Source organism: Schistocerca piceifrons, chromosome 2 (genome assembly GCF_021461385.2).
Source record: "Schistocerca piceifrons isolate TAMUIC-IGC-003096 chromosome 2, iqSchPice1.1, whole genome shotgun sequence".
Taxonomy (NCBI): Eukaryota; Metazoa; Arthropoda; class Insecta; order Orthoptera; family Acrididae; genus Schistocerca; species Schistocerca piceifrons.
In genome coordinates this window covers 77,103,790-77,247,968 of record NC_060139.1, presented here as the reverse complement: position 1 = coordinate 77,247,968, position 144,179 = coordinate 77,103,790, and the positions used below count along the sequence as shown (strand labels likewise).

The window sequence follows — 144,179 nt, the reverse complement described above, 5'->3', positions numbered from 1 at the left end:
TGGCAGGTCGATAGACACACAAACAATTGTGTGTCTATCGACCTGCCAGCGCTTTCGTTCGGTAAGTCACCTCATCTCTGTTTTTATATATGACAATATATATGAGCGTATTTCCAAGAAGAATAGATCACGTGTCTCCATTATTCCTTCGCTCATCTCATACTAGTAATGTACAACACTCAGACATGTGAGACATTCAGAAATAAATGTCTATTCAAACACATTACCACAAAAATCATATTTAACAATAGACAGAATAAAGAAATGGCTGGCACTCATCTATGATGGACAGATTCATGGAGTGGAGATACACATGACAGAATCAGTGTTGTGTGCTCCAAACATCTTTCCGTCATAGATGTGCAGTAGCAACTTCTGACACTGAATGTAACAGCAACATCAAATGTAGCAGGAGAGGTAGAGGACACTGTATTAAGACTCATCTGAGCTTTCCAAGTGTTTTGTTGTTTCCAACTACAGTGCCACGTTCCCCTCGGTCTGTGTCACCAGGTCCCTCAATGCTGAGGACGCCACCTCAGCGACCCGTCAAGTGCTCTGCTAATGCGTCGGCCTTGTACAGCCGCGGTGATAATATGACATCAGGGCTGCGCTGGCAGCCAACTCAGCAGCCTTCGTCCTGCGCTGCCTCTGTGCCGTCTGCTGACAACTACAGGGTGGCCTGCGCCATGCATCCCCACTGGCGCGGCTTGGGTCAAAGCGACAGCAAGCACCCGTGATCAGGCAGCTGAATCTGCGGCCCTCGCCTTGGATGTCTCCAGCGCATGTTGGGAGCCAACAACTTGGTATGGCCCCTTGATACCTCGTGAGGAACTTCTTCGTTTTCCCTTTTTGCATATAGGGGCTGGATGGCATTACCCATTGCCCCACTCTATACTGTGGTAAACTTCCTTTCCGCTTCACTGCATTTTCCTGCCTTTCCAAAGCCTTCGTATTCACCTTTTGTACCCATTTCCAAACATCCCGGATTATTCTCACGAATTGACGTACAGATTCACCAGTCCTTCCTTTCTGTAGCTTCACCAAATCAAACAGTGACGGCATTTTTCGCCAGTACACTTCCTCATATGGAGACAAACCAGTATTTGTATCGATTTTTGCATTGTATGCACATACAATATGCTTCAAATAGTCGTCGCCCTGATGGTGATGAGAATCCACATAAAAACTCAGCATCTTCCCGATTTTTCTGTGTACCCGTTCTGTCCTTCCGTTGGCCTGTGCATGCAATGTGCTCATCCTCCACTTCTTTAAGTACAACAATTTACACAGCTCCTTTATTAAATCTGACATGAAGTTGGTCCCTTGGTCAGTAATTATCGTCTCTGGTACACCAAACTTCAAAATTCAGTTGTTTATTAATGCTTGTGTGACCATTGCTGACTGTTGATTAGGCACAGCCACTATCTCCACATACCTCGAAAAATGGACTATTATTGTCACAATGAATCTGTTCCCCTATGGTACAATTAGAAATGAGCGTTTGGCGTCATTGGCCAGGAGGCCCCTTACGGGGCAGGTCCGGCTGCCTCGGCGCAGGTCTTATTACATTCGACGCCACATTGGGCGACCTGCGCGCCAGATGGGGATGAAATGATGATGAAGACAACGCCCCCAGTGGAGAAAATCTCTGATGCAGTTGGGAATCGAACCCGGGCCCAGAGGATGGCAATCTGTCATGCTGACCACTCAGCTATCTGGGCAGACTTCCCCTATGGTATTCGACTGAAAGGAGCTAAGACAGCAATTCACAACATAGAAAATGGACATGTCCCTTCTGGCAACCGTTGTAGCAGTATCTGTTTCCAACTCAAAACTGCTCTCTGCTCACATTGTATACAGTTCTTGACTTACTGATCCACATCCACTTTCCTACCCCTCCACCAATACCTCTCTGCCAATCTCCTATTCACAGCTCTACACCCTCCATGACCAGAAACACGTGATCATGTGCTCCCTTTAAAACCTCATCCCTCAGCTTTACTGGCACTACTACCCTTGGTCCTAACTTCGTTTCCCTGCACAGAAGTCCATCGTACATATTAAATTGTGGGTGTGTCCAATACAATTTACAATCGTTGTCTGCGACCTGTAATTTTTGCTGTACTGCTAGGTCATAATCTATGACTTCTACTTTTGCCACCTTTCTACTTAGTGCATCCACATTACCGTGCTTCTTGCCAGGCTTGTGCACCACCTCATAGTCGAATTCACTAAGCCTCATAGACCACCTAGCGAGTCTAGTGGACGGATCCTTCAACCCCAACAACCAGTTCAACGGAGCATGATCTGTCACTACCGGAAATCTTCTCCCATATAAATAACATTTAAAATATGTGATTCCATAGATTACGATAAGCATCTCCCTCTCTGTTGTTGAGTAGTTCCTATCTGCTGCATTCAACTGCCTAGATGCATAGGCTACAGGATGTTATTTGTCATCAATTTCCTGCCTATGAACACACCCCAGTGCTTGATTCGATGCATCACCTGCTAGTATAAACTCCTTTTCAAAATCTAGAAACACAAGAACTGGACTTGATGTTGACACTTCTTTCAGTTTGTCACGCGCTTTCTGACACTCTTCTGTCCACTCAAATTTCACACCCTTCCGTAACAATCGTGTCAACAGCTGTGCTAAATCTGCAAAACCCATCACAAACTTTTGATAGAAATTGCAAATTCCGATGAATGACTGCATTTTCTTAACTGTTTTCGGTTCCCGAAAATCCCTTACAGCTTGTACCAACCTCGGATCTGTTTGCACTCCGTCCTTACTGATACAGTAATATGACCCAAATATGTTACTTTGTCAAACGCAAAATGACACTTCTCCAGGCTCAGCATCAAATGAGCTGCTCTTAACCTCATAAAGACTTCCCTTAACCGCTGTCTATGTTGCTCCACACTACTTGAAAACACTATAATGTCATCCAAATAGACAGGACACTCCCGTGGTTTCAAACCACTCAAGACACTGTCTAGCAATCTCTGAAATGTTGCCATAGCGTTTTTCAAACTGAATGGCATTCTGATGTACTGGTAATGACCTCCAGCAGTTGAGAACGTAGTTTTTGGACAATCCTCTGGTGCCACCTCTAACTGATGATAACCACTTGTCAAATCAATCGTAGAAAAGTACTGGCACTGTCTTAAGTGATCCAAAGTCTGTGATAAGTTTGGAATGGGGTATGCGTCCATATACTGTCTTATTATGGAAGTATCGGTAGTCACAACAGCAACTGTATTTCTTAGTTCCATTTACAGATTTTTTTAGGCACAACGACAATGCCGGCTCCTCAGCAACTACTGCTATGCTGTATAATACCGTCCACAAGCTCATCCACAAGCTCCTGCTCAGTGAAATCCTCCACAATCTATATAGTTTATGGTAAACAAGTGCTTCATTCCCTGTTGGTATCCTATGTTGAACTAATGGAGTAGCTGGCAACGGCCCATGCGGAAAAAACAAATCCTTAAATTCCCACAATAATACTTCCATATGCTCTCTTTCTCCTCCTTTTAAATACTTAATTTTGTCACGCATTGCAGTTCTATCGGCAGTGAGTGGTTGATCGCTTCACATACCTCTTGAACACCAGTCTTCGTCATCTGGTACATCCAGATTTGCTACTAAAGCTGCTTTTTTCAAATTCGCATCTACAGCGCTAAAATTATCCACGTTCACGGGGGACTACTCGCCCGTTGTTCAATACTATGTTTCACAAAACAACCCAATGGACCCAAAACTTCATTATCCTCCAATGGTTCAATAACAGATACTGTACCCACAGGTAGATTCGACTCTACATTTATCCAAAGCAACTTCCTGGTGCCACCACACACACACTCATGTGAATTAAGCCTAAATGCTAATGTACGTGGTTCAATTGATTAGTTCATTACGTTAAACCCCCCCTTGTGACAGCTTTGCATCGATAACAGTTTCCCCTAGCTGAAATAACATTCCACCAAGTTCCACAGTTCGTTGTCCAAGGTCAATTTTGGCATGATGTTGATGCAAGAAATCTACTCCTTGGATCACGTCGTAGTCCTCACTTATCCATGGTACTGCCTCCATGCATGCATAAAATCGGACTTCCCCTATGCGAAAGTCAACTGTCACTGACCCCAAAGGTGTCACCTCCTTATCCTGCACTCTACGCAAGCTATAACGTGGTGGTTATAACTTCCATCGTCTGATTAAACTCCTAGTAGCCACTGATACTTGCACCCCTGTGTCTAACAAAATCTTAAACGTTTTAGTTTCTATGGATCCTACCACTGAACATTCCACCTCTGTATACATATTCGTAGCACTGAAATTAAACGGGAGCTCCCTTAGGTGGGTCTTGGTCCCCCCTCTGCCGTTTAATGATTGTCCATCTCTACTAACTCCACTTCTCCATCCTCCACGCTGCTGATTTCCACCCCTTCCTCTATTCCTCAGTGACTGGGTACATTGTCTCTGTCCGTGTCCCATACAACAAGACTTATAACATTTTATACCCCCTGTAAACACCACTTGTGTATTACATACCCCTGTTGCCACGTCTATTTCATCACATTGGATTGTGAGCTGAATGGCCGAATACAAATCTTTTGGAGCCCTTCACATACTTTCCGCGATATATGCGCCAGTAACCCCCTCAAAAATACATCGCGTGTCCTTTGCTCAGCCTCCTGCAACAGAACACCATTCGCTTCATCGCTCTGACCCAACTCGTAAGTGTACTCGTTAATTTCTCTTATTCTGTCCTCAAATTTCTCTAACATCTCCCCCTGCCTCTTCGTCATTGTACTCAACCTCTCCCTAAAGTACTGAGTGCTATTCTGTTTCTTGTACCTTTGTGAAAGCCGCTCCTTCAGCTGCTTAAACTGTCTCGCCTTCCTTACAGCCTCAGAACTCCTTACATGTGTTTTCACTTCACCCATTAATCTAATCTTGGCTACATGTAACAACTGTTCATCCGACCAACCATTCATCACATCTGAAGTTTTCAAGTCCTCCACAAACAAACAAACATCCTCAGATGCCTTGCCAGGAAACGGAATAATCAAAATCGTGGCAGCTGGATCAGTCTCCTTCTGCGGCATCCTAGGCAACAACGACTGATCCACTGTCGTTTACCGCTCACTTCTAGATGTTAATTCACTCCTCAAATGCGTATTGTCTGCTGTCAACTGTGCTACCTTTCCCAACAAAAACCGTAACCAACTGGTTCCAACACACCTCGCATTCCTGACGCTGCCATTGTGTTGCTTTTGTTCCCCGTTAATCCCAAAACAATACAATTAAGTACAAAAATAACCCATCTACCTATATCTAAGTATCATCATAGTCAGCAACAACATACTCAAACCAACACAAAAGTAATTAAATGCCACAAAAAAAAAAAAAATCTTACTGCCCCAAATACACTAACACTTACTCTGACAACAAAAAATACTATGCCCACACCAAACATCTACAATGGTCTGCCATGAGCCATACTCAAAAACGCAAAAAAGAAAGAAAACATCCAACACTCAAAAGAAAACTGGTCAAAATTCATCACATCTTGTGACTGTAATGCAGGCAGTGGGCTCGAACGTCGTACTGTACAGAAGATGTCTGCTATTCTGACACTAAATGTAGTAGCAACTTCTGACACCAAATGTAACAGCAACACCAAATAAAGAAGGAGAGGTAGAGGGCACCATACATATTAAGACTCATCTGAGCTTTCCAAGTGATTTATTGTTTCCAACTACAGTGCCGCATTCCCCTTGTTCTGTGTCACCGGATCCTGTAATATTGAGGACGCCATCTCAGCGACCCATCAAGCGCTCTGCTAATGCGTCAGCCTTGTATGGCCATGGTGATATGATGATGTCAGGGCTGCGCCGGCATCCAACTCAGCAACCTTCATCCTGCGCTGCCTCAGCGCTGCCCACTGACAACTGCAAGGTGGCTCATGCCGTGCATCCACGCTGGCATGACTTGCCAGCACCTGTCATCCAGCAGCTGAATCTGCGGCTCTTGCCCTGCATGTCTCTGGTGTGTGTTGGGAACCAAGACGACTGCCTGTGGTAGTGAGTCGTGGAGTGGCCCGCCGCGTCAGCCTCAGAGGGTCGAACCAGTGACCTACCATGGACTGGAACACTTGCGCCCCATATGCTGCTGTGTGTAGCTGGTGGTGTGACATGCCCCGCCATCCAGGAGAGCTGTCACACTTGAATGCTTTGTTAGTGAACCAGTGCCTATTTATATGCAGCTGTGCACCTCTGTTTTTGCTAAATGCGCCACTCTGTGTCACTTACTCATAACACTTAGGTTGGCCAGTGGGCCCCTTCTGCCTGTGACTTGCGTCATGCAAACCACGGCATGTACTTTTTCTGATGGTTCCAATCCCCTGTTGCCTCTAATTTGCTTCACAACTACTGGTGAGCATAACTCACAGTAAACAGTCCACACCTGGTTGTAACTTGTGCGCTCAGAAATATTGCACCAAAACTGACTTTTCCTATCCCTAATGGTAGTGCCACTACAGACGAGTTATAGCCATTCCCTAATTTTATGTTCATCTCCATCCCTGAAGTTTCATTATAGCTTATCATCAGTATCGTCTTGTGACTGGTACCATCAAAGAACTTTGCAGACTGGGTATATATTTTAGGTGGTAAGATATATCTGCAATTTCTTAAAGTGCTTACAGTCAACATACAAATACCTAACGCAGTACAGCATTGTTTTTGTAATAATATGATGGTTTCAAAAAAATATGTCAATCAGAGGAATAGTTTCTATTTACTCTTAATGGTCCTCTTGGGATAGTTTCAGTTTGAGCATTTGGAGTTTCCACATTGTGCTAGATCTTAGTAAATTTGGAGTTATACAGGCTCAAAATCTTTAATGTGCCATCTGTGAATATCAGTAGAGTCTGAGTTGAGTGTGTCAGTGTGACATTGGTTCCACCACTGGTATATTATCAGTAATGGTGCCCTACCTTGGATAACTTTTCATGTTTCTTTTGATTAATGACTTCGGAGTTTATCCAGTGGTCATTTGTGGAATTAAAAATATGTGGTATGTGGTGTATGGCAAATACCATAAAAATCACACTATGTTACTACGAGTGTTTTACTAGCAAGAAAAAATCAAATAACTTCCGTATCCTTTCACTCAGATAATACTTATAACGTAAAACATACAACATTTTGACATATTCATAAAATAAATGTGGATTCTAATTCATATCAACACAAAAACTGTAATTCGTGATTAGCTCTACATAAAGAAAAGGCTGTGACTAACCTACAGTATTTGGATCCATTGGAGGACAGAAACATGTAAGAGAAACAGTGTTTGTGCACTCCACACATTCTTGTGGTACAGGTGAATTAGTTGAGCGTTCAGATATTTTATGTATCACTCCATTTCTAGTATTTTTTCATGGATAACATGTTATGACTGGTACTATAAAATTACTTTAGAGGACTGCTAATTGTTTCTGGTGGTAGGATTATGTGTCATTTCCTTAAAGTGGTAACAGTCAACATATAAAAAACAATACAGAATTCTTTCTGTAACAATATCCAAGTTTTAAAGAATGATATACCGCAGAGAAATTTTTCTACTTACTCTTAATGGTCCTTTCCAAATAGATTCAGTTGCATCAGGTACAGTGCCCACAGTAGGCTTGAGATCAATGATAAAAGTCTGAGTGTATGGAGACTGAAAATCTCCAATGTGATGTCTGTCACTATGATTAGACTCTGAATGAACAGTGTTCTTGTGAGACACTGGGTTCCACCAATGTTATATCATCAGAAATAGTGAGCTGACTGGGATTACCTTCATGTTTCTTTTGATTAATGACTACGGAAGTCATTCATTTGATAACTTGTGGAATGTGAAATATGTGGTATACAGGATATGGGAAATAGCTGTGAAATTAACACTGCTGATTAAGAGCAAATTACTAAGAAGAAAAATCATTTGTCTTCAATATTCCTTCTGTCATATCATACTAATAATGTACAATACTCAAAACTTTGACATATTCGTAAAATAAATATGGCTACTGAGTCACATTGCCACAAAAATTGTCATTCGTGATACATAAAACAAAGTGAACACTGTCACTCATCTAATGTGGACAGATGCATGGAGCACAGACCATATAACAGTGTTTATGTGCTTCAAACACCATTCCACTATAGGTGAGTGGTTGCCTTTTGACTTATTTTCTGTATTGCTCTATTCTGTAATTGCCATTAATGTCCCTGATGAATATGAAAAAAATGGTACTATCAAATAATGTCATAGGGTTGCTAAATATTTCTGGTAGTAAGATTATATGTGTTAATTTCTTACAGTGTTTACAGTCAACAAACAAATTCTAACACAGTGTAAGACTGTTTTTGTAATAATATTCTTGTAATTATATTGTGGTGTCCTGCAGAGGAATTTTTTTCTGCTTACTTTTAATAGTCCATTGGGCAAAGTTTCAATATCAACACATGCAGTAACATTGTGGATTTATCTTATTGACTATAGTTTGGGAGCATGGACTTTCAACATCTGTAGTGAGTTGTCTCTTAATACGATTAAATTCTGACTGCAGAGTTCCACTGTGAGTCTCTGGTGGTGCTATTATTATATCATTAGTTATGGTATGCTGACTTCTTTTAGCATCAGGATTCCTGTGTCTCAAGTATTTGTTAGTCTTCCATCTGATCATCTGTGAAACATGAAGTATGTGGTCTGCAGGTTACGACAAGTGTTTGAGATATTTTTAATCTTTATAAAAGCATTTTAGAAAATAAGTAATCATGTGGCTTAAATATTTCTTCCCTCATATTCTGGTGTAGCAGTCTGACAATTTGGACAGCCCGCCATAAGGCGTGGATGTAGATGACAGCCACTAGGCGGCTCCCCTATACCCTGCAACTGCTGCTGTCGCCACCACAGCGCTGTGCATGGGCCATGCCTGCCATGCCAGCCTGTCGGCACTCATGGGGGCCCTATAAAGCTGGCGACACAGGGGCTCAGAAGTCAGTTGTGTTCCGACTGTGCTCTTGTATTGTATATCGTACACATTGTTGTCAGTTCCTGATCTTGCTACATCTATGCTCTTAATCTGGTTTACTCTTTGGACTTGTATACTGCCATATCAAATCGTGGCTGTTGTTATTGTCTTCATTGTTGTCCGGAGCTGTCTTTCTGTGGGTTTTCACAACTCACGATTGATGCCCTTGGCTGGTCAGCCTGCGGCTTCCGATTGTGTCATATTCCTGTTACTAGGCATATCATAGTAATAATGTGCAACACTTAAAACTAGTACATATTCATAAATTAACTTAAAGTGATTGATTCACATTATTGTAAAATTTGTCTTTCACAAATGTCTCAATATGGCTGTTACCATCAAATAACTTAAGAGGTTTACAAAATTTATCTACTGGGGGAATTATGTATGTTGATTTCTGAAGGTGTCAACAATTGGCACACAAATAAGTAACACAATACAATAATGTATTTAGAATAATATCCTAGTTTTAGAATAATATCCTAGTTTTAGAATAATATCCTAGTTTTAGAATAATATCCTAGTTTTAAATAATATTGTCAAATGAGACAATACTTTATAGTTACTCTTAATGGGCTGTTTCTCAAAGTTTCATTTTTAGCACTTGCAGCATCTACAGTATGCTGTATGTCATTTACTACAGATTGTGAGCATGAAGACTCAACATTTATAATGAGTGATCTCTTTATGTCACTGAACTCTGTTTGCAGAGTCCAACTGTGAGACACTGTATAAGCTCCAATTCTCCTTGGAGATTATATGGGTTAATTAATGATTATTATGTTACAATCCTCTTGTTGTAGTTGACCGTGTACATCAAGACTTCGTTCATTGTTAAGTGCTATGGTGTGGTACTAACTGATGGAGACGCATTAAGAACTAGGAGAATTTAATTTATTTCCTTTATCAAACTGCACAAACATAAACACACTATTATTCAAACTGTGTGCCACTACTATTAAACATAGAGATAAAATCCTTTGCTACGGAACTGCCTTTGGCTCACGCAGCCTACACCTTCCACAGCCTCTCAACAACTGCCTCTGCTCGCTACTCTCTGCGCCACTGGGCATTGTTGCCCTCCAAAGAACAACCACTTATAGATACTACACACCAGTATCCTCACATCCCCACCAAAACAAAACTAGAGCTAGGTAACCTTTTGAGGGGACTCGGAAGTCCTAAAGAAAGTTATACAATAAAAAATCAAAATTTGAAAATTACACCAATTAGTATTTCATGTCAAAGTAGTTGCAATAAGTATCTGACCCTGAGAACAAATGATTTTCAAAATATAACTAATGTTAATTAACCTTATCGCCACGCCCATAAAACATGATCAATGAATATAGCAACTTGAAAATTATTTAATGACAGCAAGAACTTTACACATAATTTACTAACTGTCTGTTAATCAGCAAGAAAAATGTAAAAAAGATAAGATAATGTGACTGACACAGTTTCCCTTTTGTTGGAGATATCAAGCATATTAGTAAAGGTTACTCTTAATTACACACATGAATCACAGTAAAGAACATAATTGATACTAAGGGATAGAATCTGAATAAATGAGACTAATTTTAAATAACCTAATATAAATGTAAAACCTATATACACAAAAGCATTGACACTATGCATCTGTCAAAACTACAGTTACAGGCATAAAACATTTTATCAATTAACTATTGGAATTTGTAGATAGGCACACAGCACTCAGACTACTTATACAAAAATAAGTACATATCTTTAAAGAAATATTTTACATTTACAACCAAGTTACATTGAGTGAATCATTTATAAACAAGAGACATTTTGTTGGCTTGAGCACTTTTCACACCATAAGGAAATATTGGGTACTCTGCTTTGGGGCCGTTCCTATAAGCTGAGCAGAACTTCACACGATTTCACTGAGGGGAGTGGCATTGTCGCTGCTGAGGACTCACAAACACTATACGTAACACAGCACTTGTTACTCTGCTTTTATCACTGTCCTATGTGTTGAGCTGGTTGTCACACACAGTTACGACGTTTGATGCAAGGGAAGAGTGACATAGACGCTGCCGGAGACAGGAAGATCTAGGAGCTGTTGTTACGCCCACGAAGAATTGCTGCATTCCGCTGTACGGTTCATTGGCGGCATGTTCCCATTATGTTGACAAGTGCCAGATGCCAGTCAGCTGTTCGTGACGTCAGCCACCTCCTCCTCCCCCAAACCTTAGTGCGCCGGGCGTCGAAGATCATTGGCAGACAGGCACGAAAACAATAAAATAACATTACAGCAGCATGAAGTAACAAAAGACTAATGTACTTAGCTGTGCACTGTTGCCTGCTTCCTGAAAACCAAAACACATGCTACAAGCGTTGCTCCATTGTCCACTGCTGTGCTTGTCACGGTACATAAGAGGAAGTCACACGATATCAAACACAGAGAATAAAATGCTCTCACTGCAGCTACTGACTACAGTCTTCAACATCTCACAATATCTACTGACTATTGTCCAAAGGTTGTCCATCAGTTACGTAGCATATTTATAACTAAACATGATTCACTAATTGACACTTCCTTGATCTGATTAGCCAACATCCTTTTGATTTTCTTGTTCACTGCTTCTCTCTTCACTAAAGGTATTGCATACAATTTGCTGCGGAATGGTTCATGTTCCTTGACTTTAATTTTGCAAACACATCCTTTAATTAATACAGGTAATTTTGAAAACAGGTCAACTTCGCGTCTCAGCACTTCCATTAATTCCTCTATTTTTGCTTCCGTCACGTTCACTGACGCCTGACTCTTGATTCGAATACCAGTCAGAGCATCTTCATCATTATTCTTCTCTCACAGAGCAGGATCTTCCTCAGAATCCTCATAAGTCGCCAGTTCCTCTTCTCCTCGGAAACTCATTAGCCTCATCTTCGTGCACGCAGCGCCCTTATTTTCTTCATTAATAAATCCTTTAAATATTATCTTCTTCTCAACACTATTTATTCTTGTCCACTGACAACCCTTTTCAAATTCAATACTGCTCCTCATTTCAGTCAACCAATCAAATCCAAGAACTAATGTGACATTAAGAGATCCAACAATTAATACGCTCTGCTCGTACTCGTCTTCATTGATTCTAAACTTCAATAGAGCTTGACCTTTAATGGGTTTGCTTCTATTACCTACAGCACTGACAATACATACACCATTCACAGGGAATGTTGGAAATGCCACCAGATTATTTAATTGTGAAAACAGATTTTCTGAAATTGCACTCACTCTGCTCGCTGAGTCCAGTAGTGCGTACACAATAATTCCGTATACCTCCACCTCTACAAAAGGCATTAAGATTTCTTGATCATTATTTTCATCCTCTCGATACAAATTGTCTTTAATATCATGTACTCGTTCACACTTGATTGCATTAATCTCTACGTCCGACCCATTTCTTGTAACTTGAGTTTCGGAGTGGGTCGTCTTCGAAACTTGACTTGGTTTACCGGTTCATGTTCCTGTGGACTATGCTCTGGGCTTCTTTCTTGTTCCAGTGGTCATTGTTGTCTTCTGTTTTCTTCATACTGGGATTGATCTGAGTACTGATTCTAATTAAATATGCTCATTGCATCATACTCATTTCTTCTTTGTTTTCTGTCCCCTCTTCTATCAAATCTGCTTGGTCTTCCATTAGTCGTAAATTCTTGTCGTGGTGGGCCATTACCATGCGAATGACGATTGTCATTATTTCTCTTGTGCTGTTCACGTTCATGGTTAAGTACATCAATTCTATCAATCATTAGGCAGGTCTGCTCCATGTTCAATTTTGGAGTGAGTACCGCGAAAGGTAGCTTCTGTATCAAAATTAACATAAATTCCTCTTCCTTGACCGGATCATCAAGATAGGCATTGTCGTTCAAAAATTTCTGCATACATTCACGCGTTGTTCCATAATGTCTTGTGAAGTTCGGCAGTGTAAGAATCTTTGATTTTACATCCCATTGTTTTTCTCGCAACAAAAATTTACTAAAGAATGCAGATTCAAATTCTTTGTATTGTGAATAATTTTCTGAAACACTGATGCCCCAGATATGTGCTTCGCCTTTCATGTGGCTAATGCACATATCAGTTTTCACACGTTCCGTATAATGTCTTAAAATTGCGTGTTTAAATTGCTTAATAAAGGCAACTGCATGGACACCTTGTTTTGGACCGTAATCTTGAAAGTTGCGTATGCTCAATCCATTATCTACAATAACTTGAGGTATGTTAACCATACTGTTATCAACTTCGCGTAATGCTACATTGCTTTCCTGATGTATAAGGTTCTTTATTGACATTGTTCAAACCATTTTCGGATGACATTACCTTTTGGCGAATTTCGCCTACTTCAGTACTCAGTTCAGTACATTGCGTCTGTATGCTTTGAACTAACTTAACAATTGTTTCTTTGTTGCTTTTACATGTACTCTTAATTTTAAAAATTTCATAGTTTTGAGCCTTAACTGTTTCTTGAACTTTGTTAACTAATGTGCTCGATTGTTTACCTTGTTCATTAACTTTTGTGTTAAGATCTTGCATTTAATTTTCAAGTTCTTCATGTTTGGTATCACATTCCTTTTGGAGCTCCTTATGTTTCTGATTAAGTGAATTAGTGAGGTCAGTTCGCAAGTTAGCCATTGCATTTGATAAATTCTTTATTTCTTCATTGGCGTTCCTACTTTCCTGTTTGATTTCTCTCAACATCTGCACTATCAAATCGTTAGTGCTAACACTCGTTCCCATTTGTTGACTACTCACTGGTGTTGAACTAAGCGTCGTTGAATTGAAACTAACTGCACCACTATCTTCCATTACATTAAGTGTGGTATTCTTAAGTCCAAACTCGCATTCTACATTGACTAAAGCATTAACTTGTCCCTCCTCATTAATAACTTCACTGTTGCTTTGCGTTGTGTCTGCCATGTTAACAATGTTCACAAAAATCACTGTCTGTTAATAATTAGTTCCAACACTTAATTTAAGAGATCATATTACAAATATCACAGTCTCTAACATAGTTCAGAGGTCATTTCCTAATTTATCCTGTATAATGTGGAAAACAATTAGAAACGAAGCACCGCGGTCACAATTAGCTGCTTCACCCACCGTTTGTTGTGCCGTGTTCTCCGACGATTGCGAAGGAATTGACGCCTGACACACGCATCGCCAAATATAAGCTCCAATTCTCCTTAGAGATTATACGGGTTAATTAATGATTATTATGTTACAATCCTCTTGTTGTAGTTGACCGTGTATATCGAGACTTCATTCATTGTTAAATGCAGTGGTGTGGTACTGATGGAGACGCATTAAGAACTGGTAAAATTTTAATTTATTTCCTTTATCAAACTGCACAAACATAAACACACTATTATTCAAACTGTGTGCCACTACTATTAAACATAGAGATAAATCCTTCGCTACGCAACTGCCTTTGGCTCATGCAGCCTACACCTTCCACAGCCTCTCAACAAGTGCCTATGCTTGCGACTCTCTGTGCCACTGGGCATTGTCGCCCTCCAAAGAACAACCACTTACAGATACTACACACCAGTAACCTCACAACTGGTTTTACTGTTGTTATATTATGATTTATGGTATGCTGACTTTTGATGGCTTCAGGCTGAGGTGTTTATCTTGTTGTGGGTTGATCTTATGTGATGAGACCTGAGACACCTGTGGTGCCACTGGAATCCCCTGGTGGCCCGGACATCACTGCAGCTTCTGATACGCAACATCTGTCCAGTCCATCCTCACTCCAGTGTGGGTGACAGACAGTGTAGGGTTCACATGTCACTGGGTAGAAGGCGAAAGAGGGACCAGGCTGGGCGGCTGGCTCCCTATGTCTTAGCAACAGGTATGAGGTGCTTCCCAGTGTTGATGATAACTCTGAGGCAGCATGGGATGCCTGTCCTGCTGGGCCAACAGTCAATTTTCCTGCCCAGTCCAAACAAGTACAGAGGGTGGATATGTTAGTCACTGGGAGCTCCAATGTTAGGCGGGTGACGGAGCCCCTCAGGGAGATAGCAGACAAGGTGGGAAATAATCCAGTGTGCATTTGGTATGTTTGCTGGGAGGTCTCATCCATGATGTGGAGGAGGCCCTGACAGCGGCTATCGAGCACATTGGGTGAAACCAGCTGCATTTAATGGCACATGTCTGCATGAATGACGCCTGCCACTTGGGTTCTGAGGCCATTCTTGGCTCCTTTCGGTGGTTGGCTGATTTGGTGAAGGCAACTAGCAAAGCATGCAGAGTGCAGGGTAAGCTGTCTATTTGTAGCATCGTAACCAGGGTTGATCACATTTCTCTGGTTTGGAGTAGAGTGGAAGGTCTAAACCAGAGGCTCAGACGCCTCTGAGACGGTATCAGATTCGAATTTCTCGACCTCCACTATCAGGTGCCGAATTTTAGGGTTCCCCTTAATAGGTCAGGCATGATACACATGCAGGAAGTGGCTGCTATGGTAGTGAAGTATGTGTGGTGTGCACATGGGGCTTTTTTAGGTTAGAGGACCCCTCCCTTGAGAGCAAACATGATTTGCCTGTTAACTCAGCCACAGCGATCTCAGGAAATCTGGTTCCGGCAGATCAGAGATAGAAAAGATTAATATGATTTTAGTAAACTCCAGGAGCATCCAAGGAAAGGCCCCAGAATTAGTATGCACAGATAGAATTGGGAACAGAAAGCTGCTTGAAGCCAGACGTCAATGACGACTAAATCCTAAGTTCAGGTTAGAATGTTTATCAAAAGGATAGGTTAATCGCCAATAGTGGCGGCGTGTTTATTGCAATAAAAATTTGATAAAATCTAGTGAGGTTATCACGGATTCTGAATGTGAATTAATCTGGTTGAAATTGAGTATCAAAGAACGGTCAAAAATGGTGATCAGACGCTTTTATAGACCAGCTGAGTCAGGATCTGAAGTTGTAGAGCACTTCAAACAGATCTTGCAGAATATTGTCAGCAGTTTTCCTGATCATGCTGTTGTAATAGGGGGTCACTTCTACTAGCCAGGTATAGATTGGGAGTGTTATGCCATCAAAACTGGTGCCAGAGACAGTGAATCATGTGGCATTGTTCTGGAGCCACCTTGAGCAGATAGACAGAGAACCATTTCTTGAGGGTAATGTATTAGACCTCCTGGCAACAAACAGACCTGAGCTTATTGAATCAGTTAACATAGAGGAAGGTATCAGTGATCATAAGGCTGTGACAGCATCTATGACGACGGGATCCCAGATAGATGATCAATACTCAAGAATCAGGGAAACAAATGCCTTATAAGTCACTTCTTTCATGGATGAGTTACATTTCCTTAAGATTCATCCGATGAATCTGAGTCTGGTGTCTGGTTTTCTCACTATCTGTTTTATATGGTCATTCCATTTAAGGTCGCCCTGGATAATTACGCCTAGATATTTTACAGCAGACGCTGTCTCCAGCTCTCTGCAGGTTGTTCTGCAAATTCTTACTACCTTCTGGCATTGCTACTTTGGTATAAACAACTGCATAATCTGCAAATAGCCTTAAAGAGCATCCGATACTTTCTACTACATCATTTATATATATTGTGAACAACAACTGTCCTATCACACTTCCCTGTGGTACTGCGGATATTACCTTTACATCTGTGACTTAGTTCCATTAAGAGCAACATGTTGAGTTCTATCTGCAAGAAAGTCTTGAATCCAATGGTAGGTCTGCTCCAATACTCCGTAAGCTCATATTTTTTTCATTAAACGGCAGTGCAGGACAGTGTCAAACATCTTACTGAAATCAAGGAACATGGCACCAAGCTGAGCGCAATTGTCCACTGTGCTGCGGATCTAATGGAGGAAGAGAGCGAGCTGAGTTTCACAGGATCTCTGTTTGCAAAATCTATGTTGATTTTTATAGAGGAACTGTTCATTTTCCAAGAACGGCATAATACTCTAACATGATACATGTTCCATAATTCTACAACAGACTGACGTCAATGATATAGGTCCATAATTGTTTGGATCTGTCTTACGGCCTGTATTAAGAGCAGGAATGACCTGCACTTGTTTTCCAGTCATTAGGTACCTTTCATTGCTCAGGCACTCTATGGTAAATTACTGCTAGAAGGGGTGAAACTTCTTTCGCATAATCTGTATAGAATCATATAGTTATCTCATCTGGTCCTGAAGCCTTTCCACTACTAAGCAGTTGTAGCTGCTTTTCAGTTCCACGATCAGTTGTCTCAATATCTGCCATTTCAATGTTCGCACGCCAATTGAAAGGAGGGACATTGTTACAATCTTCCATGGTGAAACAACTTCAGAAGACCAAATTCAGTATTTAGGCCTTCTCTCTGTTATCTTCTGTTTCGGTGCTGGTGTGGTGGCTGAGACAATGAAGAGATGATTTTGGCCCACTTATTGATTTTACATATGACCAAAATCTCTTAGGCTTTTTATTCAGGTCAGTTGACAATGTCTTACTTTCAAAATCATTGAACGCTTCTCTCATTGCTGTCCTTATGCTCATTTTCACTTCGTTCAGCTTTTGTTTGTCAGCTAGGTTTTTACTTCTCTTGAATTCAAGATGAGGTGCTCTTTGTTTACATAGTGCTTTTCTAACACAGCTATTAAACCATGGTGGATCTTTCACATCCCTTAAAAACTTACTCAGAACATACTTGTCTAGGGCATATTGAACAACGCCTTTGAATTTTTTCCATTTGTGCTCCCCATCTTCGTCCTCATCACCAAATATTTGATGCTGACAGCTGAGATATTCTGAAATTTGTATCCTGTCATCCTTGCCGAGCAAATGCATCTTCCTACCTTTCTTAACATTCCTTGTAGGAATGGAACAGGGTGGAGGAATCAGATAGTGGTAGAAAAAGTACCCTCTGCCATACACCGTTAGGTAGCTTGTGGTGTATGATGTAGTTGTAGATGTATGTGATCGATATATTGCAAGATGCCAAGTCTTTACTTATTCTCATGTAATAACTGTTACATTCTTTTCTGAATTTCCCGGTTACCATCATGTTTTCTCTTGATGCTGTGGTCCTGCTATGCAGTGCTACATATTTAACTCCTGACTTCGTTTCTGATTGCTTAGGGTTGAGGGCTATAAGAGAGCTTCTAATTTTAAATAACTCACAACAAAATCACAAAATACTGTTTCCATAATTCTTCTATAACCCACAACAACAAAGCTTTTCAGACAATATGTTCTCCAAAACCGTAAGTTTTTATACTTCCAGATAACATGGCACAGACTCTACAAAGCAACATTCATTTATTGCTTGACCATTGTTATCAGGCCTCTTTCTTCTTTGAAGTCCACAGCAGCCCCAAAGCACAACTGCAAAGTGCAAGTGATCCCTCACTGGTCAGTCCAAATTACACATCCATTGTCACTTTCTGCTCTGTGCTCACATTTTTCTTTCTCATATCTGCACATAGATTTCAGCAAACCTTGGCACAGCAGATGCTCTCTATGGTACTACTAATTAAAGTAATATTTTTCACATGCAGATCTTTCATCAGTCTAGTAAAAGGAATGTGAGGCGTTTTGCTTCAGAGGATTACTAAATGTTTCTGATAGGTGTCTTTACAATGAACATAGAATAACTAAAATAGTAGAGCACTGTTTTTGTAATGATATCATAATTTCAAATAATGGTGTCCTGCAGGGGAAATTTATATGCTTGTTCTTGACGGTCCTTCTATCAAAGGTTCAATTTTGTCACCTTCAGTTTACACAGTAGGCTGGATCTGGTGGACTGCAGTTTGTGGGTATGAAGACTCAAAATCTCTAATGGGTTGTGTGTCGATGTTATTGGACTCTGAATGAAGATTGTTGATATGAGAAACTGGTTCTACTGTTGGTATGTCATCAATAATCATATGATGACTTTGGCTAGCTTCATGTTTCTTTTTATTAATTACTATGGAAGTCATCCCTTTGATCATCTGTAGAACATAAAACATGTGGTATTTGGATATGACAAACATCAGAGAGAAATGGCTTATAGATGCGTCTTTCATTGAGAAGAAATAATCATGTGGCTTCCTTACCTCATGTTATACTAATGATTGTATACCACTCAAAGTGTTGATATATTCAGAAAATAGTTGTGGCTGCTAATTCACAACATAATCAAAAACCGTCATTCATGATTATGTAAAATCTATCTACAGTGGACCATTGCAGGAGACACAGAAACAGTGTTTTATGGTCATACTTTGATCCACCATAGTTGAGTGTTTGTTTTTTTCTTATTTTATGTATAGCACCAGACCCAGAACTTCCATTACTGTCATTCATGAATATCATAATATATACTAGCAAATAACCTGAGAGGATTACAAAATATTTCTGCTGTATATATGATAACTGTTAATATCTTAAAATGTGTATAGACAACATACGTATAACTAACACAGTAAAATACTATTTTGGAATACCATCATAGTTTTAAGTAATAAACTCATGGCAAGGTATTTATTCTACTTATTCTTGAAGAGAGGTGCAGCAAATGAGCAAATTCATCTTGAGTAGTATTAGCAGTAGGTTGCACCTTACTGTTTACTTTTTGTGATCACAGAGACTCAACATGTCTTGCAGGTTGTCTCACCATATCATTAGACTGTGGATGAAGAGGCCCCTTGAGATCATTAGTGTTAATTTTTGGTAAATTTTTACGCCTCAGGATAATATCCAGGGCAGGCACTACAAATTCTTCCAAGTTCTACATTTGGAGCTAACAGAAACCAAACTGCCTTTGTCAATGACTACCAGATTGCCAGCTATGGGGAAATGCTGGGCAAGTTGTGATAGATATGGAAGTTATCACAGCGTGTGGGAACAACCAAGCACCCAGGTCTGCGAGCAAAGCATAATGACATCTTGGAGGCCGAGTGGTACCATCATACTAATGAAAAAGCAGAGTCATAAGAAAGGCTAGGTACAACACAACTTTAAGTATTCGGATGTTGAACCAACAGGAAAGAGCCTCTTAAAGGTGAAGTTGCAAAAGTCTGAAGTCACTAGGAGAGCTGACAGTCATTGAAAACCAGGATACGTGATGTCGTAGTTATCTCTGGCACCCCAGAGCACACAAGAAGTGCCAACATAAATACCCTACCCTTCTTAACAAATGTCTGATGGTTGAGCACTGATTGGCGACTGTTCAATGCATAGTCTCAATCTTGTGTCAGTTGCAGCTATCCAGTGAGAGAGGAGGCTATGTATGTTGAACATCAGCACACCTAGCTGTCTTTGATCATCTGTGGAACCATGAGTCTAGCTGGACTTAGCTGCCTTCGATCATCTGCAGAACCATGAGACTAGCTGGATGGACGCTGCTGCTGCCAGCTGCACTGCCAATTTCAGAGGTGACACTAACTGGGCACGGAGGCAAACATCAAACTGCAGGTCTGCTGGAGGCTTGATTTGCATGACCTGGATGCTGTTTGACATCCATCTTCAAGTGGGTGGGCACCGCTGTTTGCTCATTCCATTCCTGTGGCAAATACTGTCAATTCCTGCCTCCTAAATGGGGACTGAGAGCTGACTCCTGCATGCTAGCAAATACTTCAGGTGGATCTGGCACATAACTACTGAGTGCAGATCTTCCACATCAATGAGATCACTTTGGAGATTGATAAATAGTGCTGGATGCTGTGGGCTGATGGCCAAACTGTGATGTAATAACTGACACCTGAAGCTTTGCTGTGCTGGCAATACTGCAAGATAAGCACAAACTGGTCTTCTGCCACTGACAAGGCCTTTCTCCTCTGGCCTGGTTGTGGCACAGCACTTTGGATGACAGTCATGCATTTGCACCTAATAAACGTGTTTTTGACAATGATGTTTTCTTGGCACTCTCAAGCATAATTAGGCTTTCACCACTGCATCACTGCTGGATTTCTCATGATGGCTGTAGGAGGCTGGAACTGTAGCCCTGTAATATTAGTGATAATGCTCTGGGGCCACTGGCCAGCTTCGGGCTGCTGTTGATTAAGAGAAGTCATCCATTTGATCATCTATGAAACTTAAAATATGTAGTTATCACGATGTTGAGAGTTTCTGAGATATAAAATAATGGATATAAGAGCATTTTATTGTTCTTCTTCTCAGTGATCACAGGCCCTGTAGACCACACACTGCTTCAATGATCTGCTTCCATCACCTTCTGTCTCTCACAGTCTCTCTCCAACCTGCAGAAATTCTCAATGATGCGATGTCATTCTCTGTGTCATTTTCCCACCTTGTAGGAGGTCTGCCCAATGGTCTTGTTGCCTGAAGAGTTCCTTCAAATGCTTTCTTGGTGATTCTGTTGTTTTCCATTCTAGCCATATGTATAGCCCATTTCAGTCTCCTACTTTTTAATTTGTGGATGATAGTGGGTTGCTTCATTAACTGATAAATTTCATTGTTCTTTTGTATTCTCCATATGCCATTCTCCAACACAGGTCCCCAGATTTTTCTCATTACTTTTCTTTCGAAAACTTTCAGTTTTTCTCTTTCATTCTTTGTAAGCATCCAGCTTTCTGAATCATACGGTACTATGGGGTAGATGATAGTGTTGTATATATACATCTTTATGGTGATTGACAAAGCTTTACTTTTAAATGGGTTGCTTAGTGAGAAAGGACATCTTGACCAAGGTTATTCTTTTGTCTATATCCATTGCTATGATAATTTTACTTTTCAAACATGATCCAAGGTATTTAAACTGAAGAACTTTTCTGAATTTAGGATGTTGGTCAATTTCAAGTGACTTAGTTATTCCTTCTTTCAAATCATGCAAATAGAGATCAGTTTTCAGAGGTTAACACATTCATAAAATGATTATGGCTACTGAATCCACACCATTATCAAAAAATAACTTTCATGGACAACACAATTTGTCTTTTACTCTCAAGTAACTTCAGATAATCACAAAATCTTTTGGCAGTTACATTATGTCTGTTTATTGCTTAAAGTGTTTTTAGTCAAAATTCTACAACTACATCTACAACTACACTTTGCAAACCACCATCAGGTGCATGGCAGATGGCACATCCTATTGCACCAGTTATTAGGGTTTCTTCCTGTTCTCTTCACGTATGGAGCATGGGAAGAATGACTGTTTGAATGCCTCTGTCCATGTGGTAATTATTCTAATCTTATCTTCATTATTCCCTAAATGAGTGATATGTAGGGGGTTGTAGTATATTCCTAGAGTAATCATTCAAAGACAGTTCCAGCAAACTTTGTTAACAGACTTTCTTGGGATAGTTTACATCTATCTTCAAGAACTTTCCAGTTCCTTTAGTATCTCTGTGACACTCTCCACTCTCCCACGGATTTGACAAACATGTGACCATTCATGCTGCCCTTCCCTGTATACATTCAATATACCCTGTTAGTCCTATTTGGTATTGCCCCCCTTCCCCCCCCCCCCCCCCTTCCCCTCCTTTGAGCAATACTCTAGAACTGGTTGCATGGGTGATTTGTAAGTTGTCTCCTTTGTAGATTGATTGCACTTCCCCAGTATTCCACCATTAAACCATAGTCTAGCACATACTTTACCCACGACTGGACTTATGTGATCATTTCATTTCATAATCGTACAAAGCTTTTCACTCAGGTGTTTGTACGAGTTGGCCAATTCCAAGAGTGTCTTATTGATATTATAGTCACAGGATGCTATGTTTTTTTTTTTTTTTTTTCGTTTTATGAAGTGCAAAATTTTACATTTCTGAACATTTAGAGCAAGTTACCAATCTCTTCTTCATTTTGAAATTTTATTAAGATCTGACTGAATATTTATGCAGCTTCGTTTGCAAGATCGCTAATATACAACCTGAATGGCAAGAGTCCCAACACACTTACCTAGAGCATACCCAAAGTTACTTCTATGTCTGACAATGACTCTCCATTCAAGGTAGCATGTTGCGTCCTCCCTACCACAAAGTCCTCAACCCACTCACAAATCTCACTTGACAGCCCTTATGGTTGTACTTTTGACAATAAGCATAGCACTGAGTCAAATTATTTGTGGAAATCAAGAAATACAGCATCTACCTGACTGCCTTGATCCAAAACTTTTGGTATGTCATGTGAGAAAAATAAGAGTTGGGTTTCATATGATCAATTTTTTCAAAATCCATGCTGGTTGCATTGAGGTCATTCTGTTCAAGTTACCTTATTATGTTAGAGCTCAGAATATGTTCTAAGATTCTATAACAAATTGATGTTAAGGATATTGTACAGTAGTTTTGTGGATCACTTCTACTACCCTTGTAGACAAGTGCGACATGTGCCTTTTTCCAAGAACTGGGCATATTTTTTTGTTTGATGCATCTACAATAGCTTGTAGTTAGGAGAGGGGCTAATTGAGCTGCAAATTCAGTACAGGATCAGACAGGTATTACATCAGGGCCTGGAGCTTTGTTTAGTTTTAACAATTTCAGCTGTTTCTAAACACCAGTGACACTAATACTTATTTCATGCATCTTTTTAGTGGTACAAGGATTAAATCTGGGCAATGCTCCTGGGTTTTCTTTTGTAAAGGAACACTAAAACAGAGTTAAGCATCTCAGCTTTGCTTTGCTATCCTCAATTTCAGTTCCTGTCTCATTCACTAGGGACTGGCCACTATTGTTGCCACAAACAGCCTTTACATATGAAACTTCCTGGCAGATTAAAACTGTGTGCCCGGCCGAAACTCGAACTCGGGACCTTTGCCTTTTGCGGGCAAGTGCTCTACCATCTGAGCTACCGAAGCACGACTGACGCCCAGTACTCACAGCTTTACTTCTGCCAGTATCTCGTCTCCCACCTTCCAAACTTTACAGAAGCTCTCCTGCGAAACTTGCAGAACTAGCACTTCTGAAAGAAAGGATATTGCGGAGACATGGCTTAGCCACAGCCTGGGGGATGTTTCCAGAATGAGATTTTCACTCTGCAGTGGAGTGTGCACTGATATGAAACTTCCTGGCAGATTAAAACTGTGTGCCCGACCGAGACTCGAACTCGGGACCTTTGCATTTCACGGGCAAGTGCTCTACCATCTGAGCTACCGAAGCACGAATCACGCCCGGTACTCACAGCTTTACTTCTGCCAGTATCTCGTCTCCTACCTTCCAAACTTTACAGAAGCTCTCCTGCGCAGCTGTGAGTACCGGGCGTGAGTCGTGCTTAGATAGCTCAGATGGTAGAGCACTTGCCCACGAAAGGCAAAGCTCCCGAGTTCGAGTCTCGGTTGGGCACACAGTTTTAATTTGCCAGGAAGTTTCATATCAGCGCACACTCCACTGCAGAGTGAAAATCTCATTCTGGAAACATCCCCCAGACTGTGGCTAAGCCATGTCTCCGCAATATCCTTTCTTTCAGGAGTGCTAGTTCTGCAAGTTTCGCAGGAGAGCTTCTGTAAAGTTTGGAAGGTAGGAGACGAGATACTGGCAGAAGTAAAGATGTGAGTACCGGGCGTGAGTCATGCTTTGGTAGCTCAGATGGTAGAGCACTTGCCCGTGAAATGCAAAGGTCCCAACTTCGAGTCTCGGTCGGGCACACAGTTTTAATCTGCCAGGAAGTTTCATATCAGCGCACACTCCACTACAGAGTGAAAATCTCATTCTGGAAACATCCCCCAGGCTGTGGCTAAGCCATGTCTCCACAATATCCTTTCTTTCAAGAGTGCTAGTTCTGCAAGTTTCGCAGGAGAGCTTCTGTAAAGTTTGGAAGGTAGGAGACGAGATACTGGCAGAAGTAAAGGTGTGAGTACCGGGCGTGAGTCGTGCTTCGGTAGCTCAGATGGTAGAGCACTTGCCCACGAAAGGCAAAGGTCCCGAGTTCGAGTCTCGGTCGGGCACACAGTTTTAATCTGCCAGGAAGTTTCATATCAGCGCACACTCCGCTGCAGAGTGAAAATCTCATTCTGGAAACATCCCCCAGGCTGTGGCTAAGCCACGTCTCCGCAATATCCTTTCTTTCAGGAGTACTAGTTCTGCAAGTTTCGCAGGAGAGCTTCTGTAAAGTTTGGAAGGTGGGAGACGAGATACTGGCAGCAGTAAAGCTGTGAGTACCGGGCGTGAGTCGTGCTTCGGTAGCTCGGATGGTAGAGCACTTGCCCACGAAAGGCAAAGGTCCCGAGTTCGAGTCTCGGTTGGGCACACAGTTTTAATCTGCCAGGAAGTTTCATATCAGCGCACACTTCACTGCAGAGTGAAAATCTCATTCTGTAGCCTTTACATATGACCAGAATCTCTTCAAGTTCTGTGAAAGATCATTTGATAATATTTTGCTATGGTAATCATTGAAGGCATCACACATTGATCTCTTGACAGCCAAACCTGTTTCATTCAGCATATCTCTATCTACAGCCCAGCACTTCTTTTTAGACCTATTATCCAGTGATCTCTGTTTCCTTAGAAGTTTCTTTCCAGTGACTGTATACCTTGGAGGTTCCACCCCATTATGAACTGTTCTACTGGGTTGGTACGTACCTGTCAAGTGCATGGTCAACTATGCTTTTAAACTTTAGCCAGAGTTCCTCTTCATGGCCCTTCACTGTGCTGGAAGTTTCAAGTTCCTCATGAGAAGTGACATTCAGATAACTAACATGATGCAGTACTGTTTTTGTAATAATATCATTGTTTCAAATAATAAAATCCTGAAGAGAAATTTTTTCTTCTTACTCTTAATGGTCCTTTGACATGGATTGGTTTTGAAGATAACCAGGTTTAAGAGAAGACCACATAAGTTAATGACATGGAAATGTCCTAACGTCAAGCTAGGAGAGTTCCAGATAGATCATGTAGCCCTGGATCAGAAATTCCATAAGGAAATCTATAATGTTAAAGCACTGTGTGGCGTCAATGTTGATTCAGACCACTACATTTCGCAAACTAAAATCAAACTGACACCTAAAAGAAAAAACAAACCTCAAATGTTAGATACAGAGAGAACATATGACCCTAGTTATATTATTAAAAATCAGATATATTACAAGAGATCAAGAACGGAAATGCAAGAAACATGCTTGGTGGAATGAGGAATGTGATGTAGCGATTCAACAGAGAGATAAGGCCTGATTAAATTACCAACAAAAGAGAACTGAAAGCTCCAGGGAAGAATTAATAAATGCTAGACTATCAACTGCCAAAGAAATTAGAAGGGTCAAAAGGCAATTTCATAAGGATTTGCTAAAATCTATCGAGGATGCCTTCAATCGCCACAAGACAAGAGACTACTATCAGACATTCAAACAGTACCAGTCGAAATACACTCCACCTACTCTTATGATGAAGGATACAAACAGAAAGATAGCACATAACATTTATGACAATTCAATGATACTGGCTAAATATTTCAAACAGTTTCTAAATAGTGCAGAACCTGAACATCATTTGGAATTTGATCCCTATCCAAGAAACAAAACGCATTTAAAAAAGTTATACCAACACAGCCAGATGAAGTACAAGCAGCGATTAACTCACTTCAGAATTATAAAGCAGCAGGTGAGAACCAACTAGTGGCATAACTTTGGAAATATGCAAATGTACAAATTATTCTGAACTTACACAAACATCTTACTGACATTTGGAATACTGAGAAGCTACCAGAGGAATGGAATGTTGCAACAATCCATCCTCTACACAAAAAAGGAGATAGATTGGATCCAAATAATTATAGGGGTATATGCCTGCTGGATATTACTTATAAAATTTTTTCCAAGGTTCTGTATTTCAGAATTCATGAACAGCTTGACGGTGAACTAGGTGAATATCAAGGAGGCTTTCATTCAGGATGAAGCTGTCCTGATCAAATTATTAGTCTCAAATGGATAATGAAACATCAATTGATCAGGGACAAGAAAATAGTGATCACGTTTGTCGATTTTAAAAAAGCCTATGATAGTATTCATCGTGAATTTCTACTGTCAATTCTTAAAGAATTAAACCTCGTTGCAGTCACCCTTCGAAATACTAAAGCTAGAGTAAGGTTCAGAAATGAATACTCTGAACCTTTTGAGATTCATACTGGCCTTCAACAAGATGATGGATTGTCTCCATTATTGTTCAATTGTGTGCTGGAGAAAATCATGCGTGAATGCAACAAGATATGCCCACCATCTGTTAAGATTGGAAGAAACATTCAACTTAATTGCCTTGCATTTGCAGATGATTTGTCGCTGTTGGCAAACAATACTGATGAAGCAAAGGTTCAGATAGAACAACTAGAATGATTAGCGGCAAAGGTCAGATTGTAAATTTCGTTTGAGAAAACAGAAATGATGCCCAGCTTCTCAGTTGACACATCCCATAATGATCAAAAAATTAAGGTAGTAAAAAAGTTTAAATATCTTGGTGAGATTATTAACTGGAATGTCAATGAAAGAGCATCAGTAGATAGTAGAACATTATAACTTCAGTGAGCGCAGAGAACCACGTGGCCAACCTACAGAAAACAATCTCTCTCGATAAATGCTAAATTTCGACATTACTCCTCCGTCTTTAAACCGGAAGCAACATATGCAAGTGAAACACTATTCAGACTAAATACTCAAGCAACTACTGACAAATTGCAGAAAGTTGATAGAAGAATACTCAGAACAATTGTCAGTAAGAAATACCAAGATAATGGGCAGTGGAGACTTTTGCCGAATTCAGAAGTGTATAAAGAAAGTGAATCCATTATTGATACAATGTGGAAAAGAACGATTGCATTTTTCAGCCACATATCTTGCCTACCAAATACCAGAATCCTGAAGCAGCTCATTGACTACTTCTGGAACAGTAAAACCAAAAATATCTGGTTTAAAGAAGTACAAAGTGATATGGATGAACTGAACATCACCATACACCAAATTCAACAAAGAGAAGAGAAACTGCTTCTGAAGAACAAATACACATGGTTGGCATTCAAATCATCAGAATGGAAGAAATATGTTATATCTGCAGAAGAACGAGCAGCCAGATCACGGTGAATGAAGAAGTTTTGGGAAACGAAGAAATTGCTGACTGCTAAAACTTAAACTTAATTATTGTAGAATCAATTGTATTATGTTTGATTTTGGTGCTCCAATGTGGGCATAAACTATGCAAATAAATTAAATAAAAAAAAAATAAAAGGTCCTTTTGGCAAAGTCTGAGTTTCATGACATGCAGTACGCGCAGTAGTCTGCATTTTAGTAAGTACAGTTTCTGGCAGTGGAGACTCAAAGTACTGATGGGTTGTCTGTCAGTATCATTAGTCTTTGAGTGGAGAGTGCTGGTGTGAGTCACTGGTTCCTCTGTTGATATATCATCAGTACTGTTAAAGCTGGCTTTTGCCAGCTTCAGGTTTCTTTTGATTAATGACTTCGGAAGTCAGATTAGATTAGATTAGATTAATACTAGTTCCATGGATCATGAATACGATATTTCGTAATGATGTGGAACGAGTCGAATTTTCCAATACATGACATAATTAGGTTAATTTAACAACATACTTAAGTTAATATAACAACTTTATTTTTTTTGTGTTTCTTTGTTTTTCTTTATTTTTATTTTTTTATTTATTTATTTATTTTTTTTATTTTTTTCTTAATTTATATCTAAAAATTCCTCTATGGAGTAGAAGGAGTTGTCATTCAGAAATTCTTTTAATTTCTTCTTAAATACTTGTTGGTTATCTGTCAGACTTTTGATACTATTTGGTAAGTGACCAAAGACTTTAGTGCCAGTATAATTCACCCCTTTCTGTGCCAAAGTTAGATTTAATCTTGAATAGTGAAGATCGTCCTTTCTCCTAGTATTGTAGTTATGCACACTGCTATTACTTTTGAATTGGGTTTGGTTGTTAATAACAAATTTCATAAGAGAGTATATATACTGAGAAGCTACTGTGAATATCCCTAGATCCTTAAATAAATGTCTGCAGGATGATCTTGGGTGGACTCCAGCTATTATTCTGATTACACGCTTTTGTGCAATAAATACTTTATTCCTCAGTGATGAATTACCCCAAAATATGATGCCATATGAAAGCAATGAGTGAAAATAGGCGTAGTAAGCTAATTTACTAAGATGTTTATCACCAAAATTTGCAATGACCCTTATTGCATAAGTAGCTGAACTCAAACGTTTCAGCAGATCATCAATGTGTTTCTTCCAATTTAATCTCTCATCAATGGACATACCTAAAAATTTGGAATATTCTACCTTAGCTATATGCTTCTGATTAAGGTCTATATTTATTAATGGCGTCATACCATTCCCTGTATGGAACTGTATGTACTGTGTCTTATCAAAATTCAGTGAGAGTCCGTTTACAAGGAACCACTTAGTAATTTTCTGAAAGACAGTATTGACAATTTCATCAGTTAATTCTTGTTTCTCAGGTGTGATTACTATACTTGTATCATCAGCAAAGAGAACTAACTTTGCCTCTTCATGAATTTAGAATGGCAAGTCATTAATATATAATAAGAACAACAAAGGACCCAAGACTGACCCTTGTGGAACCCATTGATTATGTGCAGAAAATTTAATACGCGATTCTTGTGATATGGCAAGTATGTGAGCTGTTAACCATACTTTATTAGATCATTTTACTGCAATTAATTAATCTTGTGGCTTCATGATTCCTTTCACTCATATGCTACTAATAATGTATGTCATCAAAAACATTGACATAATCATAAAATAATACAAGGCTACCAAACTACATAATCATTGAAAATTGTCTGTCATAAATATCAGAAATACTGTTTCCAGCAAATACCATAACTTCAGAGGTTATAAAAATGATTCTTCATGTAATATCGGTTTGTTAATTATTTAAGAGTTTACAATGAATATACAAACAACTAACACATCATAGACCTGTTTTTTAAATAAAATACTGGTTGCAAATAATAGTTATGGCATAGAGTTTTTTCTGCTTATTTTTAACAATCCACTTGGCAAATATTTTATTTTATCTTGTGCAGTATTCATGGTATGCTGTATCTTATTATTCACAGTTTGTGGGCGTAGAGTCTCAATATCTTTAGTAGGTTGTCTCTCAACATCATTAGACTCTGGATGAACAATCCCATTTAGAAACACCGGTGCTACTGTTAGTATACCACTAGTAATGCTTTGCTGAATTTGGTCAGATTCAGGTTTCTTTGGAAATATGACTACAGAAGGCATCCACTTCATGATCTATGGAATGTAAAACATGTGATTATCAAGATATGGCAGATGTGTGAGATGTTAAATTGTCTTTGTGAGAGCATTTTATTGAGAAGAAATAATTGTGTGGTTTAATTATTCCTTCTCTCATATCGCACTAATAATGAACAGCATTCAAATATTCACATATTCATGAAATAATTTAATGCTACTGAATCCCATAATGAGAAAAAAATGTTATTCATAAATATCACAATATGGCTTTTACCATCAAGTAACTTCAGAGGATCACAAAACATACTTGGTGGTAAGATTATATCAGGTATTTTTTAAGATGTTTACAGTTAATAAAACAATTTACACATCAGAGCCCTGCTTTCATAATAATATCCAAATTTCAAATAGCAAAGCCACACAAAACAATATTTTTTACCTGCTGTTAATGGCCAGATGGGCAATATTTCAGTTTCGTGTGCAGTATCCATGACATGCAGCATCCTGTTGACTACAGTTTGTGAGTATGGAGACTCAAAATCTCTGGTGGGTTGTCTGCCAGTATCATTAGACACTCTATGGAGAGTGTATGTGTGAGACACTGGTACTAAAGTTAGTATGTCAGAAAAAATGGTGTGCTGACTTTGGCCATATTGAGGTTTCTTTTGATTAATGAGTTTGGAAATCATCCATTTGATCATCTTCTGAACATAGATTACATGGTATTCAGAACAGGACAAGTGTATGAGACATCAGAGAATCTTTATAAGGGTATCTTATTGATAAGAAATAATCATGTGGCCTATTTATAAGGCTGCTAAATCAAATCATCATAAAAAGTTGTCTTTCATGAATATCACAATATGACTTCATGATGTGTTTGCTGGTAAAATTATTTCTGTTAAGTTCTTATATTGTATACAGTGAATAAATGACAGACCAACAAAGGAGAGTCCAGCTGTTTTTTTAATAATGTTTTATGTAATGAAGTTGTGGAAACTCTGTGACTACAAAGAACATCCCTGACAGTTGATCGAGGACATGCATGCTATCTTTGACAGTCAGTTCACCAATTGCTTATCTGTGTGTGCAGCTGTATGTGTCCTCAATGGCCTTAAGCAAAAGAAGAAGTGTGCTCTAATAGATCCATATACTACTATTATACCTTTTGCATATTATCCACATAGTGTAGTGCTACATAGTCCGCCCCCGGTAGCTGAGTGGTCAGCGCGACAGACTGTCAATCCTAAGGGCCCAGGTTCGATTCTCGACTGGTTCGGAGATTTTCTCCACTCAGGGACTGGGTGTTGTGTTGTCCTAATCATCATCATTTCATCCCCATCGACGCGCAAGTCGCCGAAGTGGTGTCAAGTCGAAAGACTTGAACCAGGCGAACGGTCTACCCGACGGGAGGCCCTTGTCACATGACAAATAAAAGTGATACATTGGTAACATATGAAAACTGTATTCAAGTTAAATACTTGTTGTGCAGTTATGATGCTGACACTGTGCCCCAATTGTACTGCACAATTCACATCTTGAGAGAGGAGTTATGGGCAGTACCCAACACATACCTCTAGTTAGATGGATGTATCATGGTGCACGGTGATTACAGAGTTCTCAATGCTTGCACTATAATGGACAGCTACCCAGTTCTGAACATCCAGTATTTCACTCATTATTTGGTGAATGCGTCTCTGTTTAGTATCATTGACTGCAAGACAGCATACCTGAAAATCCCTATGTGACCAGACAATATTCACAAAACCACTATTATCACACCTGTTGATCTGTTTGTGTTTATGTTTATACCATATGGACTTAACAATGCTGCTCAAACTAGTATTAATTTATTGATGGTGTATTATTCATGTTTCCATTCTGTTACAGGTATCTCACCCACATCCTAATTTTCTCACCAGATGATGGTTCTCTTAACTGGCATCTCAGGCAAGAACAACTATTCAGTTTTTAGGCATGGAAAATTTTTATTAAAGGCACCTTCTTCAGACAGAAGCCCTTCAGGTGCCACTTGCTCAAGCCTTCACCAGCAAGAACACTACTCACTACTGGCAAAAGCAAACTTACATGGACATCAGAGGCAATCTGCATTTGAATGCATCAAAGATTGACTCATCTGAGCCACTACTTTGGCACACCCCCTCCCCAACTCCCAGCTCATCATAACTGCTGACATGAGCAATTCCGCTATTGGTGCCCTTGCTGCAACAAGAGATGGGGTTGTATAACACAGAATCCATTTTTCTTGTGCAAGTTCTCGCCATTGAAATGCAAGTGGTCAGCATACAATGGAGAGATGCTAGCAGGCTACGAAGCAGTACAATACTTCTGGTAAGATATTGAAGGATGCCCTCTGATTCTTTACACATACCACTATTGCTTGTTGACTCTATCCAAAACCTGTAAAAGGACCCTTGTCCCTGAAGCTTTTGGCACTTGGATTATGTCGCACAGTTCAGCAACAACGTACATCATCTGAAAGGTGTGGAAAATGTTGCAACAGATTATGTCTCGTACATCAATGCAATCTCGTCCCAGTTTGATAATGAACAGTTTATCAAAGTGTAACAGCAAGATAAGCAATTACAGGCTCTTCTCCACAAACCCTCCATGAACCTACACATCAAGCTTCAGCCTGTACTGGACATGACATGTTTGATGCTCTACGATGTTTTGCAAAAACGTTCATCCCCTCTTTTTCAGCATCTATTCTGTCACATTACCTTTCATCACTTACATAACCTGGCTTCCACCTGGTAGATGTCTGACTGTGCACCTGGTGATGGCTTTTTTGCATGGTTTAATGTGAAGAAGGATTGTAAGCATAGCACTCATGCATGTGTCCCCTGCCAAAAGAGCAAACTCTCACATCGCTCTCTACTCCCTCTGCATCACTTAGAGGTCACAAAGAGATGTTTTCAAGATGTGCATGTTGACCTTGTGGGATTCGTATCTCTCTCTGATGGCTGTCACTACATTCTGTTGGTGATTGACCATGTCACCCCATGGGTAGAAGCAGTGCTGCTTAAGGACATAATAGCCGATTCCACTTGTAAAGTTTTGTTGACACCTGAATTTCACACTTTGGGTGTCCCATCCCATCAAATGGTAGTACTGCACACATAAAAGGTGGTTCTCATGTGCCATGGTGTGTTAAGGAGACAGGCATTACCTCGGGTATTTCTGGGAGTCCGTACAACCTACAAGCACGTCCTGGGAGCTTCCCTTGCTGAAATTATATGCAATGAAGTGCTATCCCTGCTGGCAGACTTCCTGCTCCAGAATCATAAATTGCTCCTCCAGACCAGCCTGACCTAGTTCATGAGTTAAGTGACACATCACTTAACTCTGTGTACCCTCCCCTGTTCTGCTTCAGCACCTAAAGTTTTTATTCACAAGGCTCTCGATGACTGTGAGTTCTCCACTATGTTATGTGAAGACTCACTATGACCAGTGTTACAACCCCATACTCAGGGCCCCACGAAACTCATTGAAAGGTCATTGATACCTTTGAGATATTGTTAAATGCAAAACCTATGACATTGATTGTTACTTGTGTAAGTCAGATCAGACGCTGCAAGAAGCTTTACTAGATGAGGATTCCTGCAAGGTCCACCTCACTGCCCCACTACATCACCTGACAACCCTCCCACTAACATCAATGTACCTCCAACCTTTGAGTTGTGAGCTGGTGTCAATGGCCTCCTCTTCAAAGTCCTCAACATCAAGTTGACTGGCAATGATCTTATTTATAATATTTATAAATGACCTGCCCAGCAATATGCCATGCAAATCTGTGCTTTATGCAGATGACACAACTTTCATCAATTCAGGGAAAGGCATAAATAAACTGAAGGAGAAAAGTAAAGATTTTCTCAGACTATCCAATACGTGGTTTGAAGCCAATGAGTTAGCTATTAACTATGAAAAGATTGTAAATATATCCTTCAGCTTATTCAATGCTGATATTGAGTACACTTCTACCAAACTTCTTGGTATATACTTAGATATGAAATTAACCTGGCAAAGTCACATAGACAACATGTCTTGAAAGCTTTCGCAAGTTATCTATCTACTGAAAAAATTACACACCTGTGTTTCTGAAAGTCTGCTGATTAATTCCTATTATGCATTCTTTCATTGCCATATTAGCTATGGTATTCTTCTATGGGGTAATTCTCCATGGCCCAGGAAAATTTTTATTTGGCAGAAGAAAGCCATCAGGAGCATCTCTGGGATTATCAAAAATTACATATCATGTAGGTCATACTTCAAAGAATTACAGATAATGACAGTCCTTTCTCGTTTTATATACAGCTGCCTTTTGTACATAAAAGAAAACTGCAACAGTTACAACCTTAGGCAGTCTGTTCATAATCATAACACTCGTCAAACATTTAAGATAGACATACCAACAACTCGACTCAAGAAAACACAAGACAGTTATGAATACATGGGAATAAGGCTTTTCAACACATTACCTGTGCAGGCACATTGAGTCTCTCTTAATATATTTAAAAGTAAGACTAAAAATTGGCTGAAAGACAAAGCTTTTTACAGTGTTAAAGAATTTGAAAACTCTTCAAAAATAGACCTGACTTAGGAAACAACTTGCAACTCTCTTTGTACCTCTTCCTAAGCTTTTTTTCTCTCTGTAGTTCGAAATTTAACTGTTAAACATGTGGAGAAATCCTTATGTATGAAATGTATTCTTTTATTATGCACATTCTTTAAAATGCACACTTTAGTTACATGGGATATCTTTATGTATCAAATGTATTCCTTTATTATGTATGTTCTTTTAAAATGTATACTTTAGCTTTTTCTGATACCTCACAATAGTTGTATTTGTTAATATGTAAATTGTACATTACTCATGATGACATCGATTGCATGTAAATGCTTAAATATGGATAAAAAATAAATAAATAAATAAACCACCAGACCACAAATGGCTCTGTCTCTCATGACTTCCACAAAGCAGCTAAGTTAGCAGATGTTGACAATATTGGCACTCTCAGACCCTGATGTTATGCTGTTGGAATCCTAAGAACCAAGGCTCCTCACCTGAACCCTCCAGATCATATATTGTTACCAAAGTCACGAGGCCCTGGTGCCAACCTCTTGCATGATCTGTGATGCAACCAGGCATTCATGCTTTAGCTGCTCCCACCGTGTGTCAGTGTACCTTCACAATTATCAGCTGCACACCCTACCGTGTACATCACCTCTTGGCATCGACCCCACAGCTGATGACAACACATCTGTTGTGTCCACCTGGCACCCAGACAACCACCCCATCTTCACATTACCTCAACACACCGATACTCGATGGACATCCCTCTCAGTACTGTGCACTATGGAGCTGGGAGATCTATGTGAACCCTGCGACTACAAAGAAAATTGCTGGTGGATGACCTAGATCATGTGTGTAATCTTTGGCTGTCAGTTTGCTTTAAATGGCTTCCATGTATGCAGCTGTATCTGGCTTGTATGGCCTTAAGCAAAATAAAAAGTGTGCTCTATCAGATCCATGTACTCATAGTATTATTATACATCCTGAATATTATCCACATAGCATAGCACCACAAAGTGGTCAGAGAGATTTTTTTAGTTACTCTTAATGGTCCATTTGGCAGTGTTTCAATTTCAATTCATGCATTATCTGTGGTAGGTTGCATCTTGTTGACTACACTTTGTGGGCATGGAGATTCAGTATCTCTAATTTGTTGTCTTCAATATCTTTAGAGTCTAGATGAGGATTTCAAGTGTGAGACTCTGGTGCTATTGTTGCTATATAATCACTAATGGTATGCTGATTTTGGGCAGTTTCAGTTTTCAAGAAGTCATCCTTTCATTTATGTATGTACACAAGATGTTCGTTAGGCTGTGACAAGTGCCTGAGACATTAAACACTATTTAAAAGAGAACTTTATAGATAAGAATTAACCATGTTGCTTAATCGTTCCTTCCCTCAAGTCATACCGGTAATATACAACAATCAAAATGTTGACATAATCATAAAGTAATCATCATAAGAAATTGGCTTCATCAAAATGTGACTGTTGCCTTCAAATAGCTTCAGAGGATACAAAATGTTTTTGCTGGTAAGATTGTATCTATTAATATTTTAACATGTTTGCAGTCAACATTAAATAATTAACAGAGTAGTACATTTTATTTGTAGTAATACATTAATTTTCAAGTAATAAAGTTGTGCAAAACAATTCTTTCTACTTACTCTTGATGGTCCGTTCAAGAAAGTACCAATTTCATCATGTACAGTAGCCACATTAGACTGCACCTCACTAGCTACATTATGTGTACATGAAGACTCAACATCTGTAGTTAGTTGTCTGGTATTAACATTAATTTTGGGATGAAAAGTCCTATTGTGAGGTGCTGGGGCTATTGTTGGTCCGTCAACAATGATATGCAGATTTTGTGCTTCTGGTTTCTTTTCATTGACAAATTTGGAAGGCATCAATTTGATCACCTATGCAACATAAAATATGTGGTCTTAGGTTTGTGGCAAGTGTCTGGGATATTAAACAGTCTTTACAAAGCATTTTTTGTGACATAATAAACATGTGGCTTACTTATTCATTTACTTATATCATACTGGTAATGTACAACATTCAAAACGTTATCACACTCATAAAATAATTTAAGGATATTGAACCACATCTTTTTTCTTTTTTTTTTTTTAATATTTGTTCATGAATATCACAGTATCTCTTTTGCCATCAAATTACTTCAAAGGATCACAAAATTTCTGTTGGTAAGATTAACAGTGAATATGAAAACAACTAACACAGAAGAATCCTGGCTTTAAAAAGTAAAGTCATGCAGAGGCATTTCTTCTCCATTCTCTTAATGGTCCATTCACCAGAGTTTCAATTTCATCTCATGCAGTATCCGTGGTATGTTGCATCTTATTGATGGTGGTTTGTGGGCATGGTGACTCAGTGTCTCTAGTGGGTTGTCTCTCATTATCATTATAGTCTGTATGGAGAGTTAGGGTGTGGGATACTGATGCCACTGTTTGTATATCATCAGTAACGCTATGCTGACTTTGACCAGCATCTGGTTAGTTTTGAGTAGGGACTTTGGAAGTAATCCAGTTGGCTGTCTGTAGTATTAAAATATGTAGCGCTGAATATCTGGTGAGTTTCTTAGGATGGAAAGAATGTCATTGGTTATACACTTCCTGACAGCATGCTAATGATGTTAGAAAGCATAAGTAATTAATGGAATATTTTATGTTCCACTATTCTGGACCACATACTAATTAGAAAAGTCTCTCATGGACAGATCATAAATATTACCAGTAGAGAATGTTTTCCAAGAGTTGTAAAATGTAAGAGCTGGCGTTTCCTTAACTTATGCATTCTGAAACTGTTTACTGTTTGCATGTATTTACATACAGATAAAACTTACACAATAGAAGACTCATATTGAATTTAAATATTTGCTTTAAATAATGAAGACATGCAGAGGAATCTTTAGTGCTTACATGTGATGTTCCATTTCCTGGAGTACAACTCCCGTCGTATTTGGAATTCATGGCAATTTTTACACGGTCGACAACATTCCATGCGCCAGGAGTCTGAGTATCCCTAGCAATTTCTTCTTCCAAACAGTAAGGTTGTTGTTAAGGAGTCCACTTCTGAAACACAGGTATTTGTGTTGGTAAGTCATCATTACATCTACACAGAGGGCTGGCAGCTTTCGTTTTCTGGATGTTGGATGTTGTCCACTTAAGTGGAATGTGAAATATGTGGAGTTCAGCATGGGGGTGTGTCATACAAAGTTAATGAGTCATTGTCACAGTTGTTTCATTGAGAAATCAAATTCTCTATGATAAATGTTTCCTTCACTTAGCAGAGTACTCTGCGCAGACCTATGTCAATTAAATGTAAATTTATTTTTATCTGTTTGAAATTACTGTGTCTTAAGCTACAAAAGAATGTGTGTTTAATAGTTAAAGGAAAGGAAGTGATTGTATGTCAATGAAGTATTGCCCTAAAAGTTATCTGGTTGGTTACCGATGGTTTTCATGGTAGTTTAAATAACTTGGCACTAGTGCATAAAACAATTTCAGTATTGTTTGTTGCAAATTTATTCTATGTAAGATCTGAACAAGTTTTTCTTGTTATTTCATCCCATATATTCTGGTTATTCATATCGATGTATTTTCAAATGCAAATTGGCATATTTTCTCTCAGAAGTCAAGTGCAGAGACTAAAGCTAAGTGTAATTCCACCTGCTGTTTAAGTGAATGGCATATGATCAAATTTTCAACAGAAGGAGAGCAAATTAATTCAACAAACTATAATACTTTCAGTGCACATTGCCCATGTGAACTCGATTAGCTGCCACAAGGTTGATGAGCCGCCAACAAGACTGTCTTTATGTGAGTGATTATCGCCCTTGTCCAACGAGATTCATTACAATATGAAACTGGTTAGACAGAATTGAGATTCTGGGAAATCAACAACAACTATTTTACAAGTGGAAGACTAGTCATGATAAATAAATATTTTTGTCTGTTTGTTTTCGTTATTAACAATTATGTGCCATGAGTGTAAGAATGAAGTGGAAGATAAATGCCTGAAAACCCCTAACTTTGGATGGCCTGATAAGTTTTCTTGAGGTTACTTGATGGAGATCTGAAGGCAGCACCAAGAACTTATACAAATATTTATATGCTCTCCCTCCACATAAAACTCTAAGAACCAAAAATATTCAGTCTAAGAAATGGAATCTGTTACTGGAGAAATGATTTTATCTGATACCCGCATAGAAGGATGAACTGCTTATTCCTCATGTTACATTTGATATATTGCTGAACATCTGTAACAAGAATGAAAACTGCAAGTTATTCTCCTCGTAACTCAATACCATCCAGGATTGGAACAACTGAATTACATCCTCCGCCAGGGTTTTGATGACCTCTTGTCGTGCCCTGTAATGAGAAATATCCTGCCCACTATCCTTTCCACCCATCCCACAGTGGTATTCCATCATATTGTCTTCTCCCATCCAACCCCTTTTCTGTTCCCACTCCATCACTACACAGCCCTCATTCCTCCATCACACCCAGTCTTTTTACTTGTCTCCTTTTCTACTATCATCCCCTACCCCTCCCCACCTCTCTGCTGCCCTCCATCTAACTTCCCAACTGCGCATAGCTGCCCACCCTCTTTCACGTTGTCCCTGCGTGCTCACCAACAGCACATCACTGTGCACCACCCCTACCCTACTAACCCTCCCCCTCCCCACCCCAGCCTCTTCCTTAGCCCCACCCATCACGGACTGGTGCTGCTGCTCACAGTGTGGCCTCAGTTGCCTGAGACTGCATTCATGTGTGTGAGAGTTGTGTTTGCGTGAGTTTGTCATCTAAATTTGACGAAGGCCTTGCTGGCCGAAAGCTATATTTGTGACAGTGTTTTTGTTGTGCTTATCTTGACTCAGCATATCCACTATATGGTGAGCAGCAACTTCCTTTTTTACAATACTGAAAATTCAGGGAGTGACAGATAAAACTTCTCCACAGCCTTGCTATGGTCGACCCAGCTGATGACTGAGAGGATGTTCAGTTCAACTGAAGTGCAAGGAAAAATTCAAACAAATTCATCTAGCTGCTTTGAAATTCACACTTATAGAATGTGGAGAACTAGTCAACAGGACTATGACTCTAGTGGCACCAATATTTGAATGCGTATCACCAGCACACATGCTAGTGCAGGACTGAAGAAATGAAAAAGATAAATTCTTGCAACTGCAGGTGTGATGTCGGCGCAAATTTTTGTTAATATTTCTGAAATTCAGAAAAATTAGTATATTTTTTACCCACATGTAAAAGAGGGAACTCACAATTTTGGGATGCACTTAAGGTTACAGTGATAAATTCAATGTACACTTAATTTTTCTTGGGTACAATAACGCAAGTAATTTAGCTCAAATATGATATTTGTTTTCAGAATAATTCTGATGTGATATGGGAAGTGCCTTACCTTTTTCATGTCAGAGTAATTGATGCTAATATCATTCTCAGGTTTAATCACTGCACAAAACACAGTCTGCAAATGGTATAACCAAGTTAGGGAACAACTTACAGTTTGTTATGAGTATGCGTTCTAAAACAGCACTTAAAATCTTAATGTCAGGCAAATGGATTGCAGTTTCAAAAGCTACTAAAAGAAAGTCTGATCCATCCAGAACTAGCTTAGATGTTGTAGTAAGTCAGTACAATTCTTTTGATACACAGTAAGAACAGAAAGTAACTAACATAAAATCTAAAGCTTAAGCAGCAAAAGTGGAGTCATCAAACAATCTAGTCAACAAAAAGTGCAATGCACATAGGTATACTTCCTGGACAAGAAATCCTGGCATAACCAATAATAATTATCCATATCTGACCTACAAAAATTTAAAGATTTCAAGGTAACTATCAGTTTGTCTGTTGCCAGTAGTAAATCATCAATGCAGCATATATTCTACCAAGAATAAAAATATATGCCTAATTTACATTTGTGAATTTGTTTTATGAAGTTTCATGTACAGAATAACAGGTGAGAAAAATACTGTAAATAATTGGTATTTACCATAGTGCATAATTCCCTTCATTTATGCTCATTAGTTCATTTTGTGTTGTTACATTTCACCATCATTTTGCAAGACCTATTTAATTCTTTCCCCTGGTAGTGTTGTCTAGTCTAAGTTTGAATCCTAATTAGTCTAATCTCTTCTTTGTGGTCTCTACAGGAGTGAAAATTAGGGCATTGTGGTATATGGCTAGATTTGTCATATAATATTGTTTTAGAAATTTTGTAAGTGAGCTTTCATTGTACAGATAGAATACAACTCTAAATGACTGCTGGTTCAGGGTTTCTTCTCAGTGATTGTCTTCTATGGGCAAAACAAACCTGTTCCATTCAATTTATTAATAATCTAGGATGAACTACAAAATTAATTTGTAACCTATCTCCTTAGTAGATCCCCTAATTTTCTCAGTGCACTATTAATGAACTGAGGTCTATCACCTGCTTTACTTACCATTCAACTTATTTGAGTATCTTATTTCATTTTCCTACAAACTGTTATATTTAGGAATTCATGTCAGTTGACTGATCCCAGTTGTGACTCCCTAATATTGTAGGCTTGGATCTGTGTGTTACTGCATTTTGTTAAGTGCTGAATGTTAAATTTATAAACATTTAAAGCAAGTTGCCAAATGTTGTATCACCTTGGATCTTACAAAGATATGACTGGATACATATGCATCATTTTTCAAACATTAATGGCACATCATTATAGATAACTGCATCATCTGTAAAAAGTATGAAGTTATCATTAAATATTGGCTTCTAGGTAGTTATTATAAAATATGAACTACAAGGTTGGTTGTGTTGGGGAAGGAGACCAGACAGCGAGGTCAACGGTCTCATCGGATCAGGGAAGGACAGTAAAGGAAGTCAGCCGTGCCCTTTGAAAGGAACCATCCTGGCATTTGCCTGGAGCGATTTAGGGAAATCACGGAAAACCTAAATCAGGATGGCCGGACGCGGGATTGAACCGTCGTCCTCCCGAATGCGAGTCCAGTGTCTAACCACTGCGCCACCTCGCTCGGTATGAACTACAAGGGTTCCAACACAACTCTCTCTCTCACACACCTCAGATTGCTTCTACATTTGTCAATTAGAATCCAATAACCATAACCCACTGCATCCTACCTTCTAGGAAATCCAAAATTATTTCAATAAGGTTCTGCTATAATAGTAACTGAAGTCTTCACTATTTGCCTTTTTAAAAGTTTCTCTATGTTTATAGCCATACACTTTGTTGTAAGTCTATTGTGTAGTACCTGCTATTTCTTTAGAATTTTCTTCAAGGAGATTGTATACCATGCGGGGTCTCGCCCAACATAAACGGATCTAATAGGTCCACATCGATTCGATGCTTGGTCAGTTGTTTCTCTGAACTTGAGTCGCGATTCTTCTGCATGCTACTGCCCAGAGTTAAATTTTGAACTTCCAGTATGAGATAAGATCCTGCTACATCTTTATCTATTGTAAGAAAGCGTAAATCTGTCTCCTTATCTGAGCTGCCATTTTTATTTTGGTACTCATTTTTGCTACAATCAAATCATGGTTGCTGAAGTCAGTTTCAACATGGACATCCGCAAAGAGATCAGATCTGTTTGACACCATTAGATCTAATTTATTTCTATCACCAATGTGATTCCCAACCACCTCTTCTAGGTAATTTTCAGAGAAGGTATTTGGTTTTATTTCAGAGGATGTCCTGTTACGCCCACCACTTACAAAACTTTAATTATCGAAACTTATTGTTGGGTGATTAAAGTCTTTTTAATGGTGACAGTATGACTGACAAACATGCATACTAGTGAGCTGAGCTTTTCTCTAAGGTTTTGAGTTACATCACGAGGTGAACCTGTTGGTCAATAGAAAGATCAAATTATTTGTTAATGCTAATACTGATGCAGAATCTTTCAGTTACAGACTTGAAGGGAGTTTCAATTTCTGTATTGGTACATTTGGATTTGAGACTCTTGTCAGTTGCAACAAATAGAATGCCTCCATTTCCCATCAGTCTAACATTTTCATAGACTTTTAGATTCACACAGTAAATCTTCTGCTCCCTATTTCCCACATGCTGTCAGCTACCTCACCAACAGCCTCTAGAGTGCAGTACACACCAGATTCATTCAAGGGGAACCTACAGTTCACAACTTTAAAGCAGAAGTCTAGGAACTTGCAGCCTAGCACATCAGAGAACTTTTGCCGTGTCTCATTCAAACCATCAAGATGACTCAGAACCATATAGCCACGATCATTTCTGAGGAGGGTGTTGCAAATTATGAGTTCATCTGAAATTTCTGCAAGTGAGGCTGGTTTCTCAACCTTCTATGCCAGTCACTGGAATGATCCTAGCATGGCCTTGAAACCCAGGCTACAGGCAATGTTGCTTCCCACATGCCCTACAATCTGCAACTGGATGAACCTTTTTCCCCTCAATGGTGATTGGAATAGCCTCATCAACATATTGAATAAGGCCTGCAGACTTGCACACGAGTGTACAGGGAGGTATTTTGCACTACTTGCTGCTGTTTCTATATCCCAGCTAGCACTCAAGCTTATTTCAAGGTGGATATTGAGTTTAGGTTCAGTTGAAAATTCAAGATTGAAAAATCAACCTGTTACACAGCTTGTTTCAAGGTGGGTATTGAGTTTAGGTTCAGTTGAAAATTCAAGATTGAAAAATCAACCTGTTACACAGTTTACATCAAGCTGTAAAAATTTAGCTTGAATTAAAATAATTTTCCCAAGCTTGAAATAAACTGTAATTTCCCTGGAAGGCTGTACAGCAGATGCGCGCGCAGCATAGCTTCCATAGACGTCCACGGGAAGCGCCACAAGCGTTTATAAGCCGTCACGTAAGGGTGTTGTGTGTGACGTCATGACGGCGCGGAGTTTGGCTTTAGTGTGGCTGTCTCCAGTTCTGTTTTATCTTATTTTATTTACTTTTCTGAGCCTTGCTATGTTTACGGCCATTTTACCTTTGTGACGCGCGTTAATGGTTGTGGTTTGTTGACAAGTTCGTTTTATACTAGAAAACAGTTTGGTACGTTAATGTTACAAATGTTAAATATTACGTAACGTAAAGGAATACCATATTCTTTTACGTAGAAAAATTGAGCCTCGATAAAAATGAAATGGATTACCAGCTAAGAATACATATTAGAAGTTGTTGAGCAAAAAGAGGTCATTTTAAACTAACTCTCTAATACGTGGCACAAATAAATTAAAACTTCTTCTTAATTTTTTCACACCATTTCCATTCTGATATTTATTTAATTAATTAGGTTCAATAAATTCAGATTAATATTTATATAGCTTAAAACAAGCTGTAAATACCAGGCTGTATTCCACGTGTGTAGATACAGCTGGAGCCAAGCTTGATAAGTCAAGCTTGAACTCTGCCAACTTTGATGTTTGTTTCAAGCTTGAATCCAGCTAACAGGCCTGAATATTCCAGCTTTGATCAAGCTTATATACTTGAACTTTACAGTTGGAAACAAGTTTGAAACCGGCTTACTGTGCTATCTGGGATAGGTTACCATTATTTGTCATACTTTCTAACTGCTGGCAGTTAATCCCTTTTAACTTGCTTTTCTCAGATACGGGACACAGCTGGCTGAAGCGTTTCTCTCTGACTAAGTTTCAGTTTCAGTGGAGGGGAGCAAAGACTTTTTGGGGATGGGGATAGGGGTAATACCTTGAGTTTTCTTTGGCCCCTGACTCGCCTGTGCACGACCACTAGACCAGACACCAAAATGTCACTCACAGTGGAGAGGATGGATGGTGACAGATTTTGTACTTAATGTAGAGAAGACAGGATAGGATAGTGTTTGAGGTACATCTTGTATCTCTCGTATGTGTATCTCAGTAGACCTACCAACACAACCATTCACAGCAGCTCCCAACAAATTGATATTTATCAGAGTGATTTGCAGCTGCTTTACCAACACAACCATTCACTACAGCTCCCAACTGTTTGATATTTATCAGAGTGATTTGCAGCTGCTTACTAAAAGCAAATAACTCATCCCATGCTAAGGAAAAGCATTCACACTGAGACTGCTTCGTTTTCATAGTTTTTTTTCAGAACAACCAAGAAATAACTTGGTAGAAATCTTGCAGATTCTCTTTTAATTTCTTGATATTTTATGCTACAAATAATACTAGTTCTCCCTAAATGAGGAGAATCACAGAGAAATGGGTAATTTCCAAGAATGATTGCCTGTCGAAGTCGGGGGGTACAAACGACACATATCGAACATGCGATTGTAAATCGATCATGCGACTCTCCTCGTGGGCGTTATAATTATGTTTACGATGGTCACTACAGCAACGACAAAAGAAGAGCGTTAAAAAAATACTTGTAATTACAAAGTAGACGACTTACCTTACTCGTTGTCGGTGTTCTCGTCACGTGAAATCCATGTGATGTGTACGCTACAGGGACAATTCCCTTTTTTCCATAGCCTGGGTAAACTCTGCCAATATCACACAAGAATATCGGCAGAGAGTCACATGTGTTAACTTTTCCCTGCAAACGCAAGCTGTGGAAATAGAGATAATGAAACAATTGGAGTTCGTCTCTTTGTCCTGGATGCCCCTCTCTTTTAACGGTAATCTTCAGAAATTTCCATAGGCGCTCGATATTCTGCGTGTGCACACTAACATCATCCAAAGACACGAGCTCTACAGAGTGATTCATGAACTCGTGGTCGAATCCTTCAGCTTTCAGAGTCTTGTAGGACTGAAATCCGTCTGTATTGACTTAAGTACTAGGCAGCATGAAGTACTTTATCAGACCCAGTGAAGAGACCTTGTCTTGGGACAATACTCTCACAACAAAACAGTTCCGGGGCTCTTTCTATTCCACTGAATACCCAAATGTGATCGATTTCACTTTTTGAAGGTTGTCCTCTCTGGTTCTTCCTTCTAGTTATATGAGATTCGCCCACTTCCACAACTTTACTCACTCCACCAATTGGTACACTGTCGTTTGTCACTACCACGTAACAGATTTCTCTGCAAAACCCGAAATAGCCACACACGGTATTAGCAGACAACTCAGTTTCCGATGCTGTTGCTTGCAACGTGTAGTCTCGAATCCAGCAAGATAGAGGAATTGCGCTGGTCTGGATCGATGATTTGGAAGAGTCGAACCACGTATTCTTCCTGGAACTCGTTTGTTTTCCGCACTGTCCTCAATGCAATTGAAACGGTATTTCAGCATCGAAACTTTTCTTAAGACGCTTTGCACACTTCGCACAACCACAGTCCATACAGTCCCTCCTTTTGTCGTCCGGTAGTACTCCATATTTGCGACAAAAAGTCAAACAATTTTCTACGCTGGATAAGCATGGAATTAGATTTTTCCATGTGAGAGAATCGGCCGAAGAAACGTCAGGAACTCCAGACATCAGACTCACTATCGACAGAAATCGTCTGGGTTTCCCAATCAACTCACAAATAATTCGCGGAGGAATGCAATGCAGAGCAACTAAAGAAACGAAGGAAAACAGATAAAAATGACGATCACAAATAATTGATCATAACGCCCGCGACTAGAGTCGCATGATCGATTTGCAATCGCATGTTCGATATGTGTCGTTTGGACCCCGCGACTTCGACAGGCAATCATTCTTGGAAATTACCGCGAAATGTGTGAAGGCGGCACAGGCAGTCTTGTTCTGTTAATGCAAAGCACTTTTTTTTGTTTGTTTCAATTGGCCCTGTGTGCGTCTCGGAAGATTTTGACAATGAAATCTCGTTTTACACCGCTACCTGAATTACCCATATGTGTAACAATTACCTTAATTTGGGGAATAAAAATTCACGTTAAAGTTGTATCATGAAGAAGCGTATGGAAAGACTTGCGTACTAGAAAAGGCAGCATTATTTTGGAGAAGCGTAACAGTGATCTTGTTTTATTGTTTTATGAACAAAGCTGTCTAGACATTTTTTTTTATTTAACTGTGATAACCAGATACTGATGAATTAGGCCACCTTCAGATCAAAAATTAAAATACAGGAGGATGGTTTTTACCATCAGTGCCATCGTGATGACAGCGACTAGCTGACGCAGTAGTAGATCGCATTGCATGACGCATCGACGAAGCCGACGTATAACGCAGTAATTTAAGAGACAATAATTTATATGTTATTGATAGTTTCCTCACAAACAAAAGTCAATTGGTCTACCCCTTATCCTTTTTCTTTCCTAAGAATGGGCACCAAGAGAAATTCCACTACAAGTCTCGCATTTGATTGATATAACCGAAAGACAACGTAGATGTTGCTGGCCACCTACCTCGAGACTGCTTTCCGCCTCACACACTCTTTATAGTAAGTACTTCCTCAGCAGCTTATTTGTGCAACAATCCTTTCTTTGGAAGATACTCATTCAGACTTTGCTACGCAACGCCCACGGTTCCCTTTGGGTATCAGTGCATTGTTGAAATGACGTCATCACATGCTTTATTATTTGCCTCTGTGAGAAGAATGATACGTTTGCGAATATATGCACCTGAAGGCAGTCCGTGACAAAACGCAATCGGACGTATTCTGAAGTGAAATTGAAATGATCGTATGGCTTTATTTATCTACGGGAAGTCTGTTTGGGACTGTTCGGGCGCTGGGAGTACATCTGCACCTACATAACCTACATCTAAAGCTACATACTACTGTGCAAGCCATCGTATGGTGCGTGGCTGAGGGTATCTTGTATCACTACTAGTCACTTCGTTTCTTATTCCACTCGCAAACAGAGAGAGGGAAAAACGTCTGCCTATGTCACCGTACGAACCCTAATTTCTCTTATCTTCGTGATCTTTACGCGAAATGTATTTTGACCGCAGTAGAGTCGTTCTGCCGCCACCTTCAAATACCGGTTCTCTAAATTTTCTGAATGATGTTCCGCGAAAAGAAGGTCGTCCTTCCTCCAGGGATTCCCATTTTAGTTCACGAAGTATCTCCGTATCACTGGCGTGTTGACCGAACCTGCTGATAACAAATATAAGCAGCTCGCCTCCAAATTATTTCGATGTCTTCCTTTAATCCGACCTGGTGACATCCGAAACACTCGAGCAATACTCAAGAATGTGTTGCACCACCAGTGCTCTATACGCTGTCTCCTTTACAGACGATTCACACTTCCCTAAAATTCTCCCAGTAAGCCGATGTCGACCATTTGCCTTCACTACTACTGCCTCACTTGCTCATTCCATTTCGTATCTCTTTGCTACGTTACGCCTAGATATTCAATCGACGTCATTGTGTCAAGCAGTACACTACTAATGCTGTATTCGACCATTACACGATCGTTTATGCTACTCACCTGCCTCAACTTACATTTTTCTGCATTTATAGCAACGTAGCACCCATCACATCTTCTAGAAACTTTGCCTAAGTCATCTTGTATCCTACAGTCACTCCCGTACACCATAGTGCAGGGCTTCCCAACGTGTGGTCCGCGGACCCCTTAGGGGTCCGCCGGATCTTTCTAGAGGGTCCGCGGCCACCCGTCACCAAATCGTGTAAAATAATGAGTAAAATTATTGAATAAAAATCTGAAAATCAAATTCATCACTATTTTTTTTTCGTGTCAAAAACATGTGTACTTTTACTACAGGTCGTATTCCCAAGCAGCCTTTGCGGTTCCTAAGTGAGAACGCATACACAGTTTAGTGCCGGAAAATGCGGCCTCTCTGATCGACTGTTTCACAACAATACGGGGGCCGATTGTGCGCCGGCTCACGGCGGTAGATGCACTAAAACCTTCTACGCATGCGCGGAGCGAACTTTGTCGACCAATCACAGCGGTCGCTGGCACGTATGCGGCCCCAGGCATCATTAAATGTTAAACTTACTTTGTCAGTGCACTGTCTATTTCATAAGACGATTTTTGACCTTGAAGTTGTTTTCATTCATCTCTAAACCAAAGACTATTGATACTTTGGGGGGGGGGGGGGGGGTTCAAAAATGGTTCAAATGGCTCTGAGCACTATGGGACTCAACTGCTGAGGTCGTTAGTCCCCTAGAACTTAGAACTAGTTAAACCTAACTAACCTAAGGACATCACAAACATCCAAGCCCGAGGCAGGATTCGAACCTGCGACCGTAGAGGTCTTGCGGTTCCAGACTGAAGCGCCTTTAACCGCACGGCCACTTCGGCCGGCTTGGGGGGGGGGGGGTCATTGGGAACATGGAATTTGCACTAAGAAGCTTTCAGTTCCCACGGGTTTCGCTCTGAAATTTAAAGTTACTGTGCCCTTGACTGACTAGCGGTCCGCCATGGATTTTCTACTGAAGAAGGCGTCCACCAGCTGAAAAGGTTGGGAAGCCCTGCCATAGCGCAATCAGCAAACAACCGCAGATTGCTGCTCACCCTGTCCGTCAGATCATGTATGTAAACAAGGCGGACAATAATAAAACCGACAAACTGTAGGGGTGGATTACTGACTGGAAATGGAGAAAAAAGGTCCAGAGAACATGTGTCCGGAAACAGGCGGTGTGCGTGCAATGGCAACAAACTGGCCTGGAACACAGTACAGAGCTGCATCGCATCCATGTCACAACAGATCTTCAAAGTGGCCTCCATAGGATGTAATACACTCGCTCACGCGTCCATCATCGAATGCCGCACTCATAATCGTTCTTTGGCTTACACTATGTTGGCGATCCACTTACACGGAGCTTGTACTAGGGTTCGTCTCAATATCGTGTAGAACCCGATCCTCCAAATCTGATGTACGCATAGCCCGCCGCCTCCCCGCACGTTCGTCTGCCTGAAAGGACCACATAAACGCTAGAAAAGGACTTGTGTGATGTGGTTGGTGTCTGTGAGGGTATTTGTTTTGGTATACTCACGCTTCCTCTCGAATATTTCCACCTGCTTAGACGTATACAGAGTGGTCCATTGATAGTGACCGGGCCAAATGTCTCACGAAATAAGCATCAAACGAAAAAACTACAAAGAACGAAACTCGTCTAGCTTGAAGGGGGAAACCAGATGACGCTATAGTTGGCCCGCTAGATGGCAGTGTCATAGGTCAAACGGATATCAACGGGGTTTTTTTAAAAATAGGAACCCCCATTTTTTATTACATATTCCTTTTCATGCGATGGGAAGGATGCGAAAATCGTGTGTATGAATACCGCGTGTTCTAAGCCAAAATCACTAAACAAACATCTCTGCCTGCTTGTCATCGATTGGCTCTGAGGCAACGGTGACCATTCCTTATGCTGTATCGTAGCTGGTGACGAGAAATGTTGGTTTTTATTGATATAAGGCAAATATCAGAATGGTTGAACCCATACAAAACAGCAACTCCACGTACAAAGATAATGTTATGCGTCCGATGGAACAGCGACGGTATGGTATACTACGAACTGTTTCCCCGAGGTGTAAGTACCACTGTTGACAATTGTTGTCAAGAACTGAGACGTCTTGCAGACGCAGTCTAAGAACAACGATTAGGAAGACTGCGTTAAACGATGCTACTCCACAATAACGCACTCTTGCATTCTTCTAGATGGACATAAAACACTATACAGGATGGTCCATTGGTAGTGACCGCACCAAATATTTCACTAAATAAGCATCGAACGAAAAAACTACAAAGAACGAAACTCGTCTAGCTTGAAGGGGGAAACCAGATGGCGCTATGGTTGGCCCGCTAGATGGCGCTGCCATAGGTCAAACGGATATCAACTGCGATTTTTTAAACAGGAACTCCCATTTTTTATTACATATTCGTGTAGTGCGTAAAGCAATATGAATGTTTTAGTTGGACCACTTTTTTCGCTTTGTGATAGATGGCGCTGTAATAGTCACAAACGTATAAGTACGTGGTATCACGTAACATTCCGCCAGTGCGGACGGTATTTGCTTCGTGATACATTACCCGTGTTAAAATGGACCGTTTACCAACTGCGGAAAAGGTCGATATCGTGTTGATATATGGCTATTGTCATCAAAATTCCCAACGGGCGTGTGCTATGTATGCTGCTCGGTATTCTGAACGACATCATCCAAGTGTCCGGACCGTTCGCCGGATAGTTACGTTATTTAAGGAAACAGGAAGTGTTCAGCCACATGTGAAACGTCAACCACGACCTGCAACAAATGAGGATGGCCAAGTAGGTGGTTTAGCTGCTGTCGCGGCTAATCCGCACATCAGTAGCAGACAAATTGCACGAGAATCCGGAATCTCAAAAACTTCGGTGTTGAGAATGTTACGTTAACATCGATTGCACCCGTACCATATTTCTATGCACCAGGAATTGCATAGCGACGACTTTGAACGTCGTGCACAGTTCTGCCACTGGGCACAAGAAAATTACGGGACGATGACAGATTTTTTGCGCGCGTTATATTTAGCGTTGAAGCGTCATTCACCAACAGCGGTAACGTAAACCGGCATAATATGCACTACTAGGCAACGGAAAATCCACGATGGCTGCGACAAGTGGAAGATCAGTGACCTTGGTGGGTTAATGTATGGTGCGACATTATGGGAGGAAGGATAATTGGCCCCCATTAATCGATGGCAATCTAAATGATGCAATGTATGCTGATTTCCTACGTAATGTTCTATCGATATTACTACAAGATGTGTCACTGCATGACAGAATGGCGATGTACTTCCAACATGATGGATGTCCGGCACATAGTTCGCTTGCGGTTGAAGCGGTATTGAATATTATATTTCATGACAGGTGGATTGGTCATCGAAGCACCATACCATGGCCCGCACGTTCACCGTATCTGACGTCCCCGGATTTCTTTCTGTGGGGAAAGTTGAAGGATATTTGCTATTGTGATCCACCGACAACACCTGACAACAGGCGTCGGCGCAGTCAATGCATGTGCGAACATTACGGAAGGCGAACTACTCGCTGTTGAGAGGAATGTCGTTACACGTATTGCCAAATGCATTGAGGTTGCCGGACATCATTTTGAGCATTTATTGCATTAATGTGGTATTTACAGGTAATCACGCTGTAACAGCATGCGTTCTCAGAAATGATAAGTTCAAAAAGGTACATGTATCACATTGGAACAACCTAAATAAAATGTTCAAACGTACCTACGTTCTGTATATTAATTTAAAAAACCTACCTGTTACCAACTGTTCGTCTAAAATTGTGAGCCATATGTTTTGTGACTATTACAGCGTCATCTATCACAAAGCGAAAAAGTGGTCCAACTAAAACATTCATATTTCTTTACGTACTACACGAATATGTAACAAAAAATGGGGGTTCCTATTTAATAAAACGCAGTTGATGTCCGTTTGACGTATGTCAGCGCCATCTAGCGGGCCAACCGTAGCACCATCTGGTTTCCCTCTTCAAGCTAGACAAGTTTCGTTCTTGGTAGTTTTTTCGTTTGACGCTTGTTTCGTGGGATATTTGGCCCGGTCACGATCAATGGACCACCCTGTATAAACACCAACTTAGCTCGTTCCCGAGATGAATAACGGACCATTCTGCTGCTTAAAGTATGCCGCACCAATCATACAGCCTGTGTCACACAAGGACCACACCGCATGTAGTCAAAGGAACTTTCATTCGTCAGCGCCATCTACCGTGGCAACACGTGTCCATTGGACCTTTTTTCCTCCATTTCCAGTCACGAATTCGTCCCTGCGGTTTGTCGGTTTTATTAATGTTTACCCTGTTTAAAGAATAAGAGTGTCTTGTCACACATCCGCGGGGCATTCCTGACGATACTCTTGCCTCTCATGAACACTCACCAACGAGGACAACTTACTAACTCTTTGAGCCATTCTGGGAATTTATTCCCAATGCTTGTACCTCCGTTAACGGTCTGTGGTGGCACATCGAGTTAAACTCCTTCCGGAAATCTAAGATTATGGAATCCTCCTGTTACCCTTCATTCATAGTTCGCAGGATATCATGTGATAAAGGGCAAACTGAGTTTCGCACAAGCGATGCTTTATAATTCCGTGCTGATTTGTGAACAGAAGCTCTTCCGTCTAGATTATCTTCAAGAATTCTGAAGCAGACCAGTGTTAAGGGTATCTGCCTGTAATTTTGCAGATCCGTTTTTTAAGCCCTTTTTATACACGGGAGTCATTTGCGCTTTTTTTTCCCTGTCGCTTTGGACTTTGTGCTGGGCGACACATTCGTGATAAAGGTAACCTAGGTAAAGGGTCAATATCATACAGTACTCTCTGTAAAACCGTACTGTGATTCTATCCATGCCTGTCCACTTATTTGTTTCAACTCTTTCGACCCCAGGGATGTCTATTATTATTTCCGCCAAACGGGAGGCTGCACAAAAGTCAAACGACGGTATGTTGTACGATCCGCCTCCGTGAATAATTTCTTAAAAGCGAGATTTAAAACTTCGGCTTTCCTTTTGCCGTCTTCTGTTGTCACATCAAACTAGTCAACGAGCCGCTTGGGTATTTACTTAGGACCAGAATTTTCTAGAGTTCTCGGCAAGATCTTTTGATAAGGTATGACTGTCGAAGTTGCTGTATGCTTTGCGTATCGGTCTTTTTACAGACGCATGAATTTCTACGTGTCGTTATTTGCACTTTCTTCAGCCGAAAGTACAACAATCTCTGCTTCCCCAACTTTGTTATTAAAGCACGGTGGGTTTTTTCCACTCTTAATCCACTTACTCGCCACATACTTCACCAAAGTTCGATTTAAAATAACTTTAAACTTTGTCCATAATTCCTTTACATCTGTGGTATTGGAACTAAGTGGTGCCCATTTATTGTCTTAGTGGGATGCTAAAAACAGCTTATTTGCTCTTCCTAGCAAAAATACTATCCCATACTTCTTGATGGAATAGTTAACTTCAGTAGCCATCGTCGCTATCATAACATTGTGATCACTAATTCCTTCTTTTCTACCGACACTCGCTTAGGTAAGGCTTGTTTGTAGATACAGGGTGTAAAATATTTCCATTGCATGCGAGCTGCCCAGCTAGCCGCTCAAGAAGTGTTCAGAACTACTTCGCAAGACTTTCTGTCAGTACCTCCTGTATTGAATCCATAGGGGGCCCAATATACTCTGTAGGTTAAAGTTATCTCCAACTAATATCGCACGTTTTGGGTATTTACGCGCTACTAATCACAGACTTTCTTTGAATGATTCTAAAGCTGTCACAGCTGAATCTGGTGGCTGGTAAAATTATTTGATAACTTGAGCACACGTGGCCCTTTATTTGCATCCAGATACACTACTGGCCATTAAAATACTTACACCAGGAAGAAATGCAGATGATAAACGGGTATTCATTGAACAAATATATTATACTAGAACTGACATGTGATTACATTTTCACGCAATTTGGGCGCATAGATCCTGAGAAATCAGTACCCAGAACAACTACCTCTGGCCATAATAACGGCCTTGATACGCCTGGGTATTGAGTCAAACAGAGCTTGGATGGCGAGTACGGGTACGGCTGCCCATGTAACTTCAACACGATACCGCAGTTCATCAAGAGTAGTGACTGGCGTATTGTGACGAGCCAGTTGCTCTGCCACCATTGACCAGACGTTTTCAGTTGGTGAGAGATCTGGAAAATGTGCTGGCCAGGGCAGCAGTCGAACATTTTCTGTATCAAGAAAGGCCCGTACAGGACCTACAACATGCGGTCGTACATTATCCTGCTGAAATGTAGGTTTTCGCAGGGATCGAATGAAGGGTAGAGCCACGGGTCGTAACACATATGAAATGTAACGTCCACTGTTCAAAGTGCCGTCAATGCGAACAAGAGGGACCGAGACGTGTAACCAATGGCACCCCATACCATTACGGTGGGTGATATGGCAGCATGGCGATGACGAATACACGCTTCCAATGATCGTTCACCGCGTTGTCGCCAAACACGGATGCGACCATCATGATGCTGTAAACAGAACCTAAATTCATCTGAAAAAATGACGTTTTGCCATTCGTGCACCCAGGTTCGTCGTTGAGTACACCATCTCATGCGCTCCTGCCTGTGATGCAGCGTCAAGGGTAACCGCAGCCATGGTCTCCGAGCTGGTAGTCCATGCTGCTGCAAACGTCGTCGTCGTCGTCGTCGAACTGTTCGTGCAGTTGGTTGTTGTCTTGCAAACGTCCCCATCTGTTGTCTCAGGGATCGAGACGTGGCTGTACGATCCGTTACAGCCATGCGGATAAGGCGCCTGTCATCTCAACTTCTAGTGATTCGAGGCCGTTGGGATCCAGCACGGCGTTCCGTATTACCCTCCTGAACCCACCGATTCCATATTCTTCTAACAGTCATTGGATCTCGACCAACGCGAGCAGCTCTGTTGAGATACGATAAATCGCAATCGCGATAGGCTACACTCCGACGTTTATCAAAGTCGGAAACGTGATGGTACGCATTTCTCCTCCTTACACGAGGCACCACAACAACGTTTCACCAGGCAACGCCGATCAACTGCTGTTTGTGTATGAGAAATCGGTTGGAAACTTTCCTCATGTCAGCACGTTGTAGGTATCGCCACCGACGCCAACCTTGTGTAAATGCTCTGAAAAGCTAATCATTTGCATATCACAGCATCTTCTTCCTGTCGATTAAATTTCGCGTCTGTAGTACGTCATCTTCGTGGTGTAGCAATTTTAATGGCCAGTAGGGTAACTTCACTGTTAGGATCAATTTCGACTACGATAGACACAATATTTTTGTCGACTGCAGTGAACAGTCCCCGCCTACGATGTCTGATCTGTCTTTTCGACACAGGAGCCATGCCTTGATATATACGAGGGCAGTTCAATAAGTAATGCAACACATTTTTTTTCTCGGCCAATTTTGGTTGAAAAAACCGAGAATTTCTTGTGGAATATTTTCAAAAATTCCCGCTTCGTCTCGTATAGTTTCATTGACTTCCGACAGGTGGCAGCGCTGTACGGAGCTGTTAAAATGCCGTCTGTAACGGATGTGCGTTGCAAACAACGGGCAGTGATCGAGTTTCTTTTGGCGGAAAACCAGGGCATCTCAGATATTCATAGGCGCTTGCAGAATGTCTACGGTGATCTGGCAGTGGACAAAAGCACGGTGAGTCGTTGGGCAAAGCGTGTGTCATCATCGCCGCAAGGTCAAGCAAGACTGTCTGATCTCCCGCGTGCGGGCCGGCCGTGCACAGCTGTGACTCCTGCAATGGCGGAGCGTGCGAACACACTCGTTCGAGATGATCGACGGATCACCATCAAACAACTCAGTGCTCAACTTGACATCTCTGTTGGTAGTGCTGTCACAATTGTTCACCAGTTGGGATATTCAAAGGTTTGTTCCCGCTGGGTCCCTCGTTGTCTAACCGAACACCATAAAGAGCAAAGGAGAACCATCTGTGCGGAATTGCTTGCTCTTCATGTGGCTGAGGGTGACAATTTCTTGTCAAAGATTGTTACAGGCGATGAAACATGGGTTCATCACTTCGAACCCGAAACAAAACGGCAATCAATGGAGTGGCGCCACACCCACTCCCCTACCAAGAAAAAGTTTAAAGCCATACCCTCAGCCGGTAAAGTCATGGTTACAGTCTTCTGGGACGCTGAAGGGGTTATTCTGTTCGATGTCCTTCCCCATGGTCAAACGATCAACTCTGAAGTGTATTGTGCTACTCTTCAGAAATTGAAGAAACGACTTCAGCGTGTTTGTAGGCACAAAAATCTGAACGAACTTCTCCTTCTTCATGACAACGCAAGACCTCACACAAGTCTTCGCACCCGAGAGGAGCTCACAAAACTTCAGTGGACTGTTCTTCCTCATGCACCCTACAGCCCCGATCTCGCACCGTCGGATTTCCATATGTTTGGCCCAATGAAGGACGCAATCTGTGGGAGGCACTACGCGGATGATGGAGAAGTTATTGATGCAGTACGACGTTGGCTCCGACATCGACCAGTGGAATGGTACCGTGCAGGCATACAGGCCCTCATTTCAAGGTGGCGTAAGGCCGTAGCATTGAATGGAGATTACGTTGAAAAATAGTATTGTGTAGCTAAAAGATTGGGGAATAACCTGGTGTATTTCAATGCTGAATAAAACAACCCCTGTTTCAGAAAAAAAATGTGTTGCATTACTTATTGAACTGCCCTCGTACATTTCAGAAGCAGACAGCTCTCTGTTATGAGAGTAATTTGAGCGCAACAACTTTCGTGGCGAGCAGTAAATTAAACAACCTTGCTACGAATACTTCGACATTTTACTGTTAAAATAGTGACAGTCGATGTATTTTTATACTGTATGTGGTCTGATTTCGCTTTCTGCGTATTGACTGCCGAGCATTCATCAGAGAAACTCTTCTGTTCCTGAAGTTTCGTCCAGAACTGCGCAGGCATCCTCATAGGCGCTCCTCTACTGGGTCTCGTGAGGTAACAAGCGAATTGTGCTGCCCTGGAAACATTGTAAGCTCGGAGTCGGTGTGGCCGCATAGGCCATTCGGCGGGCGCGGGCCGACCACGTGGTGCCGGACGCTGGCCGAAGCAAGAGGCGTCCAGCCCGATCACGTGGCTGGGAATTCCATGTTGACGCTGTGACAAGGATCATGCTTTGTGTCGAAGAAGGAGACGTCTATGCCAGGAAAGCCAAAGATGGCGGACTTTGTGAAACCATAGTAGTAGACATTTCACAGTTCGTATAGAAATTAATAGTAGCCAGATGAATAATGATACAACAAAAAGAAACATTTACATTACCATTCTGATTCTGATTTTCAATATGATTACTGGTTTAAAGTTTAATGTCCGACTGTAAATTATAGATGTAACACCCAGCAACGAATTTCCAAAATCTAAACCGTTCATCCAATTGCGTCGATTGACGTGTTTTTAGAAAGCCACTAGTGTAAGCCTAAATTGGTATGAATTACAGGCATGTAACTTGAATAGTACATGAGTTATTGGAGGTAAAAGTGGCCGATTATTATTGATCGAATCAAATGGTTCAAAAAATGGTTCAAATGGCTCTGAGCGCTATGGGACTTAACAACTCAGGTCATCAGTCCCCTAGAACTTAGAACTACTTAAACGTAACTAACCTAAGGACATCACACACATCCATGCCCGAGGCAGGATTCGAACCTGCGTCCGTAGCGGTCGCACGGTTCCAGACTGAAGCGCCTAGAACCGCTCGGCCACCATCAAATGCTTCAAATGGCTCTGAGCACTATGGGACTTATCTGCTGAGGTCATCAGTCCCCTAGAACTTAGAACTACTTAAACCTAACTAACCTAAGAACATCACACACATGCATGCCCGAGGCAGGATTCGAACCTGCGACCGTAGCGGTCGCACGGTTCCAGACTGAAGCGCCTAGAACCGCTCGGCCACCATCAAATGCTTCAAATGGCTCTGAGCACTATGGGACTTATCTGCTGAGGTCATCAGTCCCCTAGAACTTAGAACTACTTAAACCTAACTAACCTAAGAACATCACACACATCCATGCCCGAGGCAGGATTCGAACCTGCGACCGTAGCGGTCGCATGGTTCCAGACTGAAGCGCCTAGAACCGCTCGGCCACCATCAAATGCTTCAAATGGCTCTGAGCACTATGGGACTTATCCGCTGAGGTCATCAGTCCCCTAGAACTTAGAACTACTTAAACCTAACTAACCTAAGAGCATCACACACATCCATGCCCGAGGCAGGACTCGAACCTGCGACCGTAGCGGTCGCGCGGTTCCAGACTGTAGCCCCTAGAACCGCTCGGCCACTATGGCCGGCTACTATTGATCGCGTCAGGCCATAAGTACTGTACAGTGACACGAAAAAACGGTGGCAGCATGCTTATAAATATATTTATTCACCTATGTCTTTGTTTATATCCGATATATGCAATTCATGAAGAAATTGGTCAATTACTTACCGTGTCTTAGAAAGCCCAGAGACGTTAGGCTACTGTCCTACTTTTGCTTGCTATTCCTTTGATATATGTCTATTTAATTTGATTACGTATTTACTAATGTGTGTTAGAGCGTGTTTATGGTCCAGCCGTAGGAATATTTATTTAATTTCAAGTTATTTAAATGTAAATCCAGTATTTCGAAAGTGTCTCAAAATGTTTGTGTGTGTTGGCTTGGAGACATGACGGTAGCTCTATCGCCAATCACAGCTTTCAACAAAGGAGGTGGGCCAGCCGGAGTGGCCGCGCGGTTCTAGGCGCTACAGTCTGGAACCGAGCGACCGCTACGGACGCAGGTTCGAATCGTGCCTCGGGCATGGATGTGTGTGATGTCCTTCGGTTAGTTAGGTTTAATTAGTTCTAAGTTCTAGGCGACTGATGACCTCATAAGTTAAGTCGCATAGTGCTCAGAGCCATTTGAACCAAAGGAGGTGGCTTACAAAACACTCGTTCGAACTATACTTGAGTATTGCTCATCAGTGTGGGATCCGTACCAGGTCGGGTTAACAGAGGAGATAGAGAACATCTAAAGAAGAGCGGCGCGTTTCGTCACAGGGTTATTTGATAAGCGTGATAGCGTTACGGAGATGTTTAGCAAACTCAAGTGGCAGACTCTGCAAGAGAGGCGCTCTGCATCGCGGTGTAGCTTGCTGTCTAGGTTTCAAGAGGGTGCGTTTCTGGATGAGGTATCGAATATATTGCTTCCCCCTACTTATACCTCCCGAGGAGATCACGAATGTAAAATTAGAGAGATTCGCGCGCGCACGGAGGCTTTCCAGCAGTCGTTCTTCCCGCGAACCACACGCGACTGGAACAGGAAAGGGAGGTAATGACAGTGGCACGTAAAGTGCCCTCCACCACACACCGTTGGGTGAGTTGCGGAGTATAAATGTAGATGTAGATGTACTAAGGGAGGCGACTACCGAAGTGAATGGAGGGGGAATTCAGAGGAGTACGGCGCGATGGGAGTGCGGCGCAAGACACGGACAGTACAGGACAGGACACGGGGAGTTCGTAACGGTGCAGCACGAGAGACTGTCGCGAGAGAGACTGGAGTTTGTGGAGCGGTCTGCGCGTGGTCGCAGCAGATAGAAATACTTTGGAGTGCCGACTTGCGAACTTGGGAGATTTCAGTGGCTTCTACAGTGAAGACATAGTGTGTGTTTACAAGTCAATACCTCACGAGCTACATTGTTGATCATAACTAATTACGTGCAGTAGGAATCTATTGTTTCCCTGTCATTCAACTTACATTTTATTTGATTGCTTGACCATCGACACCAGTAAGTGTTTTGCAGAAATATACCACATTCTCAAAAGTATTTCTACTGTCGAACTCATCATTTAAAGTCGTTAGGATAGTCCCTGCGGATTTTATTTCATTGCAAAATTTCTACGTTACATTCGCAATTGCCGAGTGATAGGAACCTTCGACCATTCGATTCATGTGTCTGCTCATATTGTATACAGTAGACTCAACAGTATTTGGCTTGTAATGCGGCAACTACGTATCCCAGCCCTTAGATAACGTAAACAGCCAAAACTTTTAATATTTCAACTCTGAGTCTGAGGGTACGTAGTTGAGGGCCACCTCATTTCATCATTTTGTTTTTGAAAGCCCGCAGTCTTGCCGATTGACTGCTCGGACGTCCAAGAGCGACATATATACTATAGGAAAGGGGGGCGTGGTCGAAGTAACACGTGATGAGCAGAGATAATCCTTGTCAAAGATAAAACTTAGCTGTCGATTGTCTTCTTGTAAAAGATAAAATTGTCTGGCAATTCTGCAGAGTTACTGTCCATATGTCGCTAAGTTTCATTGCCTCCTCCTTCCTATTAAAATTAGCCTGTTGCTTATAAATACCAATGGCTCCTCTACATAAGCAGGAAACCACGAAGTGAAATTTTCTGAAACAGAAATTTTATGTACAACGTCAAATTATTATCCACGACTATGTAGAGAAGCCATTGAAATTTGTAAGCATCAGGATAAAAAAAAACGGCTCTGAGCACTATGGGACTCAACTGCTGTGGTCATTAGTCCCCTAGAACTTAGAACTACTTAAACCTAACTAACCTAAAGACATCACACACATCCATGCCCGAGGCAGGATTCGAACCTGCGATCGTAGCAGTCGCACGGTTAAGCATCAGGATAATTTTAATAGGAAATAGGAGGCAAGGAAACGTAGCGACATATGGACAGTAGCTCTGCAGAATCGCTAGACAATTTTATCTTCTACGAGACAACAATCGATAGTTAAGTTTTATCTTCGACAAGGATTATCTCTGCTCATCACGTGTTACCTGGACCACGGCCCCCCCCCCCCCTTTCCTACAGTTTATATGTCGCTCTCGAACGTCCGACTGGTTAGTTGGCAACACTCAGCGGAGGAGCGCCCCTGAGGATGTCGAGCACAGCCCTGGGCGAAACGTCAGGAACAGAAGAGTTTCTTGGACCATGACCTCACATACCAAAAGGTTTAACAGCAGCTGTGTCATCCGGTAGTGAAAGCCTTCATTCTATGATTCGTCAGAGAACCTTATACCTCAGCCTGCACCTAACAAGGGCAGTCCAACAATTTCCTACCCCATAACGCAGGTCCAGATATTTACCGCAAAGACCGTCACAAAATCGATAGAGCCTCTGGTTGAGACCCTCTATTCGTTTCCAAGCCAAAGGACGCCGATCAGTTATGGGAACAATGCTGCAAATTGTCAGATCAACTTGCACCCCGCAAGCGAGGCCAGCAGTCTTCAGCACTTCCGCCAGTCGCCTGTACCAACAGAGTGTGGCCTCAGAACACAAGCGACAGACGTCATCGGTGCAGACAGAATGACATCTAGCAGACGACTGCACGCTCGGTAGCCGCGTGCATCTTTTGCCTGTACTCATTTTTCGTTACTTGTCAGTTCTAGACGCAATGGCGAACAACTTTGTTGACTTATGGATGACTACATATTCTGACCGTTCTGGAGTGCGCTACGAACATCGCCATATCGAGACGGAAGATATCATTGAAGCAGAGATTCACACAGCGTGGATCCTGCTAGGGCAAGATTACAAAGATAACGAAACTAACGAAAGCAACTGAGTAATTGCGATCTGCCAAAAAACCTTATCATGTGCCAAGGAGTTTCTATTAACGGATGGTTTCACCTCGAAATTTTGATGTGATATCGTTGTAGGTACTAATGCTTAATTTAGTGAGAGCTTCTTATCAAAGTAATTTAAATTTTTTTTGGCCCTAGCACGTGGAACCTGCTAGTGTGTGTGACGAGTTGTTGGCAGTAAGTCACATCGACAACTTACACAAACCAAGAAATTGTGACATGGAGATACTCAGCCAGTATATTTTTCTTCATTTTTTGTTACTGATATTTCTCACTTAAGATTTTGTCATCTCTACAGCGAGTTTATCTGGTATTACACATCTGTCATTTATAAAATGAGAAAGATGTTTACACTATTTTAACTGAGGCACATATAAAGAAGTAGGCTAAATCTTTTTAGCACAAATCATGTTCGCAAAACATTACGTGTCAGCCTACACAGAAACGGTGGAAGTTAGGATGGTACTTTCAGTAATGGACCAGTAGATGCTATTACTCAGCAGTGGCATAGAAATCATACGCACCAGGCAAAAAACTAGGCCCCCAGAAGGCATAATATGGTTGCTCAATATAAAACTTTCTGTAGCTATGGTAATGTCCTCAATTCGGCGAGGAAGAGAGTCCGTAAGTTTCTTCGGTATGCCTTAGCTAGCTGAAACCATTCATTAAAGATTTTCACCTTCAGAGCAACAAAATTGTCATGATGTTGATTGTTACGTTTCACTATTTGTTCCAAGTAGTCTTACACATTTTCTGTGGGATTAAGAACGGGTTGTTTAGCGGGCAAGTCGAGGAGCAATAGGGTACCCGCGTACTATGGAGTACTGGGCCTTCGCCTCTATAGTCATGCTGAATACGGAAGAGAGTATCTGTCGACTGTCCAGAAGCAAGTAAGCATTTGTCCATTCTTTTCTCTCTCTCTCTCTCTCTCTATCATTACATTAACTAGAAATTAAGCTATCAATAAAGTCAATATTTTGATTTCATCCATTTTATATGATAGATTACTATACCCTATGTTTAGGTTAATTCTAGTGGAGAAACCTGGCGTTGCCCAGATATTTATTTATAGCAGATTGTCTCCGTGCAAGGAGCTGATTCAGGTAAGAAGAAACTACAGCATGGTGTGCCACAGGGATCGGTAATAGGGTCCCTCCTGTTCCTTATGTTCGTAGATGACATGGCCTCCAATGACCACACCTTGCAGTTTGCGGATGATTCAACCTTGTTCTCAAAAGGAGAGAATGTTGTACAGGCAGTCCAAGAAGCAGAAGTGTTGTTCAGTGAAGCTAAGGCCTGGTTTATCATGAAAGAAATGAAAACTAATGAAGAAAAAACTGGGTAATGTAGCAGATGTTAAACTTCTGGGCTTTCTCATTGATACCAAATTAATCTGGCAACAGCACACCAAACATGTATGTTCCAAGCTTCCACGGGTCCTGTACCTCTTGAGGAAACTGAAAAGTATAGTACCAGAACAGTACCTGCTAACCGTATACTATGCAATGTTCCACAGCCACATCAGTTATGGGCTGTTGGTTTGGGGCCATTCTGCAGGCTGCAAGAATGCGCTGTTACTGCAAAATGCAAAAGAAAGCAATGAGGATCATTACTTCAAAAAAAAAAAAAAAAAAAAAAAAAAAAAAAACCAGACCACTGTAAACGAATTTTCACCAGGTGAGGAGTTCTGACTGTTTACTGCCAGTATATGTTGAACTGCCTCTTCCACATAAAGAGAAACCATGATATCTACAGAAAGAGACATGAAGTTCACAAATACAGCACTCGCAACAAAGACAGTATAGACATGCCAAGGTGTAGATTAAAGAAGACATAAAACAGCTTCCCAATGGTGGCCTTAAAATTGTTTAATGCTCTACCTGATGACATTCAGTCTTTACCGTGGGAGCAGTTTAAAACTACTATTTTGTGTAAGCTGAATGAGCAACCCTTCTACAATATTGAAGAATTCTTCTCTAGTAATAGCATAGTGTTTAATTAAGCTGCAGCTCAGTTCCTTGACTCCAACGTCCACTCCTGTACCACACAGCATTTGGACTTGTGCTGAAAGTTTATGACGTTGTATGTCCTGAACTATGTGTCATACAATAATATAATTTTGTAGGTACATTCAGCGGCTTATGTGGACATTGGCTGCAGAATGTGCTGCGAATAGAGTTAGAACAACGAAATAATAAATTTAAGTGTAATGCACGCTGTGGCAGTTTTTCGCGCATCTCACTGTTTATGACGTCATGTCTCCTGACTATGTGCCCTACAATGATGTAGTATTGTAGGTACATTCAACGCCATATGTGGATAATGTCAGCGAAATTTATTGCGAATAGAGTTTGTAACAAAGAAGTAATAAGTTTAAACTTCATGCATGATGCGGCAATTTTTCAGGCGTCTCATTGTTTATGATGTCATATCCGAAAACTACGGCTGGTGTCGGCTCTGTCTTTGCCACTCGAAGTAAAATCATTTTGTTCGTAATCCTACACTCTGTTTGGCATATTAATTGTTACATTACCGTTTGGTAGTCATGTAACAGGCCAGAGGGTACTCGGTATACATTTTTTCTATCGGTAATAGTACAGAACACTTCTTTGATACACTGTATAGAATTCGAAGTTGTAATACGATATCTACGGCATGGATGTCAGAGATGAAGGACGTCCATTGCTTACTTGAACTCAAAACACTGGGCAGGGGAGATGGGGGTTCGGAAAAATTCCACATATTTCTCTTAAGGGGGTGGGGTGGGCATGAAAATTTCATGTCAATTTCTTGATTGCGAGAATATGAATCATTGTAGCTTATTTGTTTCCAAAAATTAATCCTGAGCGGACACAACATTAAAGTGCCTTCCAGTCTTTATGGCCTCACTGAGCTGGACTGAATGATTTACAGGCACGGTTGCCCAGGATTCCCCAATTGCAAACAGGTACCGCAGAAAAGTCATATTTTATTTGGGGAGTTCCCTGTCCCCCCGTCCAGTCCTCTCCCCCCCCCCCCCCCTTCCGGTCGAAATCAAAGTGCAGCAGTCGATCAGTGAGTAATGATATTCTGCAACGCTTGTAGAGCCGATATTATTGTGTTCAATATGCGTTTGTATCAAAACTTTTACAATACATATGTTATGTGGCGTGCCAGCAAGGTAAAACAACTGTGCCAGCAAGAAGTTAATCGTTTGTGCAACGAAACTAAGATGAAGATCACTGAGAAGCATTCTCTTAGTTATTCTCTTAGTGATTGTACAAATCAAAAGACTGAAAATCGTAGAGTTCAAAGGAAGGTACAAACAATATTGTCTTTGATCTGCAAATTACGTAAAGCTTCGATGACATTTAATGTAGCTAATGTATTAATAAAAGATCAATTTTTTGGGATCAGTCAAAACAGTTAAAACTATTTTTTGTGCATCTGTCTATGCCTGTCTGTCTCTCTGTTGGCATGTGTAGAATCGATTGTTTTAACCACCCAGTAAAACACTGTTTAGTATGCTTTCGAAACAAACGTGTTTTTATAAAAGTGCTTTAATCAATGTTTAAACGAATAAAGAACTTTTTATTTCTATGCATTTTTACCTAACTACGGAAAAGATGTCATGAAGGGGAGGGGAGTCCCACCACACCTCACAAAATATCACCAAAGGGGAACGCGGCGTCCATATTAAAAAAAAAAAAAAAAAAAAAAGAATCTCACATAATTCATAGTCTCGAAAATTATTCTGCGTTCTGCTCCAATGCATCATGGAGCTTGTCTGCAAAACACTTCTGCATGCTGCTCCATAGTTACACACCGATATTTATCTGTACAAGTACTACAAATAATATTATGTACTGTTGGTACCTTCTTACTTGGAACAAAATTATAAGCTCGGCAACCGTAAGCAGGAAGATAGGATTTTTGTAATGAGAATTCGCAGCTGTGAGAGCTCTGTGTGCGCTGAGCTTTAGCACATGGCGTGCCGATCCAAAAACACAGCAGACTGCAGACTTTACTTCCCGCACATAATGCTGTTTCCTTCGAGGTATTTCTTAACGGTCGAGCACACTATATGTTCAGGAATCTTAAGAACAGCTCTCCACGCTTTAGGAAATGGGTACAATGTTCATACACAAATTCCATTTTTGCAGATGAACCCAGTTCTACGGAATCAAGCCGGTAGGAGCGCGTTGTAACATTTCTGTATCATACTTGGAGTCTGTGTTATCATTTCCACAGTTACTATGTTAGTTTATCAGAGGCAATGATTGATAATTGTTATGGCTCATGAAAAGCGTAATTTATTACATGCAAGCATTAAACACAGCTGCTCCACTTGTCATCTTGTTACAACAAAATCGCAGTATGCACGATACATTATAGTGACCCCACGCTAGGGATCCTTCTGGCATCAACAATTTGCTTTGGTTGCTCTGTAAACGTGCCTGGGTGGAGCTTAACGTTTGGCTGATGGTGAGATCTCACATGTAAAAAAAAAAAAAAAAGATGCCTAGGGCTATACTTTAATAAATATATTACCCCTAACTCTCCTGCCTAAGTAGATACTGAGTGGTGTAGAGCACTACTATGCATACAAAACAGAATTAGATTGACTGTCATAACACATCAAATTGTTTTATTGTTGGTGTTAGGTTAGTGGAATGCATTTTGTAAAGTGTCACCATCCTTGTTTAAAAGAATTTGCGTCTACACAGTTTTTAAAAGCAAAGGAATACGTAGTATAGTGTCAACACCCCACAAGTAACAAACTGTGACTGGTGTACGCTACGTAGCACAGAACACATATCGGTTACTGACTGTGGATGACAACCTTCGAAAACATTGCAAATAGATTCGGTTTTGCGCTGTGTGTTGCTTTGGTTGGTAATTATGTAATATAGCGGTCACTTTAGTACATATAAAGAGCTAGATTTACTGCCTTGGTATATGTTTTGGGACGGAGAGTGACGATACATGCACAAAAACAAAAATAGTTGTGCTGCTTACAGCAGAGCACGTAGAGTGTAGCGTTTCTCGAGGACTGCTGGTTCGTACATGGACTGGCGGTTGAGAAAATTTGAATATATGTGACATAATGTGCAGTATGAAGGCAGTTTATTCGTATGGAGAATTTACCGTTTTCATTTCTTACCTTTTGTTCAACTTACTGCAGAGACCAGTCGGATTGTTTTACACAGTCTGTGTGGAACTGTGTGTAGAAGACCTCACTAGGGACAAAATGTCAGTGTGATGGCTTGTTAATAGCAGTGTATCATTCCTAATGCACCGACTTAGGGCTTATGCAGGCTGACATTTATTGAAATTTATTAAAAAAAGAAAAACTGGTTACTAACTACGGCATGCACACACTTTATTCAAATGTAAACGTCACTACAGATACTCGGGTTTAGGTTAAGACATGTTTGATATGCCTTACATCACTGACGATGATGTGGCGCAGGCGAATAGCGAAATTTTGCATGACCTGCTGAAGTGTCAGAACTTCGATGTTGTTGATGACCCCCTGAATGGCTGTTTTCAGCGCAGCCATGGTTTTGGGTATCGCTGTACACCTTGTCTTTAATATAGCCCCACAAAAAGAAGTTGCATGTATTCAGATCCGGAGAATATGGCAGCCAATCGAGGCCCATGCCAGTGGCCTGGGGGAACCCCAGAACCGGAAAGCAGTTCCCAAAATGCTCCTCCAGGACATCAAACGCTCTCCTACTTCGATGGGGTCGAGCTTCGACGTTTTGTCGAAATCAGGGTCACATTGGATAATGGGGATGAAATCATCTTCCAAAAGCTTCACCTAGCGGTCGGTAGTTATCATGCCACCAAAGAATATTGCACCTGTTATGGCGTGACACTATGCCATCAAGGAATATCGCAACGATTATTCCGTGACTGGTCATTGCACACCACACAGTCACCCGTTGAGGGTGAAGAGACTTCTCGATCGCGAAATACGGATTCTCAGTGCCGCAAACGTGCCAATTTTGCTTCTTGTCGAACCCATCCAAATGAAAGCGGACTGCATCGCCAAACCAAACCTTACTAATTCCCATCATACTCCATGGCCAATCATATAGTTCGAACATCCTAACGCAAACCATTCAGAAGTTACGGCGATTTTATTTCATATAGTTCAATAATTGTCACACTGTATCTAGGGGTCGACCTTTAGACTAATTTGCGAAATGCTCTGCCAAATGGATGCATAAAATTCCACTTCTAAATCATTTTGCTCATGTGGCAGCTTGTACATGTCACCTGTGTGTGTGTGTGTGTGTGTGTGTGTGTGTGTGTGTTTGAGTATACAGTATTTCACCACTATCGCTTGGTTGGGCATACAGACTGATGTTGTCAGGCTTAATAGGTGTATGTAACAATACACTGACAGATTGTGCAGTTTTCCTTCCATGAATGTGTGACAAATAATATTTCAGCACCACTGCTTGACTGCACATGTGAAATAAGCATAAATAACACTATGCTAACAACTCATGTACTTTTTCCTATGGATGTGCAAACAATATAATTTTTCACCACCACGACCGCCACATGATGTAAGTTATCATGCATAATAAACTTACATAACATTACACTGATAGATCATGCGTTGTTCGATGTGTAACCAGTAACATACTGACTTCAAGCTGCTCACAGGAGTTATGTGCTGCTTTCTGATATGTGATGCACCATGTATGTGTGTTGTGGACGTGGTGTATATGGTCTGGGTATGGCTGGCCATACCAACTCATGAGGGAGTGTGTTTCAGTCTCCTCTCACCCATTCAATATACCAGTAAACAACATCGGAGGGATGTGATGATTTATCTGTGCGCTTACAGAGAATATAAGCAGGGCTGAATTTATTCTTATATTTTTTTTCGATATGTCTTTTGCGATTACAGTGTGGCTCATGTATAGGGGAATACAGTAGTTTCCCCTTTAGAATCACATTGTGTCACTCCTCAAGGAAATTGCTGCTAATTGATTAATTATGATACAAAACTTGAAGCCAGATATTTTGAGCTATTACGTACAGTAATATTTCCTATCATTTTTAAGGAGGATACATTTGATATATGACTACATTGTTTGATTACTGTTTGTTATCATTTCATGCATGATTTAACCAGAGTTTCCCGATGCATAGTATCGCTGATACTAACATGTGAACATGCACACTTGCTACATATGTCAATGTTAATTTCAACTTAGATTCTTATAATACAGTTATAGCTAATATGTAACGTAGGTATCATTGCGATTTCAAGCTGTTTGTTTGCAGTATGTTGTTAGCATCTCACACAATACAGAAGACCACAGAAGCACAACTCGCTGAACAGACAATATTGTGTAACAGACAGTTACGTGCAGGGGATTCGCATGATTAGTAAATGATGTACTATTTGGTAAATTATAAACATTTGTTTGAGGCAGCAAAACATGTTAACACATGCAGCACTAACAGCACCATGTTTTGTAAAGTGGAAGTAGCTGTGTTGTCTTGCATTCTTCCCTTAGTCATCATAGAAGTTCAAGGCAGTTATGCAATTACTCAAAAGGACGTGTGTTATCTTAACGTCAGTTAGCTAATTCCACCAATCTTGTCATGCTTGCATTTTGGTCTATTCCACCACTTTTTGCAGCTGATCACATTCGAAGAGAATGACATATGGACATGCTAACGTAATTTTCGGTGTACCTGCACTGCAGTAGTACAATATAAGAAGAAATCCACAGAAATAGCATTAACCAATTAATGTCTTCATTGTATGGGTAGGGTAAACAGTGTGTTTATAAATCGAAGCTTTAAACACAAATTAGGTCAGACATAGGCTTTGCTGCAAGATGTGATACCACCTCCTATAATGCAGTGTCTTGATTTCCTTGATAAGTAATTAAAATTATAAACTGGTAGATAATAGTTTACGCTTGGTACATTGGTTCTTTTCTTAAGGCCTTCGAAATGACATTGCTGGTAGGACTCAAAAACAATTCTGTAACGTTCTTATTTGACGGTATTGCGGTGAAAAAATCCTGCTGCATTAATGTAATACTTACACAATGGCATTGCACTGACCTACACACAACTGTGGATAGAATGTTCATCGTGACAAGATGGGACTTGCAGAAGTACTTAGACAACACTTTCTGCAATTACGGATTCTGTAGAAATGCATGAATGCAGGGATAGAAAAAATGTGCAAGCTATCTAATAAACATACTACATCCAACAAATACCCTAACATGTGCGATAGCTGGCCGCAGCTCGTGGTCGTACGGTAGCGTTCTCGCTTCCAATGCCCGGGTTCCCGGGTTCGATTCCCGGTGGGGTCAGGGAATTTCTTTGCCTCGTGATGACTGGGTGTTGTGCGATGTCCTTAGGTTAGTTAGGTTTCAGTCGTTCTAGGGGACTGATGACCATAGCTGTTAAGTCCCATAGTGCTCAGAGCCATTTTTTTGTGCGATCGCTAACGCACTTTTGCAGCACCTGAATATTCAAGGTAAGTGTGTTACACAGTCCTGATGTTTGTGGAATGGATATCAGAAAATGTCCTATACTTTGCTAGTGGACACGAAAGCCATTAATTACGTAGTATTGACTAACTTTTTTGTGTTCAGTCACATACACTTCGCCTAGAGGGCTAATGTTTTTTCTGTAGAAGTGACATACACTGTAACGTCGAAGTAGCTAACAATATTTACCCCTATTTTGCGGAATATGCAATGATCTCTCTCTCTCTCTCTCTCTCTCTCTCTCTCTCTCTCTCTCTCTCTCTCTCACACACACACACACACACACGCATACACACACACACTCTGCAATGTCAGAGTACCTCACCTCACCATTTTTTAAATTGTGTCTCTCAGTACAGCATGTATGGACGCCAGCAGTTCAGTAATCGTTAATGCAAAGCACTCATATATTTTAACATAAATGTGTATCTGCAAGACTGTATTTATACATGCAACAGTTCTACTGTGGCTGGTACATCTGCAATTTTGTCTGTTCTAGCAATTCGCCATTTTCCAGATTTGACATCCTTACAGCCAGTTTTAGCGGTTTCCAGATTCGGTGCCATTTGACTAACGCTTTCGGAATATCCTATGACGTCATAGTACACAGCCATATCAAAATACCTTACCTCGGCATTTTTATTAACTCTTCATCTCAGTACAGCAACTGATCTCCTCACTACAGAGCACAGTTCTCTAATGGAGAGCAACAGCAAATAATTGAAAAACAATACACGTGCTTGTGAGTAATAAATTAAGTATGGGTCTCAGCAGTGCATACTGACATTGACTTAACGTCACAGTGATACGAAGCCAGCATAACGCCAATGTTATCCTGTCTGACATGAGTCTTACTTCGGCATTCTGTCGCACATACAGTGCATATACGTCACAATTGCGCTGCATAAACAGAATAAATGCAGTGCGACGGTGTCAGATTATATGGGAACTTTTGGGAACAGGTCCTCTCACTTGATCTGGTGCCACTCAAGTAACATTTTGCAAAGTGTGCTATTATGTCATTATTTGACACAATGTCCTTCTCATCACTACAGCGTTGCATAATTCGAGTAATGATAAACCTTAATTTGTTAGAACAAATACTCAAGAACTGAGCTAGGATGGAGAGCCTATTACTCGAAAGAAGTGGGAGCCCTTTCGTCCTTGAAGTGTAGACAGAAAATGAAGGAGCTCACACAATCGAATTATAAAAATTAGAATTGCTTGAGAGGTGGGATGGGGGCTGATCGCGCATGCCTGGCCGAAACTTCAATCTCCTGGGACTCTGAGACACAGATGTAATTTACTAGAGCATAATGAAGTCGACGACCATTTGTAACGCCGCTGGCCATAGTGTGTGGGGGTGGGGGAGGGAATTCTGGAAAAAAATCTGCGACAGACATTAGGATTCCGCGAATGCTGATTCAGACGTTGGCGATTCTTGGAACACTTATGCTGAAGCCAGTGGTTCTCGGAATTGTGATGCTGACATCAGCGATTTTGTGGACAAATACCAGCACCCCTCAGAACGCTGTCGCTTGAAAAAGTGTCAGCCAGCGACGGTTCTGCTAGCAACCAGGAAGGGAGCCGCCATACCGGCTGCAAGCGCAGCAAGCCATAACAGAGTTGTTATGTGTAGCTGTTCGAAGTGCATTTGGGTCGGTTGGCTGCCATGGATCTTACACTGAGTCACCTACATGTTCACTAGGATGTGTTTACATCTACATCTACATCTACATGGTTACTCTGCAATTCACACTTAAGTGCCTGGCAGAGGGTTCATTGAACCATTTTCATACTAGTTCTCTACCATTCCACTCTCGAATGGCTCGTGGGAAAAAGGAACACCTAAATCTTTCCGCTAGAGCTCTGATTTCTCTTATTTTATTATGATTATCATTTCTCTCTATGTAGATGGATGTCAACAGAATATTTTCGCATTAGGAAGAGAAATTTGGTGATTGAAATGTCTCAAATAGATCTTGCCGCAAAGAAAACCGCCTTTGTCTCAGTGACTACCACCCCAACTCGCGTATCATATCAATGACACTCTCGCCCCTATTGCGCGATAACACGAAACGAAGTGCCCTTCTTTGCACTTTTTCGATGTTCTCCGTCAATCCTACTTGGTAAGGATCCTACTTGTAGGCTGTCTCCTTAGTGGGTTTGTCGCATCTTCTGTTCTGCCAACAAATTGCAGTCTCTGTATCGCCTTCCCTACAATATTACCTATGTGGTCTGTCCAATTTACGTTGCTCGTAATTGTAATTCCTAGGTATTTACTCGAACTGACAGCCCTTAGATTTGTGCGATTTATCGTATACTCAAAAATTCATCGGATTTCTTTTAGTCCCCATGTAGATGACCTAGCACTTTTCTTTGTTTAGTGCCAATTGCCACTTTTCGCACCATACAGAAATTATCTCTAGATCACTTTCTAATTGCAATCGATTGTCTGATTATTTTACTAGACGGTAAATTACAGCGTCATCTACAAACAATCTCAGATTATCAACCAGATCATTTATGTAAATCAGAAACAGCAGAGGGCCTATGACACAACCTTTCGGAACGCCAGATATCACTTCTGTTCTACTCGATGATTTAGCGTCCATCACTACGAACTGTGACCTCTCTGAGAGAAAATCACGAATCCAGTCACACAACTGAGACGATACTCCATACGCACGCAATTTGATTATCAGTCGCTTGCGAGGAACGGTATCAAAAGCCTTCTGGAAATCTAGGAATATGGAATCCATGTGAGGCCCCTTGTCGACAGCACTCGTTACTTCATGGGAATAAAGAGCTAGCTGTGTTGCATAAGAACGATATTTTCTGAACCCATGTTGGTTATGTGTCAATAAGTCATTTTCTTCAAGGTGATTCATAATGTTCGAGTACAGTATATGCTACAAAATCCTACTGCAAATTGAGGTCAGTGATATGGGTCTTAATTCAGTGGGTTACTCCTATTTCCTTTCTTTCTTGAATATTGGTGGGACCTGTGCTACTTTCCAGTCTTCAGGAACATACCTTTCGTCAAGTGAGCGGTTGTATATCATTGCTAAGAAAGGCACTATTGTGTCTGCACACTCTGAAAGGAATCTGATTGGTATACCATCTGGACCGGAAGACTTGCCTTTCTTAAGTGATTTGAGTTGTTTCGCAACACCCAAGATATCTATTTTTATGTCACTCATGCTAACAGCTGTTCTGGTTTCGCAGTCTGGAATATTTACTTCGTCTTCTTTCGTGAAGAAATTACGGAAAACGGTATTTAGTAACTCCACTTTAGTGGCACCATCACCGGTAACGTTTCCATCATGTCGCGCAGTGACGGTATTGACTGTTTTTTGCCACTGTGTGTCGTGTGGCTCTGGTCGGTGAAATGCCTTGCTCTGAGTTTCATGAACTTTGATGTCAACCAGCTGTGCCGGGAGTGAGTGTGTACAAGGTACATTCAATAACTAATGCAATAGTTTTTTTATCGGCCAGTTTAGGGTGAAAAAATGTGGAATTTGCTGTGGGACATCGTGGAGTATTGCTGATTCACCCTTATATTTTTGTGAAGTTCTGATAGGTGGCGGCTCTATAAATAGCCTTCAAATTGGCGTCTGCAATGGAGGTGCGTTGCAAGCAGAGAGCTGTCACTGAGTTTCCTTTGGCAGAGAACCAGAGCATCAGAGATATTCCATAGGTGTGACTGCAGAATGTCTACGCAGACCTGGCAGTCAACACTGGAGCACGGTGAGTCGTTGGAGGAGGCATCTGTCTTCACCACAGTGTCGGGCAAACCTGTCCGATATCCCACGTGCTGGCCGACTGCACACACTCTCACGAAACTGAAGAAACGACTTCATCGCGTTGGTCGCCACAAAAGTGCCAACGAACTTGACAACGTCCAAATCTCGAACCTTCCAACTTCCACCCATTTGGCCGAATGAAGAATACACTCCACGGGAAGCAGTAGGTGGATGATGGGGAGGTTATTGATGCAGCGAGACGCTGGTACCGTCGTCGACCAGTAGAGTGGTGCCATGCGGCCATGCAGGCCCTACCACTAAGATGGACTAAGGCAGTCGCATTGAACGGAGATTATTTTGAAAAATATCGTTTGTAGCCAGAAGATTGGGGAATAATATGATGTACTGACCTAAGTCGACCTAAGGCCCTGGGAGTAGACAACATTCCATTGGAACTACTGATAGCCTTGGGAGAACCAGCCCTGACAAAACTCTACCATCTGGTGAGCAAGATGTATGAAACAGGCGAAATACCCTCAGACTTCAAGAAGAATATAATAATTCCAATCCCAAAGAAAGCAGGTGTTGACAGATGTGAAAATTACCGAACTATCAGTTTAATAAGTCACAGCTGCAAAATACTAACGCGAATTCTTTACAGACGAATGGAAAAACTGGTAGAAGCCGACCTCGGGGAAGATCAGTTTGGATTCCGTAGAAATGTTGGAACACGTGAGGCAATACTGACCCTGTGACTTATCTTAGAAAATAGATTAAGGAAAGGCAAACCTACGTTTCTAGCATTTGTAGACTCAGAGAAAGCTTTTGACAATGTTGACTGGAATACTCTCTTCCAAATTCTGAAGGTGGCAGGGGTAGAATCCAGAGAGCGAAAGGCTATTTACAATTTGTACAGAAAGCAGATGGCAGTTATAAGAGTCGAGGGACATGGAAGGGAAGCAGTGGTTGGGAAGGGAGTGAGACAGGGCTGTAGCCTATCCCCAATGTTATTCAATCTGTATATTGAGCAAGCAGTAAAGGAAACAAAAGAAAAATTCTGAGTAGGAATTAAAATCCATGGAGAAGAAATTCAAATTTTGAGGTTTACCAATGACATTGTAATTCTGTCAGAGACAGCAAAGGACCTGAAAGAGCAGCAGCTGAACGGAATGGACAGTGTCTTGAAAGGAGGATATAAGATGAACATCAACAAAAGCAAAACGAGGATAATGTCATTTAGTCGAGTTAAATGCTGAAGGTATTAGATTAAGAAATGAGACGCTTAAAGTAGTAGATGAGTTTTGCTATTTGGGGAGCAAAATAACTAATGATGGTCGAAGTAGAGAGGATATAAAATGTAGACTGGCAGTGGCAAGGAAGGCGTTTCTGAAGTAGAGAAACTTGTTAACATCGAATATTGATTTAAGTGTTAGGAAGTCTTTTCTGAAAGTACTTGTATGGAGTGTAGCCATGTATGGAAGTGAAACGTGGGCGATAAATAGTTTAGACAAAAAGAGAATAGAAGTTTTCGAAATGTGATACTACAGATGAATGCTGAAGATTAGATGCGTAGATCACATAACTAATGAGGAGGTACTGAATAGAATTGGGGGGAAGAAAAATTTGTCGCACAACGTGACTCGAATTAGGGATCGGCTGGTAGGACATATTCTGAGGCATCAAGGGAACACCAATTTAGTATTGGAGGGCAGCGCGGATGGTAAAAATCGTAGAGGGAGACCAAGAGATGTATACACTAAACAGATTCAGAAGGATGTAGGTTGCAGTAGGTACTGGGAGTTGAAGAAGCTTGCACAGGATAGAGTAGCATGGAGAGCTGCATCAAACCAGTCTCTGGACTGAAGACCACAACAACAACATGATGTACTGGAATCCTGCATAAAACTAACGTGCTTACAGATAAAAAAATGTGTTGCGTTACTTACTGAACGCTCATCGTACTAACCCACTGACTATTTTGTCAAGACTCCAATTATTTTGTTCAGTATTTCTGTTTCTTGTGTACCGCGGAGCCCTAGTACGTACTTGGTGGGCCAGCGTGTAACTCCGTTTTTAGACTGACTGTAAGTTCTGCTGAAGTACGTTGTTGAACTGTATTATCGGAACTGGTGTATGCTTGAATAGTAATTGAGTCCGTTCGCTCTTGCTCTGTGGCGGAAATTGTCAATTTCGGTAAATGTAGCGCAAGACATAGGCATGGTAGCCTTAAAGTGTTTTGTATTTCGTAGTCAACACTTGAATATGAATTGAGGCCAAACTTCTGGGCGAACTTTCTTAGTCTTTGTTTTCAGACTACATTGTGCTTGATAAAATCAGTCAAAATATATTGGCCTATACCATTTTGGAAAGGAAAGCTGTTTCAACCTTCGATTATTTGAATAAATTTGGTATCACCATAATGGGCAAATTGACCGGAAGGCCTTGCTAACATAGGAAAATTTATGTGCTTCTTAAGTTGTACAGCTGCTTTGTAGTCTGAATCAGATTTTGAGTCGTTGTGGCGCATTGTATTTGTGGTTTAATACCTGTTGCATTAGGTCATTTAATCCAAAAATAGTAGCGTGCCACTGAAAGATTATTACACGAAATTTGTCATTGAACCGTGGTTAACAAATTCTGTATAATTTTTATTGCACAATGCCCATTGCCATTCTGAATTCCTTATATTTATTAAACCTGAAAGGTGCATTTATTCGTAAATTAGCTCATTTTTCATTATTTGTAATACATTCATTATTACCAGTCCCACTCAAACTAGAGTCCTCCTGAGATTATATTCGAATTTTGTGAAAGAGATTGAGTCTTAAAAATTTCAAGGTTTAAATTATTTATAGCCATTTATGTCAGTCTGACATCAGTAAATTCCAATATTTCAATATTTTGGTATTATTTCTGGCTTAGTCAGCCATCATATTATGCACCAAGAAGCTGTTCCCAGAGCAGTGGAGATGCAAGAAGTATATAGATGACGAAACGCGGTGTGAGGTACCTGTGACAGATGTTAGATTCGGTACCATTCCCGTGAGAAAGACCGCCTGCATAATGCTACTGCTCTGTGAATGGCTGCTATGTTCGGAGCAAGGGCGCCAAAACGTTAAGTATAGTTATTATTATTAGTTAAACTACTCATTGGAATGACTTCACTTTTTAATATAAATATCTCTCAACAGCTGACTTTCAATCAGTCATTTTAGAGTTATTAAAAACAATTTAAATCAAAAACAAAAGAAATTGCAGACGAAGCATTTTGGAAGGGTTCGGGTCACGCCTTTTCTGGTATGGTGCGCGAAGTTTTTCGGGCTGTTCGTCACTCTGGATTAGGCAGTCGAGAAGAACAGGCATGTTATCTGTCGTAGGATGTATTTCCAATTTTTATTTAAGCTCCCGTTCGTCACTCTGGATTAGGCAGTCGAGATGTTCAGTCATGTTGTCTATCGTAGGATGTGTTTGCCAGTATTCAGTATTAAAAGATTCATTCCAAAAGTCATGAGGCACAGACACGTGCCACAAATAGTGTAAAGATACATTTTCGTAAACATTGTGTTTGATCATGTGCTTTGCTGTATCAGAAGGTATTGTATTAAGTTCATGTAGTCTTCTCGTGTGGCTATATTAAAATACGCGAGTGGCATCCCAAAGAAGTGATACATTATTTCAGAACAGAACCTCGCTAAAAGTCAGTTTCAGCCTCAAGATACAGAACCAACGACCTGCGTGCTGTTTTCTGCGCTGGGGACATCAACTTGAAGACAGCACGTTAGTGAACTGTAACAGAACATTCGTATTTCACACAGTGCAGTGGAAACAACTAGGCGCCTCACGTGTACTGCATGCACAGATCAGATGTGCTCAGTGACACGTCATCTGCAGTAATGCAGAGGAGGTAAAAGAGGATGATCGTTAGTAACACCAACACTCAATTCATTCTTCCTTTCTTGCCGTATTTTCTGCAATGGTACGATTTAAAACTGTAAAGCGTTTCATTTTTCTGGTTCAAGAAAAGGGTATTTGAAATGTAACCTTCGTTTTTAGTCTGTTGTACTGATTTGAATGTAACTGGCTATTTACCCGTGCCTTTAGGTCCTGTTGGGTGATCCTGTTATGGCAGGTGACAGATTGTGACCTCTGTGATGGCGTCTTTTTAAAGATTCTTGTCCTGAATTTGATATTGTATTGCTTTTGAAACCTTTTACAAATAAGGTGCACACAATTTGATTACGAGTAATGTGTGGAATTACCTTTTAAAATAAATGTTTGTTGAAACTTGTTGTTTAATTGTGTATGATGTTTGAAAGATTACTTCCTCTACTTATTGCAGCCTGGCCACCCTGCCCAACAGCTAATTATACTGACGCTAAGGTGGCGTAACATAACAAGGTTACTTCATCTCCTGTCAGAAGGCATTCTCCATTCCGTAAGATGAGGCTGTAGTTCAGTGATTCATGATGTACTGGAACCCTCATATTTCTTTAGAGCTTCAGTCATATTTCCGTCGGTCCCAACTGCTTTACCGTTTTCTCTATTTTTAAGGGCGATTTTTGTGTCATTTGGTGTTATAACTTCTGAAGGACCTTAGGTTGACGATTAGTCATATAACATTTCTTTGGAGAATTCATCGTTTAACTTCTTATTACACTCCTGAAAATGGAAAAAAGAACACATTGACACCGGTGTGTCAGACCCACCATACTTGCTCCGGACACTGCGAGAGGGCTGTACAAGCAATGATCACACGCACGGCACAGCGGACACACCAGGAACTGCGGTGTTGGCCGTCGAATGGCGCTAGCTTCGCAGCATTTGTGCACCGCCGCCGTCAGTGTCAGCCAGTTTGCCGTGGCATACGGAGCTCCATCGCAGTCTTTAACACTGGTGGCATGCCGCGACAGCGTGGACGTGAACCGTATGTGCAGTTGACGGACTTTGAGCGAGGGCGTATAGTGGGCATGCGGGAGGCCGGGTGGACGTACCGCCGAATTGCTCAACACGTGGGGCGTGAGGTCCCCACAGTACATCGATGTTGTCGCCAGTGGTCGGCGGAAGGTGCACGTGCCCGTCGACCTGGGACCGGACCGCAGCGACGCACGGATGCACGCCAAGACCGTAGGATCCTACGCAGTGCCGTAGGGGACCGCACCGCCACTTCCCAGCAAATTAGGGACACTGTTGCTCCTGGGGTATCGGCGAGGACCATTCGCAACCGTCTCCATGAAGCTGGGCTACGGTCCCGCACACCGTTAGACCGTCTTCCGCTCACGCCCCAACATCGTGCAGCCCGCCTCCAGTGGTGTCGCGACAGGCGTGAATGGAGGGACGAATGGAGACGTGTCGTCTTCAGCGATGAGAGTCGCTTCTGCCTTGGTGCCAATGATGGTCGTATGCGTGTTTGGCGCCGTGCAGGTGAGCGCCACAATCAGGACTGCATACGACCGAGGCACACAGGGCCAACACCCGGCATCATGGTGTGGGGAGCGATCTCCTACACTGGCCGTACACCACTGGTGATCGTCGAGGGGACACTGAATAGTGCACGGTACATCCAAACCGTCATCGAACCCATCGTGCTACCATTCCTAGACCGGCAAGGGAACTTGCTGTTCCAACAGGACAATGCACGTCCGCATGTATCCCGTGCCACCCAACGTGCTCTAGAAGGTGTAAGTCAACTACCCTGGCCAGCAAGATCTCCGGATCTGTCGCCCATTGAGCATGTTTGGGACTGGATGAAGCGTCGTCTCACGCGGTCTGCTTGTCCAGCAAGAACGCTGGTCCAACTGAGGCGCCAGGTGGAAATGGCATGGTAAGCCGTTCCACAGGACTACATCCAGCATCTCTACGATCGTCTCCATGGGAGAATAGCAGCCTGCATTGCTGCGAAAGGTGGATATACACTGTACTAGTGCCGACATTGTGCATGCTCTGTTGCCTGTGTCTATGTGCCTGTGGTTCTGTCAGTGTGATCATGTGATGTATCTGACCCCAGGAATGTGTCAATAAAGTTTCCCCTTCTTGGGACAATGAATTCACGGTGTTCTTATTTCAATTTCCAGGAGTGTATTTTCGTTAGCGTTTATCCTATCTATTACGTGCACCCTATACTCGAGCTTCACAATGCGGCAGTCGTAAGTTAGTTGAGGTAGGGAATTCGTGTGTGCTACCTATGGACTATGTAATCTTTGTTCTGTGTGAGATCGAATTTTAACTGCTTGTGTATTGTATTTTGTTAGAATTTGCCTAAACGAACTTAATATCCACTCTCAGTCTGGTCGGTACAGCAGCCACGGTCTTTAATCTGTCGAGCGGTTTTGATTAACCTTCCTGCCTTGCAAGATAACCTGTTGCATGTTACAGTACATGAGCAGGGGGAACTCTTCGTTTGACAATTTTGCATGACATTCATGTCATCATATCCTTATGGGAATTAATAGTGTCCCAGAATGGTTTTTACTATATTCGTCGTATTCTTGGTCTCATTATTTCTAAATTGAGCAATTTTGAAAATGTCTGTTTCTGTTTCAGGTGTTTCAGCACTTATCCCAGTAACTGTTATTCTCCAGATTTTGAGGTATCATCATTCAGTGAAGATGCACTTTTAACCTCCTAAGGCCTTCGTTAGTCACCTTTATGTTCCATGGATAATTTGTGCAATAAAAAGTAATAGAGGGTAACGTGTCATTTTACATTCATATGACAACTTAATATTTAAATATGGCTATATGCTGAACAATTATAAAGTAGTCTTCTCTTAGTTTTGACACATGTGAGTTGGTAATTACTGCTCACCACCTTTTACATGTTACAGTAATAAAAATTCTTCTACAGAAAAGAATTAGTTGTCAAGGAGAAACCTTTTTAGTTGGTTTTCAAATTGTATTTCGCTATCTGTCAGACATTTTATATATCTGGGTAAGTCACAAAAATTTTTTGTTCCAGAATCTTGCACTCCTTCTTGTGCTGAAGACAACCTTAACATGAAGTAATGAATGTCACTTTTCCTTCTGGTTTTGTAACAATGTACATCATTATTGCTTCTGAGTTACAGTGGATTATTTGCAACAACCTTTGTGAGGAAATAAATATACTGTGAAGCAGCAGTCAAAATCTCAATTCCGTAAGCACACATCTAATAGATAATCATAGATGTGTTACACATATTACTCTTACAGCACGTTTTTGAGCGATGAAGACTTCCTTTCTTAAAGATGATTTCCCCTTGAACATTATTTCATATGATATTATTGATTGAAAATATGAAAAATATGTCAACTTTCTGATTTGTCTCTCCCCAACTTTTGCAACCGTTCTAAGTGCAACTGTGGCTGAACTAAGTTTTCTTAGTAGTTCCAAAATGAGTTTTTTCTTGTTTTAAGTCTCATTAACATGAACACCTAAGAATTTTGAATCCTCCATTCTATTTATTATTTCCTTATCATGTGTTATACTTATCATTGATGTAGTATCCATAAATGTGCAGAACTGAAGATGTTGTGTCTTTTTAAAATTGAGGATGAGATCATTCACAGAAAACCAGTCAATGATGTTTTTAAAAACATTGTTTACTGTTTCTTCTATTTCTTTATGTAGGGTTGTATTGATTATAATACTAATGTCATCTGCATAAGGAACTAATTCTGCTTCTTATATAATGGAAGTTCATTTACATATATATATATCGAACAATAGAGGAACTAAGATTGAGCCTTGGGGAACCCCATATGTGATTTCTGCTCAGTCAGAATAATGTCACCAGACTACATTGGTTGCATGTGGCAGCGCTAGCAGTGGTGGTTATATAAAATTTGGTAGGGGGATGCAAAAAACAGAGCAGTCATCGTCGTTGTAATGTGGGAACAGATAGACTTATCTGACTCCCATAAGGACGGTATCAATGGCTTTTGGGTCAAAGATACAAAGGTTTCTGAAATGCTGTGTTTGTAAACAGTTCATGTGCCATTGTGGTTAAAGTATACCATGTATGGCAAATTGGTGTTACCCAAAATCAGCGCCAGGAGAACTGTTGTGCACCACAGGCCATAGATGAGAGGAGTGGACAATGACTGTGGAGATGTGTTAGAGTGAATAGAAGCACTGATGTTGAGAAACTGACAGCCCAGATGAACCAAGGGACTACCAAAAGAGTCTCCTGAATGACTGCTCAGTGACCATTGCTTCATATGGGCCTCTGCAGCAGGCACCTGGTTCATACACCCATACTGACTGCTATCCTTTGGCGCATAAGGCTGGAATTTCCGCGCCAATACCGCAACTGGAGGAGAACTAAGTGGCGAAGGTGGCCCTTTCCTGTGAATCGCGTTTTATGTTCCATAGGACTGAAAGCAGACATGCTGCAACAATCGTACTATGGTTTCAGGCCAGAGGAGAGTGCAATATGGTCTGGGGATTGTTTTTGTCGTATCTCCTGGGTGATCTCGTCATTTTGGAAGGCACAAGGGATCAACACAAGAATTCCTCTATCCTTGGCGATGGTGTCAGTACTACAGTAAGGGCATGTTTATACTTGCTTTCTTGGGTATTTTCGTGAGTATTTTCGTTAACTATTAAACTTGATTACCCTTAAACATTCTTTGTTTAAAGGGTAAGTACTGCTGTGTTTAAATTTACTGAAGAATTTTAATCAAAAATTTTGTTTTGTGGGATCAGTGATATGAAGTTTTTGAATCTTAGGCCATCTATCTATTTTCTGTTTGTTTATTAACAAGAGGATTATAGACCTACTGCAGGATGAAGTGAATGGATTCCCGATTGTGGAGTTTCTTGGTCTAAAATCCAAAATGTATCCATATCTTACAGCAGATGTGGACACCCAAAGGCAGGCTAAGGATGTGAGACATGCTGCATCATGTGTCCTCATGGTTGAAGACTACTTGCAGTGCAGTGGTGGTAATTAATAGATCAATGTAATTAATCTACTTATCAATTAGATATCAAAAGTGCATCCACGCTGCCCTTACCCTGCTGCTGATGGTCACACCTGCATGCTGTTTTTCCTCCACATGATAGCATCTCCAAGCAGGACAATACAAGTTGTCACACAGCTCACAGTGTACGTGGGTGATTGAAAGAGCACCAGCAATGAGTTTACTGCAGCCCCTAGCCGCCAAATTCCCCAGATTTAAAATCGCTTGAGAATCTGTGGAACCACTCCTTGATCATGCTATTCATGCAATGGATCCTCAGCCGAGAAACCTAGTTCAGCTGGCCACACGCACTGGAGTAGACATGGCTACAAATCCTTGATGGTACCTTCCAGAATCTGATTCACTCTCTACCTGTAGGTGTTGCCATGGTCTGCATTGCAAAAAGTAGGGTGTTAAACTTTGTAGCGGAATCTGTGGAGCCACCTCGAGGCTGTTTGCTCAATGGATCCTCAGCCGAGAAACCTAGCTCAGCTGGCCACAGCACTGGAGTTGACATGACTACAAATCCTTGATGGTACCTTCCAGAATCTGATTCACTCACTTCCTGTGCTTGTTGCCATGGTCTGCATTGCAAAAAGTAGGGAGTTACACTTTGTAGGGGTATAAAATGGAATGATCATGTAGGCTCAGTTCTAGATAAAGCCTGTGGCTGATTTCGCTTTATTGTAGAACAGTCGGAAAATACAATTAGTCTGCAAAGGAAAAAGATGGTTCAAATGGCTCTGAGCACTATGGGACTTAAATACTGAGATCATCAGTCCCCCAGAACTTAGAACTACTGAAACCTAACTAACCTAAGGACATCACACACGTCCATGCCCGAGTCAGGATTCGAACCTGCAACCATAGCAATCGCATGGTTCCAGACTGCAGTGCCTAGAACTGCTTGGCCACTCTTCTGCAAAGGAGATTCCATATAAAACATTCGTGGGACTCATCTAAGAATATTAGTGAGGTGTGTGGGCCCATACAGAATAGGACTAGTAGTCGTTATGGAATATATAAAGAGAGGGGAGGCCGAGTGGTCATAGGGTTATTTGACTCATGGGAGAGTGTCACAGAGATGCTAAAGAAATTGAACTGCCAGACTCTTAATGACAGACAAAAACTGTCCCTAGAAGGCTTAGAAGGTTTGAAGAAGAAGCTATAAAGGACATATTGCTCCGTTATGGTCGTGGTGACCAGATTATATTAATGATATTGCGCAAAGAGCACTTAAACATTCACTGCGCGCTCCATACATGATTGGAACGGGAAGAAGACATAACAACTCCCACTACGGGGAGCACCGTTCGCTGCGCAGCTGACAGTGGTTTGCAAAGTATGGACAGAGAGGTGTAGTAGACTGGTGAAGCAGTCAGGGGGAGAGGCGCAGGAAGCGGAGCATGTCGGTGTAGCCGAAGAGGCGCGCCACGTCGTAGGGCGTGCGGCCGTCGGCGTCGGCGGCGTCGCGGCGCGCGCCGGCGTGCAGCAGCGCGCTGACGGCGTCCAGCGAGCCCCTGGAGACGGCGCGGTGCAGCGCGGTGTCGCCGTCGCCGTCGCGCACCTCGGTGTCGGCGCCGGCGGCCAGCAGCAGCCGCGCCGCCGCCACGTTGCCGGTGCGCACGGCGTAGTGCAGCGCCGTCGAGCCCGTGGCGTCGGCCGCGTCGAGCGTGGCCCCCGCCTCCACCAGCGCCTGCACTACCTCTGGCCGGCCCCGCGCCGCCGCCGCGTGCAGCGGGGTGTTTCCGTGGCGGTCGCGCGCGTCGGGGTCCATCCCGGCGGCCACCAGCGTCCTGACACACAGACACACGAGTGACGAGGGAATTAGGCAAACTACAGCACGTAGGCTCTGCTCTTTAAGAAAGCATCGGACACAGGACGTGCTACTTCGATCTTTCCAAAATGTGGTGAATGAGATTCCAAACGAATCGACGTTGCTTCCACCATCTTTACTTTTTAAGAATCAAGAGCCTCCCAGCAGAAGTGAATAAACTGTGCAGTGGCCAGATAGTCCAATTGTAAAGTGCCTCTTGAGTGAGGAAGACATTTTTAGCAGTTTTAATAAATTATTGTCTCTTATTCATGTATTCACAATAGTTAGGAAGTGCTGTAGTCCGTAGCCGGCCGTGAGTCGGAGAGCATTTCCTACAGTGACTGGCTAGCTGACGAAGCGACCATATGTCGCGCGTAGTGGGGTAGGGCTCGGCACTGGACTGTATGAACAAGCGTCAGCCTGGGAAATATACATGACAGGAAGTACCGCCATCTTGGCGTCAAAGTTACCGATTTTGTTTATTTATATTTAATAATTAAAGTCATTTATGACAACATGAATACTAGGAGGAGCCTCTGGATATTTAAAACTATTTATCATAATTTTGCCTCGTTAAAATTCACACCCATTCATTAACAAATGCGTATCTTAGTAAGTACGAACTTGATCGGAAATCCACGAACTGTGACGAAACTAGTAAGAGATACAGACTGCGCGCCAAAGTCGGCAGTCGGCGTTAAGAGCTCTTCCTGTCTTGTTCGATGGTAGCCATGCTCTCGGTTACGAGTAGTTTGTGACATGAGTGTTTCATTATTGATCTAATTCGAATACAACTGATATTACAGCATTCTGAATGTTAATTTCGAGTAAATAGATACCCCAAAGTTGATCGACAGCAATTTCAGACAATTAGCTTCCACCGACAGAGACATCCAATGCGCTAATGATGAATCTGCACGGGGCGACATTTACGAGAGCTGTACCGCTCACAGGTAGGAGGATATCCGACGACAGGACCCACCAAGGTGGATCAAGGAAGGTCCGACTTACGCTCGCAAATTCCGGGTGGAAATGCTGACCAGTTATACCGTACGTCACATACACCACACTCTACAGACTCGCGGCTAAGCTGAGTAATAATAGTATCAGTTTAGAAGGAAGGGCATCTTGCACAATCAACGAAGGGACATCAGGAAAAAATCGTGTAGTCGCAATTTTTTATACACTGGTGGGAGGGACTACAACCAAAAACTTATCCGTGTGATGTGAGCGCTGCAATGGGACATCCTCCTCTTAGCATTACTTTTCCTCAACAGTAATTGTCGATACCAGTACTTTTTTTTGAAATTTTGGCCCAGTCTGTATTATCTCGGGTGATTTTCTGAAAACTTTCATGTAATTTTATACTCAATATGTTATATTTCAAGCTAAAATTTATGAAAAGGAATTGCTTTATTTTAGATGTTACAACCGATAAGTACTAGCTCTGAATATAAAGTTAAAAGTATTTTGTTAGAAACATTTGAAATTATAAATTACTTGGCACACTTAAAACCTCTATTCTTAATTACGAAATCTAGTACTGTTCTAGTAGTGTTTACTCTCTTTATTTCTGGATTCATTTATGTAATAATAATCGAAACTAATAGAAAGTCATTTCTCAAGAAAACTTGTAAACCCTGTGAAATATTGTCATTTCCGCTGAGTGAGTTACTAGTAAGCGTGCCTCTGATGCGGTCGGACGTATTTTTGTATTTTGGGCGAATAATGTAACTTCGACTCTCTTACTGTGAAAATTCAAAAGACAGTATGATATATGAAAATGTGATATAATATATTAACGTAACAACAAAAATACTGCAACAACAATCTTCAAATTTATTTAGATCAGTTCGTACCATAAGGACTTAAAGTGTGAAAATTTGAGCTTCAAGAATCAGGCCTCTAGACAAGAAAAAGTGGAGCCAACTCTACCCAGAAAGCTAAGTAAACAAGAAAGTTTATTGTAATCTTCGCTCCTCTCAACTTTTCTATAAAAGACTTTTTCTTATGGTGGACAATAGCTGGAATCAGGAAGGAAGGGGGAGATTACAGCGTGAAGGGCGAGAGGCATTTAAAGGTCACGTTGAGCTTTTTCTAGAATAACTCGAAAACCGAGGCTTCTAACGAAAATGTTTACCCTTACAAAATTAAGCTACATTAAATTTCCTACGTGAAAAATCGATGTTCATTGTATAATTAAGTGGGTTAAGAACAAACATCAGATGTATGTACCACATATAAGAGCGCTACATACGTATTAAGTGATAAACTAGGTATAACAGGTTGAAGGGGGTGGGGAGAGGGAGGGCTGTGGAAGAAGCTTGAGGGAAGATAGGTCGATAGATTGTGGCCATGCCCTCCCTCCTTCATACGTTTGCAAACTTAAGGGCGAAGAGGTGACTCTCCACTATCTACTTCAGTATGTCTCAAAAAGCAACTACAGGCTACTTCATACAATGGTATCAATCCTTCGACAGGTCACCTCGTGTCACTGGCGACGTAGTGTGCAGACAGTCCCAGGTGTTCTTTCTTTTCCATAAAGTATGTCAATACTACATTGAATATAGAATTACACACTAAAGATACTAACACAGGAAACAGACATGGACAGAGTCCACCTAAATATCTTCACAGAATTTATCCCTAAATACGGCAATGCTGCACTTCGATGTGGGACACACATTTCATACTTGCCTTTAACCCACTTCATTTAACAATAAAAATTAATTTTCTACCATTGAAAGACTGTTTTTAAAAATATGCCAATTCTCCATCCCCTGAATTGTGGAAACTATTAATCCTAACGAAAAATGAAAATGTAGGAAATGTAATGTTTAGTTTTCTGCTGGGAAAAGAAAAACATAAAAAAGTGACCTTCAAACGACCTTTTTCAAACCCCCACCACACACCCAACTGTTCACATTTAGTGTTTTATTCATCGTACCACTGCACAAAAATTTGCGACTGAATGAATTTTTTCCTTATTCGACCTTTTTTGTTGACTGGGATAAAAGCTGCTCTGCCTTCTTCAGTCATATATTGTAGACGAAGCATTGTTGTTGTTGTTGTTGTGATCTTCAGTTCTAAGACTGGTTTGATGCAACTCTCCATGCTACCCTATCCTGTGCAAGCTTCATCATCTCCCAGTACTTACTGCAACCTACGCCCTTCTGAATCTGCTTAGTGTATTCATCTCTTGGTCTCCCTCTACGATTTTTGCCCTCCACGCTGCCCTCCAATGCTAAATTTGTGATCCCTTGATGCCTTGATGCCTCAGAACCGGTCCCTTCTTCTTGTAAAGTTGTGCCACAAACTCTTCTTCTCCCCAATTCTATTCAATACCTCCTCATTAGGTATGTGATCTACCCATCTAATCTTCAGCATTCTTCTGTAGCACCATATTACGAAAGCTTCTATTCTCTTCTTGTCCAAACTATTTATCGTCCATGTCTCACTTCCGTACATGGCTACACTCCGTACAAATACTTTCAGAAACGACTTCCTGACACTTAAATCTATACTCTATATTAACAAATTTCTCTTCTTCAGAAATGCTTTCCTTGCCCTTGCCAGTCTACATTTTACACCTTCTCTACTTCGCCATCAACAGTTATTTTGCTCCCCAAATAGCAAAACTCCTTTACTGCTATAAGTGTCTCATTTCCTGATCTAATTCCCTCAGCATCACCCGACTTAATTCGACTACATTCCATTATCCTCGTTTTGCTTTTGTTGATGTTCATCTTATATCCTTCTTTCAAGACACTTTCCAATATGTTCAACTGCTCTTCCAAGTACTTTGCTGTCTCTGACAGAATTACAATGTCATCGGCGAACCTCAAAGTTTTTATTTCTTCTCCCTGGATTTTAATACCTACTCCAAATTTTTCTTTGTTTCCTTTTTGCTCAATATACAGATTGAATAACATCGGGGAGAGGCTACAACCCTGTCTCACTCCCTTCCCAACCACTGCTTCCCTTTCATGCCCCTCGACTCTTATAACTGCCATCTGGTTTCTGTACAAATTGTAAATAGCCTTTCGCTCCCTGTATTTTGCCCCTGCCACCTTCAGAATTTGAAAAAGAGTATTCCAGTCAACATTGTCAAAAGCTTTCTCTAACTCTACAAATGCAAGAAACGTAGGTTTGACTTTCCTTAATCTTTCTTCTAAGATAAGTCGTAAGGTCAGTATTGCCTCACATGTTCCAACATTTCTACGGAATCCAAACTGATCTTCCCCGAGGTCGGCTTCTACCAATTTTTCCACTTGTCTGTAAAGAATTCGCGTTAGTATTTTGCAGCTGTGACTTATTAAACTCATAGTTCGGTAATTTTCCCATCTGTCAACACGTGCTTTCTTTGGGATTGGAATTATTATATTCTTCTTGAAGTCTGAGGGTATTTCGCCTGTCTCATACATCTTGCTCAGGAGATGGTAGAGTTTTGTCAGGACTGGCTCTCCCAAGGCCGTCAGTAGTTCTAATGGAACATTGTCTACTCGTGGGGCCTTGTTTCGCCTCAGGTCTTTCAGTGCTGTGTCAAACTCTCACGCAGTATCGTATCACCCATTTCATCTTCATCTACATCCTCTTCCATTTCCAGAATATTGTCCTCAAGTACATCGCCCTTGTACAGACCCTCTATATGCTCCCACCTTTCTGCTTTCCCTTCTTTGCTTTGAACTGGGTTTCTATCTGAGCTCTTGATATTCATAAATGTGGTTCTCTTCTCTCCAAAGGTCTCTTTTAATTTTCCTGTAGGCAGTATCTATCTTACCCCTAGTGAGATAAGCTTCTACATCCTTATATTTGTCCTCTAGCCATCCTGCTTCCCCATTTTGCACTTCCTGTTGATCTCATTTTTGAGTCATTTGTATTCCTTTTTGCCTGCTCCATTTACTGCATTTTTATATTTTCTCCTTTCATCAATTAAATTCAATATTTCTTCTGTTACCCAAGGATTTCTACTAGCCCTCGTCTTTTTACGTACTTGATCCTCTGCTGCCATCACTACTTCATCCCACAGAGCTACCCATTCTTCTTCTACTGTACTTCTTTCCGCCATTCCTGTCAATTGTTCCCTTATTCTCTCCCTGAAACTCTGTACAACCTCTGGTTTAGCATTAAAGAATTTCAAATGAACAGCAGAACGCCAGATAGAGTGTAGTGGTAAATAGATAAGATCCATTACTTTCCATATGGAACAGAAAGTTCTTGTATGTTCTCTCCCACTACCCAATGAGTGTGACGCCTTGAATAAGAGATGTTTCGAAATGTTCAGTAGACTCTACATGATTCAGAGAATTCCACGTCCCAATGCTGTTGAGATAGAAATGATCTGACTATATCACATCTTCTATGCCAAGCCTTGGATGGAATAACGTTATAAGGAAAGGGAGCAAATGGATACGTGATTATATTTAAATCAATAAACCTTTGAGTAATTGGCCAGTGTGAATAATTTTTAAGTTACATCAATTTGTGACTTATTTTTCATGTTGGTGGAACGCTGGTAGTTGCAGTGGTATAGAGTAAAGACAGTTTTTTGATAGTGGATGAGGATTTTCTAGTAGATTACATGTAGCAATCCACTTTCTAAGTGTTAAAGGAACGTAATGATGTAATAGATGGACGAACTTGCAAGTAACACGTAATCAAGCATGTAACTATGTGCTAGAGAAATGAAGCGGTAGGACACACCAAAATGAACCTTATAAGGGTGGTAATCAATGAAGCGAGCTGTGGTGAGAGCGTCATAAGAGAAGCACGGGTAAGTTAATCGAGGAAGGTATACTAAAGTTTTGTACTCTGATTTTCTGTACAGGGTTTTTCAAAATTACACCGACAAGATTCGAGATGAAGTAGAAGGTGTCTTGAGGAAAAAAAAATGTTGAAGGGACCTTGTGTCCGAAACGAAAACGTCATCCAACGGCGCTACAGAGCATCAAAGTTATAGGAACCGGTGCCCATATATATATATATATATATATATATATATATATATATATATATATATATATATATATATATATATATACACACATATGGTGATTTCATGATGATGATGTTACAAACTTTCAGGGATGACAGAGATGGATAAATGTATCAATTTGTAAGGGACTCGGATCCGGAAACGAATGAGTCGAAAGATACACACGAAAATCGTTCTCATGCCTCTGACGATGCAACACATGTACCAGTACTGTTGTTGCTAAGATTGTAGGGTAGGTAATAGTCAGAGGTGGTGTTAGTATGGACAAAAAAAAGAAGAAATGCTGGTAAACAAGGGCTCTAAAATGCGTATCTTAGGTCTATTAGCACTCTCTCATATTCGATACTGTGAAATACATTTCCTTTACTGAGCTAGTGCTCGTAACTCTGATGTATACATTTTAGAGCATGTGTTTACTAGACATATTGTTCTTCTTTTGGTTGATACTACCATATATGGAAGTTGCCTACCCTGCGATCTTAGCAACAGCAGTATGTTGCACTGTCACAGGTATCGGAACGATTTTCACTAATAACTTTCAACTCGTTTATTTCCGGATGATGGTCCTTTAAAACAAATTGATACATTTATCCTTCTCCATCACCCCTGAAAGTTCGTAAAATCGTCACGGAATCGCGCTGTATATGCATACATATACAGGCACCGCCACCTGTAACGTCTACGCTCGGTAGCGTCGATGGGTAACGTTTCCGAACACAGGTTTCTATCCTCACTCTGTTCCTCAAGACACGGTCTACATCCCCTTGAAGTTTCTCAGTGTAGCTTTGGAGCACATTGTATGTATGTACTGAAAAGATCAACACGTAATTTCTGTATAACTGAAGTAGTTGTTGGGCATTCTAAGGGGTAACTGTATACTGAAGTCAGTTTGTTGAGTTAGAAGATGGTAAAGTACAATTATATAACTTGAAGATCTTGTATATAATTGCTGTAGTTTGTTGGTATTTAGTCTTGGAGATGATGGACGTTTATGGAGTGGAGAATACTAGGTGGTTGTTAACATGATAGATGAGAAATGTTAATGATGGGAAGTGGCACCTTTTAATGTGTACTTTTTGTTTCTTTCTCACCTACATGTGATGACGATAACAGAGGAAGAATGTCTTTCATGACAATGTGATTAGCTGTTCCAAATACACACATTAAAAAAAGTTTTCATTACCCAGGTTCCCAGAACTCCTGAAGATAGACGTTGACTGTGGGTATTGTATCACAGACACAATCCCTTTGTCTGTTCAGAGGTGTCACTAAACCTGACCAAAGATGTGAACAACCATGCATGGGCCGCGCCCTATTAGAAGGAGGGGGTCTGACAGTCGATCAGTTCCAGTCATTCCGCCAGGAAGGAAGTACGTGGCTCATGTTGTCTGTAGTTCAACCATGCCTAGACGGTCAATACCACGGTTCGATCGCGTCCGCATTATTACTTTGTGCCAGGAAGGGCTCTCAACAAGGGAAGTGTCCAGGCGTATCGGAGTGAACCTAGGCGCTGTTGTTCGGACATGGAGGAGATACACAGAGACAGGAACTGTCGATGACATACCTCGCTCAGGCCGCCAAGGGCTGCTACTGCAGTGGATGACCGCTACCTACGGATTATGGCTCAGAGGAACCCTGACAGCAACGCCACCATGCTGAATAATGCTTTTTGTGCAGCCACAGGACGTCAAGTTACAACTCAAAGTTTGCGCAGTATGCTGCATGATGCGCAACTTTACTCCCGATGTCCATGGCGAGGTCAATCTTTGCAACCACGACACCATGCAACGTGGTACAGATGGGCCCAAAAACATGTCGAATGGACCGCTCAGGATTGTCATCACGTTCTCTTCACCAATGAGTGTCACATATGCCTTCAACCAGACAATCGTCGAAGACGTGTTTGGAGGCAACCCAGTCAGGCTAAACGCTTTAGACACAGTGTACAGCGAGTGCAGCAAGGTGGAGGTTCCCTGCAGTTTTGGAGGGGCGTTATGTGGGGCTGACGTACGCTGCTGGTGGTCATGGAAGGCGCCGTAACGGCTGTACGATATGTGAATGCCATCCTACGACTGATAGTGCAACCATATCGGCAGCATATTGGTGAGGCATTCGTTTTAGTTCACAACATTTTATTTATTTTTATTCACAGAAGTCACGGTGTTCAGTCTGTTTTGTCAGAATGCAGATCTGTTCCCTTTCAGGTATTGTTCAAAATTTCCATCACCGTGTTCATGGTCGAGTGTGCAGCAACGCACCATCAACTGTCTCAAGAGACTCGGAAACTTCAGGAGTTCTGCGTACTACTTCTGCTGATTCGACATTCGACAACCTTACTAACCAGATTCATATTCAGTATTGAGTCGTAAGCAAGCTCCTCACATAACCCTAATTTGTTTGCAAACAAGACAGACAGTGGATACCGTCTTCATTTGCACTTTTTGCTGTTAGTTTCACTGCAAAACAGATACAAAAGCAAATGGAGACAGTAAATCAAACGAAATGCAACTACCCTGTACTGAGCCACCAGAGAAAAGGAGGTCCCCTATACCAGAAAACTCGAATGTTTGTGTGAACTACCCCCGGAATTTTGTCTTTGCAGTTCTAGATCATGTTGCATGAGGTAAGTGTAATTGACCAGATCTACAAACAGCAATTCGGCAGATAAAATTTAGAACCTTGTTTTTTACGGACGGTCAATCCTGAATTATTATTCGAGCACGACTCGAGACACACACTCAAACCTTACATCGGCCAGCACTTCTCTCGTAAGAGCACTGACCGTGAAATGCAAAGATCTCGGTTTTAGTCTTGATTGGGCATATAGTTTTGACCTGGAAGATAGCTTCAAAACAGTGTACACTCCGATGCAGAGGATGCAGGGTGAAAGATTCGTTCCTGAATCTCTGTCGAATAACGTTTAATGTAAAATCAACAAGAAGCTGAATATCGTTATAAAATTTTTTGACGAAACAAATAGTTGTCTACAATGACAGACCTGTCGTAAAAGAAATTTACGTAACAACGGTTCCCTGTTCCAAACTCAGACCTTGCCTCAATTTAGGATCATTCTTTGTTGTTTGTCGAAAATACTGGTTTTTACATTCGATGCTTCAGACACGGATGATGTGAAAGCGAACTAGTAGCTGAGAAGGCAGTGAGACAAGGATGAAGCTTATCCACAATTTTTTTGAATCTGTATACTGAGCAAGTAGAAAAGGATGCCAATGAGAAATTTAGAAAGGGAAGAACAAATAAAAACTTATAGGTTTGCGGATGAAATGTTGCTAGGGAATGGAAAGGAAATCAGTTAAATGAAATTACTGTTTGCTCAATATCTGTCATGTTATTAGCAGAAGGCATTAGTAAGCACTTGATATTTAATTATAAAGGTTATTTTAGGCAAAGAGCACTTTAACTATAAAATAGTTACATCAGCTGTGATGATTATTCCAGCTGCGACAGACCAGTCATGATCAACAATCATAAGATATGTTTATGGACTAGTTATAATGACTGGTCTATCGATGACAGTATGGGAATGAATAGTGTTGAAAAGAAACTGTTACACGATATTAACAAAAGTAATTAAAGAAATGTATCGAATGAAATTAGACAAACTGAGTGAGGTGGTGCAGTAGTTAGCACACTGGACTCGTATTCGGGAGGATGACGATTCAAGCCCGCGTCCAGTCATCCTGGTTTAGGTTTTCCATGATTTCCCTAAATCGCTTCAGGCAAATGCCGGGATTGTTCCTTTGCAAGGGCACTGCCGACTTCCTTCTCCATCCTTCCCTCATACGATGCGACAGATGATTGCGCTGTTTGGTCCCCTTCTTCAAATCAACCAGCCAACCAACGAAATAGGGCAATGCTAAGGGAATTGGATTAGGGAATGGGACAATACAGGTAGCTACTTGAGCAGCAAAACAACAGAAAGCGTCCAAATTAGAAAGGATATAAAATTCAAAAAAGGTTTTAGGGAAAAATATGTTCGTAACATCTATACACATATTACAAGCTAAAGTCCGCCGCCACGTTTTTCTGTCTGTATGTCAAGGCTAATTGTAGAAATTACTGTAGGGATTTAGATACGGCTTTCACTAATCGATTGATTCACGAGGGAGGTTCGTTTATACATGTTGATTCAAAATTTCCATTACAGACTTCTAGAGTGCACTGATTGTTGTGGGAACTTAATGGATGAAATTTCGATAAGGAAACACGTCCGGAAATGTACTGTTTGGATGTATAAGGATTGCCCAGAAAGTAATGCACCGCATTTTTTTCTTCAAGAGTTTTTTACTGAACATAATGAGAATTACACACACGAAAGAATGGTGTTTTGTCTACACACCCTATTTTCCCACGTAATCTCCATCCCGTTCTATCGCCTTACTCCAGTGCGAAACAAAGTCGTATATGCCCTGTTGATACCAATCCTTGTCCTGGTGGCGGAGCCTGTGCTTCACTGCGTGAATCGCCTGCTCATCGACCGCCACCGTAAGTGAGTGGACAGCACCCTGGTTTGTAATGCCGGGGGGCCCGGGTTCGATTCCCAGTCGGGTTGGAGACTTTCCCCTCTCGGGGACTGGGTGTTTGTGTGGTCTTCACAATCATAATTTCTTCCTCATCGACGAGCCAGTCGCCAAATTGGCGTCACCTCAAAAGATTTGCACCAGGCGGTCGGGTCTACCCACTGGGAGAGCATCGCCACATGAAATTTCATTTCACCTCTTCTTCGTAATCAATATTTTTCTCCTCAAATGACATCCTTTAATGACCCAAGCGAATGGAAGCCGGAGGGGGCTTCGTCAGGGCTGTAGGGTGGATGCGGTAACACTGTCCAACCCTGTTTTGCTACGTGTTCAGCAGTCCTCAGACTTGTGTGGGGCCGAGTGTTATCGTGTTGCAGTAAAACACCTCCTGGGTTGCTATGGGGCTGAAGTCGCCGGAAGCGCATATTGAGTTTCTTTGATGTGTTGAAATATGCTTCTGCATTAGTGGTACCGTCTCTTGGCACCACATCAATGAGAATCACATCTTCACACTTCCAGAACACGGTGGTCATGATCTTACCGGCGGAAGAAGTTGCTTAGAATTTTTTATTCTGTGTGGAGTGCGAATGGTGCCATTCCATCGACTGTTTCAGGCTCAAAATGGTGAACCAGGTTTCTTCACCTATCGCTGTCCGGGACAAGAAGGCCTCCCCCTCAGCTTCAAAACGTTGCAACAAATCAAGACAAATGATTTTCCTGTGCTATTTGTGATCCACCGTTAGACACTGCGGGACATATCTTTCACACACTTTTGAATATGCAAGAGTGCGGACAATTGCATCCACACTTCCTTTGTTGATCGTCAAATGCAGCGCCAAATGCCGAGTCGTAATGCGTCTGTCCTCGCCAATGACAACATCAGCTCGCTGTAACATGTCAGGTGTGACAGCCGTGGATGGTCTCTCCGACCGCTGCAAATCGTGGAGCTCCACCAAACCACCTTCTGATGAGCTCAATTCTGTGCCCAGTGACTAACTGTACTTCTGTCAGCAGCAGTGCTCCATAGACTTCGCACAAACGTTTGTTAATATTCCCCACAGTTTCTTCCTCCGCAGTGAGAACTCCAGTGATTGCACGTTGCTTGTAACCTACATCACCTACAGATGCCACTTTGAAACTTCCCTGCAGCTACACTACCTGTCGGAAGGGACGAAAACTTGGCGCACTCACTATGGAGACTCCAAGTACACTACTGGCCATTAAAACTGCTACACAACGAAGATGACGGGTTACAGACGCGAAATTTAACCAACAGGAAGAAGAAGCTGTGCTATTCAGGTGATTAGCTTTTCAGAGCATTCACACAAAGTTTGCGCCGGTGGCGACACCTACAACGTGCTGACATGACCAAAGTTTCCAACCGATTTCTCATACACAAACAGCAGTTGATTGGCGTTGCCTGGTGAAACATTGTTGTGATGCCTCGTGTAAGGAGAAGAAATGCGTACCATCACGTTTCCGACATTGAAAAACGTCGGATTGTAGCCTATCACAGTTTATCGTATCGCGACATTGCTGCTCGCGCTGGGCGAGATCCAATGACTGTTAGCAGAATATGGAATCGGTGGGTTCAGGAGGGTAATACGGAACGCCGTGCTGGATCCCAACGGCCCTGTAGCACTAGCAGTCGAGATGACAGACATCTTATCTGCATTGCTGTAACGGATCGTGCAGCCACGTCTCGATTCCTGACTCAACGGGTGGGGACTTTTGCAAGACAACAACCATCTGTACGAACAGTTCGACGGCGTTTAGAACAGCATGGACTATCAGCTTGGAGATCCTGGCTGCAGTTACCCTTGACGCTGCATCACAGACAGCAGCGCCTGCGATGGTGTACTCATCGACGAACCTGGGTCCACGAATGGGAAAACGTCACTTTTTCGGATGAATTTAGGTTCTGTTTACAGCATCATGATGGTCGCATCCATGTTTGGCGACATCGCTGTGAACGCACATTTGAAGCATGTAATCGTCATCGCCATACTGGCGTATCACCCGGCGTGATGGTATGGGGTGTCATCGGTTACACGTCTCGGTCACCTCTTGTTTGCGTTGATGGCACTTTGAACAGTTGACGTTACATTTCAGAAGTGTTACGCCCCGTGGCTCTACCCTTCATTCGATCCCTGCAAAACCCTACATTTCAGCATGATAATGCATTTCAGTAGGACAATGCACGACCGCATGTTGCAGGTCCTGTACGGGCCTTTCTGGATACAGAAAATGCTCGACTGCTGCCCTGGCCAGCACATTCTCCAGATCTCTAACCAACTGAAAACGTGTGGTCAATGGTGGCCGAGCAACTGGCTTGTCACAATACGTCAGTCACTACTCTTGATGAACTGTGGTATCGTGTTGAAGCTACATTGGCAGCTGTACCTGTACACATCATCCAAGCTCTGTTTGAGTCAATGCCCCGGCGTATCAAGGCCGTTATTACGGCCAGAGGTGGTTGTTCTGGGTACTGATTTCTCAGGATCTATGCACCCAAATTGCGCGAAAATGTAATCACATGTCAGTTCTAGTATAATATTTTTTGTCCAATGAATACCCGGTTATTATCTGCATTTCTGCTTGCTGTAGCAATTTTAATGGCCAGTAGTGTGATACATGCGTAACGCTCTGCATTTGTAGCATTCTTTTCGGCTGAGAAATAAAAAACCATGCGGTGCATTACTGTCTGGGCAACCCTCCTAAAGTAAGTTTGAAGGTCGTATCTCTTTTAAATCTCCCACTTCACAGCACGCACATAAGCAAGGAAGAGGGCGCCATTGTCAGTACCTGTAGTAATTATGACATCACATAATACCTTGGTCAAGCTACAGCAAGGGCTGCGGGAAACTGTAAAAATTGTAAATCTGTGATAAGTTCCTACAGGACCAAACTGCTGAGGTCATCGGTCGCTAGGCTTACATTCTACTTAATCGAACTTAAACCAACTTACGGTAAGCAAGGACAAACTCACATCCATGCCCAATGGAGTACTCGAACCTCCGATGGGGGAGCGAGAGAGGGGGGAGGGGAGCCGCGCAAACCGCGGCAAGGCGCCTCAGACCGCACGGCTACCCCGCGCGGCCGCGGGAAATTGGTACGTTCGAAATTAGGAGGTTCGACTGTGTTGCTCCACGGACGTGTTGTACTCTTGACTTTGAAGCATATGTCCTTCACCATGTAGAAAAGAACTTGAGGACCAGTGCTCGAAACACTGCCCATGCCATGTGATCCTACAGCACACAGGTCGGTCTAGTACCTTCCACTGCGAAAGTCGAACACGCGCCAGAACAAATGGACGTGGTCAGCCCATAGAGGGCTTCGCCTCCGCGGTGGCTATTCCGCGCAGCGGCTCTCGCGCAGCGAGAGCGCCACCGCTATGCCACGTGCAGACAGCGTCCAATAGCCGCTCCCTCCAGTTTTGTATATAGGGACCCGATCTGCCCTAGTCCAGGCCGCCTTGATCCCCCTCACCCCCTGGTGTCTCCCTTCCTCTCCACTCCCAACCGGTTGCCGCGCCTTTACCGTTGTGTCCCTCCCTCTCTCCATCTCCACACTCTCCATCTCCTTTCCCAACACAACTTCCACCGTCTACCACTCCCGGATGATGAGCTTCGCCCTGACATCTACCCTTCCTACCAACTCTAACCCCCTCTTCCTGCCTCCTCCTCGGGGCTCCCTCTCCTCCCCCTCCCTCCTTCTGAGCGGATTTCCCCTCCTACTCTCTTGTGCCTTCTTTCAGTGTCTCTGCGCTCCCTCCTGCCCTGTCTTCCCTTTTCCTCTCCCGCCCCATGTGTCTCCTGCCTCTTCGTGAACCCACGGTTGCCCCGCCTCTCTTCATCCCGCCGCTTCCCCAGCTGCCCCATGCTCTCCCCTCCTTTTCCATCCTCTCTGACCTTTCCCTCAGCAGGTCCCACCTGGTAGTTTTATTCTTCGTCGTGTGTGCTCCAAGTGGGTTTTAAGTGTGTTGTTTCGGAGTGTTTTTAATACTGTGGCCAACTTTTAACCTGTGCATGCGCATCCAGTGTCTTCTCTGTGTTTTAAGAATCGCCAACTGCGTTTTTTAACTTTCTGGTGACTTTTTTAACTGTCCCCAATGAACGTCTACATGTCAGTGTATTTTTACCTCCATTTTCTCCCCTTACTCTGTTTTATGTTTCCCTTTTTTACCTCCTTATGTATGTATTATTTTATTCTTGTTTTAGTTGTCATGTCACTCGGCTGAAGAGCGGCGAATTGTGCTGCTGACAGCCCTCCCCTGCCCATATGGGGCAGGGGAATGAAATCACAATAAAGAAAAAAAAAAAAACCCTAGTCCAGTCAGTCTGGTACTCGCTCTGGATTTCGTTTCTATCTCGGCGGTACTGCGTTCTGGTCGTTGCTCGTTGTTGACGTTTGCCTGGCTCTGGTTCTGAGTGGATTTACTGTTGATGTTTGGCGTTGTAGTTTCCACAAGCCTCCGTTGTTTATCTCTTCCTTGTTGTGTCGGTCATAGTCGGTCGTGGTCGGTTGTTGTCAGTTGTCATTGGTCTGTCGCCCGACTTGTCCTGTGTTTACCCGGTGGTGCGTGCTCCACCGCCGGCGGCTTCCCTGCCTGGTGGCTCCAATCCGCAGCCCAAGGTGTTCCCGCAGTTGGTTCTGGTTGCTACAGTTGGAGCTCATTGTCATTGCTTTGAGGAACCAAACATCATCTGGCAAGGTGACACTGAATGAATTTTGGGACTGGCATGGTGTGGTGCTAACAAAAATTGAAATTTGTGGTAATGACTATGGGACCAAACTGCTGAGGTCATCATTCCCTAGGCTTATGCACTATTTAATCTAACTTATGCTAAGGACAACACACACACCCATGCTCAAGGGGGGACTCGAACCTCTGACGGGGGTAGTGGTGCTAACAGATTACGTTCATTATGCTCATAAGGAACACTTCCAGTATCTTCTGGCGAGGTGATGACAGGCTTAAAGAGAAAAGGTGAAACTGTCCTTGGGGTATTGTATTGTATGGAACTGGATACATAGAAACGACGGAGAGGATTCGTTCCCGCCGTAGCCGGCAGCGGTACACATCCTCACAGCAGGCTACAGCAGTCCACTCACCCCACCGCCACCCCACACCGAACCCAGGGTTATCATGCGGTTCGGGCCCCAGTGTGTCCGATCGCTGTGCGCCGACTATAACACCACTTTCTAGCTCACTTAAATCTTGATAACCAGCCAATGTAGCAGCAGTAACCGATGTAACAACTGCGCCAGACACTCGTTGTCTTATATAGGCGTGCCGACCGCAGCGCCACGTTCTGCTTGTTCAAATATCTCAGTATTTGAATACGCAGGCCTATACCAGTTTTTTTTTTTTTTTTTTTTTTTTTTTTTTTTTTTTTTTTTTGCGCTTCAGAGTATCATTTGAGCTTCTTGCAAACTGCTGACACGTAATTGTGACTTATCGGTATGCGAGCGACAGCATGCATATCTAACATGTTTCGAAACGTTGCGTGGAAAAACGGGGTTTTACAGTGTCTATACCTGAGTAAAAAGGTTGGGTCAGGTGTTGTGGATAGCCCTTGGGCTGGGGACCATTTGTGTACCTAACAGAACGAACGTTTTAATGTCACTATCCTACAGTACAAGCTCACAGTATGAATATTAAACACTTTCACTTGCTTAGACAAATGGAACAAACTGGTTGGTACTTCTGCATTTGATGTGGTCTTCAGTTTGCTTGACGGGAGTTACGAAGGCAACTTTAGTTCATGGGCAGATCTTTCGAAGGTCCCAAAAAAGGATTTTTTAACTATGTTTTCGCCGTCACCAGCAGATCAAAACTCAGTAGATGTTTCCAAGATGGCTATTCCCACCAAATGGCTGAAATTTTTACGTTATATTCCTAAGATCCCGAACTCAAACAGCCTTGGAAAATTTTCTTGATATTTTTATCCGTTTCCAATGTACATAGATTCAAAGTTATTCTATTTCTATACGTAAAGTACAGTGCAGGTGAAATCTTAATAATAAATAATCGCAGTAAATTGCTCAGATTTTAGGCATTTCTCTAGAAGAGCCATCTCCCCGTTTTCAAAAATAATGTCAGTTACTGAGAAACACCACAAAGACTTGTTTTTGGGTTCCAAAACCCAGACCCGGATTGCGAGAGGGCTATGCACAGGAAACAGCTATAGTTTTTATGTTGAGTTCTTAAGTTCCCGATCTCATACAACCTAGAAATTTTTGCCTTTCCGGGATACAGAGGTTGAAATCTACCCTATTTATACACGTAAAATACGAACGTAATATCCGTTGTGAGGAGAAAATGTAGTTTATATAGTGACGTAACACGGGGAAACATGATGTTAAGTGTCTCCGTTGTCATCTGGGAGCTCCATGTCGTAGTACTGAAGCAAATGCAAATTTTTCTTACACCTAAAATACGGTATGAGGTTTAAGATTAATTTTGCGTTATTTCAATTTCATATGAGTAAACTACCTAAATTTTACTGAGCAATACGTTTGTTTTTATATGGGTTACATGCCTTGCTGCAACTGGCAAAAGAAGGGAACCAGTTGATAAATTCTCCTATAGGGACACTTAACAGGGTGTATCTCTGTGTTACATTATGAGTATCATGGTATCAGTTCTCTCCAGCACTACTCCAGACATTAGTCGAGTTTATGCCACGACGTGTTCGGCACTTCTGTGTACTCGCATGGGCCATACACAATGTTAGGTAGGTGTACCAGTTTCCTTGGCTCTTCAGTTTATAAAGTCTCCATACTGTCCGTTCCGTCCCTTCGAAAACAGTAGCAGCTGACAATGGAATTATGCGTGTGGCTTTAGAAATTTTCCTGCTTCTACCATCAGTTTCTTCACGTGCTCCATGCCTGCAAATTTAGCACAAATTGTTCCTTGATGTACAGAACAATGAATACCATATGTCGATTGTTTCAATTTTGTGCTCTTTCATTGTCAGCAAAATATTTAAATTACTTTTGTGTGGCATTGTCATGTCGTTTCGTAGTAAATTTTGCCTTCGCGATTGCTTATGCGATTGCATAATGTATGTTGAGAATTCTCACCTCTCATTACTTTCTCATTTATTTTGATAGGCTTGTGAAGATAGACCGATAGACTGCCTCTTTTAACACGAACAGCCACTTGGCCTGTGAACGTCTACATCTACATCTACATCTACATTGATACTCCGCAAGCCACCCAACGGTGTGTGGCGGAGGGCACTTTACGTGCCACTGTCATTACCTCCCTTTCCTGTTCCAGTCGCGTATGGTTCGCGGGAAGAACGACTATCTGAAAGCCTCCGTGCGCGCTCTAATCTCTCTAATTTTACATTCGTGATCTCCTCGGGAGGTATAAGTAGGGGGAAGCAATATATTCGGTACCTCATCCAGAAAAGCACCCTCTCGAAACCTGGCGAGCAAGTTACACCACGATGCAGAGCGCCTCTCTTGCAGAGTCTGCCACTTGAGTTTATTAAACATCTCCGTAACGCTATCACGGTTACCAAATAACCCGGTAACGAAACGTGCCGCTCTTCTTTGGATCTTCTCTATCTCTTCCGTCAACCCGACCTGGTACGGATCCCACACTGATGAGCAATACTCAAGTATAGGTCGAACGAGTGTTTTGTAAGCCACCTCCTTTGTTGATGGACTACATTTTCTACGCACTCTCCCAATGAATCTCAACCTGGTAGCCGCCTTACCAACAATTAATTTTATATGATCATTCCACTTCAAATCATTCCGCATGCATACTCCCAGATATTAATACAGACGTAACTGCTACCAGTGTTTGTTCCGCTATCATATAATCATACAATAAAGGATCCTTCTTTCTATGTATTCGAAATACATTACATTTGTCTATGTTAAGGGTCAGTTGCCACTCCCTGCACCAAGTGCCTATCCGCTGCAGATCTTCCTGCATTTCGCTACAATTTTCTAATGCTGCAACTTCTCTGTATACTACAGCATCATCCGCGAAAAGCCGCATGGAACTTCCGACACTATCTACTAAGTCATTTATATATATTGTGAAAAGCAATGGTCCCATAACACTCCCCTGTGGCACGCCAGAGGTTACTTTAACGTCTGTAGACGTCTCTCCATTGATAACAACATGCTGTGTTCTGTTTGCTAAAAACTCTTCAATCCAGCCACACAGCTGGTCTGATATTCCGTAGGCTCTTACTTTGTTTATCAGGCGACAGTGCGGAACTGTATCGAACGCCTTCCGGAAGTCAAGAAAAATAGCATCTACCTGGGAGCCTGTATCTAATATTTTCTGGGTCTCATGAACAAATAAGGCGAGTTGGGTCTCACACGATCGCTGTTTCCGGAATCCATGTTGATTCCTACATAGTAGATTCTGGGTTTCCAGAAATGACATGATACGCGAGCAAAAAACATGTTCTAAAATTCTACAAGAGATCGACGTAAGAGATATAGGTCTATAGTTTTGCGCATCTGCTCGACGACCCTTCTTGAAGACTGGGACTATCTGTGCTCTTTTCCAATCATTTGGAACCCTCCGTTCCTCTAGAGACTTGCGGTACACGGCTGTTAGAAGGGGGGCAAGTTCTTTCGCGTACTCTGTGTAGAATCGAATTGGAATCCCGTCAGGTCCAGTGGACTTTCCTCTATTGAGTGATTACAGTTGCTTTTCTATTCCTTGGACACTTATTTCGATGTCAGCCATTTTCTCGTTTGTGCGAGGATTTAGAGAAGGAACTGCAGTGCGGTCTTCCTCTGTGGAACAGCTTTGGAAAAAGGTGTTTAGTATTTCAGCTTTACGCGTGTCATCCTCTGTTTCAATGCCATCATCATCCCGTAGTGTCTGCATATGCTGTTTCGAGCCACTTACTGATTTAACGTAAGACCAGAACTTCCTAGGATTTTCTGTCAAGTCGGTACATAGAATTTTACTTTCGAATTCAATGAACGCTTCACGCATAGCCCTCCTTACGCTAACTTTGACATCGTTTAGCTTCTGTTTGTCTGAGAGGTTTTGGCTGCGTTTAAACTTGGAGTGGAGCTCTCTTTGCTTTCGCAGTAGTTTCCTAACTTTGTTGTTGTACCACGGTGGGTTTTTCCCATCCCTCACAGTTTTACTCGGCACGTACCTGTCTAAAACGCATTTTACGATTGCCTTGAACTTTTTCCATAAACACTCAACATTGTCAGTGTCGGAACAGAAATTTTCGTTTTGATCTGTTAGGTAGTCTGAAATCTGCCTTCTATTACTCTTGCTAAACAGATAAACCTTCCTCCCTTTTTTTATATTCCTATTAACTTCCATATTCAGGGATGCTGCAACGGCCTTGTGATCACTGATTCCCTGTTCTGTACATACAGAGTCGAAAAGTTCGGGTCTGTTTGTTATCAGTAGGTCCAAGATGTTATCTCCACGAGTCGGTTCTCTGTTTAATTGCTCGAGGTAATTTTCGGATAGTGCACTCAGTATAATGTCACTCGATGCTCTGTCCCTACCACCCGTCGTAAACATCTGAGTGTCCCAGTCTATATCTGGTAAATTGAAATCTCCACCTAAGACTATAACATGCTGAGAAAATTTATGTGAAATGTATTCCAAATTTTCTCTCAGTTGCTCTGCCACTAATGCTGCTGAGTCGGGAGGTCGGTAAAAGGAGCCAATTATTAACCTAGTTCGGTTGTTTAGTGTAACCTCCACCCATAATAATTCACAGGAACTATCCACTTCTACTTCACTACAGGATAAACTACTACTAACAGCGACGAACACTCCACCACCGGTTGCATGCAATCTATCCTTTCTAAACACCGTCTGTACCTTTGTAAAAATTTCGGCAGAATTTCAGCTTCGGTGCTTTCTATCAGCGCTTGAAGTTCCGGTACTTTACCAACGCAGCTTCGACAGTTGACAATTACAATACCGATTGCTGCTTGGTCCCCGCATGTCCTGACTTTGCCCTGCACCCGTTGAGGCTGTTGCCCTTTCTGTACTTGTCCAAGGCCATCTAACCTAAAAAACCGCCCAGCCCACGCCACACAACCCCTGCTACCCGTGTAGCCGCTTGTTGCGTGTAGTGGACTCCTGACCTATCCAGCGGAACCCGAAACCCCACCACCCTATGGCGCAAGTCGAGGAATCTGCAGCCCATATGGTCGCAGAAACGTCTCAGCCTCTGATTCAGACCCTCCACTCGGCTCTGTACCAAAGGTCCGCAGTCAGTCCTGTCGATGATGCTGCAGATGGTGAGCTCTGCTTTCATTCCGCTAGCGAGACTGGCAGTCTTCACCAAATCAGATAGCCGCCGGAAGCCAGAGAGGATTTCCTCCGATCCATAGCGACACACATCATTGGTGCCGACATGAGCGACCACCTGCAGATGGGTGCACCCTGTACCCTTCATGGCATCCGGAAGGACCCTTTCCACATCTGGAATGACTCCCCCCGGTATGCACACGGAGTGCACATTGGTTTTCTTCCCCTCTCTTGCTGCCATTTCCTTAAGGGGCGCCATTACGCGCCTGACGTTGGAGCTCCCAACTACCAGTAAGCCCACCCTCTGCAACTGCCCGGATCTTGCAGACTGAGGGGCAACCTCTGGAACAGGACAAGCAGCCATGTCAGGCCGAAGATCAGTATCAGCCTGAGACAGAGCCTGAAACCGGTTCGTCAGACAAACTGGAGAGGCTTTCCGTTCAGCCCTCCGGAATGTCTTTCGCCCCCTGCCACACCTTGAAACGACCTCCCACTCTACCACAGGTGAGGGATCAGCCTCAATGCGGGCAGTATCCCGGGCAACCACAGTCGTAGTCCGATCAGGGGATGCGTGGGCCGAGCTGGCCGTCCCCGACAAACCCCCATCCGGACCCCCACAGTGATGCCCATTGGCAACAGCCTCAAGCTGTGTGACCGAAGCCAACACTGCCTGAAGCTGGGAGCGAAGGGATGCCAACTCAGCCTGCATCCGAACACAGCAGTTGCAGTCCCTATCCATGCTAAGAACTGTTTTACAAAGAACGTCTGAACTAATCTACAGAGAGCGCAAACAAATCGACAAAATTTAAACGGTTATTAAAATACAAGATTGCCTAGTAAATGCAGTAATGCTGCTACTTGCACACTGCTGACACTGCTCGGCGGCGGAAGGAGACTAAGCGAAATTACACTATTCAGGTACTAAAACGCGATGCTACACTCTCAAATACTATAATACGCCCGAAATTTATGAATTAAACAATGCAAGTACCAAAAACACGCAAAGAAATTAAGAATTAAACTATGTAACAAATGAGTGAGCTAGGAGTATACGACTTGCTGCTCAGCTGCTTATCCAACGGCGGCAGGGAGCACACTGACTGTGACCAACCGACACTGGCCGTTCAAAACAAAAACAGTAGACAAACGACTACGCGAATTTACACTATTCAGGTACTAAAACGCGATGCTACAACTCAAATACTATAATACACCCGAAATTTATGAATTAAACAATGCAAGTACCAAAAACACGCAAAGAAATTAAGAATTAAACTATGTAACAAACGAGTGAGCTAGGAGTATACGACTTGCTGCTCAGCTGCTTATCCAACGGCGGCAGGGAGCACACTCGCGTCCTTTATGTTGTTGTTGTTGTTGTTGTTGTTGTGGTCTTCAGTCCAGAGACTTGTTTGATGCAACTCTACTTGCTACTCTACCCTGTGCAAGCTTCTTCATCTCGGAGTAACTACTGCAACCTATATCCTTCCGAATCCGCATAGTGTATTCATATCTTGGTCTCCCTCTACGACTCTTACCCTCTACACACCCTCAATAATAAATTGGTGATTCCTTGATGCTTCTGAAAATGTCCTGCCAACACATCCCTTCTTTTAGTCAGGGCGTGCCACAAATTCCTCCTCCCCAATTCTGTTCAGTGCCTCCTCACTAGTTACGTGATCTACCCATCGAATCTTCAGCATTCTTCTGTAGCACCACATTTCGAAAGTTTCTATTCTCTTCTTGTCCAAACTATTTACCGCCCATGTTTCACTTCCATACATGGCTACACTCCACACAAATACTTTCAGAAAAGACTTCCTGACACTTAAATCTATACTCGATGTTAACAAATTTTTCTTCTTCATAAACGCTTTCCTTGCCATTGCCAGTCTACATTTTATATCCTCTCTACTTCGACCATCACCAGTTATTACGTTCCCCATCTAGGATACTCACTTACTACTTTAAGTGTCCTATTTCCTAATCTAATTCCCTCAGCATCACCTGGTTTATTCCGACTGCATTCCATTATCCTCGTTTTGCTTTTGTTGATGTCCATCTTATATCCTTCTTTCAAGACACTGTCCATTCCGTTCAACTATTCTTCCAGGGCCTTCGCTGTCTCTGACAGAATTACAATGTCATTGGCAAACCTCAAAGTTGTTTTTTCTTCTTCATGGATTTTAATTCCTATTCCGAATTTTTCTTTTGTTTCCTTCACTGCTTGCTCAATATACAGATTGTATAACATCAGGGAGAGGCTACAACCCTTTCTCACTCACTTCCCAACCACTGTTTCCCTTTCATGCCCCTCGACTCTTATAACTGCCATCTGGTTTCTGAGCTAATTGTAAATAGTCTTTTGCCCCCTGTACGTTGTTACCTTCAGAATTTGAAAGAGGGTATTCCAGTCAACACTGTCAAAAGTTTTCTCTAAGTTTACAACTGCTAGAAATGTAGGTTTGCCTTTCCTTAATCTATCTTCTAAGATAAGTCATAGGGTCAGTATTGCCCCACGAGTTCCAACATTTCTACGGAATCCAAACAGATCTTCGCCGTGGTCGACTTCTACCATTATTTCCATTCGTCTGTGAAGAATTCGTGTTAGTAATTTGTAAGCATGACTCATTAAACTGATAGTTCGGCAATTTTCACACCTGTCAGCACCCACTTCGTATTGGAATTATTATCTTCTCCTTGAAGTCTGAGGGTATTTCGCCTGTCTCATACATCGTACTCACCAGATTGTAGAATTTTGTCAGGACTGGCTCTCACAACGCTATCAGTAATTCTTATGGAATGTTGCCTACTGCTTGGGCCTTGTTTAGACTGCGATCATTCAATGCTCTGTCTAACTCTTCAAGCAGTATCATATCTCCCATTTCATCTTCATCTACACCCACTTCCATTTCCATTACATTCCCCTAAGCACATCGCCTTGTATTGACCCTCTGTATACTCCTTCCACCTTTCTGCATTCCCTTCTTTGCTTTGAACTGGTTTTCCATTTGAGCTATTGATATTCATACAAGTGGTTCTCTTTTCTCCAAAGCTCTCTTTGATTTTCCTGTAGGCAGTATCTATCTTACCTCTAGTTATGTATGCTTCTTCATCCTTACATTTGTCCTCTAGCCATCCTGCTTAGCCGTTTTGCACTTCCTGTCGATCTAATTTTGGAGACGTTTGTATTCCTTTTTGCCTGCTTCATCTACTGCATTTTTATGTTTTCTGCTTTCGTCAATTAAATTCAGTATCTCTTCTGTTACCCAAGGATTTCTACCAGCCCTCGTCTTTTTACCTACTTGTTCCTCTGTGCCTTCACTATTTCATATCTCAAAAGCTATCCATTCTTCTTCTACCATATTTCTTTCCCCTGTTCTTGTCCCATCTCCTTAAATTCCCAACTTGTTGCAGTTTCCTCAGTTTTAATCTACAGTTCATAACCAACAGATTGTGGTCAGAGAGTCCACATCTGCCCCAGGAAATGTCTTACAGTTTAAAATCTGGTCCCTAAATATCTGTCTTACCATTATATAATCTATCAAAAACCTTTCATTGTCTCTAGGCCCTTTCCACATCCCTTATACCAAGAACAAATATCGAAGGTAAACTGCCTTCGGAATAGGACCGAGCAAAGCCGAGGCAGACCTTGGTCCGGCCCACACTATGCGTGACCCGCATACCCTGCAGGGGTGGTGTTTGGCACACAGTTTCCAGTTCTGGCTTACCAGCGGTCCCATTACAAATAAACAGGCTTGTTGTCCGACTGCAGCCTTGATGACGACTCGGGAATTCAGGGAAACGCCCGGACGATTTCTTAGCGGTATTCGCAAGAAAAAATCGGCATGTGGGGGAACTAGGGAGCATGCACTAACGGTGGAAAGTGGCACAGAGTGAGAGCGGTGTGGGGGTTCCCAGGTTACGAGAGCCGTCGCAGGGTCGGAAACTTAAGAAGCCTGCGCAAAGATTAGTAAGTGTGGTTTCGCAATGTTGATCATTCATAGTGCGAGCTTGCAAATTGACAAAGACAATATGATGGGGAATCCAGCACCATGAAGGACAGAGTGGTAGGAAATGAACAAAAATGCCAAGTGGGGGCAGCAGTGAGAGCAATGAGTAAGGGATAATCTATGAGCCTCATAGGTAGCAATCAATTAGAGAGCAGTGAGGACTGATGCATCATTTTCGGCAGTGTCATGCTTGCTGTTTTACACAAAGCATTATTACTTTGCCTATTGACGACACAGTTTTGAGACTGGGGAAAGGGTGTACAGATGTAACGAGAGCATAAAGAGCATTGGTAATACACTTTGCAAGTACATACTCAGTACAAGCTAGATTTTCATCTATTATTATTCCTAAACTCTATGCTGAGGGTGAGAAGTTGATGTTTGTCCTATTCAGGATTAAAGATAGTAGTGAGTCCCAATGTTTCGGGCTAATGAGCCTAAAACGACCGCATTAGATTTGGGTGGTTTGAGCTTTAACCTTATATCATGTGCCCATTTTGATAGTGTGCACATTTCGGTACTGAGATTCGCGATAGTTGTCTTCAGGTTTATTGGTCTTGCACTTAGATACAACTGTAAGTCATCAGCGTACCTGTGGTATTTGAAATAGGACAAAAGTGGTGCACATCATTACGTACAATGGTTGGTACGTTGATTCTGGGGGAGGGGACCAAACAGCTAAGTCATCGGTCTCATCGGATTAGGAAAGGATGGCGAAGGAAAGGAGCCACACGGCATTTGCCTAAAGCAGCTCAGGGGAATCATGATGACCAGACGCGGGTTTGAACCATCGTCCTCCCGAATACAAGTCCAATGTGCTAACCACTGCGCCACCTCACTCGGTGAGATACAATGATACCAGCATAAGACATAGTACTGGACGCTGTGGAACGCCTGGTACTCCCTGCCTCTGTTGTGACTTTGTAGTGCCGGGCATGACACATTGCTGGTGAGATGTTAGGTACGAGCGAAACCACTGCAGTGCACTTTGCGAGAAATTTAGGCTGTTATGTTTGGCAAGACGAGTGTAAAAGTCGACATATATCTAAGAAGCACATAGTATTCACCTCTTGTGCATCCATTGAAAACTTCAGGTCGTCTCTTGCCTTCATTGAGGAAAATGTTGTGCTGCGGTATTAAGGGAAAGGTGATTGGTACTCGTCTAGTGGGTTGTTTCAGCTTGTAGTTAGGTAATTTGTAAGCTGGTGAATCAGTATATGTTCTAAAACCTCGGACAGTGCAGGAAGAATGCGAATAGGGGGGTCATCAGAAGGTGCTATGGCAACGTCCTTTTTAGGTAGTGGCTTAACTAGTCTCTGTTTCTAGGTGCAGGGAAAACACTTGTGGTTAACAAGAGGTTTACTGTATTAGTGAGCAGTTATGGTTAAGTTATAAGCTTCATCGTTTAGACGACGTCCAGTAGATGCTGATCAGGTAGGCAAGACGGCCCTTGTGACGGTATTGCAAGTAACATGCTTTAGATGGAATTTCTCATGGCTAAACTCGTTTGTACCCATGGAAGAAACAATAGGTCTCTCTTTTATTTGCGTTTCAATTGTGATTGTAGGTAATGTGGAGTACCAGTTAAGTTTCTTGGCTGGGACAGTTGGGATCAGCTACGGCTTTTATTTTCTCAACCCCAAAACCACACAGGTTTTTCCATAGGACATGCATAATGATTTATCAAAAAGTCGTAAGCATAAGAATATGCACATCAACGGACGCGCGGCATTCGGCTTTTCATCAATATGCGTCCGAGACGCCCAGAATGACTGACTCACTAAAGAATCGCGAGCTGCTGGTAAAACTCTTTTACAAGGACAGTGACTGTGCCACTAGCCCCGCAGAAATTCCACACAGTCAAGAGTATAAAAAGAAAGCATTGATACGATTTGTACTAAGATTCTGGAGGAAATGATTATAAAATTCGGAAAGAGAGGTTCTTTTAAAGTGCTATGTTGCAGTGGGCGGAAAGCAGTTGATCCGACGGATGTCATAGATGTGGCCACAGCATTGCAATGGAACATGTGCTGCACATGTAGTGCATGGGGGGCTTGTTGAAAAGTAGGATATGCCTAACGGCACATTGCAGAAAATCCTACGAAACATCATGCATTGCTGCCCACATAAGACGAACCGTCTTCAGGAGTTGCTTCCTGCCGACCTACCAGCAAGACAAACGTTCGCTTTGAATTTCTTGCTCGCATGGAAGTGGACAGACGGAGCACATTTCCACGTCGGAGGACATGGCCAAAGGAAAACCACACGCACATCAACCATACCACTTCATACTGTAAAGGTGACTGTGTGGTTCTAGGCGCTACAGTCTGGAACCACATTACCGCTACGGTCGCAGGTTCGAATCCTGCCTCGGGCATGGAAGTGTGTGATGTCCTTAGGTTAGTTAGGTTTAAGTAGTTCTAAGTTCTAGGGCACTGATGACCACAGATGTTAAGTCCCATAGTGCTCAGAGCCATTTGAACCATTTGACTGTGTGGTGCGGGATGACGGCATCGTTTATCGTAGGGCCACATTTTCCCGAGGGGATGAGTCCTAAATAGTAGGCAGTTCAAATCTGACGTCATTCTGAGCACTGGTTCTCTTACTATAGCCTTTGAAGTTTAATTATGAGCTCTGTGTATGTACTAGGAGCGCTCAATAAGTAACGCAACACTTTTTTTGTTCGGGAAATTCCAGTTAAAAAGACAGAATTTGGTGTGGGACATTGTGGGGCATTCTGGCTTCAGCCATTATAGTTTCATGAACTGCCGATAGGTGGCGGCGCCATACGTAACCTTCAAAATGGCGTCTGTAATGGAGATGCGTTCCAAACAGAGAGCGGTCATTGTTTCTTTTATCGGAAAACCAGAGCATCGCAGATACTCATAAGCGCTTACAGAATGTCTACAGAGACCTGGCAGTGAACGATGAGTCATTGGGCAAGGCGTCTGTTTTCATCACGACACATTTGCGAAAACCTGTCTTGTGTCCCACATGTGGGCCCATTGAACACACCTGTGATTCAGATGGAATGAGAGTATAAGGATAGAGGTAGGGAAGGTGAATTGTCGACTTCGGTTTACAGGGAGAATTTTAGGAAAATATGGTTATTTGTAAAGATGACCATATATAGGACATTAGTGCCCCCTGTTCTTGAGTAGTGCTGGAGTGTTTGGTATTCACACTAGGTCTGATTAAAGGAGTCTGCCACATATGTTACCGGTAGGTGCGAACAACACCCAAGTGCTACAGAGATGCTTTGGAAACTCAAATGGGAATCCTTGTAGAGAAGGCAACGTTCTTTTTGAGGAACAGTACTGCGAAAATTTAGAGAAACCTCATTTGAAGTTGAATGCATTATGTGAGGCGTCGCAGCTAGGGTGCGATTGCCAATTTGTCTGTTAAAGCTTTTTTTAATGAATGTATGTGGGCTCCAGTGTAAACACTCAGAATCTTATACGATCTGCAACGGGCGAGCTGTATCCTGCAGACGTGCGTCATTACCATATGGCGTGACTGCAGCATGTGAAAGTAGTGGAGAGGCACTTACAGAGCAGTTACGTTCTCAGGAACTATAAAAATTAATAACTGATCTAAAAATAGCCTGAGAAACTTCATATTTGGTACACAACCTTCTGTTGTGTAAAGGAACAATCTGTCAAAATCTGAAGTCAATAACTGTCATGATTTGGAAGTTACAGAAAAAAGAAAAATCAGTAAAAAAGTAATTACCCGACACTTAAAAAACTAAATCAATATATATATATATATATATATATATATATATATATATATATATGTATGTTAATAATTCACCAACTGTGACTATTTGAAAAGATATGGTAACACCTTCAGTGTTTATATTCACATGTGGAAAGTTCTCATTTTAGAAAAACTTTTGTAATTTTGCTGTAGTAATAACTTTAAGAATTTCAAGTAGCTATTTATGTTTTGTGTTAGGGTGAGTATGAAAGAGAGTGCTTGTGTAAGTGTATGGGGGACATTCACCAATATTAAATTTTCAGTTTGTAATTTTCCATAGGAACTTGCAAGTGTTCCAGCTTTGTATCGTGGCGGGAACGAATCCACCAGTGGTTCCCCTACTAGTGGATGACAGATGTCCAAGCATGTTTGAATATGTAAGAGACAGTCAGAACATTCGTGACTATATAGTTAAATTCCAGACGTAAAGTACAGTTTAAAGTTTATTTCATTTTATTTGTTTGACAAGGCTGTTTTGAGATGCATATTTTAATGACGTCAATGAGCTGAGAGCAGTGGTTGGTTCACGCTAGATTCTGGAGCGAGTCGCGCCTTGAAAGTCAGTTCTGATTGGCCATAATTCTGTACAGCCAGTAAGAAGTGAGACGGTTTACCACCGAACGCTTGAGATAGAGGTGCTTGTAGTGGCAGAGAGAAGAAGGGAGTGGTGCACTAGCTTTCGAAGGAGCCGGTCATGCTGAAAGTGTCCGAATGCATTATGTGTAAAGTGAAGTGATATTATGACTTCCGCATTTCGGTACAGTGATAAAGGTAGATGGTGTTTAGCATTAACTATTTGTGAAATTTTAAGAGTCGAGAGATATTTTGTTCTGGAGAAAATCGCGTGTGTAAACTTTGAACTAAAAGCGTGGCGGTACTAAGTAAATTTTTTTTTACTGAATATTTATGGCGAGTAAAAACTTTATTTAAAGACAACCACTGAATGCCGAGTGCAAAAGTAAATAGCAGTTTATTGACTGTGTTACTCTCGCAAATGATTTCGTAATTGAATAGGAAAAGTTCTGGCTGTTAGAGTGTGACCAGGACTGTGAACAGGAACTTTAATGATTTGAACACGTGGGCTTATGATCTTGCTTAATAGCAATAAAAAAAATCCTAATGCAAGTTTAAAAGGATCTTTGAACTTAGAAATTTGAACAGCAACCCATTTCCGATTTATTCTTTAGAGTTCACAAGACTATTTTCAGCTTTTTGTACTTATAGCGGCCTCCGACGTGTAGTTATGAAATCTCAGTTTCTTCAACACTGCTTTTCTGAGATCTGTTAAGTAGCTGCAGACAGGAGTTACGTGTGCAGATCTGCGGCGGTATAGAGGTAGGTGGACAATTTGTGTTGCAGAACCGCCGTCGACGTGAAAAAAAGTGCGTTACGTCGCAAACGATCCTACTGCCACCATTAAAAATTTCGCTTAAAGACCATGATGATAAGGTACGAGAAATTAGCATTAATACGGAGGGATACAGGCAGCCGTTTTTCCCTTGCTCTATCTACAGTGGAAGAGGGAAGGAAGCAACCAGTAGTGGAACAGGGTATCCTCCGCCACGCACCATACAGTGGCTTGCGGAGTGTGTATGTAGCTGTAGACACCACTTAATCGAGGTGATTGACGGATCACAATCAGGCACCTTGCTGCTCAGATTGACATCTCTACTGATAGTACTGAGACACTCATCCACGAATTTGGGTACCTGCCCAGTTTCTCGCCGCCTAACAGAAGACCGTTGAAGGGCAAGGAAGGACCATCTGTGCGGAATTGCTTCCGCATAACGTGGCTCATTGTGTCAATATTTTGTTGAAAATCTTCACCGGCGATGAAACAAGGGTTCATCACTTCGCACCGTAAACAAAATGGTAATCCATGGAGTGGCTCCACCCTAACTCACCTCCGAAGTAAAAGCTCGAAGTCGCAACCTCAGCCAGCAAAGTCATGGCGACGGTCTTTGAGACTCTGAAGGGGTTATTCTGTCTGATGTCCTCCCTCAAGGTGCAGCGGTAAACTGTGAGGTGTATTGTGCTACCCTCGCGAAACTGAAGAAACGGCTTTAATGAGTTCGTCGTCACCAAAATGCCAACGAACGTCTCCTTCTCTGTAACAACACAAGGCCTCGTGCACTCGAGAAGAGATCATAGACCTTCATTGAACAGTTCTTCCTCATGCGCTCTACCGCCCTACAGCTGGGGGAAGCAGCATGTGAGTGATGGGGAGGTCATTGATGCAGCAAGACGTTGTCTCCGATGTCGACCAGTAGAGTGTTATCACACAGGTATACAGAGACTGCCTATAAGGCGGCGTAAGGTCATCCCACTGAACGGAGACTTTGCTGAAAAATGGGGTTTTGTAACCAAAAGACCCACCCCCTTCCATGAACCATGGACCTTGCCATTGGTGGGGAGGCTTGCATACCTCAGCGATACAATTGGCCGTATCGTAGGTGCAACCACAATAGAGGGGTATGTGTTGAGAGGCCAGACAAACGTGTGGTTCCCGAAGAGGGGCAGCAGCCTTTTCAGTAGTTGCAGGGGCAACAGTCTGGATGATTGACTGATCTGACCTTGTAACACTAGCCAAAACGGCCTTGCTGTGTTGGTATTGGGAACGTCTGAAAGCGAGGGGAAGCTACAGCCGTAATTTTTCCCGAGGGCATGCAGCTTTACTCTATGGTTAAATGACGATGGCGTCCTCTTGGGTAAAATATTCCAGAGGTAAAATAGTCCTCCAATCGGATCTCCCGGTGGGGACTGCTCAAGAGGACGTCGTTAACAGGAAAAATCAGTTTGGATTCCATAGAAATGTTGGAACACGTGAGGCAATACTGACCCTACGATTCATCTTAGAAAATAGATTAAGGAAAGGCAAGCCTACGTTTCTAGCATTTGTAGAGTTAGAGAAAGCTTTTGACAATGTTGACTGAAATACTCTCTTTCAAATTCTAAAGGTGGCAGGGGTAAAATACAGGGAGCGAAAGGCTATTTACAATTTGTACAGAAACCAGATGGCAGTTATAAGAGTCAAGGGACATGAAAGGGGACCATTAGTTGGAAAGGGAGTGAGACAGGGTTGTAGCCCCTCCCCAATGTTATTCAATCCGTATATTGAGCAAGCAGTGAAGGAAACAAAAGAAAAATTTGCAGTAGGTATTAAAATACATGCATAAGAAATAAAAACTTTGAGGTTCGCCGATGACATTGAAATTCTGTCAGAGACAGCAAAGGATTTGGAAGAGCTGTTGAACGGAATGGACAGTGTCTTGAAAGGAGGATATAAGACGAACATCAACAAAAGCAATACGAGAATAATGGAATGTAGTCGAGTTAACTCGGGTGATGCTGAGGGAATTAGATTAGGAAATGAGACACTTAAAGTAGTAAAGGAGTTTTGCTATTTGGGGAACAAAATAAGTGATGATGGTCGAAGTAGAGAGGATATAAAATGTAGACTGGCATTGGCAAGGAAAGCGTTTCTGAAGAAGAGAAATTTGTTAACATTGAGGATAGATTTAAGTGTCAGGAAGTCGTTTCTGAAAGTATTTGTATGGAGTGTAGCCATGTATGGAAGTGAAACGTGGACGATAACTAGTTTGGACAAGAAGAGAATAGAAGCTTTCGAAATGTGGTGCTACAGAAGAATGCTGAAGATAAGGTGGGTAGATCATGTAACTAATGAGGAGGTGTTGAATAGGATTGGGGAGAAGAGAAGTTTGTGGCACAACTTGACTAGAAGAAGGGATCGGTTGGTAGGACATGTTTTGAGGCATCAAGGGATCACAAATTTATCATTGGAGGGCAGTGTGGAGGGTAAAAATCGTAGAGGGAGACCAAGAGATGAATACACTAAGCAGACTCAGAAGGATGTAGGTTGCAGTAGGTACTGGGAGATGAAGAAGCTTGAACAGGATGGAGTAGCATGGAGAGCTGCATCAAACCAGTCTCAGGACTGAAGACCACAACAACAACAACAACAACAACAACCACCGAAAGGGTGCGGAATGATATGGTGTATTAGAATGCTGAATGAAATCAACCAGATTTCAGAGGAAAAGGTGTTGAATTACTTATTGAATGCCCCTCGGGTATTGCAAAAATGCTACAGCCAAGTTTGCCGCCTCTACCTGACAACCGTGGCGCTGCCCTTGAGCGACGCCCAGTGCAGGTGCGTCCACCTGCCCTTCGGAGGCCCGCGCCTGGCGGCCAGCAGCTGGCGCACCACGGGCACGTTGGAGGCCTCGGCCGCCAGGATGAGGCGCCGCAGCGGCCAGTGCACGTCGCCGGCCAGCTCCTCGAGCACCTGCACCGTCGCCACCTGCTCGTTCCTGCGCGCCAGCTCGCGCGCCGTCCTGCCGTCGGCGTCGCGCGCCCAGGCGTCGGCGCCGGCGTGCAGCAGGATGCGCGTGGCGTCGACGGCGCCGTGCGCCACGGCGGCGTGCAGCGCGGTGCGGCCGCGGCCGTCCCTGGCGCCCACGTCGGCCCCCGCCTCCACCAGCAGCCGCACCACTGCGTCGCGCCGGCGCGCCGCCGCCACCTGCAGCGGGCTGCGGCCGCCCCCCTGCAGCGTGACGTTCGCCAGGGCCGGGTCCACGGAGAGGGCGAACTGCAGCAGCTGCAGGTGCCCGCACTCGCACAGCTGCTCCATGATGCCGGCAGCGTGCTCGGGGTCACTCAACTTGGCTCTCGTAACTTCCAGGTGTTTCCGAGGTAAGCCTCCTTGCAGCAGTATTTCCACCCATCCCCAAGCGTGAGTTTCTTCGGCGAAGCGCAATGGACTCCACTTCAGTATCTCTTTGGTCGACAGCTGCTTCTCCAGCACTTCCAGCACGCCGGCATTTCTGAAATGTATAAGGTTTCAGCCTAAGTTCGTAGCGATTTTTCGTAAGTTTACTAAACACAACAGATACAGAGACTGTAGGCGTTAATAATGTATTCTTCATCACTATTCTGCCAGCGCTGGGGTAACTTTTCGATTCCAGGACTGTAGAAACCATTTGCTTTTGAGTCGGAAAACTCATAGAGCCATCAACGGAGTGCATCTTCATCCAGAAAGGAAGTTCCTTCAACGTTGTTCGATAGAGTGTGGAAAAGGTGAAAATCTGTGGCCACAAGATGAGTCGAATAAGGTGGGTGTGGAATCAGCTCACAACCTAACTACTATACAGGGTGGTCCATTGATCGTGACCAGGCCTAATATCTCACGAAATAAACGTCAAACGAAAAAACTACAAAGGACGAAACTTGTCTAGCTTGAAGGGGGAAACCAGATGGCGCTATGGTTGGCCCGCTAGATGGCGCTGCCATAGGTCAAACGGATATCAACTGCGTTTTCTTAAATAGGAACCCCCATTGTTTATTACATATTCGTGTGGTACGTAAAGAAATATGAATGTTTTAGTTGCACCACTTTTTTCGCTTTGTGATAGATGACGCTGTAATAGTCACAAAACATATGGCTCACAATTTTAGACGAACAGTTGGGAATAGGTAGGTTTTTTAAATTAAAATACAGAATGTAGGTACATTTGAACATTTGAATATTTCATTTTGGTTGTTCAAATGTGATACATGTTCCTTTGTGAACTTATCATTTCTGAGAACGCACGCTGTTACAGCGTGATTACCTGTAAATACCACATTAATGCAATAAATGCTCAAAATGATGTCGGTCAACCTCAATGCATTTGGCAATACGTGTAACGACATTCCTCTCAACAGCGAGTAATTCGCCTTCCGTAATGTTCGCACATGCATTGACAATGCGCTGACGCATGTTATCAGGCAAATATCCTTCAACTTTCCGCACAGAAAGAAATCCAGGGACGTCAGATCTGGTGGACGTGCGGGCCATGGTATGGTGCCTCGATGACCAATCCACCTGTCATGAAATATGCTATCCAATACCGCTTCAACTACACATGAGCTATGTGCCGGACATCCATCATATTGGAAGTACATCGCCATTCTGTCATGCAGTAAAACATCTTGTAGTAACATTGGTAGAACTTACGTAGAAAATCAGCATACATTGCACCATTTGGATTGCCATCGATAAAATTGGGGCCAATTATCCTTCCTCCCATAATGTCGCACCATACATTAACACGCCCAGGTCGCTGATGTTCCACTTGTCGCAATCATCGTGGATTTTCCGTTGCCCAATAGTGCATATTTTACCGGTTTACATTACCGCTGTTGGTGAATGATGCTTAGTCGCTAAATAGAACATGTGCAAAAATCTGTCATCGTCCCTTCATTTCTCTTGCGCCCAGAACTGTACATGACGTTCTAAGTGGTCCCCATGCAATTCCTGGTGCATAGAAATATGGTACGGGTGCAGTCGATTTTGATGTAGCTTTCTCAACACCGACGTTTTTGAGATTCCCGATTATCGCGCAATTTGTTTGCTACTGATGTGCAGATTATCTGCGACAGCAGCTAAAACACCTACTTGGGCATCATCATTTGTTGCAGGCCGTGGTTGACGTTTCACATGCGGCTGAACACTTCCTGTTTCCTTAAGTAACGTAACTATCCGGCGAATGGTCCGGACACTTGGATGATGTCGTCCAGGATACCGAGCAGCATACACGATATCGACCTTTTCCACAATTGGTAAACGGTCCATTTTAACATGGGTAATGTATCACGAAGCAAATACCGTCCACACTGGCTGAATGTTAGGTGATACCACATACTTATACGTTTGTGACTATGACAGCGCCATCCATCACAAAGCGAAAAAAAGTGGTCCAACTAAAAGATTCATATTTCTTTATGTACTACACGAATATGTAATAAGAAATGGGCGTTCCTATTTAAAAAATCGTAGTTGATATCCGTTTGGGCTATGGCAGCGCCATCTAGCGAACCATCCTTAGCGCCATCTGGTTTTCCCCTTCAAGCTATACGAGTTCCTTTCTTTGTAGTTTTTTTGTTTGATGATTATTAGTGAGATATTTGGTCTGGTCACTATCAATGGACCACCCTGAATAGTGTTTTATGTCAGTCTAGCAGAATGCAAGAGTGCATTATTGTGGAGTAGCATCGTTTTGCGCAGTCTTGCTAATTGTTGTTCTTAGACTGCGTCTGCAAGACGTCTCAGTTCTTGACAACAATTGTCAACAGTGGTACTTACACCTCGGGGAAACAGTTCGTAGTATACCATACCGTTGCTGTTCCATCAGACGCATAACATTATCTTTGTAGGTGGAGTTGCTGTTTCATATGGGTTCACCCATTCCCTTATTTCCCTTGTGTCAATAAAAACCCACATTTCTCGTCACCAGCAACGATACAGCATAAGGAATGATCAGCGTTGTCTACGAGCCAATAGATGACGAGCAAGCGGAGATGCTTGTTTAGTGATTTTGGCTTAGAACACGTGGTATCCATACACGCATCTTTACCATTGCATGAAAATGTTGCACAATGGTTGGATGATCACATTTCCCAGTTCTCGAGTGCACTGACATGGATCATTGTGGACTGAGACAAGTAAACGATCTTCATCAAACGCTGAAGGTCTTCCTGAACAGTGTCACTGAAGTCAAAACGATCCTCCTTAAAACGAGAAAACCATTTTCTTTCAGTGCTCCGTCCAATGACACTGTCTACATACACGGCGCAAATGTTTCTGGCTGTGTCTGCAGTTTTCAGCTTTCTGCTGAACTCGGAAATGTCCGATTTATCCACTTGGCACTCAATTTTCTAGCATCCACAGCTCCACTGACTATCTCTAAATGAGAAAATGACAAGTATGTAAACTTAAATGGCAACAATGAACTAAAAATAAAAAATTACAATCCATCAATAAACCCACAGCAACAAGAGTACCAACTTGCAAAACCCTTCGAACTTATGCAACAACCTAATATTACACTACTGGCCATTAAAATTGCTACACCACGAAGATGACGTGCTACAGACGCGAAATTTAACCGACAGGAACAAGATGCTGTGATATGCAAATGATTAGCTTTTCAGAGCATTCATACAAGATTGGCGCCGGTGGAGATACCTACAACATGCTGACATTAGGTAAGTTTCCAACCGATTTCTCATACACAAACAGCAGTTGACCGGCGTCGCCTGGTGAAACGTTGTTGTGATGCCTCGCATAATGAGGAGAAATGCGTACCATCAAGTTTCCGACTTTGATAAAGGTCGGATTGTAGCCTATCGTGATTGCAGTTTATCGTATCGTGACATTGCTGCTTGCGTTGGTCGAGATCCAATGACTGTTAGCAAAATATGGAATCGGTGAGTTCAGGAGTGTAATACAGAACGCCGTGCTGGATCCCAATGGCCTCGTATCACTAGCAGTTGAGATGACAGGCATCTTATCCCCATGGATGTAACGGATCGTGCAGCCACATCTGGATACCTGAGTCAACGGATGAATCCAGGTTCTGCTTACAGCATCATGATGGTCGCATCCGTGTTTGTCAACATTGTGGTGAACGCACATTGGAAGTGCGCATTCGTCATCGCCATACTGGCATATCACCCGGCGTGATGGTATGGGGTGCCATTGGTTACACGTCTCGGTCACCTCTTGTTCGCATTGATGGCACTTTGAACAGTGGACGTTACATTTTAAATGTGTTGCGAGCTGTGGCTCTACCCTTCGTTCGATCCCTGTGAAACCTTACAATTTAGCAGGATAATGCACAACCGCATTTTGCAAGTCCTGTACGGGCCTTTCTGAATACAGAAAATGTTCGACTGCTGCCCTAGCCAGCACATTCTCCAGATCTCTCACCAATTGAAAACATCTGGTCAATGGTGGCCAAGCAACTGGCTCGTCACAATACGCCAGTCACTACTCTTGATGAACTGTGGTATCGTGTTGTTGCTGCATGGGCAGCTGTACCTGTACACGCCATCCAAGCTCTGTTTAACTCAATGCCCAGGCGTATCAAGGCCGTAATTACGGCCAGAGGTGGTTGTTTCGGGTACTGATTTCTCAGGATCTATGCACCCAAATTGCGTGAAAATGTAATCACATGTCAGTTCTAGTATAATATAATTGTCCAATGAATACCCCCATTTATCATATGCATTTCTTCTTGGTGTAGAAATTTTAATGGCCAGTAGTGTAATTAATTATATGTCACTACTCATTGTTAATTTAGAATGCATTTCTTTCCTTGACACGCCATTTTCGAAACTTTCAGCTTTGAAGACGATGCGAAGCCAGATACGAGTGATTACGGCTGTAAGCAGGATATGGAGAGCCGGTTTTCTAGCAGCCAGGAATATGTGAAAGTTGCCCAGGACAGTGTAGAATGTTGTTCTGAGAGGAGACAGGTTTCTTCCTTGGCTACTTGGTGGGTCTTTAGACTGGCGTTATACCAAGAGATTTTCGGAAAAATATCATCCACACAATTCCCAAGATAGCAAGAGCCAACAAGTGCGACAATTATCGGACAGTCAGCTTAACAGCTCATGCATCGAAGTTGCTGACAAGAATAATATACAGGAGAATGGAAAAGAAAATTGAGAATCTGTTAGAGGAGGATCATTTAGTCATTAGGAAAGACAGAGAGGCAGTTCTAACGTTACGGTTGAATAATAGAACTAAGATTGAAGAATCTGGAAAAAACATTCGACAACAAAAATGGTAGAAGATGTTCGAAATCCTGAGGAAATTAGTGTTAAGTAATTGGAAGATACGGGTAATACAATATGTTGGTGAACCGAGATGGTACAATAAGAGTGGTAGACCAAGAACATAGGGTGTAGAACTGGGATTTAGTCTTTCACCTCTGCTGTTCAGTCTATACATCGAAGATGCACTAAGAAAGGTTCAAGAATCCAATTAAAATTCAAGGTGAAAGAACATCAGTGTTAAGATTCACTGATAACATCGCTATTGTCACTGAAAGGAGCATTACAGGATGTTAGTAGAATAAACAGTCTGATGAGTACAGCATATGAATTGAGCATAAATCGAAGAAAGACGAAAGTAATCAGAAGTAGCAGAAATGAGAACAGTGAGAAACTTAACATTGTAATTCGTGATCAGGAAGCAAATGAAGTTAAGGAATTCCGCTATCTAGGCAGCAAAACAATCCTTGCCAGACAGGGTAAGGAAGATATAAGAAGCAGACTAACACTATCAAAAATGGCATTTCTGGCCAAGAGAAGTCTGCTAGTATCAAAAATAGGTATTAATTTGAGGAAGAAATTTCTAAGAATGTACGTTGGAGCACAGATTGTACGGTAGTGAAAGATGGACTATGGGAAAACAGGAACAGAAGAGAAGAGAAGCATTAGAGATGTGATGGTGCAGAAGAAATTTGAAAATTAGGTGGACTGATAAGGTAAGGATTGAGGAGGTTCTCCGCATAATTGGTGAGGAAAGGAATGTATGGGAAACACTAACAGGAAGGAGCGACAGGATGACAGGACATCTGTTAAAACATCAACGAATAACTTTCATGGTTATTTATTTATTTATCGTATGATGTGTACATTGATTTACATTTATATACAATATTTTCAGGACTAAAATGTACAATCACAAGTTCGTACAATTTTACAGCTCTATGTCTAGTTCTTCAATCCACTTGACTGCTTCATCCGATGTACGATGAATGTCCATTAAAGTTCCTCTGAAAGTACGATGAGGGCAGTCAGCAACAATGTGATGAATCGTCTGTGAGGGGGCACCACAGTCACAATTTGCAGAGCCAACCCATCCCCATTTGTGCAGTAGATAGCCACATCTGCCTTGTCCAGTTCGAATGCGGTTAATGATCCTCCACTGACGCCTTGGAAGATCAAATCCTTGCGTCTGCTTGGAAGGGTCCTCGACTAGATGTTTATTGGCTACTGAAGACTGATCCCACTGGAGTTTCCATGAACTGTTAATGTTGAAAGCAGATCCTTCAAGGTCGAGTGCTGTGCGCCATGGTGGTTTCCTCGATTTCAAGCGTTGGTGTGTTCCTTGTACAATATCTTGATGGATCTTGGGGGTCTGCGTTGCTTCACGTCCGTAGGTATAACCTTTAAATACCCTACACGTGACCCCTGGGTGGTGCTAAGAAAGCAACAACGATAAGATGAGACCGAACTGTCTGAAAAGACCTCTCGGTCAAAGAATGACGAAGGACATGTGCGGTCCTATTCAGGACCCACAAGCTCGTAGAATTGGACCATCTCTGCGCATCTGTCAACTGAATATCGAAGGGATAAGTCGAGCAAAATGTGAGTATCTTTCCAGGCTCACACAGAAATATGCAGTTGATATCATCGCACTTCAAGAAACTTTCATGGTAATAGAGGGAGCTGTAAAGGGAAAAAACCGTGGCGTAAGACGGAGAATGGCATACATCCAGCAAATAATTGATGATCTAGGCTGCAAGTTCAAATCTGAAGTGGAATTTGTGGTTGGCTGTATCAAACTAGTCAGAAGACTGATGACTCAAAACATGAATGTGTACCTGCTACTAAGCTGTGTTGCAATTATTACTATCATATACCGGAAGTTAATAACGAACTCTCATCTGCTGTGTTGTGAAACAACTGAGTGAGTGAAAATACTAGTCATCACGGGAGTTTGGCTGCCCCACTATTTATGTGTTCCTTTTATTCAAAATTCCCGTGGCTGTGCCAGTTATAACTTTGACGTGTTATGGGTGATTTGATTCCGTTTGTAACTGTTACTCTAACTGGAAGGAATTGTCATAAACTGATTGGTCTTTAATGTGAGTGATTTTAAAGCTCTTAGAATATTGTTTTGGCTATAGCTGTTTCTTCTTTTATTATAAAATTCTGACCTTCCGTTTACAAATAACTACATTCTTTTGTGCATAATTCTCTCGACTTGTACCTGACTGGTTAACGCTGAAATCATTCTGCCAGCTGTAGGAGGAGCTTCCAGTATTTAAGAAACAGCTGTATTTCTCTCTCTAGCAGTTGGCTGTCGTCATTCAGCGGTTAGTGCTCCACGCACAGCCATTGTCCATCAATATGAATATATCTATATTTTGTATTTTGTAACTAATTGTAAGTTCATTTTACGTATCCCTCTAATTTATATCCTGTATTATGTTACAGCTGAAAGTCTGAAGATGATTATGTAATGATCGAAACTGGTCACCTTTTAATATACATCCTTGGATCTTCACTGCTGTATAATTAATTTCAAATGTTCCATTGTGATAGCTGATTTCCTCTAAGAATGTTTCCAATAATAGTAACTGATTATTCACTTGATAAATTCGTTAATGTCGAAAGAGGTGAGAAACATGCAACACTAATTCCCTCTCTTAAATGATGTGTAACTCTTTTAAGATTCTATTTTACGAGTGTTTTTCTTCTATTTTAGAGCTATAAAACCTAACAGCTTTTATTCTACCTGTGTAAAAGTAGTGGGATGACCTGTTGCTGTCATTGCCCAATGTAAATCCAGGTTCAAGACAAAGTTTCCGGGGCGAGGCCTTGACATTCTTTATCTGCATAAAATGTAAGTTGTAATTTTACATGTGTCATTGTAAGCATGTCTGCTGTAAATTTAAATTCATAGAATGTGCACCGATACAGTCTTGCTTCTAATTATTGCCGTCTGTAATATTTGGTCTTCGTTATTTTTAAAGGTTTTCTGATGCTAAACGGTCTTTTTATTGGTGCCTGTAAAGTACTGGGACTCTGATCGTATTATTGGTGCCATTTTAAATAATTTTGATGTTGAATTGTATGCTTAAATCCTCGGGCTTTTAAATAAATTTTATTGTTAGTAGATGCTTTAGTTAAAGATGCTTTTAAATATTTATTTGAGTGTAACACTATCAGATCTTTTTATGGCACCTTTTTATGTTAATAGTGTGAGATCTGCTGTAAACAGTTTATCAATTATTTACATTTGTTGAACTAAATAATTAAAAATATTCAATTCACAGCAAGTGCCTTATGTAAATCGTTTGTGTTAAATAAAGCTGTGAATTTTTTTCTGTTAAGCATGAGTTCACTCACTTACCACTTCCAGATCCCTGCACCCTTAATCATTTCAGTGATAACAGAGAGTGGTAATTCGGTGAGTGGGAGTTGCACCTGGTACTGAGCAACTCATCTTTCCAGTAACTAGTGTTTTGGTTGTTGTAGGAGAGTATATGGCCATGGGAGTGAGAAGTGTGTTGGGGCTGACTCATTAACGAAAACATTGCTTCCGGTATGAGTTAAAGGTTCATTCCGAATCTGAGGAGGGCAGTACCACTGATTTAAGTCAGCAGTTGCAGACTACATGAAATCTGCTACTATACGTCAGTGTGGATACTGTTGGGGACGCAAGTGTCACATGCTCTGATTGCAGGACGTTGCTTTTTGATGCGCAGGAAAATGTTACCTTGTTAGTTGACAACTGTCTATTTCACATGAAAAGCAATTTGTTTATAAGCGTTCTTAGATGATGTTGCTGTTAGGGTTTGTGATCTACATCTGGTCACTGTGGATCGCAAGTTTTTTCTGGAATTCAGACAATGCAAGAGGATGACCTGTCATTGGTACAACGAATTTCGGCTTTCAATTGGCATGCAGAGGATGAAACAATTAGCATTGATTGTGAAGAAAATTAACATACAGTCAGGAGCTGTAGCCCACGCACTGCGCAGCTGTTATTTTGTGGCTTCGTGCTGACTATTGTCAGCAGGCTGTCTTGTGGAGAATGGATGTGGCTGCCTTTATAGTCCGTGCACTTGTCGAAGCTGCCAGATCTTGCCTGCACCCTGATACAAATTTCACGATGAATTTACACAGCTCATAGGATCTGAAGAATTTCCAATTCTGAAGCGACTTACAACATATCTTCAAATCTATTGCTGTCTTTTTGTGGGACATTATTCTGTAAAACACAGCATGCATTTATTACAGTAATTTCAGACTGTCTCAGCTGTCCTTGCACCCAAGCCTCACTGGACCCTGGGTCAAACATCCTTCCGTTCAGGGTTCAATGGACCTTGTCTCAACTAACCTCATGCCCAGACATCAGGGGACCTTTTCACCAAACTTCTGAAGCCGACTTCTCACTGGATATTGTCTCAGCTATCCGTGAACCTACATCTTGCTGAACATTATCTCAGCTGTCCTTACACCTAGGCCTCAGTAGACTTTGTGTCAACTGCTCTTGAGCCAACATCTCATTGGACTTTGTATCAGCTGTCCTCGAGCCTACATATCATTGGACCTCATATCAATTATCCTCATTCCCATGTCTCAACCATCCTCACACCCAGGCTTTGCTGGATCATGTCTCAACAGCCCTTGAACTTATTGATTTTAGCACCTTGCCTCAACCGTCCTTGTGCTCTGGCCTTATTGGACCTATTATCAACCATTCTCTTTCCCAGACCTCGCTGGACTTGTCTCATCTATCCTTGAGCCCAGACCTCACTGGACGTTGACTCAACAGTCACTGAGCCAACTCCTTGCTGGATCTAGCCTCAACTGTCTTCATGCCAGGCCTCATTAGCCTTCTTCTTAAACATTCTCATGCTCAGGCCTCAGTGGGTCTTGCCTAAAAAAATCCTTGAGTTCATTCCTTGCTGCATCTCAGCCATCCTCGAGCCCACGCCTCTTCACTGTCCTCGAGTTCATCATCTCACTGGAACTCCTCTTCAACTACCCACAAGCTCAACATCTCACTGGTCTTCTGTGTCAGTGATAGATTTCCAGTCAAGAGCATTCCAGAGCAATGTCTGTGTTGACTTTCAGCCAAACCAAATAGTGCAGACTCACATCACAAGGAAGTGTGTTGTTGTGTTTTACTCAGTGGACTTGTTCCTGATTACTAGGATACATTCACTATAGCATATTGCTCCTGTGGGTCGAAAATAGCAATCGCTGTAAAAGATGTGCTTCAGTAGACTGCAATAAAAAGTATTGGAATAAACTTTATTGATTGTCCTAAACTATGCACCATCTTTATTAAACTTGCGGTCTTACATAAAACCTATGTTAACTTGAAGTTCTGGTATAAAACCTGACTGGGGATTGTAGGACAGTCTCTTGAACTTACTAATATATAATCATAATGTTCGAGATTTCTTTTTATTAGATATGAGCTAATTTGGGAACACATATATGACGTTTAACACAGTATATCCGTTTATGTTTCCTCATTTTGTGAATATTAAAAGACTGATGTATTTTCTTTTCGGTACAAACTTTTTTCGTTAGGTCCCATGTCCGTGATGTTATTTTGTGTGCTAAGAAAATATATTCCTTCTAGATGTGCTCTTCATCATAAACTACTTGTACCGTATTTCTATTCCGGCTTTTGTGACTCGTGTTTTGTGACTAATTTGGCATTCAGGTTTTTCCGTGAACTTATTTCATTCTTTTTGTTTTGTAATTTGTTATTTAGAACTATGTTGATTTTACGTACAATGTTGTTTTTCTGATATGCGTCAAACTTCACTAAGGTACCAGCACAGTTAACCACAGCAGTAATAGGTTTAATGCTGCTCAACCTCGATGTGTTGTGTACACATGCAATCACATAGAATACCTAGACGCTTTCCGTGTGTGTATCATTTTATTTTCCTTTTTTTCTGTATCTTTCTACAAATATTACTTCTTTCTTTATGTAACACTGATGCAAAGCAAACGCAGATATATGCATGATTTGTCAGCAGAACAAGAACCACATCAGAGAGCATAGTGACAGAACTAAAAGAAGCGGAACATATATTACGACTAATGATTAATCAGCCTAAAATGAAATACACGCACAGCACAGAAAGGGCCAGGCGCTCATTGGGGAATTCAACTTCAGGCATGCACATATACGAGGGCGCACTGAAAGTAATGCCTGCGAATTTTTTATTCTGTTCTCAGTATCAGTTGAGATATTACGTGTCACGCATATTACTCGGTCGACTTTCCCACTTCGCTGATGATAGCTGCAACTCTCTGCACCTCGTTGCTTGAGAAACAGAAAGATTCAATCGAGTTTCTATTCATAAATGAAGCACCCACTTCAGCATGACAATGCGACACCACACATGAGCGCTGCTAGATCTGCAACAACCCGATGCCTTGGGTTCACTGTCGTCGATCATCCTCCATACAGTCCCAACTTGACACCACCCGATTTTCGTCTGTTTCCAAAACTGAATGATCATCTTCGAGGACTTCACTTTGCTAGTGCCCCCCAACAAACTGGTCTCCCGCTGGGAGAACATCGCCAGGATGACTACGTCGACAAATAAATAAGAATAGAAGAACGAAGCTATAGAATGTTAACAAAATCTGTTTTATTTAAAAAGCTTTGAGATTTCACACAAAAAATTCTGAGGCATTACTTTTCAGCACGCCCTCGCAGCTTGGTCACAGCATGTGGGTCAGACCGTTGGTGGGACACGCTCTATGTTTGCTGTTCATACTCGCAGAGTCGCCAGAGTTAGCTTAGTTGCTTCCTCGGTTCAGTTAACACATTGCAGCATTCATTGAGAGGCGCTTTCAGTTAAATATTTGGACGGATGTCCCAAAAAGCACCTGAGGATGCAGTTGAAATCGTCAACTTTTTAAAAGCAAAGCCTAAAAACTCGTGACTGTTTCGTATTTTGAGTGATGAACTTGGCAGTGAACACACGCAGCTTCTACTTCAGTGAGAAGTTCGGTGGCTGTCGAGGTGTAAAGTATTACCTGGATTTTACTTATGGGTGGAGACAGTGGTGGAGAACTTACAAGTTCCTACTAAGAGCGTGTGACCGAAGAAAACGGGTTCACACGGTTGGCATATTTGGCGCATTTTTTGGTGCCGTCAGTTTCCTCAGCTTAGCCCTGCAGGCTAAAGGCGTTCATACGATTTTTGTGCAAGACAAAGTAGAAGCAGTGATAACAAAAAACTTTAATAATGGGATCAAAAAGAGGAACAAGATTCCCTCAACTTAGTTTTACGACACATTCTGGAAACCCACGAAGTCAAAATTGATAAAAAACAGCTACAGTCAAAACACATCACCTCAAATCTAAATTAAATGCAATGATTATTAACAGACCTGACTGTAAATAACACTATTTTCCTATAACAATAATTTTTAAATAGTTAATTTCTCACACATTACGTTTTTTAATACTAATAAGCATTTGTTTTAGTTATTTGTCTTTGACTTTGTTAATGCATCTTATTCTTCATTCACATCATCAACTAACTAGATTTACTAAAGCAAAATATTAGCTTATTCCCTAAACAGACACTGTAATTGAAATGTCATGTGATCAAATTATAAAATCGTGTTAGGAAAGAACACTTTTGGTCTCTTTCTGGAGAATTATTTGGTAAGAGTATCCAGTAATTGTCGAAATTGTACTGAGTTGCTTGATGGGCTGTCGACAACCATTCATTGAGAACGAATCTTTTCAGTTTTACTTTTTTTAACTAATTACAGGAATAAATTGAATGTAGATAGTGTTTTAGGGCTAAAATTAATCTAGATTTAGATTCTCTCGTGGGGGGGCAAACAATGTCAGAAATCACATTGAGTTTTTTTAACAGTGATCACTCGGTTTTGAGTCTTCATATATACTTGTGACAGCTAAACAAATACAATAAGAACGTTTCCTTTATATATATAAAGCCAACATAAATATTTTTGTACACTGGAAGTATGAATTAAAAAACGGCTTCAGTCACAAATTAAATACACGATGTATTTCGGACCCTGTGGGTCCATCATCAGGTATAAATTGTCGTAATATATGATTTATTTTTATTCTTAAATGAGATGAAATGCATGTTCCACATGCTCCAAGAAAAACGTTTCAAATTTAACCCAACTAATATTGACAGGTTTCTCCATTCTGTTCAAGCATATCACTTCACTCAAGAGGCACATTTTCATGCACATATTTGTAAACATTTCATAGATGTCATTCAGGAGTAAAAATAAACCCTATATTAAGACAACTTGATACTGATGATTGACCCACAGGGTCCGAAATGCATCGTGCATTTATTAAAACCCGAAAATGTGTGACTGAAGGCTTTTTTTTAAAATAATACTACCAGTGTGATTTTTTAAAAAAAGCCTTTTTTTTAAATCATACTACCAGTGTCATCAACAAAAGCACAACAAGAATAATGGAATGTAGTCGAATTAAGTCGGGTGATGCTGAGGGGATTATGGAATTAGATTAGGAAATGAGACACTTAAAGTAGTAAAGGAGTTCTGCTATTTGGGGAGCAAAATATCTGATGATTGTCGAAGTAGAGAGGATATAAAATGTAGACTGGCAATGGCAAGGAAAGCGTTTCTGAAGAAGAGAAATTTATTAACAGCGAGTATAGGTTTAAGTGTCAGGAAGTCGTTTCTGAAAGTATTTGTATGGAGGGTAGCCATATATGGAAGTGAAACATTGACGATAAATAGTTTGGACAAGAAGAGAATAGAAGCTTTCGAAATGTGGTGCTACAGAAGAATGTTGAAGATTAAATGGGTAGATCACATAACTAATGAGGAGGTATTGAATAGGATTGGGGAGAAGATAAGTTTGTGGCACAACTTGACTAGAAGAAGGGATCGGTTGATAGGACATGTTCTGAGGCATCAAGGGATCACCAGTTTAGTATTGGAGGGCACCGTGGAGGGTAAAAATCGTAGAGGGAGACCAAGAGATGAATACACTAAGCAGATTCAGAAGGATGTAGGTTGCAGTAGGTACTGGGAGATGAAGAAGCTTGCACAGGATAGAGTAGCATGGAGAGCTGCATCAAACCAGTCTCAGGACTGAAGACCACAACAACAACAACTACCAGTGTATTGAATACAGTCACGTTTTCAGCTGCAAAATAAGAATACCATTAAAGTAAGTATTTTTGAATTCTTCTTGTACAATGTCTTTTACTGATTAGGTCTACTGATATACACTGAAGAACGAAAGAAACTGGTACTTCTGCCTGAAATCATGTAGCACCCCCGCGAGCACGCAGAAGTGCCGTAACATTACGTGGCATGGATTCGATTAATGTCTGAAGTTGCGCTGGAGGGAACTGACGCCATGAATCCTGCAGGGATGTCCATAAATCCGTAAGACTACGAGGGGTGGAGATCCCTTCTGATCGGCACGTTGCAAAGTATCGCAAATATGCTCAATAATGTTCATGTCTGGGGAGTTTGGTGGAGAGTTTTAACTCAGAAGAGTGCTCCTGGAAGCTCTCTGTAGCAATTTTGGACGTGTGAGGTGTCGCACTGTCGTGCTGGAATTGCCCAAATCTTTCGTAATGCAGAATGGACATGAATGGATGCCGGTGATCAGACAGGATGCTTACGTACATGTCACTTGTCATAGTCTTATCTAGGCGCATCAGAGGTCCCATATGACTCGAACTGTATACACGCCACAGCATTACAGAGCCTCCACCAGCTTGAACACACCCGTACTGACAAACAGGGTCCGTGGATTCATGAGGTTGTCTCCATACCCGTACAGGTCCATCCACTCGATACAACTTAAAACGAGGGTCGTCCGATCAGTCAACATGTTTCGAGTCATCAACAGTCCAGTGTCGGTGTTGTTGGTTCAGGCGAGGCGTAAAGCTTTGTGTCCTGCAGTCATCAAGGGTACACGAGTGGACCTTCGGCTCCGATAGGCCATATCGATTATGTTTCCTTGAATGGTTCGCACTCATACTTGTTGATGACCCAGCACTAAAATCTGCAGCAATCTGCGAAAGGTTTGCACTTGTGCCGTGTTGAACGATTCTCTTCAGTCGTCGTTGGTCCCATTCTTGCAGGATCTCTTTTCGGCCGCAGCGATGTCGGAGATTTGATGTTTTACTGGATTGCTGATATTCACGGTAAATTCACGAAATGATCGTATGGGAAAATCCCCACTCCATCACTACCTCGGAGATGCTGTGTCCCATCGCTCGATCACCGACGATAACACCACTTTCAAACTCCCTTAGATCTTGATGATCTGCCACAGTAGCAGTAGTAACCGATCTGACAACTGCGCGAAACACTCGTCTTATATAGGCGTTGCCGACCGCAGTGCCGTATTCTGAATATTTACATATCTCTGTATTTGAGTACACATATCTATACCAGTTTCTTTGGCACTTCAGTGTAAGTGCGTGTGATATACACTGACGAAAAATACTGCAGCACCAAAAATGTAATGAATGCAGAGTAACGAAATTTTGGAAATACATTTGTCTAGGCAAGATAATTACTTCATTTAACATTGCAAGATTACAGGTTATTGTAAGTGCCAGATAAGCCATTGAAAATGTGAAATACTGGTACATTAATAACCCGTGAAGCCACCAGAATATTGAGTGCAAGCATGCAAACGTCCATGCCTTGTTTTCTTGTTTTGTACAGGTACCCGATGTCCGTTTGTAGGACGGAGCCCCATGTGTGTTGCACTTGGTCGTTCGATATAGGAGCGGTTAATGCTGTTTGTGGATGAAACTCCAGTTGTCCTTCGATGATGTCCCATATGTGTTCGATTGGAGACTGATTTGGTGATGGATCGGGCCAAGGCAACATGTCAACACTGTAGAACAAATGGCTCTGAGAACCATGGGACTTAACATCTGAGGTCATCAGTCCCCTAGAACGTAGAACTACTTAAACCTAACTAACCTAAGGACATCACACACATCCATGCCCGAGGCAGGATTCGAACCTGCGACCGTAGCGATCGCGCGGTTCCAGACTGTAGCGCCTAGAACCGCTCGGCCACCCCGGCCGGCACTGTAGAACACGTTCGATTACAGCAACGGTATGTGGGCGAGAGTTATCATGTTGGAAAACACCCCATAGAATTCTGTTCATAAACGGCTGCACTATAGGTCGTATCATCAGACTGACGCCGGCCGAAGTGGCCGTGCGGTTAAAGGCGCTGCAGTCTGGAACCGCAAGACCGTTACGGTCGCAGGTTCGAATCCTGCCTCGGGCGTGGATGTTTGTGATGTCCTTAGGTTAGTTAGGTTTAACTAGTTCTAAGTTCTAGGGGACTAATGACCTCAGCAGTTGAGTCCCATAGTGCTCAAAGCCATTTGAACCATTTTTGAACCAGACTGACGCACAGTTTTTCAGTCAGGGTGCGTGGGACATCCACGAGAGTGCTCTTGCTGTCGCACAAAATCGATCACAGATCATAACTTCAGGTGTCGGTCCAATGTGTCTAGCACCCATACAGGTTGGTTGCAGGGCCCCAATTGACCTCATTCTAACCAACATAAGGCCATCATTGACACCGAGGCAGAAACATAAGATAACACATTATAATTCCACCGTCACCTGTAATACCCTCTCGCTAGACAGCAAATGGCGGTGGTTTGGGATCAGTGGAATGCATGCTACACGGTGTCTGGCACGGAGATATCCTTGAAGTAATCGATTTGTAGCAGTTCGTTGTTTCACTGTGGTGCCAACTGGTGCTCAGATCGCTGTTGCAGATGCAGTACGACGCGCCAGAGCCATATCCTGAACACGACGGTCTTCCCGCTCGGTAGTGCCACATGGCGGTCCGGAGCCCGGTCTTCTTGCAACCGTACTTTCTCGTCCCCACCGCTGCCAGCAGTCATGTACAGTGGCTACATTCCTGCCAAGTCTTTCTGCAGTATCGCAGAAGGAAAGTCCAGCTTCTCGTAGCCCTATTACACAACAGCATACAAACTCAGTAAGGTGTTCATAATGGCCACTTTGTCGTCTTAAAGGCATTATTTCCTTAATATCAACTCAGCAAGTGCAATCTCAACGGTAAGTAACACTCATGATCGTTACAGCGTGTATTTAAGGCAAACCTGATTTTACATCCTCGTAGGTAGCACACTACCAGCGACACTCTTATTCCAAGTGGCCTGAAGTTTGAACAGATATCATCCTTCAAATGTAGAAACACACGTACCCACTTTCGTTTGTGTGACACACAACTCCTGCTTTTATTGCGAGGTTTTTCAGCTTTCAGTATACAGGGTGAGTCACCTAACGTTACCGCTGGATATATTTCGTAAACCACATCAAATACTGACGAATCGGTTCCACAGACCGAACGTGAGGAGAGGGGCTAGTGTAATTGGTTAATACAAACCATAAAAAAATGCACGGAAGTATGTTTTTTAACACAAACCTACGTTTTTTTAAATGGAACCCCGTTAGTTTTGTTAGCACATCAGAACATATAAACAAATACGTAATCAGTGCCGTTTGTTGCATTGTAAAATGTTAATTACATGCGGAAATATTGTAACCTAAAGTTGACGCTTGAGTACCACTCCTCCGCTGTTCGATCGTGTGTATCGGAGAGCACCGAATTGCGTAGGGATCCAAAGGGAACGGTGATGGACTTTAGGTACAGAAGAGACTGGAACAGCACATTACGTCCACATGCTAACACCTTTTTATTGGTCTTTTTCACTGACGCACATTTACATTACCATGAGGGGTGAGGTACACGTACACACGTGGTTTCCCTTGTCAATTACGGAGTGGAATAGAGTGTGTCCCGACATGTCAGGCCAATAGATGTTCAATGTGGTGGCCATCATTTGCTGCACACAATTGCAATCTCTGGCGTAATGAATGTCGTACACGCCGCAGTACATTTGGTGTAATGTCGCCGCAGGCTGCCACAATACGTTGTTTCATATCCTGTGGGGTTGTAGGCACATCACGGTACATATTCTCCTTTAACGTATCCCGCAGGAAGAAGTCCAGAGGTGTAAGATCAGGAGAACGGGCTGGCCAATTTATGCGTCCTCCATGTCCTATGAAACGCCCGTCGAATGTAATGGATCGTGTTTATGACTATAATAATTATAATAGGTTGGCGCATAAGTTCGTAGCGTTTTTATTTTACATTTGTAGTTCTCTATGGTTATTTAAGTTTACATATGGTAATTTTGTCTTTTGGAGATAGTGAGTGGAGCTGCGGAAGCAAGAAAAATTGAGTACTAAGTGAAGAAATTGGAATATTCCCACATAATCTTCTCTTTGAGTTCAGTGGAGGGGTGAAAGCAATGGGAGAGCCAGAAACAACTACATCGTGTATGGGTATAGAACCACTGGAGGCAGCACGGCAAACAAATGGTTTTCTCGCTCAAAGGAGGTTCGTGGTTTGATGAAGATCGTTTGAACGTATTAAACCACAATGATCCATGTCAGTGTGCTCGAAAAGTGGTAAATGCGACGAAGTCTGATCATCATTCCACCATCGAATGACATTTGCGTGCAATGTGGAAGATTCAGAAATCGGATTTATGGGTACCGCGTGCTATAAGTCAAAATTACAAAGATCAATAGGTGGCCATATATCCATCTCTGCTCGCCCATCATCACTTGGCTCGTGAACAACACCGACCATTCCTATTCGTTACTGGTGACGAGAAACGGTGTATTTATTCTAACGTAACGAAAACAATGGAATGGTTGAGCCCAAACAAAGTAGCGACTCCCTGTACAAAAACCCGCGCGCTGCCACAAAAGATAATGTTATGCATCTGGTAGAATAGCGACGGTGTGGTGGAACCATGACAGCAACTGAGGCGTCTTACAGACTCAGTCCATTAACAACGAGCGGGGAGACACATGAAATGATGCTATTTCACGATGAAGTCCGCCCGCTTTCTGCTAGACTGACAAAAATCACTACATAAGTGCTGAGTCAGGAAATTATTTCGCTCCCACCTTATTCGCTTGATCTTGCGACCTCAGGTTTTCACCTTTTCCGCTGTCTATCGAACAACCCTCAACGAACTTCCTTTCCGCATGAAAATGGGCTCAGAACAGGGCTCGACGAGTTCTTCGCCTCGAAATCACGTGATTTCTACTGTTGAGGTATCGAAAAGTTGCCCCAGCATTGGCAGATGGTTGTAAATACTGAAGGAAACTATATTATTGATTACTAAAGCCACTGTTACGTGTATCTGTCGTGTTGGTTAAACTTACGTAATAACACAACGAATTTATGTGTCAACCTAACAGTAATAATAACTGTAATTTTGTCAGATGTATGTAAATTGGAGATAATAACCGATAAAGAGAGGGGGGAAGTGAAATGGAACTTTTGTAATTTTATTGCACTGAACACAAAATCGGGATAAATGAATATCGAAATTGGCGGTACGAACGCTGTTTTCAGCGAGCTGTCTCGCTCTGTTGGACTTGACGTACACAGTGATTTTAATGGGAAGACCGTCATACAGCGGTTGCAACCCCTTCTGATGTAAGCTGACCCACAGTTTTCGTTACTAGTCATCTTTATCTCCGGTATTAACACACGGATGGAGTTGATGCCGGAGCTGCTCGCATACAGGTTCTAGTGACAACACATGTGGGGTACTTCCGTCGTCTCGTAGGATATTCACAGACAAGTGTACGCGCTGCCGTTGGGAAACGGCTTAATAGTGTCATGAGAGGTAACACCTGGGGATGCAGGATGTCTGTGACGTACTCTTGTGCCTTCAGATTTCCTTGAATGACTGCTAGCTCTGAACTGAAGCTGTACGTGATGGCGCCTTACACAGTAATGGCAAGGTCGTGCATTTGTAGATTGTATTTGTAGATAATATATTTAAGAATAATTCGATTTCTTAAAAGGTTTCTCTCTCCTTTATACACGGTGGTCTCTCTGTCGTTACAGTTCTACACGAAGGGCCAAGGACACTGGTATACCTGTCTGATACCTTGTAGGGTGCCCACGGGCACGCAGAAGTGCCGCAACACGACGTGGCATGGACTCAACTAATGTCTGAAACAGTGCTGGAGGGAATTGACACCATGAATGTCGCACGGCTGTCCGCAAATCCGTAAGAGTACGAAGGCTGGAAATCTCTTCTGAACAGCACGTTGCAAGGCATCCCAGATAGGCTAAATACTGTTCATGTCTGGGGTGTCTGATGGTCAGCGGAAGTGTTTAAACTCATAAGAGCGTATCTGGAGCCACTCTGTAGCAATTCTGTACTTGTGGCGTGTCGCATTGTCCTGCTGGAATTCCCCAAGTCCGTCGGAAGAATGCACAATGGACATGAATGGATGCAGATAATCAGACAGGATGCTTACGTACGTGTCACCTGTCAGAGTCGTATCTGGACGTATCAGGGGTTCCGTATCACTCCAACTACACACGCCGCACACCATTACAGAGCCTCCACCAGCTTGAATCGTCCCCTGCTGACATACACGGTCCATAAGGTTGTCTCCATACACATACACGTCCATCCGCTCGATACAACTGGAAACGAGACTCGTCCGACCAGACAGCATGTTCCCAGTCATCCAACAGTCCAATGTCGGTGTTGATGGGCCTAGGCGAGGCGTAAAACTTTGTGTCGGGCAGTCATCAAGGGTATACGAGTAGACCTTCGGCTCCGATAGCCCATATCGATGATGTTTCGTTGAATGATCCGTACACCGACAATTGTTGATGGCCCAGCATTTAAATCTGCAGCAGTTTGCGGAAGGGTTGCAATTCTGTCACGTTGAACGATTCTCTTCAGTCGTCGTTGGTCCCATTCTTGCAATATCTTTTCCGACCGCAGCGATGTTAGAGATTTGATGTATTACCGGATTCCTCATACTCACGATAAACTCGTTAAATGATCGTACGGAAAAATCCCAACTTTATCGCTGTCTCGGAGATGCTGTGTCCCATCGCTCGTGCGCCGACTATAACACCACGTTCAGTTCACTTCAGTCTTGGTAACCTGCCATTGCAGCAGCAGTACCAGATCTAACGACTGCGCCAGGTAAGTGAGCCGACCGCGACGCCGTGGTGGTGGTGGTGGGGCACGTCCCGTCGACAACGAGGTCATTAGAGACGGAGCGCAAGCTCGGGTTAGGGAAGGATGGGGAAGGAAATCGGCCGTGCCCTTTCAAAGGAACCATCCCGGCATTTGCCTGAAACGATTTAGGGAAATCACGGAAAACCTAAATCAGGATGGCCGGAGACGGGATTGAACCGTCGTCCTCCCGAATGCGAGTCCAGTGTGCTAACCACTGCGCCACCTCGCTCGGTCGCGACGCCGTATTCGGCCTGTTTACATATCTCCGTAATTGAATACCCATGTCTGTATTAGTTTCTTTGGCGCTGCAGTGTAAATGAATATCGAAATTGGCAGTACGATCGTTCATCTGTTTTCACCGAGATGTTTCGGGAAGATGATCATACAGCGGCTGCATCCCCTTCTGATGTAAGTTTTAGTAACTAGCCATTTTTATCCTTGTCATTAAAAAAGGGATGGAGTTGACGTCCAGGCTGGTCGCTCACAGATCCCATTGAAAACAGATGTGGGGTACTTCCAACATCTCGCAGGCACTTCACAGACTAGATGAGCCGCGATCCCGTTGGGGACGGCTTGGTAGTCTCATGGGAGGTAACACCTGGGGATTGCAGGATGTCTGTGAGGTACTGCTGTGCCTTCAGAGTTTCTTGAATGTCTGCTTGTTGTGAAATGAAGCCATGAGTGATGACTCCTTACACAATGATGCGAGGGTTGTGTAATTGTAGATAATATATTTAAAAATAATTCTATTTTTTAAGTTTTCTCTGTGCTTTTTACATTTCGGTCTCTTTTGTCATTACAGCTCCATGACTATAACGTTATTAAAGACCAACATTAACAGATTTTATACAGATTTTTCAAGTAGTAGCTTTTGCCCCCCCCCCCCCCCCCCCTTCTTCACTTTCTGTCTCCCTTGTTCAAACCCCCATGATATTCTCCCTTTGTATCGCTATTTCAAAATAACTTATCACTAGACTTCATTAACGTGAACCTAGCTTCTTGAGGAACAGCTCGACATTCAGGAGATTGTGCAAAACAGTAACACGTAACACATAGGCCACGTAACGTCGTCTTCAGCAGTATGTATTTTTGCTGTGACAGTCATGTCTGAACGGTACAAAGATGAATGTGACGAAAACTAAGCGAAGAACCGTAAGTTATGAAAGTACAGTTCTTTTTAAACTGATATTTTTTTTGTACGTCTGGTACAGACCACTGTTGAGAACACGTTACGCCTAATGTGAAAAAAGGGAACTAAGATGTCGGAAAGCAGCATTGAAAGGAATCAGATTTATGTAAGTGAGGAAATAGCAGAGGGAGAAAGGTGCGCATCGCATAATTTGTGTGAAATAATTTCCAAATAATTCTTAAACTTTAGCAGCTGCACCAATCAATACAGAACTGTAACCTTGGTACGGATGGTGCGAGGGCGATCAGACTGCGACCGAATTCGCTTGTCAAAATAGAATAAAATTCAGCATTCTATTTCACGATGCAGTTACTAACTTCTACTAAAGCTATTTACCACCGCCTGCACAAAACGTTAATACTTCATGTGACCTTTTTTGTTTTCACCGGCGTTGTGATAGTTCAGAGAGAATTATTGTAAAATATTATCGATAAAATTTTATAAGAACAATGTTTTTAATAAGATTGCTGTCACGTTGTAGCCAGGTTGCTCTCTCGGCATACTCTTTCTTACGAGGCGCGTTCAATGAGTAACGCAGAACATTGTTTCCTGAAAGCAGGTTGATTTGATTCATGATTCTAATACACCAAATTACACCAGACTGTTTTGGCTACAGAACCCTAGTTTTTAACATAATCTCCTTTCAGTGTGACGGCCACCTTACTGGGAGGGCTTGTATGCCTGCAAGGTACCACCCTTCTGGGCGACGTCGGAATCAACGTCAAGCTGAATCACTAACCTCCCCATCATCCACGTACAGCTTCCCGCGGATTGCGTCCTTCACTGGGCCAAAGAGATGGAAGTGGGAAGATGAGAGAACCGGGCTTTAGGGTGGATGAAGAACGAATGTCCAATGGAGTTCGGTTGGACAGACATGTGTCAGTCCGTTGTTCTGGAGAAGAAGAAGTTCGTTTACAATTTTATGGCGACGAACACACTGAAGTCGTTTCTTCAATTTCCTGAGGATAGCTCGTTACACTCCCGAGTTGATCGTTGCACAGTGAGGGAAAGGATCACACAGAATGACCCACTCGAGCTCCCAGAGAACCGTCGTTATGACTTTACCGGTTGAGGATACGCCCTTGACCTTTTTCTTCAGAGGAAAGATAGTGTGGTGCCACTTCATGGATTGCCGTTTTTTTCCGGTTAAAAGTGATGAACCTACGTTTTATCACCTTTGACGATGTTCGACAAAAAGTTGGCACGATCGGGCTCGTAATGCTCTTTATGGTCTTCTGTTAGGCGGCGAGGAATCCAGCGGTTACACATCACTGAGGACCCCAACTCATGGACGAGTGAGTCAGCACTGCCAACAGAGACGTCCATTTGTGGCGCGAGGTGTTTGATTCTGATGCGTCGATCACCTCAATCTTGGGTGTCCACAGGTTCCAACACTGCAGGATTCACAGCTGTGTGCGGCCGGCTGGTACGCGAGAGATCGGGCAGGTTCGCGCGACCTTGCTGCGATGACGACAGATGCCTTGCCCAACGAGTCATCATGCTTTTGTACACTACCGTGTCTCCGTAGACATTCTGCAAGCGCCTATGAATATCTACGATGCTCTGGTTTTCCGCCAGAAGAAACTCACTCGCAGCTCTCTGCTTGGAACACACCTCCATTACAAACGCCATTTTGAAGGCTACGCATAGCGCCACGACCTATCGGAACCTAACGAAACTATAGCGGCTAAAGCAGGTATATTACACGATGTCTCACAACAACTTCCGCCTTTTTTCAACTGAAATTTATCGAGAAAAGAAAATATGATGCATTACACATATGTTCAGAATGTTGCCCGTTGCTAATTTGATTAACTGCCTACTGGAAATTTTTGACCCGAAATGCTAGAGCATGTTGATCAGTTCATGTGCTATCTGAAATTTTATTCCTGGTATGAGAACGACAGCAACGATAGAATAAAACCAGTAGCATTCAGATACACTCTTCTGATAACAAAACCTTCCATGATTTCTACGAATGAGCTCCTCCAGTATCTCGTTGTGTCATTCATCTGACTGTAAAGAGACTAGTACAGTTCCATAACCATGTGATAGCTCCTTCACATACCTACAAGTAGATGAGTTGACTGCTGAATACCGTTAACAATCGAGTGGGCGTCGTCATCATTCTTACGTCAGCAATTGAAACCAATCGCGGCAAGAGCTTAAACTTACGTAGCAGATGTGAGCTGATAAATAAGGCACACATTATCAGATTGGCTGCTGAATCTCACACTACAGCCCGAAAGCTGTCTACTCACGTCATTTCTGCTGTGCCGCTTGCTGAATACTAAAGCCCTTCCCTAAGACTGCGACTGCGTGACGTAAGGAGAGCTCAGATAAGATAGCCCGAAGTACGATAACGAGGAGGGAACAAGATATGCAAACAATAGCCTGTTACGAGCTTTCACCTGAAGCAGAGCACATCGGCCGTGGCACTGACAAACGGAAACATTCGTCGGCTTAAGATCATCGCCAACGACCACGACGTGAACGAGACTTGAACCATAACAAACTCATAACAAGCCAGATACCAGCCTCCAACGTGCGACGCTCTCGTAAAAAGAGTGGAATAATTGAGGAAACTTAAGATCGCATTTGATTATACTGATGTAGACAAACCATTTGCAACACACTGGAAAATAACATAGTGAATATCGGTATTGGGCAATGATTAGATTAGATATTTGGCTCACTGCTGCTGAACCCACACACATCAACTTGAACTGTCTGCAGTAGCCTGACTCCACAAAATACTTCAATTGCCAGTGATCTTACAGCATAATTAACCAGCACGGGCTAGTCACTGCGAATAATAAGTACAATAATGTGCAGCTGGTAGCATTAAATAAAATAAATGATATCGAGTCATGTCATAGTTAAATGATGTAGTTGACCAATAAGATTTTAATTGAAATGATTGTTTAATTCATTCAGTAGCTCTTTGAAATAATTAAAAGTGATGATCTTACTCGAATTATTTAAATATTTAGTAATATAATAAATCACACAGTAAAGCTTGCTATAGTGCATTAGCATGAAAATGTATCAGATTCAGGTTACCTTCTATTAGGAACATGGGTGCACTCAACGACCGTTTTATGACTTTCAAATTATAGGGTTCCAGTTTTATTCGGAAAATCTACATTTCAGCTAGTGCCTTGTCATTATCAATACACCATTTCATAGTATCAACGTATGTTCTAGTAGGTACGTTATTCCGCTGTTGTTCGGGCTTCTGTCACAGTTCTTTCAAGACTACTGTATAATGAAGGTAGGCTTTGAGGAAAACACATCGATTAGCTTTACCAGATTTCCCAACACTAACTGTCCATGAAGTTCAGCTCCACAACACGTCTAAGATGTTGAATTTATGACGAAGTATATATTTTCAGAGTCCCTACAGTTGTATTGTGCTTTGACTGATTCAAACACTAGAGAGAGATTCTTATCTGTTCTTTGACAGATATTTTACAACCACAATTGTTAAAGTATCTAATGCGACGGCATGCCATGAGTTTCAGAGCCCATTCCTTGTTTTTGTAAATGTTCTGTAGGCCTCCATCATCTGATCGCAAATGCCAACTGCTCCCACACTCATATTATACTTTGTAACAACTGATGGACAAGGAACATTGACATTTACTTTTTTCCTTTTTGCTCCACCGTCCTACATTTGTAACTGGATTGCATCTAAAACCTTTTGACGACAACACGACTGCTTGTGTCTGTCCATTTAATGACGACAGCATTGTTGT

General features: G+C 42.1%; 1 protein-coding gene across 1 annotated transcript; it reads right to left on the bottom strand.

Moving 5' to 3' along the window:
• Window positions 1-84,463: 84,463 nt before the first annotated feature.
• On the bottom strand, window positions 84,464-142,696 carry LOC124775160 (ankyrin homolog). Its single transcript, XM_047250000.1, has 3 exons — window positions 142,683-142,696; window positions 117,616-118,329; window positions 84,464-84,881 (listed from the first exon to the last, which is right to left on the bottom strand). Exons 1-3 carry the CDS (start codon window positions 142,685-142,687, stop codon window positions 84,464-84,466), a joined length of 1,137 nt encoding a protein of 378 aa, XP_047105956.1. The 5' UTR covers window positions 142,688-142,696.
• Window positions 142,697-144,179: the final 1,483 nt, after the last annotated feature.

Excerpts from the sequence above, each read along its gene's own strand:
- LOC124775160 (XM_047250000.1), bottom strand. Across the intron at positions 84,882-117,615 it reads GGCAGCGCCACGGTTGTCAG|GACGCTGGTGGCCGCCGGGA; the intron begins GTAGAGGCGGCA and ends TCTGTGTGTCAG.